This window comes from Hemiscyllium ocellatum, chromosome 10, assembly GCF_020745735.1.
Source record: "Hemiscyllium ocellatum isolate sHemOce1 chromosome 10, sHemOce1.pat.X.cur, whole genome shotgun sequence".
NCBI lineage: Eukaryota > Metazoa > Chordata > Chondrichthyes > Orectolobiformes > Hemiscylliidae > Hemiscyllium > Hemiscyllium ocellatum.
Window position 1 is genome coordinate 29,827,203 of NC_083410.1, and position 144,179 is coordinate 29,971,381.

The 144,179-nt window shown below is 40.7% G+C and overlaps 2 protein-coding genes across 2 annotated transcripts; both read right to left on the reverse strand.

Annotated features, from left to right (window-relative positions):
- Positions 1 to 15,039: 15,039 nt before the first annotated feature.
- On the reverse strand, positions 15,040 to 104,631 carry msh2 (mutS homolog 2 (E. coli)). The gene is made up of 16 exons (XM_060831369.1): positions 104,065 to 104,631; positions 102,263 to 102,417; positions 100,246 to 100,524; positions 96,385 to 96,531; positions 94,368 to 94,517; positions 92,074 to 92,207; positions 71,437 to 71,636; positions 70,824 to 70,933; positions 69,501 to 69,624; positions 67,649 to 67,799; positions 61,860 to 61,957; positions 51,016 to 51,261; positions 47,761 to 47,965; positions 23,486 to 23,733; positions 16,988 to 17,160; positions 15,040 to 15,703 (listed from the first exon to the last, which is right to left on the reverse strand). Exons 1-16 carry the CDS (start codon positions 104,276 to 104,278, stop codon positions 15,533 to 15,535), a joined length of 2,805 nt encoding a protein of 934 aa, XP_060687352.1. The 5' UTR covers positions 104,279 to 104,631; the 3' UTR covers positions 15,040 to 15,532.
- Positions 104,632 to 129,925: 25,294 nt separating this feature from the next.
- LOC132819706 (epithelial cell adhesion molecule-like) lies at positions 129,926 to 139,345 on the reverse strand. The gene is made up of 9 exons (XM_060831370.1): positions 139,009 to 139,345; positions 136,887 to 137,000; positions 134,883 to 135,138; positions 133,736 to 133,801; positions 132,963 to 133,023; positions 132,271 to 132,372; positions 131,453 to 131,665; positions 130,491 to 130,541; positions 129,926 to 130,398 (listed from the first exon to the last, which is right to left on the reverse strand). The coding sequence occupies exons 1-9, from the start codon at positions 139,070 to 139,072 to the stop codon at positions 130,354 to 130,356; spliced, it is 972 nt and encodes a 323-aa protein (XP_060687353.1). The 5' UTR covers positions 139,073 to 139,345; the 3' UTR covers positions 129,926 to 130,353.
- Positions 139,346 to 144,179: the final 4,834 nt, after the last annotated feature.

Genomic DNA, 144,179 nt, shown 5'->3' on the forward strand with positions numbered 1-144,179 from the left:
TGATTTGTGAGGGATAGAAATTGGGAGAAGGGGAGATCCTATGCTCCTAAACCAAGAGTCAAGTGCACTGGTAAGAGTTTACCACAGGATAAAAAAGATGCCCAAGATGGTGGAAAGGAGTTGAAAGGAGTTGAAAGGCCTCAGGTGTTTCCATTGTGGTAAAATGGGACATGTAAAGACACAGTGCTGGTCGTCAAAGAAAGGCATTGTGGGAAAAGATGTGGTAACAGAAGCTAAGCCAGTGGCATTGGTGAAGATAGTAAAGGAGACCCCCAAGAAGAGCTGAGGAGCTGCAGGAGAGTGCACAGCCTTGGCAAGGGCTGGGTATGCAGTTAGTACCTGATCTCTACAAAGAATTTGCCTCTGCGGGTAAAATTTACTCAGAAAGAACAGGAGGAGAAGGACAAGAAGTTATAATTTTGAGAGATACAGGATCTAACCAGTTGCTGATAGTAAGGGATGAGCGAATATGCACTCTTTCTGATCTGTTACCTGAGAGTGTGGTGATTTGTGGGATAGATGGACAGAAATATAGCATTCCCCCATGTAAGATCAGGTCAGAGTGTCAACTCAAGACTAGGAAAGTTACATGGGAGTGGTTGACAGTGTCGGTTCCAGGAATTCAGTTTGTTCTTGGGAATGATTTGGCAGGATCCAAGGTGGGAGTGACATCCCTTGTTGTGGAGAAGCCCAAGGTAGACCAAAAAACTGAGGAGTTAAAACAGAAATACCCTGGTATTTTCCCAGACTGTGTGGTAACCAGATCCCACTATTATAAGTCACAGCACTAAGTGAAAAGTAAAGAGAAAGATGAAGGAGTTGAGGTTCAGTTAGTGGACACCCTGTTTGACGTAATGGTGCAGGAAAAACCAGAACAGGCAGAGGGTCAGACAGAACTGTTTAGTCTTGAAGGGCTAAGAGACCTGCAACAGCAAGGCAAGATGATAATAGATATATGTGTGAATGCATACTCTGAAAATGAGGCAGAGAATATTCCAGAGGGTTCTTATCTGAAAGATACAATTCTAAGATGGAAATGGAGACCACGGCAGGTTAGTGCAGAGGAGAAATGGGCTGAAGTGCACCAGATTGTGTTGCCGGTAGCATACAGACAGGAGGTGTAACGGGTAGCACTTGAACTACCTGTAGGAGGTCACCTAGGGGTACGAAAGACTCAGGCTAAGGTACAAAAACATTCTTATTAGCCTGGAATGTACAAGGATGTGGTTAACTTTTGCCGTACGTGTCATACATGCCAAATGGTAAGTAAGCCTCAGGCAGTAATAAAACAAGCACTTTTTTTGCCAAATCCCGCATTTGAAGAACCTTTCACGCAGGTTATAATTGAATATGTAGGTCCCATCCTGAGAAACTAAAGGTGGGAACCATTAATGAATGTGTCTATCAGATTTCCAGAGGCAATTCCATTACAGAGTATCAAGGCAAAAAGGGTAGTAGAGGCGTTAGTAGCTTTCTTCACACGGTATGGGGTTACTCAGCAAGATTCAGTCAGACTGAGGGGCAAATTTTACTGCTAGGCTGTTTTAGAAGGTTATAGATAGCTTAGGTAAAAAGCAGTTTAAATCCTGTGCATATCATCCTGAATCCCAGAGAGTTTTAGAAAGGTGGCATCAGACTTTGAAGACCATGTTGAGAGCGTACTGTCAGGATTACCCAGATGATTGGCATAAAGGTATCCCATTCGTATTGTTTGCCATTTAGAGATGCCCCAAACAAATCTACTCAATTTACTCCCTTTGAATTAATATTCAGTCGAAGTGAGAGGCCCTTTGAAATTAATTAAAGAAAAATTGACAGGACCAAAGTCAGAGATCTCACACTAAGATTATGTATCGGAGGTGAGGGAGAGACTAAATTGAGTAGGTGAGTTAACTAAACAGCACCTAAAGAGGTCACAGTATAGAATGAAGCAGGTGCCAGATAAAAGTTCTGAGACTCAGGCGTTTTCCAAAGGGGATAATGTGTTAGTATTGTAACCATTGATAGGAGATCCTTTCAACTTCAGTTTTAGTGATCCCTATCACATTGAGAAAAAATTGGGCCAGTTGAACTATTTAGTAAAGATGCCAGATAGGCAAAAAATGGATGGGATATGTTGTGTGAAACCGTATTATACCAGAGAGAAAGGACTGGAGAAATAGGTGCTTTTTACTGCCCCACAGAGATGATATGGATTTTGAGGTGCCTCAAAATAGATTTAAAAATGAAGACGTCCTTGACGATTAGGATAGGTTAGTAAACTATCTGTCTCATGAGCATAGAATGCAATTGAAAGATTTGTTATAGCAGTATAAGGACATATGTAAGATACAGATGGGGAGGACTAATGTACATGAAGCAGATGTAGAGAACACTGCTCTGATAAAACAACACCCTTATCGGCTTAATCCTTTCAAAGTCAGACAGGTTCAGATGGAGGTGGAGGCCACACTCGAAGAGAACATCATCGAACCAAGCCAGACCGAGTGGAGTTCACCGATTGTCTTAGTTCCCAAACTGGACTGGACTCAACGATTTTGTGTGGATTATTGGAAGGTCAAGGCTGTTACAAAATCGGACTCATATTCAATACCTAGATTGGAGGACAGTACTGAGAAAGTCGAACAAGCCACTTACATCACCAAGTTGGACTTAATGCATGGTTACTGGCAGTACCTTTATCAGAGTTGGCAAAAGAAATTTCTGCATTTGTAACCCCAAATGGGCTATATCAATTTAAAGTGATGCCCTTTGGAATGAAGAATGCACCCGCCGCATTCCAAAGACTCATGAACAGAGTTGTGGTTGGGTTAACAAACTGCAGTCTATTTGGACGATGTAGTGATCTTTAGTAAGTCCTGGAAAGATTATGTGGTACAGTTGGCAGAGCTCTTTGAATGAATACATGAAGCAAAACTGGTGATAAATAAAACAGTTTAAATTATACCCTGAAAAGTATCAAACTCCAATCAGTTTGAATTGAGTATACTGACAAGCTTAAAAGTCAATGACACAATCCGATGTTTTGGGGGTGTAAGACCAGGTAAAATTGAACAGTTGAGAGGAGAACTGCCAAGCCCAACATGTGAATAAACTGCTTGAAATATAGCTCTCTTAAAAGTACTTTTTTGATCAGTAACCTGTGATGTAGAAATCCCTAAGACGGAGAAAAGAAGACACACACAGGACGAAAGCTGCCTTGATTTGAGATAAGAAGGGTGGTTTTGTAAATCTTAACTGGGAGCTTTATCGGACTAGTATTATAGAAGGGAAGGTAAAAGATAGGTTAGAGGAAGAAATTGTAAATAGTGATGAGTTAATTACTCTCTGTATTACTTTAAGAAATAAAGTTGTTTATTTTTATTTTAAATAGTTTTTGGCCACTCGAATTTTTACAGATTACTGCACGGGATATATCTTTCTGTGTTGCTGGTTTTAAATTAAGCAGGAGGGTATACTCCATGTCATAACAACCCCTTATTTTGTGATTATGCCCTCTAGTCCTGAACTCTCCAACAAGGTGAATCAATGTCAGCATCTCCCTTGTCAAGCCCCTTATGAATCTTGTATGTTTCAACAAGGTCACCTCTCATTCTTCTAAACTCCAATAAGTATAGGCTCAATCTACTCAACCTCTCTTTGTAAGACAATCTCTCCAAACTCAGAATCAGCTGAGTGAATCTTCTCTGGACTATCCCCGATTCCAGTCTAACTAGTTTTAGCAAAACCTCCCTACTTTTATACTCTATTTCCTTTGAAATAAAGGCCAACAATCCACTTGTCTTCCCTATGTTCATTTAGCTTGCATAACAAATCTCTGTTTTGCTATTAAAACCAAACCTGCAGTGATTGAGCTTATGTTTCAGTGAAAGGCAACTACATTAAATAATAAAAAAGCCAGACTTCCATCTGGGGTCTAACTTGTCCAGTAGTTATATCAGCTGAAAGCATAACACCTTGCTGATTGCTAACTCTGTTACCTCCTTCAGTCCCAAAAATCTGCATAATATCTTTGATAGTGTAATTAGTCTTGAGTTTCTCAGATTTTAAGAAGTCTACCATTGTGGGACAGAGGGAGTCCTTTCAGCTACCTCAGACCAAGCTCCAGAATTCCCCTCTTCTTACCATCTCCAGCTCATTTCCTTCCTCTTAAGGTGGGAAGACAATGGCCTTGTGGTAATGTCACTGGACTAATAAACTAGAGTGACAGTCTAATGGTCTGGGATGATGGGCTGAAATCCCACCATAGCAAATGATGAAATTTGAACACAATAGAGAAAAATATCTGGGAGTTTAAAAACAAAGGCCTAATGGTAACCATTCTTGATTGTCATCAAAATCCATCTGGTTCACTAGTACCCTTCACTGGGAAGGAACGTAGCTATCCTTGTGCACTTTGACCTTCATGTGACTCCAGACACACAGTAATGTGATTGATTCTTAACAGTCCTCTGGGAAATACCTAATTAATAATGCCCGAATCCCATGAAAAAACAAAGAAAGAAAAAGCCACTCCTTAAAATTTACCACTTTACCCAAGCTTTCAGTTATCTGCCTTAATGTCTTTTCCATAAAACAAAATATGACACCACTCTAGAAAAGTCTGCTAGATAAATACAAGTTGTAAAGATTTGGAGAAATATTCCTCTCTCATGTCTACTTATATAAGAAACGTAAAAATAAATTTCAAATCACTGACCTGCAGCCTCTCCAAATAAGCACATGAGGGAGTTCTGAGTACTGGGAATTCAAATCAGAGATTGACTGGGTGTGAGGAGAATAGAAATACACTCATTATAACATTCTTGTAAAAACAAATTAAAGGTATTAAAAGCCTGCTTATCCACTGTGCCAGAGAGACTATGGGCTATGGTGTGATACACAATACATCGCCTCTTTTTAAGAAAAGCTTCTTCCATTTAGAAATGGTGCCAATAATTTTATATCCTAATAGACACTGTGCAGCCTACTGACATTAAATTGTTTCTGAATTTACCCGACCTTAGTGAAATTGCATTATATCTACAATAACCACTGATTAGAGATGCAATTACCATTCCAGAGGCAGCGAGAGGACTTACCTTATACTATTATAGTCTGTCACATCTGAGACTGTCAACCTTTTATCATAAGCATGTAAAACTGATTAATTGTTGGTCAAGTATTGCTGAGTAAGATGTCAACAGAACTATTGACTGAGTTGCTATGGTCATGGTGCTATTGAAATTGGATTGTGTTACTCTTCAGTGTTCAATTAAAAACAAAAAGATTATTATGTAGCTATGTAGTATCCATACAAATCCACTGAGATCTTACTGATGGCGTTCAGGGATAGACTTAATGTGTAAAAATGTCTATTCCTACAGAATTCATCCATAATTGCTGTTTATTCCTTCAAGTGCATTTTTACTACACCATTCAAAAAAACACTATTTATAGCTAATCAGCTGGTACGCATGAAGTCTTGCTCAGTTAAAAAATAACAAACATGGATAGCCATTTAAATAGCTCATAAATGTTCCTTTATTTTATGCGAAGGAAAATAACACTTTTGCTAATATAAATTCTGTAAAATAATTCAGCATCTATTTATAATGAAACTGCTGCCATTGTTTAGTTAGTACAATAGTTTGTTTTAAGATAAGATAAAGAACTAAGAATACCTTTTGCTCATTATGAAAATTGAAAATGAAAGGAAGGTGCTGGAGATATTCAACAGGTCTGGCAGCATTCGCAGAGAGAAACAGAGCTACAGCATCTCAGTTCTGAAGTAAAGCCTTTGAACTCAAAATGTTCAAATAAAGCCAGTGTGATTCCCCACATGTTCCATATCTTATCCACTGCAATTATTCATCCACATTTCCCTTAAAGAAATGAGATGGCTTAAGCATTTCCTTTGGCAAGACATCTTATGCTACAGAAACTCACAGTGCAAGGAAATTTCTCCTAACTTGTTTGGTCCTCATCCTCTTAGAAATAATCATTTAGAAGTGGTGACCTCCCAACAAAGGAAACAACTTATCCTGAAATAATTTATTCAGATCCATCATGATTTTTGAATCCTTTGGTAAATCACCTCTTTAAAGCAGTATTGTAGTAACTCAAGTCTGTCCTCATAGTTACAGTTCTTCATCCTTTGTATTTTGCAGATATATCAACTTTATATACACTCTGTGTGGCATTTTCATTTTTAACATTGGGAGAGCCCAATGTACTTTGTAGGGATTTGGATTCTACACTAAATGCAAGAGTGAAAAAAATATTGTTAAGAAGTTACCATATTGGTAAAAAGGACAATCACAACTTTAGAAGGCTATCTGCTATGCTTTATTGGATAATAAAAATCAATACTTCTCACTAATTAAGACATGGAATAATAAACAAGTTCAATGTGGGTTGGTCTTTTCTGTAAGTTCAGGACTTCTGGGGTCTTGTATTCTTGGACTCATGAAACCTTTCAAGATTTTATTGCATGTAATTGGAATTGCATGTATCATCTGTCAGCTCTATAATCAGGTTGTCTGTTTTCCTGAAGTATTTAAACTCTTTGTCAAACCCCACTTTTGAAGTTGCACTGTGACTTATATCCAAGTGTGAACCATTTCCCAACCAACTTTTAATTTAAATGCCTACATTTCCTCATACAATCTCCATGAGCTGGTCAAAAACAGGCGGCACAGTGATTCAGTGATTAATACTGCTGCCTTACAGTGCCAGGGACCCGGGTTCAATCTCAGCCTTGGGCAACTGTCTGTGTGGAGTTTGCACAATCTCCCCGTGTCTGTATGGGTTTCCTTCAGGTGCTCTGGTTTCCTTCTACAGTCCAAAGATGTGCAGGTCAGGTGAATTGGCTATGTTAAATTGCCCTTAGTGTTAGTTAGAGGGAAATGGGTCTGGGTGGGTTACTCTTTGAAGAGTCGGTGTGGACTTGTTGGGCTGAAGGGTCTGTTTCCACACTGTAGGAAATCTAATCAAAACAAATCTTTTGTGAAATAACTTACCAAATGACTTTTGAAAATCTGTATTTACTACATCCACTGTACTTAGTTCACCTATCAAAATGGCTATTTCTTTAAAATAATCAAATATGAATTGTTTTTAACCAATCTGCACTGACTCTCTTTTATTTGGTGATACATTTCCAAATGCTCACTAAATTCATCGAGATTTGAAGATTGTAAATTGGGCCACATTGGGAATTAAACCAACTGCCCATAGTTATCTGGTTTATCACTCTCTGCTTTTTGAATGTGTTACCTTGGCTGTTTTTCTAGCCTCAGTGTATAATCTATGTATCTATAGGAAGTTGAAACATTAGGGCCAGAATTGCTGCCTTTTTTCTTTTGCTCTCTGGCTCATTTTACCAACCAAGGCTGTTTCCCCTTAGGACCCAATGACTTAGCCATGCTGTTAATATATTTTTCAGCACCAGCTCTTTTTCTAGTTATCTCAAACAAATGCTGTATATCCACCTCCAGAACAAATACATTCTCATTTCTAGCATCATTGGTAAATTCTAATGCAAATGCTGCTAACCCAAAAACCTTTTCATGGTTAGGTTTAAAGTGTTTTGCTGATGAAAAGCAATGACAAAAAGCAAATTTAACATTGATTCTCACTCATTGCTTTTTTATTTCACAGGATGTCAAATGTGTTCATAAATTCATGCACCACTGAATACTAGCCAGCTTTACGTCAAAGCTTTAACCACTATGATTTAAAAAGTCACAGACTTCATAATAAAAAAGATTCCACTTCTGTAGGAAAGGAATGTCTTCTTGACTCATGGATAAACTTGTGGTGATTTCTTAAAGGCTGTAATGACTGAGTTGTAAACACACAATTCTTGATCAAATTTATTTTTACAGCCAAAGGCTCTTTAAAACAAACATCTGCATCTCTTTAGTTATCAACAATAAATGATTTGGAGATGCCGGTGTTGGAGTGGGGTGTACAACGTTGAAAATCACACAACACCAGGTTATAATCCAACAGGTTTATTTGCAAGCACTAGCTTTCGGAGCGCTGCTCCTTCATCAGGTGGTTGTGGAGAATAAGATTGTAAGATACAGAATTTATAGCAAAAGTTTACAGTGTAATGTCACTAAAATTATATATTGAAAAAGATCTGGATTGTTTGTTAAGTCTCTCATCTTTTAGAATGACTTATGTTAGTTTCAGTTCTTTCATATGTAAATGACAAATCTTTTTTAAAAGTTACATTCTCAAGTGAACTTTAACAGTTGATGTCATGTCGGCCCAGATAATGTATTGAAGGTGTTAGCTCCCTGTGTGAGGCTGTCTGTGCCACAATAGTCAGAATGATTCTAATCTAAAAAACGGATTTACAGAATCTAACATGGATTCATGCAGTTTTTGAGCAAATTAAAATATAATTCTACAAGTACAAATTCACCCCATAAACTTATATGTGTATTTATGTGTGTATGGGGGAGGAGTGGTGGAGGGGTGAGGGTTAAAAGTGTCTGAGAGAGTGTATGAATGTGAGTGTAAAGGGGTGTAAGTTTGTGACAGGGTATGTGGGAGTGAATGTGTGAGTGAATGTGTGAGTGTATGAGAGAGGGTCTGCTTGAGTGTGTGTATATGGTGCAATCGGGTCACCTGTAGTGTGACATGAACCCAAGGTCCCGGTTGAGGCCATCCCCATGGTCATTCTAAAAGATGAGACTTAACAAACAATCCAGGTATTTTTCAATGTATAATTTCAGTTACATCACACTGTAAACTTTTGTTATAAATTCTGTCTTACAATCTTATTCTCTACAACCACCTAATGAAGGAGCAGCGCTCCGAAAGCTAGTGCTTACAAATAAACCTGACTATGACCTGGTGTTGTTATTTTTAACCATAAATCAGTTGAAGTTTAAAATAGAAATCAACATTCTGAAGATTCATTCCTCAGGAATGAAATTTGCCTTATTAATTTTCCACCAGGTTACTTTTTCTGCCATTGATGATGCCATCTAAAAGGAAATTTGTATGTTAAACTAAATAATGAACATTATTAGAATATTCAATCATGTTGTTATGATTCTAGCTGACAGTAACACTGGACAAGTCAGATCCCAGAATGAAGTTTATCTTGATAGACCATAAGTTTTACTTTTCTTTTTGTTTACTATATTCACAAGAGGTTGATAATGTATTTTTAACATAAGAACATAATTAATTTTACAAAAGTAAAGAACTATATTACACTAAACAAGAACTATGGAAATAATGTCATTACAGACGTCTGAAATAAAGATTCAGCCCTTTTATCCAAGTACTACCCTTCAGACACACAAACCCCAATGACATGTTATCCTTACCTCCATGCTAATCTTTCGGTCAGGTGGCATGTCTTAAATCGTTTCTGTTCTGCAAATTTTTGCATGTTAATGAGGTGCTTTTTTTTCAAATTAACCTATCACACAGAAACCCTTAAAACAAAATGCTAACATAACTCACTAATACCTAACATGGGTTAACTAAACCAAGGACACCCTCACAGGCCTCTGTTTCTGGAACTCTCTTCTGATTTTGAAGCTTCTCAGGACTTCTCCTTAACCCTGACTGAGCGAAGACTGAAATTCACAGCATCTCTTCTGGTCTGGGCCTCTTTCCCCAGCATGAATTTGCTCCTGAGGGCAAATTTAGCTGAAAACAAATGACATCAAATGCTGTTTTGAACTCAGTATTCAACATATTTTCTGACTTTTGAAAAATGTTCAGATCATCACGTTCCTTCTTCCTTCATAACAATGTGCTGCATCATAAAGCAGCACAGTTCAATCCTACCCTGATAGCCACACACTTAGACATTATAACAGAATAGTCTACTCAGCCTAATATAAAATGATATATTAGCATTTGTCACCATCCCACCACAAATAGTTCTAATGACTCCCAGTAAAAAATGAGGTCTGCAGATGCTGGAGATCACAACTGCAAATGTGTTGCTGGTCAAAGCACAGCAGGCCAGGCAGCATCTCAGGAATAGAGAATTCGACGTTTCGAGCATAAGGGGCTTATGCTCGAAACGTCGAATTCTCTATTCCTGAGATGCTGCCTGGCCTGCTGTGCTTTGACCAGCAACACATTTGCAGCTAATGACTCCCAGCCAATCTGCTGTCATATCCATTTTCTTCCATCATCCATCTGTCCTAAGCTTTGCAGAATAAGCATGAGCAAATTGTGTGAGATGTCAGCAAATTAGTGAGGATGGGATTCAACAGATTTTGGCTATGTCAGGTCGCCAAGCAAGGAACAATGTAAATTTTCCTTCGGTGCCTATGATATCTGCAGTATGGGTGCTAGAATTTCATCATTAAAAGCAATGCTTCCACCAAACCAACCTCACCTCCAAATGAAAAAAGTGAAAGCTATCTCCTCATATTGGCCAAAACACTGCAGTGAGAATCAGACCAAATATCTGTTTATGACAGATTTTAATTTGAAATCTGAACAACATACAAACACTTAACTAACCAACAAAACCAATGGGGGTCAGGAAAATATAAGACTGAATGTCAGTTTAAGCTAAACAAATGTAGGTTTATAATATCTTTAATTATTAAGATTCCATTTTACTAGAATTAATCTGTTAATATGAATGCAATTACAAGATAGACTTGGCACTGCACAAGAAAAGGTTCAATTGTTTAATGGGGAGTCAGCATGGGCATTCCAAAGTGAATTGTTTATCTCTGCCCCTCATGATTTTATAAATCTTCGCTTTCAACTAATGAGTACTGTTTAACTCCACTAAGCTCCAGACCCCACAGTCCCTTCCACAGTGATTATATACCTCCATCCCTAGAACAAGATCGACTTGCTGTTCAAACTACATTCAAGTATTCTTCACTAACTTCAGTTCATGCAAAAACCTTTCCCAAAACATCTATTTGCCTATCACCCTTCTTTACACTGATGTGTACTCTTAGTCACCTGAGATATTAAATTTAAGTTTTCCATTCTCATGTTTAAGTCACATTATATTGTTTCATTTCCTCCCCTCTCTGCAACTTCTTCCAGCTCAACTTAAGATTCTGATCTTTTATACATTTGTCTTTGCCTTCGTGAAACAATTGCTGATCATGTTTCAATCCTCATACTCAGGGAATTAAGTAATTATGCCCTATGCTTCTCTCTTGCCTTGAGATTTTCTTTAAAACTCAATCTTTGACCAAGTTTTTGGCCACTCCTCCCATCATAGGAAAAGGAGTGGGCACTTCAGCCCATCAAACCTGCTCCACCATTTAATACAGTCATGGCTGATTGAACACTCCAGTATCTTTACAGGCACTTTCTCCATAACTTTTGTGGAATTGACAATCTAAAATCTATCACTTTCTACCTTAAACACACTCTAAGACTGAGTTTCCTTATCCCTCTGGGATAGAGAATTCCAAAGATGCACAACCTTCTGAGTAAAAAAAAATCTCATTTTAGTCTCAAATAGCATTGTTGCTATTTTTAAACTGGGCCCTCAGTTCTGGACTCCCCAGTTAGGGGAAACATCTGACCTGCATCTACTCGTTAAGTATTTTGTAGGTTCTATTAAGATCACCTCATACTCTGAAACTTTAGAGAATGCAGGTCCAGCTTGACCAACCACTCTTTTTAGGCCAGTCACATCATCCCCAGAATAGGTCTGGTAAACATTTGTTGTGCTCCTGTATGGCAATATCTTTCATAGAATAAAGAGACCAAAACTGTCCAGGTGTGATCTAATAAGGTTTCAATTTGATCAAAGTTCACAACTCCTCTTCTGATAAAAGCCAGCATTGCGTTCGCTTTCCAAATAACTTGCTGCATTTGCATGTTAGCCTTCAGTGACTTAGCAACTAAGCTCCTTTGTACATCTACTTTCCAACTTCTTAACATTTAAGAAATTATTTGTGGATCTGTTCTTCCTACAAGAAAAAATCACCTCACACTTTTCACATTATATTCCATCTGCCATAATATTGCCCATTCACGAAGCCTGTCCAAATCCTCTCAAAGCCACTCTACATTTTTCTCACAACACACATTCCCATTCAGCTTTGTGCTATCCACAAATATTATGTTTTATCCCCATCCCAAACCATTGTAGAGCAGCAATATGACCTCTCAACTCCTCTACTCAATGCTCTGACTAATTAAGGAAAGCATACTAAACACCTTCTTCACTATCCAATCTACCTGAGATTCTACTTGCAATGAATTATGAACCTTACTATTAAGTGTTTAAGTCCTGCCAAAATCCAGCACCTCACATTTACAGAGGAACCTCAATTATCCAGCATTCAATTATCCAAATTTTGGATTATCTGAACAAGTTGGCAGGCTCCCGATGCTTGGCTAAACTGTGTTATCCAGCATTCAATTATCCGAACATTCGGTTATCCAAACAAAGTACTCCCCACCCAAGTTGTTTGGATAATCGAGGTTTCGCTGTATCTAAATTAAACTCCATCTGCCACTCCTCAGCCCATTGGCCCATCTGATCAAGATCCTGTTGTTCTCTCAGGGAACCTTCTTCACTAACCACTACACCTCCAATTTTGGTCTAATTTGCAAACTTTAGACTATACCTTGGATGTTCACATCCAAATCGTTTATATGAATCACCCAGTACCGATTCTTGTGGCATACCACTGGTCACAGATCTCCAGTCTGAAAAGAACTGTCCACACTACCCTCAGTCTTCTACCTTCAAACTAGTTTTGCATTCAAATTGAAAGTCCCCCTGAATTCCGTATGATCTAATCTTACTAACCAGTCTACCATGAGGAACTTTGTCAAATGCCTTAGAGAAGTCCATATAGATCACATCCATTGCCTTGCCCTCATTAATCCTCTTCGTTACTTCTTCAAAAAACTCAGTCAAATTAGACACTATTTCCCATGCACAAAGCCATGTCAACTATTCCCTATCAGTCCTTGCCTATCAAAATACGTGTAAATCCTATCCCTCGGGATTCCCTCCAACAACTCGGCCTTCACTAATGTTAGGCTCACTAGTCTATAGTTCCCTGGCCTTTCCTTACCACCTCTCTTATTTAGTGGCACCATGTTAGCCAACCTTCAGTCTTCCAGCACCTCACTTCTATCAACGATCCAAATATCTCAGCAACGGACCCAACAATCACCTCCCTAGCTTCCCACAGTGTTCTTGGGTACACCTGATCAGGTCCCAGGGATTTATCCATCATTATGCGTTTGAAGACATCCTGCATCTCCTCCTCTGTAACATGGACATTTTAAAATATTTTCCCCATTCTGAATCTTCCGCATCCTTCTCCACAGTAAACACTGATTACCTTGTTGCAAATGCTCCATACATTCAGGTAACTTTTGGGCATAATTTCATGTTGAAGCATATTCTCTGCTCCGCTTTGTTTCTCCCGTCTCTGGTATCAACAGCAGATTTTTTTTTAATCTTGTTACAAATTTTACTTTCTCTCAATTGGGGTTACTCTGATGGTTTCTGTCTCCCTAACAAACTAATTGAAACCCACTCCAATGGCACAAGTAAATCTGTGTGAAGATATCAATTCCAGTTCTGTTAAGATGTTCAAGCTTGACTCGTTAAAAGTTCCACCTACACAACCAGACCCAAAGCCCCAAAGTAGGATGCCCTCCTAGTCCAACTATTCATGTGCTCACTGGTACATGATAAAGAGCAAACCTGAGATTTTTGCCCTATTTAATACCTTCCAAACTCCCTGACATCTTTCGAACTTCACTCCTCTTTCTACCTATATGACTTGGTACTAATGCAGACCTTGAACTTTGGCTGATTTCTTTACCTTAGAAGGACTTCAGCACGGTGTTTGACAAAGTTCTGCATATTAGACTGGTTAATGAAGTTGGGACTAGTAGCGATCACATGGGAATCCAGGGGGAGCTAGTTATTTGGATACAAAATTGGCTCGAATGTAAGAGACAGAGGGTGGTGGTCGTGTGCCACAAGGATTAGTGCTGGTCCACGGATTTTCATTTACAGAAATTTCAATCCAAATATTGGAGGCATGGTTAATACGTTTACAGTTGACATCAAAATTGGTGATACAGTGGAAAGTGAAGGTTATCTCAAAGTACTACAGGACTTTAATCAGGTGGGCTGAGTGGCAGATTTAGATAAATGTGAGGTGTTCTATTTTGGTAAGGCAAACTAGGGCAGGATTTATACAATTAATGGTAGAGCCCTGGGGAATGTTGCTGCACAAAGATATTTGGCACACTTGCCCTTCATTGGTCAGTACATTGACTGTCAGAGTTGGGAGGTCATGCTATGGCTATACAAGATATTGGTGAGACCAATTCTAGTCTTCCTGCTGAAGGATGACCTTATAGAGGTTTATAAAATCATTTGCAACATGGATAGGGTGAATAGCCATGGTTTTTTTCCTTGGCGAGTGAATACAAAACTAAAGAGCATAGACTCAACATGAGAGGGAAAAGATTTAAAAAGGACCAACTCTTTCATACAGAAGGTGGTGTATGTATGGAATGAGCTGCCAGAGGAAGTGGCAGAAGCAGGTACAATTACATTTAAAAGACATCTGGATGGATACATGAATAAGAAATGTTTAGAGGGATATGGGTCAAATGTTGGCAAATGGGACTAATTCAGTTCATGATATTTGGTCAGCACAGACGAATTTGACTGAAGGGTCTGGTTCTATGCTGTATAACTCTGCAATATTCTTGATCCTGGCATTAGAAAGGATACATTACACCCTGGATTAATTTTTTAACACCATGGAACATTTGTTTTATCACTTCATTATGAAATACCCAAAATTGCCCTTCCATTCTCCTTGCTCTCCTACTGTGTGGCTGAGACATTGCCACATTCCTCCTTCAGCTCATTTCCTCTGATCATATTTTCTTGAAGTAGGTTTCTCAATGCTGAAAGTGTAATGAGTGGATTTGCAGTCCTTCCTTTTATTTCACTGAGAATCACAGATTCTTTCATTACCCAGCGATCAAATTTGTTCTAAGGCACAAAAAAAACAAACAAGCGGATATTTTATTTATTTTATTGAAAACGTCATCATTCAGAAATGAAATTAGTCATATCAAAATTAAGTGCAATGTGAACTTGCATTGCAGCTACAGTATGCAGCATAAATGGCATAAAGCAGAATTTAACAGAACAACACTCCTTCAAATGGTGCTCCATTGTACACCTGTATTCTATCTGGGAATTGCTGACATTTACAAGAACACAATCTTGAAAAATGAGGGGTTTGCCACTGCCAAAAACCATGCTTTCCTTGCTCAGAATCTAAAACACTTTATTACAATGTATTAAGTCAGGCTTACATAGAGATGCAGTAACAGTGTTCATAGAGGGAATGTTCTGCATTTTTTTAAAACCTCTTTTTCCATGACTCGCCACATAATATGGGTGGGATTCAATTTCAATCCTTTTGATCTATCGACCGTCCTCCCAGCCCAATCGCAAAACTTCCTTCTCACTACATTTAAAACTGTATACCTGAATATTTTATGAAGTTAACTTAAATCTGTGAGTTTATAGGGAGATTGTAGATCTTGAAATAATTCCATTGATAAAACTGTTATTCTGTGCCAGCACTTCAGACTTCAGCTTCATCAGTTCTTGCTTAACGTCTTCTTCAGACATTTTAGTAATCGGTAAAGCTTTGATATTTGACAAAAATTCTGCAATGATCCTTTCACCATCCTAGAAAATGAAAGAAAACATTCATAATTTACAGTATGCACTGTTTGCTAAAATGCTTTATGTAACATTTTGTGCCTTCACTAGGAGCTCAGACAGAGAACTCTATGCAAATTATTTTCCAAGTGATGTCCAATGTTGCATTAAACCAGCTCCTACATCTCAAGGACCAATTGTTCCAGAAAGAGGCTCACCATGGCCCTGTTCTGGGCAATTAGGATGAGCTGTAAATAGTGGCTGAGGCAGCAACACCCACTGAACAAATTAAAATGATGACAGCCTCATAATACTGTAAATCCACAGAATGTGCTCACTATCCAACACTACTGAGCCTAAGACTTGCTGGCAGCTGTAAGTAAGTAAGACTTCTGCTTTCAGGGTCTTGATCCAGGGGAAGGCCCACCACAGCCCAATTGACTCATGGTTCAGTGTCAAAGAGTGTGGCACTGGAAAAGCACAGCAGCTCATGCAGTATCGGAGGTACAGGAGAACTGACTTTGTGGGCATAAGCCCATCATTAGGAATGCCTGAACAAAAAAGCAGTACTAATCTCTTGTTGTCTCTGACCTAAGGTAACAGCCCTGAAACCTCAACAAGATTCTGCCTACTAAGTGGTTGCCTGGATGGAAATCCTTAAAAAATTGCGACACATACAGAAAGTGCACTCTTGGTTCGGGTCAATGGAAGATCATCTCTCCTACTAGCTTTTGATGAAACAAAAAGATTTGGCAGCTTGAAATTCAACAGACACAAATATATGCCTCCCTTTTCCTGTTGCCCATTGCGTTGTTATTTAAATGCATTTCATGGAGATTGAATTAAAATCCTGAATAATAGTTTTATTAAACTTGGATGGCTATAAAATGGACTTAAAAGACCTTTCACAGCAGTACAAAGTTTAAAACCCCACAACACCAGGTTATAGTCCAACAGGTTTATTTGGAAGCACTAACTTTCGAAGTACTGCTCAGGTAGGTGAAGGAGCAACGCTCTGAAAGTTAGTGCTTCCAAATAAACGTGTTGGACTATAACCTGGCATTGTGTGGTTTTTAACTTTGTAAACCCCAGTCCAACACCAGCTCCTCCAAATCATTTCACAGTAGTGTACTTTTTGGATAAGGTTTAATGTATGGAGACAGTAGTTCTATGGATGGTCTTTGAATACGTAATGTCAAGACAAGGTCTAATATAAGAGAGTTATAGTCAGCATGGAATATTGTTACTTTTGAAATGCAAAATAATTCTAAAGCTGCCAAAAATTTGTGTTCTCTTAGTTTAACCACAAACCTGCTTTTCTTGGCGGGATTTCTTAGCTGCAGGCCCTTCATCAGAATCCCCAGAATTCCCAATATTTTGGAATTCCTCAAGCTCCATGGCTTTGTCCTTGGCACTTTGAATAACATGTTTGGGAAACTGAGCAAGCTCAGCTACATGAATACCAAAACTCTGGTCACAAACACCTAAAATTAAATTTAAAAAAAAACTTTTTAAGCTATCAGTGTTGAGAGTTACATTTGAAGTACACAAGTTACAATAAGTTGGAATTCAGATCATAAAATGTTGACATAGGCAAAGCTGAACAAGAATTATAGTGTTTTCAGGACAGTGCTGTTAATGAATTTCAGGAGCTGAAAGCCAGATGAAGTGAAGTACGATTACAATAAGGTCCATTTTCACTCTGATCACAATAAAACTTGAAAATTGAACACCAATTCTGGGTTAAAAACTATGGCAAGAGATTGAATTTTTCACTTCTAAATAACATTCCATATTTGCTTAAATTTACAGAACCTGCCAATCACAAAATAATACATTTAGTGATTTGAGTAAAACCTCTCGCATATGCTTCCTGCCCAGTCATACAAAGCAGAAAGATCAGTACTTAAAATTCCAGTCAATGTGCAACAATGGAAACACCAAACTACATTGTGAAATGAGCTGACTATAAACGTTGAGATTTTAACATTCTTCTTAGAATAAATCTGGAAATTTGCATTCAGTAAGTCACTAATGCACAAGGTTAAGCTTCAAGACTTGGAAATAACAAACAAAAACAATACGGTTGCTTCTTACTACTGTATAAGTGGATTGAGTTGTGAGAAGAATAGAAAACTAGAGAAATTTGAAGGAAAGTAAATAAGACAACACATAAATGGAAAATAAAAATCACAATTAACATTCTGTATAATTTGATAACAAGTGCAAATTAACACAGGATAAGGGAACTTGATACAAACTTCAAAATGTTGAATATTAAGTACTTCCTTCCAGAGACTGGATGACTCAAGTACTGGAGGCAAAATTCATGATATGCATGAAGCAGTTAGAGGTTATGATCAACATTTCCTCTAAACTTTACAGCCATGCAGCCACTTGGAGGGCTTGCACACACAATTTGGCATGATGATGCCTAGACTTCCACATGGAATCACTGCTGCATATGGACATCAAAGATCCACACAGTGGAATAAAGCTGGGGGAGCGTTGGCTGTAGTGGCCAGGAACAGGGAAGAGAATATTGTCATCTATAGTTTTCACACATGATGACTGATCACATGACCAGTTTCCTAAGAACACTGCAGACTCTATTCTGACCCTTATAATTTGGCTGGCTTTTCTTCAGCCTCTCCAATTCGTTCAGGCTCTATTGCTGCCTGTGGGATTTTGGAATCTTCTTCAATCTCTGTACCTGCACAGGATTCTATTACTTGAGCCAGTCTTCCCATCCTCCACCAACTCTTTGGGGGTATCACCTTAGAACTGGTCAAATCATTTCATAACAAAAAAGATCCAAACTTGTATGGGCAAGTTTGAGATCACACCCATTGTTTCTACCTCTAATCAGTTTGCCTGGCAAGTAAAATTTCATGAACTTGACCTCTACTACACATTCTCCTTCGAGCACAGTGGTCATCAGTAGAATCTCACCAACTGAGGAACAAGATTTACATGTATTTGGGAAGGCAAAAACTAATTAGGGATAGTCAACCTGGCTTTGTGCAAGAGAAATCATATCTCACTAACTGGATTGAGTTTTCTGAAGAAGTAATGAAGAGAATTGATGAGGACAGAGCGGCAAACACGATCTATATGGACTTCAGTCAGGCGTTCAACAAAGTTGCACATGATAAATTGGTTAGCAAGGTTAGATCTATATGGAATACCAAGAGAGTTAGCCATTTGGTTACAGAACTGGCTTGAAGGTAGAAGACTGAGGGTGGTGGGGGATGGTTGCTTTTCAGACTGGAGGCCTGTAATCACTGGTATGCCATAAGGATCAACTGCTTTTCGTTATTTATATAAATGACTTAATTTATATAAATGGCTTTTCCAGCAACACATTTTCAGCTGTGTATATGTCCTGCCCTGATTTGCCTTACCAAAATGTAGCACCTCACATTTATCGAAATTAAACTCCATCTGCCACTCCTCAGCCCATTGGCCCGTCTGATCAAGGTCTCGTTGTACTCTTATGTAACCACCTTCACTGTCCACTACACCTCCAATTTTGGTCTCCTCTGTAAACTTACTAACTCTACCTCCTGTGATCACTGGTATGCCATAAGGATCAACTGCTTTTCGTTATTTATATAAATGACTTAATTGTGATCACAGGAGGTAGAGTTAGTAAGTTTACAGAGGAGACCAAAATTGGATGCCATAAGGATCAACTGCTTTTCGTTATTTATATAAATGACTTAATTGTGATCACAGGAGGTAGAGTTAGTAAGTTTACAGAGGAGACCAAAATTGGAGGTGTAGTGGACAGTGAAGGTGGTTACCTAAGAGTACAACGAGACCTTGATCAAACGGGCCAATGGGCTGAGGAGTGGCAGATGGAGTTTAATTTCGATAAATGTGAGGTGCTACATTTTGGTAAGGCAAATCAGGGCAGGACATATACACAGCTGAAAATGTGTTGCTGGAAAAGCGCAGCAGGTCAGGCAGCATCCAAAGAACAGGAAATTCGACGTTTCGGGCATAAGCCCTTCATCAGGACATATACACACAATGTTAAGGCACTGGGGAGAGAGCTGCTGAACAAAGAGACCTTGGACTGCTGGTTCATAGTTCCTGGAAAGTAGAATCGCAGGTAGATAGGATAGTGAAGGCTGCATTTGGTGCACTTTCTTTTATTGGTCAGAGCACTGAGTATAGGAGTTGAGAGGTCATGTTGCGGCTGTACAGGACATTGGTTATGCCACTTTTGCGATAGTATGCGCAATTCTGGTCTCTCTCCTACAGGAAGGATATTGTGAAACTTGAAAGGGTTCAGAAAAGATTTACAAGGATGTTACCAGGGTTGCAGAGTTTGAACTATAGGGAGAGCGGAATAGGCTGGGCTGTTTTCCCTTTGAAATCATGAGGGACATGGATAGGGTAAATAGACACTGTCTTTTCCTGGAGTGGGGGAGCCCACAAATAGAGGGCATAGGTTTAAGGTGAAGGGGGGGGATTTAAAACTGACCCAAGGGACACCTTTTTCACGCAGATGGTGGTATGTGTATGGAATGAGCTGCCAGAGGAGGTGGTGGAGGCTGGTACAATTACAGCATTTAAAAGGCATCCAAATGGTTACATGAATAGGAATGGTTTAGAGGGATATGGGCCAAGTACTGCCAAATGGGACTAGAAATATGTAGAATATCTGGTCGGCATGAACAGGTTGGACCATTTCCGTGCTGTACATCTGTATCGAAGTTTAGACCCAGAGTCCTCAAAAGCTTCTCATATGCAAAGCCTTTCATTCCTGGAATCATTCTCCTGAACCTCCCACTGGACCTGCTCCAGAGCCAGTACATCCTTCCTGAGGTATGGGGCCCAAAATTCCTCACATACTCCAAATGTGGTCTGACCAGAGCGTTATAAAGCCTCAGAATTACATCCCTGCTTTTATATTCTAGTTCTCTCAAAATAAATGCCAACATTGCATTTGCCTAACTACTGATTCGACCTGCAAGTTAACCTGAAGCGACACCTGCACTAGGACTCCCAAGTCCCTTTGGAATCAGACTTCTGAATTTTCTCCCCATTTAGCAAATAGTCTATACCTCTATTCTTCCTGCCAAAACATATGACCTCATACTTCCCCCACATTGTATTCTATCTGCCACTTCTTTGCCCACTCTCCTTCTGAATCCTTCTGCAGCCTACCTGCCTCCTGAAGACTACTGTCCCTTCACCTATCTTTGTATTGTCTACTACCTTAGCCAGAATGTCCTCAGTTCTTTCATCTAGATCATTAATATATAAAATGAAAAAGTTGTGATCCATCACTGACTCTTGCCAACTCCACTAGCCACCAGCTGTCATCCTGAGAATGACCCAGGTAGATAGGATAGTGAAGGCATTTGGTATGTTTTCCTTTATTGGTCAGAGGATTGAATATAGGAATTGGGAGGTAATCTTGCAGCTGTACAGGATATTGGTTAGGCCACTTTTGGAATATTGCATACAATTCTAGTCACCTTCCTAACGGAAGGATGTTTTGAAACTTGAAAAGGTTCAGAAAAGATTTAAGGATTTTGCCAGGGTTTGAGCTATAGATAGAGGCTGAATAGGCTGGGGCTATTTACCCTGGAGCTTCGAAGGCTGAGGGGTTTTATAAAATCATGAAGGGCATGGATAGGATAAACAGACAAGGTCTTTTCCCTGGGGTGGGGGAGTCCAGAACTAGAGGGCATAGATTTAGGGTGAGAGGGGAAAGATATAAAGGGACCTAACGAGCAACCTTTTCACGCAGTTGGTGGTGAGTGTATGGAATGAACTGCCAGAGGAAGTGGTGGAGGCTGGTACAATATCAACATTTAAAAGGCATCTGGATGAGTATATGAATAGGAACTGTTTAGAGGGATACAGGCCAAGTGCTGGCAAATGAAACTAGATTAGGTTGTGATATCTGGTTGGCATGGAGGAGTTGGACCTAAGGGTCTGTTTCCGTGCTGCACATCTCTATGACTCTATGACCCTTTTATCCCCACTCTCTGCTTTCTGCCAGATAGTCAATTTTTTTTATCCATGCTAGTGCCTTGCCTCTAAAACCATAGGTCATTATGTTACTCAGCAGCCTCCTGTGCAGCACCTTGTCAAAACCCTTCTGGAAGTTCAAGTAAACAACAGCCTCCCTTTTGCCTAACCTGCTTGTTACCATCTAAGGATTTTGAGATTTGTCAGACATGACCTCACCTTGATGAAACCATGCTGACTGTGCACTATTTTACCATGCACTTCCAAGTATTCAGAAAACTCATCCTTTACAACGGACTTCAAAATGTTATGAACAACCGAGGTCAGGCTAATTCGCCTGTAATTTTCCTTCTTTTGCCTCACTCCTTTCTGAAATGGGGAGGTTACATTGGAAATTTTCCAGTCCTCTGGGACCCTCCTCTACTCCAGTGATTCCTGAACTCCACTAACTCCACTGTCTCTTCAGTTATGTCCTTCAGAACTCTGCAGTGTAGTCCATCTGATCCAGATGGTTTATCCACCTTCAGACCTTCTAGTTTTTCTAGCACCTTCTCCTTGGTAATGGTCACCATAATCAAATCTACCTCCGACTCTCTTCTGAAAGTACAGGGAAAAGGAGGGATGGAGGGACAGAAAGCAATTTGAAGCTGAAGCAAATTTAGAGGGCAAGGGAAGAGGAAGATGAGTAAAGGTTAAATGTGTTCAAAAGTACACGATGAATTTGGGCTGTATGCAACACATATAACTTTCAAGACACTAAATTCAACATGTTGTTTGCAGTTGCAGTTGCAATTGCTTCCTTCCCACGTTAATTATAAGCTTTGAAATGAAGGGGCTGCACAGACTTGCTGGGCTTCAAATCATCCAACACCAACTGCTTTCCTGAAATGGTGACACTCTTACAAACGCTCAAAATGAGCTGAACCCCAGGTCTCCAAACATCCTACACTAGCTGTGTAGTAATCATTATGCTTTTATTAGTCAACAGTAATTGCCTTATTTCACATCCATTTATAAAACACAGCCCCATTAGTGCCACTTCTAAAAAATAAATGGAGAATAACTTTTGATCTATCTCTGCTCATTTTTAAACATCATTTTCAATCAGTCAATTTCTTCTGAGGTAGTGGTTTGAACTGCATCCTGAACCCAACTGTGAGAAGTAGCTGAATCAATATCACCAGAAATCCTCACTCACTCATTGCAATGCTGCACTTAATTGCTTTGCCAAACCACTTAGGACTATCAGAACTATAAAGCTGCTAAACAGAATTCCAATCGGAAAGCAGTTTGCTCGTATAATTTTTTTTGTAACAAATAACAAATTAATCAAAATATAACGATTATACTGATTCATTTGCACGGCTCCCTCCCCATGCTGTTTAGATGACATAATGTTCCCATCAATATTTCCACTCTTCCGAAAGATGATAACACTAGTTAAACTCAAACATAATTCTGAGGCAGGAAACAAAGAATATGTGAAGACATTGAATTCCAGATGATCGTGATTGTGTTTAGAAGGCAAAGATCCTCCACTAAGGATATCTTAGTCATCGATGTACAGAATCCTGACTATTGGTTCAAATATTATAGTTAACAGAAAAATATATACAAAAATGATCCATTCAAAGAAGAAAACTGTTTATGTTATACAATTATACCAAAGTAATGAGCAATCTGCTGCACTCCAACAGACTAATTGGAAACTCTGGAATAAGTTAGTACCATTTAATTTGTTCTACATAATAGCATTCAGTTTTTAAGAGTAGACAACATTTCAGATTGACTTGGTCCAGCTGTTTGTTTGTGCTTTACCTTTCTTTACACGGTACAGCATAGTTAGTGTTTCATCTGTGGTGAGCGCCGTCACGTGCAAGTTGCTGACTGTTGGTACTTGGTCAGCGAGGGCAGTCAACTCATGGAAATGAGTGGCAAACATACAAAATGCACAAATCTTGGTGGCAATGTATTCTGATATAGCCCAGGCCAGTCCAAAGCCATCATATGTAGAGGTGCCTCTTCCCAATTCATCAATAATAATCAGAGACTGTTCAGTTGCTGATCTAGGAAACAACAATTACGTCAAAGTCAATTCCTAGTGGTCAAAAGCTATCATAAACATGCATGGTGCACTGTAATACATCCAAGATTACTTCCATTTTTGTTAATGGTTTCTTTCCTTGGCAAGTTATTGGACAAAAACTCACCTTCTCTTATATTAGACTTCCAATCTCACTACATATCAAACTGACACCACTTCTTGTTAATAAAATAAAGAATTATGCATAGTGGAGTTCTGGAACAAGTCCAGGAATTGGTGGCAAAACTCAGCAAGTCTGGAAGCATCTATGGGAAGAAAGCAAAGTTAATGTTTTGTGTCCAGTAGTTCTTCATTAGAACTGACAGCAGCCAGGAACATGTGGTACTTATGCTGCAGACTGATATGTGTCTGTGTGCACACACACACGCATGCCTGCAGAATGAGAAGTGGAGCAAGAGGAAACAGAGCAAGAGAAGAAATGGATAAATGATGTGTTGATTGGTGCTGGCCAGGACAGAAGAGAAGCAAAATAAGCTATAACGAGAGCTCAGGGTAGCAGAAAACATGCAATCTGTGCTAAAAGCAAACCATTTCATGGGATAATAGGCCAAAGAATGGGTGAAGAGTGGGTCTGGGGGTGTGTTAATAAACAAAGATGGAATCAGGCTTTAAAGTTAATAACTCAATGTTGAGCCCCAGAGGCTGTAGGGTCACCAAATGAGATGCTGTTCTTCCACTTTATGCTGCGGCTCCTGGAACATTGCAGCAGGTTTGCAGCAGAAATGCTGGCGTGGGACTATGATGGTGTATTGAAGTGGCAGGTGACTGGAAGCTCTAGGTCATTTTTGCTGAAGTGGCGAGCGACGAGAAGTTCATTTACATGTATTTCAGTCAATCTAGTCTACTGTATTTGACTTCACAGCATGGCCTCCTCCACATTGGGGAAACAATGTGTAAACTGGGTAACTGCTTTGCAGAACACCTCAGTTGGGTCTGTAAAAGAAAAGCAGCCCAGAGTTTCCAGACACCTGCCGCTTCAGTGAACCATCACTAGCCCATGTCAACATTTGTCTCACGCTTGCAATACTGTTCCAATGAGGCTCAGCATACGCTTGAAGAACAGCATCTCATCTTCCACTTGGGGACTCTGCAGCCTCAGAGGCTCAACATTGAATTCAATAACTTTAAAGTCTGATTCCATTCTTTTACGAATTTTATCCACTCACATACCCTGTCATATTACAACATAGGTGTTTTCTGGCACAAACAACCCATTCTCACCTACTCTCAAGCCCACAATCATATTATATAGCTTGCTTTTAGCACAGACTACATATTCTCCGTGACTCTCAGTTCTCATTATCATTTATTCAGCTTCTCTTCTGTTCTGGCCTGCCATTCATAATTCCTTCATTAACCCACCTCTTTCACATTTCTCTCACTCTCTCTCTGGCAGACTCCACAAAATCATAGAATCCCTACAGTGTGAAACATGCCACTTGACCCAACAAGTCCATACCAATCCTCTGGAGAGTAACCCAGCCAACCCCATTACTCTAATACATTTACCCCTGACTAATGCACCTAACCTATATATGTCTCAACACTATGGGCAATTTACCTAACTTGCACATCTTTGGACTGCAGGAGGAAAAACTCGCACAGAAACAGGGAGAATGTTCAAACTCCACGCAGACAGTCGCAGAAGCCAGGAATCGAACCTGGGTCCCTGATGCTGTGAGGCAGCAGTGCTAACCCCTGAGCTATTTCCACCTATCTGCTCACCTCTTCCACCCATACCCCCATCTCCAATCTCATTTTCAGCATAAATATCAGCTTTGTTTGTCTTGTCAGCTCTGATGAAGAGTCTCCAAACTTGAAATGTTAACTTACTTCCCACGGATGTTGCCAGACCTACTGAGTTCCATCAGCAATGTTTTTGCTCCTCTTCTCGGTAGTTTGAATGCTACACAGATGACCCTACATACTTTTTAAATTATATCTGCAATCTTCCTAAATCAAAACTTTATGCACTTTTAATAGATCAATACCTTGGATCGGAGCTGTAACCCTAGCTTTCTTATTCTCCTCCTATAATCTACTACATCCTTTAAAACCCCAAACTTGCCAATAATGGATTATTAGACCCAGATTTACCTTTTCACTATATGTTTTCAATCAATTAGTATGCAGCCATTCACCTTTTGTTTTAATTAAAAGAAAAATTACACAGGAATTTACTTCAGAAAATTATGGTACAGTCTGGGCTTCAAAGTTGGATGACCCTTACACAGTTAGGCTTATTATCCATTCATCAAAATGAATACAATCTTATAATGAAGGGCTCCACATTCACTTCATACTAGGAATGGATGAATTTTAATTGGACATATTGCAATTGGTTGCAGTATACATCCTGAAGAAGGGCTTATGCCCGAAACTTCGAATCTCCTGTTCCTTGGATGCTGCCTGACCTGCTGCGCTTTTCCAGCAACACATTTTCAACTGCAGTATACATCCAGAAATATGGGAAATGAATAATACTATTGTTCGTATTTCTTTTCACCAAACAGTAACTTTATCCTTCCACAGTTGAGTAATGTTGCTACACTTGCTATCTTATCTTCATATGTGAACAATGTGCCCTCATAGAAGTATATGCCAGCATGAATTACTGACTTCCAGAAAAATGTGCAGACGATTGAGGAGTGCAATAAATCATGGTGCAAGACAAAATAGATACGCCTCAATTTATAAAGGATGTAATTTTCTGAATTGTATGACAGAATTTCGCTCATTCCCATTAATTGCAGTTTTTTTCTAAACAAGCTTTATATAAATTAGCTGAAATGCAAATCAGGCGCTTTTAATTGAAAGATTGCTCATTGATCCAAGAGTTTGCTATATTCGCAAAAAAGCCAGCTTCAGTTTACAATCTGAACAGCTTCATATGTCCTATCCTATTCCAATTTTTATCACGATTATGAGTAAAGGCTCTAGGTTCAGGAGAATTTATTTAGCAGAAATCACACATTGAACATTTTTCTTCAAGAAAAGCAGAACATACCAGTAACTTGGCAAAATCAAAATCAATGGAAAGCTAAAAATACAGCATCAATGTGGGATATTTTCAATTATCTGCTGGGGTAGGGGTGCCCTCTGCTACAGCAGATAATTGAAATTTCGCTGCATTCTCTTTTAGGCTTATTCTATGGAAACCATTTGCAGAACTCCTGATTCAAAGCCCTTGATCAGATCAATGTAAACAAATGCTGACAAATGCAGTTCTTATTCTCTTGTACTGACAAAAGCTCAAACAATGTCTTAACATAATATTTAAAAGAATGAAAAACAAATCAACTCAAATGCAAAAAGTGCTGCAGATGCTAGAAATCTGAAACAAAAAAAAATTGGAAATCATCAGGTCAGTCGTTATCTGCCAAGATAACAAAAATTAACATTTCAGCTTGAGATGACCAACCAAAGAAATTTCAAATTCTTTAAACATTTCAGGACAATTGCAATATTTCCATTTCAGTGGGAACATTACAGTAAGTATGGTAACAGAGTGGGAGGAGGAGGTCTACAGAACAGCTTGGAATGAATCAGGAGCGGACAATTTTGAAACAAAAGCTGTTTGGTTGATGAGTATTGCAAACCTTTTCAGCTCTTTAACCAGAGGCGTATTAATCGCAACTCTAACAATTGGCAACTTATTACTAATTTATTAAATCTACAAAGTAGACAAGGTAACTCCTAGAACCAAAATAATGTACTGAACAATGAGTTTCACTAACTAAATGAACAGTTTTTGAAAAAAATCAAGAAGAACAATACAGCACAGCAGCAGGCTCTTTGACTCACCAAGCCTGAACCAACACACAATGCCTTTCTAAACTTAGAAACCTTTTGTCGCTATTCCCTGCCTTACATGGATGTGTCAGGATGCCTCTTAATAGGACAGTCAGAGCCAACATAGTTTTATGGATGGAATGGTGTTGGAAATAGAAACTTGTTTGCTTTTTTTAAATGGATTTATCTGATCGAACCTGGAGATGCATATGCTCGGATCTCCAAAAGTCATTTGATAACGTGTCACGAAAATGATCAATACTCAATACAGCAGTCACTAAGTTAGGAAGAATATATTGGCATGGATAGAAGATTTGTTAATGGCTTGGAAGCAGACAGTGGGATGAACATTTTCAACTTATCAGTCTGTGACTGCTGGGGTGTCACAAGGATCATTGGGGTCTCAGCTATTTACGATCCACATTAATGACTTGAACAAAGGGGATATGCATTAGCTCAGCAGTTAGCACTGCTGCCTCACAACACCAGGGACCCGGGTTCAATTCCAGCCTCGGGCGACTGTCTGTGTGGAGTTTGCACATTCTCCCAGTGCTCCGGTTTCCTCCCACAATCCAAAGATATGCAGGATAGGTGAACTGGTAATGCTAAATTGCCCATAGCATTCAGGGTAGGTGCATTAGTCAGGGGTAAATAAAAAGAGCAAAGAAAACTTACAGCCCAGGAACAGGCCCTTTGGCCCTCCAAGCCTGAGCCAATTTAAATCCATTATCTAAACCTGTCACCCGTTTCCTAAGCATCTGTATCCCTCTGCTCCCCACCTACTTATGCATCTGTCCAGATGCATTTTAAATGAATCTACTGTGCCTGCCTCTACTACCTCTGCTGGCAACACATTCCAGACACCCACCAGCCTATGTACAGTACTTGCCGCTTGTAACCCCCTTAAACTTTTCAACTCTCACCTACAAAGCGTGACCTCTCGTTACAGAATCCTTTACCCTGGGGGAAAAAACTTATCTCTACCTACTCTATCTATACCCTTCATGATTTTGTAGACCTCAATCAGGTCCCCCCTCAATCTCCTTTTTCCTAATGAAAACAATCCTAACCTACTCAACCTGTCTTCATAGCTAGCACCTACCATACCAGGCAACATCTTCATAAACATTCCCTGCACCCTCTCCAAAACGTCCACATCTTTGTGGTAATGCGACGACCAGAACTGTACACAATATTCTAAATGCGGCCGAACTAATGTAGTGTACAATTTTAACATGACCTGCCGGCTCTTATACTCAATACCACGTCCGATGAAGGCAAGCATACCATATGCCATCTTGAACACACTATTCACCCGTGCAGCAACCTTCACGGTACAATGGACCTGAACTCCCAGATCTCTCTGTTCATCCAGTTTTCCCAAAGCTCATCCATTTACTGTATAGTTTGCTCAGGAAGTAGACTTCCCAAAATGCATCACCTCACATTTCCCTGGATTGAACTCCACCTGCCACTTCTCTTCCCAACTCTCCAGTCTATCCATATTCTCCTGCGTTCTCCGACAGTCCCCTATGCTTTCTGCTACTCCACCAATCTTCTTGTCATCTGCAAACTTGCTGATCATACCAACAGTGCCCTCTTCCAGATTATTTAAGTATATTACAAACAACAGTGGCCCCAGCATGGATTTCTATGGAACACCACTGGTCATCTTTCTCATTTCGAGAAACTCCTTTCAACTGCTACTCTGTCTCCTGTTGCTCAACCAGTTCTTTATCCACCTAGCTAGAACACCCTGCATACCATGTGATTTCACTTTCTCTATTAGTTTACCATGGGGAACCTTATCAAACGCCTTACTGAAGTCCACGTATATGACAGCCTTCATCTATCAACTTGGTCACTTCCTCAAAGAATTCTATTTCGTTGGTAAGGAAGATCGCCCCTGCACAAAACCGATCACCGATAAGCCCATTCTTTTCCAAATATAAATAGATTTTATCCCTCAGTATCTTCTCCAGCAACTTTCCCACCACTGACATCAGGCTCACTGGTCTGTAGTTACCCAGAATATCCCTACTACCCTTCTCGTACAAGGGGACATCATGAGCAACCCTCCAGTCCTCTGACACCTCACCTGTGTTTAAGGATGCTATAAATATATCTGTCAGGGCACCAGCTATTGCCTCTCCCAGCAACCTGGGATAGTCCCATCCGATCCTGGGTATTTGTCCACTTTAGTAACTTTCAGCCTACCCAACACATCTTCCCTACTTATGTCAACGTGATCCATAGTAATCAAACTTTCATCTCTAATCTCAATGTTCATCATGTCCCTCTTCTCAGTGAACACTGATGCAAAGTAATCATTCAGAATCTCACCCATTCTCCAAAAGGCTTTCGGATTCTCCTTAATTCTGCTGGCTAAAGCTGTTTCATGACCTCTTTTAGCCCTCTTGATTCCTCGTTTAAGACTGGTCCTACTCTCCCAATATTCCTTCAAGGCCCATTCTGTTCTCAGCTGCCTGGACTTTATTCACCCTTCCCTTTTCCTCTTGGCTAGTCGTACGATTTCTCCCGTCATGCATGGTCACGAATCTTGCCTTTCCTATCCTTTGCTTTCAACGGGACATACTATCCTACACTATCTTTAACCTATCTTTGAAAACCTCCCACATATCAAATGTGGTCTTCCCTTCAAATAGCTGCATCCAATCCACATTTCCCAGCTCCTGCCTAATTTTGATATAATTGGCCTTGGCCCAGTTTAGTACTCTTCCCTTAGGATCGCTCTCATTTTTGTCTAAGAGTATTCTAAAACGTACACAATTGTGGTCACTGTTCCCAAAAAACCTACACAATTGTGGTCACTGTTCCCAAAGAAATCCCCCACTGCAACATCTATCACCTGGAGATAAGTCTCTTGATTACACTTAAAATATAAGCCATAACTATTAATTTAACCTAGTGTAGTGTTTTGTAGAGGAATAAGACGGTGTTATTTTCAGGGTCTGTAGATTGTGAAGGAGCAAAAATGGCCTTTGCAGTGAGATGTACTTCTTGTCAGATGTGGGAGTTTAAAGAGAGTTCAAGGGTAATTGCGGATTATATCTGCCTTAAACGCTGTTGGATGCGAATCTTATCAGATCGAATGGATCGGTTGGAGAGACCGTTAGAAACGATGAGGAATTTGCAATAGCAACAGTATGTGATGGATGGCAGGTATAGGAAGGGGGTAAAGTCTCAGATACAGTCACATAGATGGGTAAGAGAAGAGTAAGAGAGGTAGGCACATAGGGCAGGAGTCTTTTGTGGATAAGCCCATTTCAAACAGGTATGCTGTTTTGGAAAATGTAGGGGGTGATGGATTCTCAGGGAACGTAGCACGAACAGCCAAGTTTCTGGTATTGACCCTGGCTCTAATGCAATGAGGGGTACGTCGGCTTCCAAGAGATCAATTGTGTTAGGGGATTCTGTAGTCCAGGGAACAGATAGACGTTTCTGTGGCCAGTAGAGAAAAAGCAGAATGGAATGTTGTTTCCCTGGTGCCAGGATCAAGGATGTCTCAGAGAGGGTGCAGAATGTTCTCACAGGGGAGAGAGGCCAGCAAGAGGTCATTGTCCTCATTGGAGCCAACGACATAGGAAGGGAAAAGGTTGAGATTCTGAAGGGACATTAGAGAGAGTTAGGCAGAAATCTAAAAAAGAGGTCCTCAGGGGTAGTAATATCTGGATTACTCCCAGTGCTACGAGCTACTGAGGGCAGGAATAGGAGGATAGAACAGAAGAATGCACGGCTGAAGGGCTGGTGTATGAGAGAAGGATTCACGTTTTTGGATCATTGGAATCTCTTTTGGGGTAGAGGTGACCCATACAAGAAGGACAGATTGCACCTAAATTGGAAGGGGACTAATATACTGGCAGGGAAATTTGCTAGAACTGCTTGGCAGGATTTAAACTAGTGGGGGGGGGGGAAAACGACTCAGGGAGATATTGAGGAAAGAGATCAATCTGAGACTAGTACAGTTGAGAACAGAAGTGAGTCAAACAGTCAGGGACAAGGTAGGATGATGAAATTGAACTGCATTTATTTCAATGCAAGGGGCCTAATAGGGAAGGCAGATGAACTCAGGGCACGCTTAGGAACATGGGACTGGGATATCATAGCAATTACAGAAACATGGCTCAGGGATGAGCAGGACTGGCAGCTTAATGTTCCAGGATACAAATGCTACAGGAAGGATAGAAAGGGAGGCAAGAGAGAAGGGCAAGTGGCATTTTTGATAAGGGATAGCATTACAGCTGTGCTGAGGAAGGATATTCCTGGAAATACATCCAAGGAAGTTATTTGGGTGGAACTGAGAAATAAGAAAGGGATGATCACCTTATTGGGATTGTATTATAGACCCCCTAATAGCCAGAGGGAAATTGAGAAACAAACTCCTAAGGAGATCCCAGCTATCTGTAAGAATAATAGGGTAGTTATGGTAGGGGATTTTATCTTTCCAAACATAGACTGGGAATACCATAGTGTTAAAGATTTAGATGGAGAGGAATTTCTTAAGTGCGTACAAGACAATTTTTTGATTCAGTATGTGGATGTACCTATTAGAGAAGGTGCAAAACTTGACCTACTCTCGGGAAATAAGGTAGGGCAGGTGACTGAGGTGTCAGCAGGGGAGCACTTTGGGGCCAGTAAACTTAAATCTATTCGTTTTAAAATGCTGATGGAAAAGGGTAGACCAGATCTAAAAGCTGAAGTTCTAAATTGGAGAAAGGCCAATTTTGACGGTATTAGGCAAGAACTTTCGAAAGCTGACTGGAGGCAGATGCTCGCAGGTAAAGGGATGGTTGAAAATGGAAAACCTTCAGAAATGAGATATCAAGAATCCAGAGAAGTATATTCCTGTCAGGGTGAAAGGAAAGGCTGGTAGGTGTAGGGAATGCTGGATGACTAAAGAAATTGCGGGTTTGGTTAAGAAAAAGAAGGAAGCATATGTCAAGTATAGACAGGATAGATCGAGTGAATCCTTAAAACAGTATAAAGGCAGTAGGAAAAAACTTAAGAGGGAAATCAGGAGGGCAAAAAGGAGACATGAGATAGCTTTGGCAAACAGAATTAAGAAGAATCCAAAGGGTTTTTACAAATACATTGAGGACAAAAGGGTAACTAGGGAGAGAATAGGGATCAAAGATCAGCAAGGCAGCCTTTGTGTGGAGCCACAGAAAATGGGGAGATACTAAATGAATATTTTGCATCAGTATTTACTGTGGAAAGGGATATGGAAGATATAGACTGTAGGGAAATAGATGGTGACATCTTGCAAAATGTCCAGATTACAAAGGAGGATGACTTGAAACAGAGAAAAGGTGGATAAATCCCCAGGAACTGATCAGGTGTACCCGAGAACTCTGTGGGAAGCCAGAGAAGTGATTGCTGGGGCTCTTGCTGAGATATTTGTATCATCGATAGTCACAGGTGAGGTGCCGAAAGACTGGAGATTGGCAAATGTGGTGCCACTGTTTAAGAAGGGCAGTAAAGACAAGCCAGGGAACTACAGACCAGTGAGGCTGACCTCGGTGATTGGCAAGTTGCTGGAGGGAATCCTGAGGGACAGGATGTATATGTATTTGGAAAGGCAAGGACTGATTAGGGATAGTCAACATGGCTTTGGGCGTGGGAAATCATGTCTCACAAACTTGATGGAGTTTTTTGAACAAGTAACAAAGAGGATTGATGAGGGTAGAGCAGTAGATGTGATCTATATGGACTTCAGTAATATATTCGCCAAGGCTCCCCATGGGAGATTGATTAGCAAGGTTAGATCTCATGGAATACAAGGAGAACTAGCCATTTGGATACAGAACTGGCTCAAAGGTAGAAGACAGAGGGTGCTGGTGGAGGGTTGTTTTTCAGACTGGAGGACTGTGACCAGTGGAGTGCCACAAGCATTGGTGCTGGGTCCTCTACTTTTTGTCATTTACATAAATGATTTGGATGTGAGCATAAGAGGTACAGTTAGTAAGTTTGCAGACGACACCAGAATTGGAAATGTAGTGGACAGCGAAGAGGGTTACCTCAGATTACAACAGGATCTGGACCAGATGGGCCAATGGGCTGAGAAGTAGCAGATGGAGTTTAATTCAGATAAATGCAAGGTGCTACATTTTGGGAAAGCAAATCTTAGGAGGACTTATACATTTAATGGTAAGGTCTTAGAGAGTGTTGCTGAACAAAGAGACCTTGAAATGTAGGTTCATAGTTCCTTGAAAGTGGAGTCGCAGGATAGTGAAGGCGGTGTTTGGTATGCATTCCTTTATTGGTCAAAGTACTGAGTACAGGAGCTGGGAGGTCATATTGTGGCTGTACAGGACATTGGATAGGCCACTGTTGGAATATTGTGTGCAATTCTGATCTCTTTCCTATCAGAAGGATGCTGTGAAACGTGAAAGGGTTCAGAAAAGATTTACAAGGGTGTTGCCAGGGTTGGAGGATTTGAGCTATAGGGAGAGGCCGAACAGGCTGGGGCTGTCTTCCCTGGAGTGTCGGAGGCTGAGAGGTGACCTTATAGAGATGTACAAAATTATGAGGGGCATGGATAGGATAAATAGACAAAGTCTTTTCCATGGGGTGGGAGAGTCCAGATGTAGAGGGCATAGGTTTAGGTGAGAGAGGAAAGATATAAAAGAGACCTAAGGGGCAACTTTTTCACGCAGAGGGTGGTACGTGCATGGAATGAGTTGCCAGAGGAAGTGGTGGAGTCTGGTACAATTGCAGCATTTAAGAGGCATTTGGATGGGTATATAAATAGGAAGGCTTTGGAGGGATATGTGCTGGGTGCTGGCAGGTGGGATTAGATTGGGTTGGGATATCTGGTCGGCATGGACAGGTTGGACCGAAGGGTCTGTTTCCATGCTGTACATCTCTATGATTCTGATTCCTCAACACCAGGTCCAATATGGCCCCTTCCCTCGTCGGACTATTGACATACTGATCTAGAAAACTCTCCTAGATGCTTCTTACAAATTCAGCCTCATCCAGACCTCTGACACTAAGTGTATCCCAGTCAATATTGAGAAAATTAAAATCTCCCATCACCACCACCCTATTGCCTCTACATCTTTCCATAACCTGTTTACCTATTTGTTCTCCTACCTCAAGCTCACTGTTGGGAGGCCTGTAATACAGCCCCAGCAAAATAACTGACACCCCTTCTTATTTCTCAGCTCCACCCATAATGCCTCACTACTCAAGCCCTCCATAGTGTCCTCCTTTAGCACAGCCGTGATATCATCCCTGACCAGCAATGCAACTCCCCTCCTCTCTTCCCCCCCCACCCCCACTTTTTACTTCCCTCCTGTCCTGTTTGAAGCATCTATATACTGGAACATTTAGTTGCCAATCATGCCCTTCATTCAACCAAGTCTCTGTGATTGCAATAACGTCATACTCCCAGGTACCAATCCAAGCCCTAAGTTCATCTGCCTTATCCACTATACTCCTTACATTAAAAGTATATGCACTTCAGGCCACCAGTTCATTTGCGTTCATCTGCTCTCTGTCTACTCTTCCCTTTATCAATGTTATCTTCATGATTTTTACAGTCTCCAGTTTCCACCTCGTTGTCTACTGGTCTTCTCTTCTGGTTCCCAGCCCCTGTCACATTAGTTTAAAACCCCTCCAACAGCAGTAGCAAAAACTCCCCCAAAGACATTCGTTCCAGTCTGGTTCAGATGTAGAGCGTCCAATTTCTAATAGTCCCACCTACCCCAGAACCGGTCCCAATGCCCCACAAATCTGAACCCCTCCGCCCTACACAATCGCTCAAGCCACATGTTCATCCTGCCTATTTTCTCATTTCTACGCTGGTTAGCACGTGGCACTGGTAGTAATCCCGACATCACTACATTTGAGGTCCTCCTTTTTAAACTTCTCTCCTAACTCCCTGAATTCTGCTTTCAGGACCTCATCTCATTTTTCACTTATATCGTTGGTGCCTATATGCACCAAGACAACTGGCTGTTCACCCTCCCCATTTAGGATGCTCTGTAACCGATCGGTGGCATGCCTGACCCGAGCACCTGAGAGGCAACATACCATCCGGGAGTCCCGTTTTCGGCCACAGAACTGCCTATCTACTCCCCTCACAATAGAGTGCCCTATGACTATGGCCCTAAGAGTCTTTTACCTGACTTTCTGAACAGCAGTGCCCGCCACGGTGCCATGATCTTGGCAACTGCTGCCCTCCCCTGGTAAGTCATCTCCCCCAACAGTATCCAAAACAGTATACCTGTTTTGGAGGGAGATGACCGCAGGGGACACCTCTATGTAGAGCAATCGGTTTGTGGGATGAGTCTGGGTGGGTCACTCTTCGCAGGGTCAGTGTGGACTTGTTAGAACAAAGGGCCTGTTTCCACGCTGTAGGGAATCTTAAAAAAAAATGACGCCGCAAGTAATACATCCACCTTTGTTGATGATACTAAGCTTGGTGGAATCGTAAACTGAGGAGAATACAGAGGTTGCGGAGAGATGTAGTCAAGTGAGAGGCCAGCAAGGTGGTAGATGGCGTATGACTGGATCCTCAGTTTCCTGGCCCACAGGCAAGTGAAGATTGGGGACAATATTTCATCCTCACTAACACTCAACACTGGAGCCCCCTACTGTACTCACTGTATACCCATGACTGCGTCACCAAATACCATTTACAAAGTTTGCTGATGACCAGTCAGTTGAGTCTCAGATGGTGACAAAACAGACTCCAGATGGGAGGTGGAAGACCGTGAGAAATGGTGCACTGAGAACAACCTAGCTCACCATTCTGGCAAAACCAAGGAACTCATTATTGACTTTCGGTGGGATGTTACTCATGCCCCCCCACACATTAAGAGCACAGAGGTGGAATGAGTGGAGTGTCAAGCTTCTGGGAGTGGTCATCCACAACAAGCTTTCTTGGACTCTTCATGTGGACACATTGATTACAAAGGCCCAACAACGTCTCTTCTTCCTCAGACAGCTGAGGAAATTTGGCATGATGGCGAATACCCTTGCCCATTTTTATAGGTGCACCAGAGAGCATTTTGTCTGGGTGAATCACTACATGGTATTGCAACTGTACCATTCAAGATCAGAGACGGTTACAGAGAGTGTGAACTCAGCCCGGATAATCACAAAGGCCAACTCCCATCTATAGAATCCATCTAACAGACCCGCTATCAAGGAAAAGCTGCATCCTCAAAGATCCATTCCATCCTGGCAATGCTTTTCTACGATGTCTACCATCAGACAGAAGCCTGAACACATGCACCAGCCGGTTTTGAAACAGTTTCTACGCTACTGTTGTTAGAATACTAAATGGACCCAAACTCTTAACATTCATCTGTACCTATGCTTTTGTTTTTGCCACTGTTTACCTAATATTTACTTATCTATGTTATTTAACTCTATGATCTGCCTATATTGCTCGCATGACAAAGCTTTTCACTGTGCCTCAGAACATGTGACAATAAATTCAATTAAATTCAAATGGTGAAGAATCAACTTATTGACTTTGACAGGAAGATTAGTAAAACTTTTTCTTAGAAATAGTGTAGTCAGTGACTCTTCGGTATACCTGTACAAAGAATACAAAGTTAGCATGCAGGTATAGAAAATAATTAGGTAGGCATAGCATGTGGGCCTTTATTACAAGGCAATTGGATCTAGAAAAATAAGCAAGTCTTGCTACAATTACAAAGGAATTTGCACTGGAGAATTGTGTAGTTTTGATCTCCATGGTTAAGGAAGGATACACTTGCATTGGTGGCAGTACAATGAAGCTTCATTAAATTGGTCTCTAGGTTGAGGAAGTTTTTTGTGATAAAAGACTCAGCTAATGGCTCGGTACAGTGGTTCGCATTGCTGCCTCAACAACACCAGGGACGCGGGTTTGATTTCAGCCTTGGGTGACTGCCTGTGCACAGTCTGCATGTTCTCCCTATGTCCTCATGGGTTTCTGCCAAATGATCCAGTTTCATTCAGTCCAAAGGTATACAGAGTAGGTGGATTAGCTGTGGTAAATTGTCCATGGTGCACAGGTTAGTAGGTTAGCCATGATAAATGCAGGGTTACAGGGATAGTTGGGAGACTGATCTAGGTGGGATGCTCTTTGGAGGGTTGGCGCAGACCTGATGGGCCGAATGGCCTCTTCTGCACTGTAAGGATTCTGAGACTCAATGAAATTGGGCTTCTAACCTCTAGTTCAGAAGAGTGAGATGATCTCATTAAAAATAAAAGATACTAAACGGGCTTGATAGGGTCAATGCTGCAGTGTGTTTGGCTGCCATTCATTTAGGGCTAAGATGAGTAGAAACTTCTTCACTAAAGCTTGTGAACTTTTAGAATGCCCAATCTCAAAATGCTGAAATGGACAGAGTTTTGGTCTCAAGAAAATCAAGTGATATGGAGAACAAACAACAAAATGGAGTTGAGGTAGATGTGCCATAACCACATGAATGGTAGAGCGGTCTTGCCCATGTTTCTTATGTTCCAAGTCATCCTTTCCCTAGCATCGAACATTGAGGTGGCAGAAGCAAAATCAAGCAAGTAGTCTCAAATTGAATGTTAAAAATTAATTCTCTAAAAATTAGTGTTATGACACAGGGTAAATCCTCCTGCTTAATTTAAACCAACAACACAATAGATTTATCCCATGCAGTAATCTGTGAAAATTCGAGAGGCCAAGAACTATTTAAAGTACAAATTAACAACTTGATTTCTTCAAGTATAACAGAATAATTAACTGACAGCTATTTACAACTCCTTCCTCTAACCTTTTACTCTCCCCTCTACAATATTGGTCCGGTAAAAATCTCAATTCAGATTTTAAAAACATCTCATCTCAAAACCAGGCAGCTTTTGGTTCTTCTCTGCATTCCGGTCTTCTTCTTGGAGATTCTGCTCCACAGGTTCCTAGTCAATAAAGGTACCTTTAAGAGAGCTATTTTTGGACAGTTTTAACATGCTAGTGGCTTGTCAGTTCTCTCCATAACCGTTCAATTCTCTTGGGTGTTATACACTGAAACCATTGAATTGTGTCCTTGGCTTTTAAGATGGTCAATACATTAAATCCAAACAGGATTGGAGCATCTTTTGGGGTATAATTTAAACTGATTGGCCTAATTCAAATCTATTTCTATTCTCCAGGCAACCAGCTACCTTGACTGCTGGACCACATGTTAGATTGTACCTTGTTGAGAACACTTGGTGCTGTCAGGTATTTCTATTAGCTTTTAAACTTTCTTAAAGGTACAGTATACCCACATCTTCATAACATTGTCAGAGCATCTGTCCATCACAGCTAGACGTCTATATTAAATGGAGGTGCGCAAGGCTTCAAATTGTCACATGATGAGGACAACAATGAGATGATAATGGGGTCTGTTAACAGAATTGCTCACTAAGTAAAAAGTATACTTGCACCTACAGCCATGAATATTTTTTGTGTTTAAAGTAAACTTTACAACTGAAGAAAGTTGTAAACAAAATAATTTGTGGAGAATGCGGATGACTATTATTTCCTTCTCTCAGCCCATACACTACATTGGTTTTTTAAAAATATATAGGCATCCAAATCCAACAAAATTTCTGAGCATCTGCGAAATGATAAAATTTAGGGGTTGCTGCAGGCCCATTTGCAACTAAATACAAGATTGAATTGTGGCACTGATTAAAGGCATTCAGGAATAAAATTTAATCCAAATAAAGAATCCATTTACAGGCTTTTATAATTTGCTTGTTTAGATCAATTACATAGTGGAGTATCTACAAAAATAAATCTATTATCGGTCATTGTATAAGAACCCAGGTGTTTATTGGTGCAAAGGATTCAAACACTTTGTTGACAGTGGGACCAGATCAGACTTAGCGGAGCTGAGGAGGGGCAACTATGTATTAGGTGAAGGGGTGGCAAACATCAGCTCAAACCATTACACCAATTGGAATGTGGCATGGTTGTAGCAGGAATTCAATATTAATTGCACTGGACAACTACACTACATACTTTTTAGATTACTTACAGTGTGGAAACAGGCCCTTCGGCCCAACAAGTCCACACCGACCCGCCGAAGCGCAACCCACCCATATCCCTGCATTTACCCCTTTCATAACACAAAGGGCAATTTAACATGGCCAATTCACCTGACCCACACATCTTTGGACTGTGGGAGGAAACCGGAGCATCCGGAGGAAACCCACACAGACACGGGGAGAACGTGCAAACTCCACACAGTCAGTCGCCTGAGGAGGGAATTGAACCTGGGTCTCTGGCGCTGTGAGGCAGCAGTGTTAACCACTGTGCCGCCCACTTGCCACCCACTATGAGACACAAATATCTGAAATATTTTCAATTTTTTGGAAATCAAGGAGGTTTGTTATAGCTCCCAATCCCAAAAGAAAGTGTTGTATGCCTTAATTTTCCATACATCAGTCACCTTGCAGCCTTTCAAAGAGATGGCCAACTAATATCAAATTGGGTTGGGAGAATACATGCACTAGGAATGAATGCAAATTTATGTCACATGAAATCCTTTCTTGCTAGTATCTATAGGCTTTAATTTTCATCAATCCAAGGCAGTTTCAACTCTCATTCTACAGGCTAAATTCTATGCTATCCAGTTCTCCTTTTTAAAAACAATTCACAAATGTTCAAGTTAAAACTGCAATTCACCCCTACATTAGGGAAATAAAATGTAGAATAAGTGACTGCTTTACAGAAAACCTCCATTCAGTCATAAGCATGATCTCATTTGCAGGTTTTCTAGTCCACGTGCTTCACTTGTCCTTGACCTCCTATACTGCCCGAATGAAGCTCAAAGTAAACATGGAGAACTGTACCTCATTTCTGATGAGAGACTGCATTAATTTACAGAGCTTCACCACCATCTTTACCTATCAAAAAGATAGCAAGTTAGGAAAAGATGGTGGTGAAGCTCTGTTAACTATTATCTTATTAGACCTTTGTTTGAAAAGCAACAAATCACTTGTGGTGGCAGTTGTAGGCCCCCTTACAGTTGGTACACTGTTTGATAGAGATAATTAAACATGGTCTGTAAGGAATGTAATAATAATAAGCAACTTTAAACTTTATGTATACTGAGCAAATAAGATTGGCAAAAATAGCCCAAATTTATTCGTATTTCTTAGACCAGTGCATTCTAAAACCAAGCAGAGAAGCTGGTTATTTTCAATCTTGTATTGGGCAACAAAGACAAACTCAATCAACAATCTCACAGACTACCAAAATAAAGGTAGCTATAAAAGTAAGAAGGCATAGCTGGCTAAAGTGAATTAGGAAACTAGAACAAAAGATAGAGCAGTAGACATAACGGCAGACTGGTACTGAGTGCTTCTCTAAAAACAGCTAAAAGGCTTGACAACATTCAGGGCAAAGCAGCCCATTTGTTTGGCACCACATCCAGAAACATTCGCTCCCTCCACTGATGGACACGGAGTAGCAACAGCAAATACTACCTACAAGATGCACTGCATAAATTTGGCAAAGGTCCTTTGATAGTACTCTCCAACCCAAGACCATTTGTATCTAGAAGGACAACAGCAGCAGATATGTAGGAACATCACCTGCATGTTCCCTTCCAAGCCACTCACCATTTTGACTTGGAAATATATTGCTGTGCCTGCAATGTCACTGGGTCAAAATTCTGGAACACTCTTCTCAATGGCAGCACATGAACTGCAACTCATTGTTTTACTGGAATGAGGCAAAGACGGGTAGGTGAGAGCGGGGGGCAGCTGGTGAAAGGAGGCAGTAGAGGGAAGACAGGAAATATGAGGAATGGGCTGAGGGTGTGCGTGTTATAAGGAGTTCAGTTACTCAGACATTTTTTTTGACAAATAAATGAAGGATTATGGAGAACAGACAGGAATGTTGAATTGAACCCATAGTTAGACCAGCCATGATCTTATCAAATAGCAATGTAGGCTTAAAGGACAGAACAGCTTATTTCTGGCTCCTAAATAGTATGTGCATAACCTTCACCATTGGTGGTAGTTCTATTATTCCTATTTACAATTGCTGTCAACCAATGTTTTGTTTCTTTCCTTGTCCAATTATCATCTCCATTGTGTCATCATCTATTTGTCATTTAATCACTCCTTTCTTCCATTTTTTTTCGAAGTCTTCCCCTTCTTTCTCTGCCTTTATACTTGGTTAAAACTTGGTGCATCACTGGCTTTTTCCAGTTTTGAAGAAAGGTCAGTGTTGTTTCTTGCTCCACAGATCCTGTTGTGCCTATTTCCAGTTTTCTGTTTTAACCTAATTTTACCAAAATATACAGTATCTTGCTTTGCATAAGTTTTAAGTTTCTGGTGGCATTTTATTTTTAAAAATTACAAAAATCTGAATTGTAACAATGGATTAACAATTGCTACATGAAAATCTGTAGAATGCTCCAAAAAAAAATAACAGTAATTAATACTTTCAATGTGATAATTATTGATGCTGAACTTCCTGCAAAATGCAAGCTTCTTCCCAAAATTCAAGTGTTTAGCACACCTATATTTTATTTTTTTTAAAAATGCAGTTAAGTGATAAATGATAAGTCCTCTTCACAGCCTCAAGCAGACAGCATATAATAAAAATTAAAAATAATAAAAATTTAAGAAACTCAAGTCTGACAGCAACTGTGGAGAAATAAAGTGTCCAGTATGACTATTCTTCAGAACTAAAAAGGGTTGGAAAGTAGCATTTTGTCATGCTGTTGACAGAGTGAGAGGAGAAGTAATATAACAGATTGTTTGCCCACAGTGAAAAATAAAAGAGTCAGTAATAGTGGTGAAATACGTAACGGAGATATAAAATGGATATAAACAAAAGATGTGTTATGAAGATGCGGGTGTACCTTTCAGTGAGTTAAAAGCTAGCAGTGACAGCATCAAGTGTTCTCAATAAGATACAATGCAAAATGTGGTCCAGTTACTGGGGTAGCTAGGGTAGCTGGTTGCCTGGAGACAAAAACAGATTCGAATTAGGCCAATAAGTTTAAATTAACCCCTAAACAAACAAACTCCAATCAAGTTTGAAGTTAGTATATTGACAATCTTAAAGGCCAATGACACAATCAGAGTCTTTGGGGGTATAAGACCAGGGAAAGTTAAACAGGGTGACAGGAGAACTACAAGTTAGCACGCAGAGACTGCCTGAAAAATGGTTTTCTTAAAAAGGCACCTTTATTGATCAGTAACCTGTGAAGCAGAATCCCCAAAACAAAAGAAGACTGGAATGCAGAGAAGAACTGAAAACTGTCTGGTTTTGAACTAAGAAGTTTTGTTTTATAAATCTTAATCAGGGGCTTTTATCGGACTAGTATTGTAGAAGAGAAAAGGAAAAGATAGGTTAGAGGAAGGAGTCGTAAATAGCTGTTAGTTAATTATTCTCTGTTACACTTTAAGAAATAAAGCTGTTAACTTTTTTTACTTTAAATAGCTCTTGGCCTCTTGAATTTTTCAGATTGCTGCACGGGATAAATCTGGTGTTTAAATTAAGCAGGACAGTTTCGCCCATGTTGTAACAGGTGTGAAAAAGGGAAAATGGATCTGCACTTCTGTGAACAAAGTCAACAAAACATGGATCTTTGTGGTGGGGGAGAATGCAAGAAAAATGGAGGACAACGATCACACTCTGAAGTTGTGGAATTCAATATTGTGGCCTAAACGTTTCCACAGGAAGCATTCTTGCTACGACATTCTGATCCAATCCACCATTCCTTACTAACGCTTTCTCACTCCTCAATGGCACCTTCTCAGGCAATCTCAGAAGGTCCAACATGGCTATTCACCTCGTTATTTCCTCAACAAGGCCCCAAACACACCTTCCAGATGAAAGTCGTGTTTTACGTATAGTTCTTTCAATCTAGTCTACTCGAATAGCTGTTCACAATGTAGTCTCCTTTGTTTTAACGTTATGTAGGTCTGTTAGCATTGTGGAGAGAGAAACAGTTGTTAATTCAAATCCAGAATGATTCTTCCCTGGAGTCATTCTACACTCTCAGTTCGAGTCCAAAATGATCCCAGCAAAGAATCATTCTGGATTTGAATTGTTAACTGTTTCTCTCTCCACAGATACAGATAGACAAGAGAATTTCTCCAGTATATTAAGGACAAAAGGGTAACTAGGAAAAGAATAGGGCCCTCAAAAATCAGCAAGGAGGCCTTTTTGTGGAACCGCAGAAGATGGGCAAGATACTAAACAAGTATTTTGCATCAGTGTTTACTGTGGAAAAGGTCATGGAAGATATACAATTTAGGGAAATAGATGGTACCATTTTGAAAAAATGCCCATATTACAGAGGAGGAAGTGCTGGATCTCTTGAAATGCATAAAAATGGATAACTCCCCAGGTCCTGATCAGGTGTACCCTAGAACTTAGTGGGAAGCTAAGGAAATGATTGCTGGGCCTCTTGCTGAGATGCCTGTATAATCAATAGTCACAGGTGAGGTGCCAGAACACTGGAGGTTGGCTAATGTGGTGCCACTACTTAAGGAAGGTGGTAAGGACAAGTCAGGGAACAATAGACCGGTCAGCCTGACATCGGTAGTGGACAAGTTGTTGGATGGAATCCTGAGGAACAGGATGTACATTTATTTGGAAAGGCAAGGACTGATTAGGGATAGTCAACATGGCTTTGTGCGTGGGAAATCATGTCTTACAAACTTGATTTGAATTTTTTGAAGAAGTAACAAAGAGGATTGATGAGAGCAGAGCAGTGGACGTGATCTATATGGATTTCAGAAGGACGTTCAACAAGGCTCCCCATGGGAGACTGGTTAGCAAGGTTAGATCTCATGGAATACAGGGAGAACTAGCCATTTGGACACAGAACTGGCCCAAAGATAGAAGATAGAGGGTGGTGGTGGAGGGTTGTTTTCAGACTGGAGGCATGTGAGCAGTGGTGTGCCACAAGGATCGGCACTGGGTCCACTGCTTTTTGTCATTTATATAAATTATTTGGGTGTGAGCATAAGAGGAATAATTAGTAAGTTTGCAGATGACACCAAAATTGGAGGTGTAGCGGACAGCGAAGGAGGTTACCCTGGATTACAATGGGATCTTGATCAGATGGCCAATGGATTGAGGAATGGCATATGGGGTTTAATTTAGATAAATGTAAGGTGCATTTTGGGAAAGTAAATTTTAGCAGGACTTATACAGTTAACGGTAAGGGTTGCTAAACATAGAGACCTTGTTTGCAGTTCATAGCTCCTTGAAATAGAGTTGCAGGTAGATAGGATAGTAAAGGTGGTGTTTGGTATGCTTTCCTTTATTGGTCAGAGTATTAAGTACAGGAGTTGGGAGGTCATATTGTGGTTGTACGAACATTGGTCAGGCTACTTTTAGAATATTGTGTGCAACTCTGGTCTCCTTCCTATCTGGAGGATGTTGTGAAACTTGAAAGGGTTCAGAAAAGATTTACAAGGATGTTGCCAGGGTTGGAGGATTTGAGCTATAGGGAGAGGTTGAATAAGCTGGGGCTGTTTTCCCTGGAGCGCTGGAGGCTGAGGGGTGACCTTACAGGGTTTATAAAATTTTTGCCTTTCCAAAATGCAGAACCTCACATTTATTTAAATTGAACTCCATCTGCCACTCCATAGCCCATTCGCCCACTTGATCAAGATCCCGTTGTAATCTGAAGTAATCTTCTTTGCTGTCCATTACACCTCCAATTTTGGTCTCATCTGCAAACTTACTAAGGATACGCCTATAGAACATTACAACGCACTTCAGGTCCTTCGGGCCTTGATGTTGTGCCGCCCTGCGAAACCAATCTGAAGCCCACCTAACCTACACTACTTCATTCGCATCCATATGCCTATCCAATGACCATTTAAATGTCCATAAAGTTGGTGACTCCAAGACTGTTGTAGGCAGTGTGTTCCACGCCCCTTCTACTCTGAGTAAAGAAACTACCTCCGACATCTGTCCTGTATTTACCACCCCTCAATTTAAAGCTATGTCCCCTCGTACTAGCCATCGCCATCCGAGGAAAAAGGCTCTCACTATCTAACATATCTAACCCTCTGATTACCTTATATGTCTCAATAAAGTCGCCTCTCAACCTTCTTCTCTAACAAAAACAGCTTCAAGTCCCTCAGCCTTTCCTCGGAAGACCTTCCCTTCATAGAAGTCATAGAGATGTACAGCACAGAAACAAACCCTTCAGTCCAACCCATTCATGCCGACCAGATATCCTAACCCAATCTAGTCGCGCCTGCCAGCACCCAGCCCATAACCTTCTAAACCCTTCTTATTCATAAACCCACCCAAATGCCTCTTAAATGTTGCAATTGTGCCAGTCTCCACCACTTCCTCTGGCAGTTCATTCCATACACGTACCACCCTGGGTGAGAAAAGGTTGCCCTTTAGGTCTCTTTTATATCTTTCCCCTCTCACCCTAAATCTATTCCCTCTAGCTCTGGACTCCTTGACCCCAGGGAAAAGACTTTGTCTATTTATCCTATCCATGCCCCTCATAATTTTGTAAATTTCTTGGAACCTGATGTATGCCTTGTTACATTACAACCAGTAGGAATACCAGAAACTTAGCTGTTCATGCTACATTCCTCTCAGGGTCCCTCAGCTTCCACTTGTTTGAGATGGGGATATCCACAGAAGACTCCTATACTACTTGCCTCCCTCTCCTACCTTTCTTGGAGGTAACGCATGCACCTAAGTGTATCTGTGGTTTTCCTTCTTTCCTAAAACTGCCATCCATCATACCCCCAGCTCCTGTAAATTCCTAATTGCCTCTAACTGCTGCACCAAATGCTCCATGCAATCTGACAGGATTCGCAATCAAAGACACTTCCTGCAAACATAATCATCAGTAACATGGAAACTCTCCTTAGTCTCCCACGTCCAACAAGAAGAGCATATCATTCTACTAAAGACCATCTTTGCTCCTTAACAATCTACACACCCAGAAAATAGCAGTCTTACTGTTCTAAAAAACACTGCTCCAGGCTAACATAGCACCTATGCTTTCAACTTTTAAAGTTTAGTCAAGGCACAGACCTCAATAAAACATATAATCAAAAAATAATCCACTCTAAAGATTAAACACTATTAAGGATGTACAGCAAGGTTACACTTAAAAACTATGCACTTAGCTTCTCTCGTGCTGTGAGGTTTCCCACACAGGTTCCACCAAGGTCAGCTGTGAACTTCGCTGTTTGTTCATTTTGCTTAGATGCACTCCAATGTCCAGAGATACTTGAACTCAAACAGCAAAGGTAGTAGGTGAAGATATTCACTGCTGTATCAAGCATCAGTGTAGGTTTCTTTCTCTGACCATGTGGTCTCTACCTTTATCTCTCTTCCTTCTTTTTAAAGTGCCATTGGGGAAAAGAATATCGAAACAAAGTTCCAAAACAATGCAACAGGTTATAAACAGTAATTACTGCTCCTGGAATTCAAGGAAATCATCTACGATACCTAAAATACTTCAAAAAAAAGAGAGCAGCTCTTACAGCCACAATGTTTTCCATCCTCCATCTCAGAATACTAGTCAAGATATATTGCTGTAGGAAACTATCCTGGACACACTCTAGAAATCTAACTTTGTGACAGGTCTCCCTCGCCCAATTTATGTTAAAGTCCTGCTTTGGCTTAACTACACATCTGCCTAATTTCTGCATTTATACAATCTAACACTTCAGAACTGCTACCAGGAGTCTGTACACAACAGTTTTTTTTAAAGATCCTTTACTGCTCCTCAGTGCCATCCACTTGGTCTCCAGTAAATGCTTTCCCCCTCATTATATCCATCTCCAGCAGTGAGGTAATTGTTTCTAATCAAAGAGGCTAATTCACCTCCTCTGCCCTTTTCCCTGTCTGTTCTGTAAACCTTCTAACCTGGTATATTTAGTGCCTAATCCTGACTTTGCCAATGGAGATCCAATAACTGGTTTAGTACTACCTTACTTAGGCACAGTTTCAAAAGACAGAATTATCTACTTTAAAAGTGGTATGAGCCAGACTGCACCAAGAGGAGGATAGAAATCAGTGGACAGCCAATCTTAATACTAACTCATACAAATGCATCTTTATTTGTTCCCACTTTCTGACCCATCTGCGTTCCAGAGGTGCTCCTGACAGGAATAATTTGAACTCCATTTTCCACAGAAAATATGTAGCTTTCATCTATGATATACGTCCAGGAATATGAAAATTGCTTCAGGAACCTACCTCAAAATAGATGCAGTCTCCAACATTTCCGCCATGAAGGTTGAAACACCTTTCAGCTGACTGTCTCCAGCACCAACTCGAGCAAGGATGCAATCAACAATACTGATTTCTGCAGAGTCACAGGGCACAAAGCAACCAATCTGAGCCATCAGAACCACCACACCAGTCTGTCGGATATATGTTGATTTACCACCCATGTTTGGACCTATTAAATATAAGCAGAAACTACATTAGCAGCATGAAACAAAAGGTGTTTACAACATCAGGCCAATGAAACACATTTGACTTCAATCATGGCCATTCAGAATTCTATCAAGGAAGAAACGTCAGTTACTGTTGATCAAGTTGTTTCTCAATATCCATTTTATTGATATGGGGAGTCATTCTCTTTCCCCATTCAAAGAGAAACAAAACAAAAATTAGATGGCTTTAGTCACTAATCATTTTCATTAAGGAAAGGGTTCACAGGTATTATTTGATGACCAACCAACACCTACTCCCCAGATTCACATTTTCCTTCTCGGAAACATTTGTAGGCAGATTTGTTTTTTTATGCTCAGCCTCTCTTTAGATTTTCTTTCTTCAAAACTCACTTCTGACAGTTGTTACAGCATGTCTGTTAAAAAGTAGAGCAATGTTTGCAATGTTTACCTGGAAGCTTCAGCAGCTATACAACTAGAAAAGTCCTTGGAACAAAAGTTTTTCTCCAATCATGCATTCCCAGTACCAGATCTCTGATTCCATTGGAAAGGATTGCCATGCAATCATTCAAGCTAGTAGTAGTTCAGGACAATCGTTAATTATTTATCAAATTATTATTTAAAACTGTGAAATATATATCTATGCAAATAAAAAAAGCTTTGCATTTTTATGTAATGGTTTTCATAACCACTGAGCTGTCAAAGTGCTGCCCAGCAAATGGAGATGTTTCTTCAAGCGCATCCTCTTTACAAAGAGAAACAAAAACATAGCAAACCCATACAAACAGCAATAATTTTTTAAAAATATATTAATGAGGGACAAATGCTGGCCAGGATACCCCTCCTCTACTTTACAATAGAACCATGAGATCGTTTACATCCACTTGAGCAAGTTGATGGATTCTGGGTCAAAATCTCATCTGAAAGACAGCATCTCTACCAGTGCAGCACTCCTTCAAAACTGCAATGGAGTCAGCCTTGATTTTGAGCTCAAGCTCTAGAGGGAAACTTTAAATTTGAAATTTGAGACTCAAAGGCGAAAGTGACAAACACTAAGCCACAACTGGCATACCCTAACAAACTGGGAAGGCAAGATGTTGTCATTCCAAAAGAGAACGCACACCAAAAACGGTGAGCAAAAATGGTCATGATTTGAAGTGGTGGACTGCTCAGTTTCAACATGTGTTAGTTCAATGCTCCTTGAATCAAATCAGGCACATAATGTTTATAGTTGACAGAGCATTTGCCTTGTCTGCAGCTCACTAACTCCCTGTGGTGCTCTCCCTCTCTGGTACTCTTAGCATTGGCTGCTGAACTCAGGTGCATTGGATTACACCTTTTACAGTTATGTTACTGAAACAACAGCTTTTAACCTGGCAGATTTATACACCAGCACTTCACACGTATCTGTTGCCATCTGCTCCCTGTGGCTTGTGTTGCTCTAAATTCATGTGTGCAGACGACAGTCAATTAAATCCTACATCCACAGCAAGCGAACATTAATGAAGTAAGGTTTTATTTCCAGCATATTATTTGATCAAAATACAAGGAAGAAAAACCTGGCATAACACAGAGGCTTCACTCTCAAGTGCCCGTCCATTTAGACCCAGTATCCTCTCCTAGTAATCAACACAGCAATAAAGGAGCCATACTAAGTCAATCAATCCCTGGAGTCTGATTGGCATTCTAGAAATTGTTGGTCCCCACATTTCTTGATGTCCTTGGTGTCCAGAAATCTATTGATGTCTATCTTGAACGTGATTAATGACTACACTTCCACAGTCCTCTGGGAGAAGAAATACCTCCTTTCAGTCCTAAATGGCTTGCCCTTTACTGAGGAAGTGCCCCTTGATTCTGCACTCCTGATTCAGGAGAAATATCCTTTCTGTATCTATCTTATTTAGCTCTTTAAGAATTTTATAAGTTTAAATGAGATCATCTCCCATTCTTCTAAACTCAAATGGATATGGACCCAAATTCCTCAAAGGACAGTCTCACTTTCTTAGTGATTACTCTGGTGAACATCCACTACACTCGCTCTATGGCAAGTATACCCTTTCTGGGCAAGGGGACCGTAACTGCATCTCTACTTCTGTACTCAAATTTCTTGAAGTAAAGGCAAAACTACCACTGCCTTTCCAACTGCTTGCTGCACCTGCATGTTAGCTTTCAGTAACTTCTGAACAAGGGTACCCACGTCTCGCTGAACTTCAATACTCTCCAATTTCTCACCATTTAAATGATACTCAGCAACTCTACAGATCAGAGTAAATAGATAATTTCACATTTATCCACATAGTATTCCACATGCCATGCTATTACCTATTCAGCTTGTCCAACTCTCTTGAAATCTCTTTGTACCATACTCATGGCATATTTTATCAAGTTTGATATCGTCTACAAATTTAGAAATATGACATTTGGTTTCCACACCCAAATCACTGATATAGATTACGAACAACTGGTACGCAAGTACTGATCCGTGATACTACACTAGGCTCAACATGCCAACCTCTGAATGATGCAGTTATTCCTACTTTATTGCCTTTCTGTTAACCAACCCTCCATCCAACTCAGTATATTACCACACCAAGTTCTATAATTAGGTTTACTAATTTCTGGATGGGAACTTTAAAAAAAGTGTCTAAAATTCCAAACTAAACCAGGATCCCCACATTTGCTTCACTTCTGGAGATACAAAGCAGTATTCTGTGGTATTCATGCTTATTAATTCAGACCAATGATTTCAGTTTATAGCATCACTACAATAACAGCATTTCTCATATTTTTACATTCCCATATCTTCACCCATAATTGCCATTCTTTTTAAATCTGGCTGAACACAAAGACATATAATGATTCCATTCTTTGTTACTGATCTACTTTATAAGGGCATTTACCATCAAATAATCCCAAGCAAATGGCCAAAGGTTTAGCGGTGACTAAAGTAGAGAATACATTACCTCCTCCTGTTTACTCCATCAAAAACCTCAGGTTAATTATTTTCTTTGAATCTATCTTTTCATTAGTAAAATTTTCTAGAAAAATTACTTACCTGTTATTATATGGAACATCTGCTTATCCTTCTCAAAGGTAACATCGTTGGGTATGAAGGCCATATCATCCTGAACCTCAATGCATGGATGCCTGGAAGCCTTCAAGGTAATTCGACCGTGGCCCTTCTCCAAGATCTTAGGTCTTACGTACGGCACTGGCGCTCCATTAGATACATGGGCAAAACTGACCACTGCATCCAGTTGAGCAATCACATCATTTAAAGTTTGCTGAGGTTCCACATATCCTGTAAACGTAGGAAAAGATACAATAATGTTCAAGGCTGTCACTGGTTTCAGAACAAAGGAAGCATAGTTACCTGCACCCCAAAATTAATACACAGGTGGAGAGAGTGTAGGAGCATGTAAAACTTCTGGCATGAACATGGAGGCCCTGCCTAAATTAGATGGCTTTCTGTCACCACTCAGACTACATCCTTTAGAAGTTGATAGGAAGAAAGAGGAGAGAGGGAGAGGGAGAGGGAGAGGGAGAGGGAGAGGGAGAGGGAGAGAAAGAAAGAAAGAAAAAAGAGAAAGAGAAGACATCAGGGAAGGTGGTGATATGGTGGTAGATAGCACTTGTACTTTTACACCATAACTTGATTTTTTCTTAAAAATAAGCTTGCCTGCTGGGTGTCTTCTTGCCCACGGTCCAATTCCTGCAGATTGCTGATCAGACCATTATGACATAGTCAAATACCAGCTGGATATATGGAAAAGAATGGGAGATGCTCACTTCCTCCTTCTGGGGTGCCCAGCTTGCCAGTTCAGGTTATCATGAGGCATAATTAAGTAACAAAATGTACAGTATGCACAGCCCCCCACCTTGTTTCCCTCAGCTAGGGGCAATGGGGCTCTAAAGTTTTGAATACAGTGTAAGATGCGAGTTAACTGCTCATACTGTGCTCAGTCAGCAGCACAGTTAGACACTTCTGTTCTAAAGTTTAATTGCAGTTGAAGTGAGAATTTTAGAAGGTACTTTCAGGTGGAATAGTGATGGTTGATTCCATCACACAATATTCTTGAAAACAAGCAAAGATGGAATAACAGTGTTTCACACGAATAATTCTGACTCAATTGTAACTTCATGTGTCTCCCTGAACACCCATTCCATTGCAACAGATTAAAATGAGCAGATAAGAAATGGATAACTAGATTGGCCAGATTTATTCTGGAAGCTAAAATCTTGTTACAAAGGTTATGGAAACATCATAGCTCAAAGTACACAAGGGCCTGCTTGTAGGAGTTTTAAATTCTACAGTCAATTTATCATTCCATAATTACTTGCAATATTTTTTAGAAACAGAATAAAGCACTGGCTGGCACTTTCCTTTCACCTCAGGTACCCGAATATGAATCCAGTTCATACTAAACATGAATGTCTCCTTTCAATTGTAGTGGTCTCAATCTAGCTCTTAACAGCAGTACTCCCAATTCAGCTGCAACTGGCCAAGGTCATAGGGTAGCTAGAAATAAGAACAGAAAACATCCAACTGAGCAGTAGGAGTGTTTTAATCATGTATAGCATATTTTTGAGGCTCAGAAGGAAGAACCCTTGTTTATTTTCTATCTTGGAATATTTTAATACTGACAATGGCCAAAAAGGACAATTTATTTCCCCATTACAAAAAAAGTAATCTAATAAAGTTTAATCACTTCATGAACCCCACAATGGATAGAATGCCCAAAGGTCCCCCAAATGTCTCTTCACAATCCAAGCAATTGGTTGATTCATGTGTGGAATTGGGACTGGTGGACATTTGGAGATGCCTCCACTCTACGGGTAGGAACTTCACCCTTTTCTCTAATCCACACAAGTGTTACACCAGGAATGATTTTTTTTAGCATTTCGGTTTTTCTGGATTTAGTGATGTTCTGGAAAATTGGAAACAGTCATTTCCGATCATGCAGCAGTGTGTTTGGAGGTTGAGATTAAGGGCAACAGAACAGGTCCCTGGGCATTGGCGGATGGATCCTTTTACACTCAAGGACACTTTGTTTATCAAGTACTTAGAGTGAATTCAAAGTATTCTTGGCTATACTCTGGGAGTAACCAGTCTCAGAGTATAGCCAAGAATACTTTGAATTCCAGTAACCAGTCTATACTCTGGGATACTAAGGCTTATGCTATAAGGATAGTTATCTCTTATTCGCTAGCTGGAAGAAACCGAAGGGAGAGCAGCAACCTCTGTTCGAGGCACAGTTGAAGGCAGCCTAGTCAGAATATTTTGCTAGGCCGTCAATGGCTAAATTGCAGCGAGTCACAGCCCTCCGGGTTGCTTTGAACTCTATGCTCACTCAAACAGCAAAGAGAGAACTCTTCTTCACGAAACAAAGGCTGTTTGAGTATGATGATAGGCCAGGCAAATACCTGGCATAGCTGGCCAGGAAAAAGAGCGCCCTCTAATCCAGTTCAACAATTAGTGAAGGCATTGGGACTTTTACGTGTGACTCTAAAAGGATCAATGCGGCATTTCAGAGTTTTTACTTTGAGTTCTATTGGTTGGAATGCTGCGAGGATTGGTGGCCTCATATGGAATCTTTTTTTTAAAAGAACCAGGTTTGACCTCGGAACAGGTGTCTCTTCTTAATGCCCACTTGAAGTGCAAGAGAAACAGCAGGCAGTAAGACAGCCCCAAAGTGGGAAAGTGCCCAGCTCTGATGGTCTCCCGAGTGAATTCTACAAAGAATTTATAAATATCCTGTCAGGGCCAATGCTGGACATGTACAACTATTCATACAGTCACGATTAACTCCTGCAATCCCTGGGAGAGACTAACATCTCTCTCATACTCAAGAAAGGGAAGACCCCGGATGACTGTATTTCATACAGATCCATTTCGCTGTTAAATTCAGACTTTAAAATTTTCTCCAAAATACTTGTGTTGAGATTGGAGGTGTTGGGAGAAAGTGAGGACTGCAGATGCTGGAGATCAGAGCTGGAGAATCGATGTTTCGGGCATGAGCCCTTCTTCAGGAATCAGAGGTATTGCCCTATATTGTTTAGGAGGACCAGACGGGCTTTATAAAGGGCTGTAGGTCTTCCAATAATATTAGAAGATTAGACTATTAGAAGTGTGTCAGCAATGATTGGCTCAGGGTCTGGTGCTCTCTTTAGACGCAAAGAAGGCATTCGATCGGGTGGAATGGCCATTTTTAAAAATACTTTAGAATGGTTTGGTCTAGGCGAGGTCTTCATCAAATGGGTGGAGGGTCTACGTAGTGACCTTCTGGCTGCGGTTTTCACTAGTAGTGTAAGATCCAGTAATTTCAGTATTGGTAGGGGCAGTCGGCAAGGTTGTCCCCTCTCACCACTCCTGTTTACACTGGTGATTGAGCTGCTGGCAGAGGCCATCTGTAAGGATCCTAACATAGCTGCCCCAGAAGTGGGATCAAGGGCACACAAGATTACGTTATATGTAGATGATGCTCTCATCATATCAAACCTGGCAGTTTTTGTACCCCATTTAGTACAACGTATTAACTTATGGACTATTTTTCACAATATAAGATCAATTTTGCAAAATCGATGGCTATGCCCGTGTGGGAGGGGGTCTCAAGGGAATACGATATTGAAGGCGAATTATGATTCCACTTTAAATGGTCACAGGGGGTTTTCTTTACTGAGGCATTTTTGTTGCTCCCACCTTTGATCAATTATTTAAGGCTAATTTTGCTCATTTGCTTGACAAGATTAGACAAGACCTTCAAAGGTGGGCGGCGCGTCCAATCTCCGGGTTAAGACAAATAGCCCTTATCAAAATGAATGCCCTTCCTAGTCTGTTATATCCCATGCAAATTCTCCCTCTGATGTTTCCCAAGAAAAAGTGTTGCAGAGACTTACTGGTTGGTCTAGTTCTTGTATTTGGCGTCACAGGCAGCCTCTCATTATGCTGGCTGAATTGCAGTTACTCCGAGGATTGGGTGGCGGGGGGGGGTGGGGGGGGGGGTGGCAAGGGAGGTGGTGGTAGTGGTGGTGGTGAAGGGAGACTTCCTGGATATTAAAAGGTACCAAATAAGGTCCCTTCTGTCCTTTGAGAGAGATTGGGCTTGTAAGAACCCAAGATCAATATGCTTGGATATCGAGGCGTCCCAAGCAAAGTGCCCCATTACAAGTGTCTTGTTTATGGATGAGATGAGGACAGTTATGGAATACTGTTTGAGAGGAGGTCATAATGTCCTTCGACAAATGAGTTGCAAGTATGGATGGTCCAGCAGGGACCTTTTTCGTTAGTTTCAGGTTAGGGAATTCATCCAAAAGAAGATTATGCTTTTGACCAACCCCAATAGCTCTGATAGGGAGGAGAATGCTTCATGCCACAAGCACTTTCTTGGTTAGTACTCCTTATCACCTATGGGGATGCAGTGTTTGACTAATGAGGTCTGGGAGCAAACATTGGGAGTGGAGATCCCCTCAGAGACATGGGAGAACATTTGAGAGATTTGAAAGATCTCGATCTGTAACAGAACAGACGCTATGCAATTGAAGGTTCTTCACAGGGTTCATTTGGCCCGAGATCAGCTTTCAAAATTCAAAAAGGGAGCATCGCTAATATGCCCCAAGTGCAAAATGAGCATAGGTACTCTCACTCACTGTTAGTGGTCATACCACAAGCTTCGCAGGTACTGGAGCACTGTGGCAGGAGTAATAGGGAGGGTCCTGGGGACCGAAGTTAAGGGAGACCCGGTCTCTCTACTCTTGGATCTGCCAAATTTATCTTCCTTAGATGCATATGGGAAAAAAAACTAGTTAACATTCTCATTTACTCTGCAAGGAAGAACACTTTGATGAGCTGGGTGTCTGAGAACCCTCCAGGCCTGTTGGAGTGGTGCAAGTTAATTATGAAACTCATCCCTTTGGACTTCCTCACAAATATGGTGCACCATAAAAGGAACCTTTTCATAAGACATGGCAGCCTTTTTTTGCATTACCTGGAAGCAGACTTGGCTGCCATTTTAATTAGGACATTTGTTTTGCCATGTTGATTAGGTTTTAGTGAGTCTTGTGCCCTGGGAAGAAGTATCCAGAGTAAATATGATGCAATAATTAATGCTCCCAGAGGTTGAGTGTCTCTGTGTGGATGTGCTGGGTGGCGCTATATATTTATTTATAGATTTGAAGTGAGTCTAGTTTTGATTTTTTTTCTACAGTACGACAGTAGTTAGTTCATTGCAATTGTTATGATTTTATCTTGTTATATTTTTGTAATGTTTTAATCTTGTAAAAATATTTTCTCAATAAAAGTGTTAACAAATACAATAACAGTGGCACGTCTCAGTTTTGGAAAAATAAGTCATGCTTTCTATGTAAAGGATAACCATATTACACAAAAGAAACAATATTGATTACAAACACATAAAGAAAGGTCTTTTCAAATAAATCCACTCAAATTCAACTGAACCCAGGCAGCTTGAAAGACTCATTCACAGGTGTTGTCTGACTCAAGCTACCCAGTTAGTTTGTTAAACTGGGTTGCATTTATATCAACATATTACGAGGCAGACCTGCCCAAGTCATTGGTATGTCCACTGTTAACAAATTCAGATTAGCTCATAAAGAATTGGATTAGATATCTATGCAAATATAATCTCTCATAACTGTGTTTTTAGTATTCAATTGCCTTACTAACTTGCTGACTAATTCAACATGAAACTTCACTGACTACAGTTAGCTGTAATTAACTTTTAAAAACTTTTTAGGACATTACAAACTGTCAAAATTGAGGTTGGTGTAAAGCTGGGTACTATCTCGAATCTAATGATGATATTAAAATCTGACAACATTAAAAAATTCCTGTCAATTATCTTTGCTGTAAAGGAGGCACACTCAGGAACTATGTCTTGCCCTTTCATAGTGGCAATAGAAGTGAAGTGTCATTTACAGTATCTTATTTGTACCCTCAACAGTAAGATTTATTTTGCAGACAAACCAACCGGACACAAAAATCCTTATGGTTAATTACTTGCTGGAATCTCAAAGCACACTATCTAATTAAAATGGATCAAATCCTACAGGCTAATGCTACATTTATAAATGAAAAAACCACATCTTGCGAAGGTTCACCATACCAGCGCCTAGCCTCACTATAGCATAGTAATTTCTGTAGCTTCCAAAAATAACATATCAGTAATTGTAAGGGACAGAGGGATACGGTTGGTGTTCCATTTCTGAAATCAAATCCAGTTCAATCTGTATGATCCACAAATTCCCAAAGTTTCACCAATCACAGCTTTGAAGATAATCAACAACCGAACATCCAATACTTGCTACAGCAAAGAAATCCAAAGATTGAATAACCTTCTGAATGAAGAAATTCCTCATCTCAATCATAAATGATTGAACCTTTCCTTCAGACAATGCACCTTAATTCTAGAGTCTAGAGACTAACCTCTCAGCAACTAAACTGACACGACTCTCACAATCTACATTCCATGAAACAACCTCTTATTCTTCTAAACGGCAGAGTACGTGCCCAATCTATTTAAGATCTCATCATGCACATCAATCTAGTGAATCTTTGCTGCATCAACTTCAAAGACAAATATATCCTTAAAATAAAACAAAAATGTGCACGTTGGAGATCCGAAACAAACAAAACCAAATTGCTGGAGAAATGCAGGAGGTCTGGCAGTTTCTATGGAGAGGAAACAGCTAATGTTTCAATTCTAGGATCCAGTTCTGAAGGTTATTCTGTTTTCTCTCCATAGATGCTGTCAGAACTGAACTTCTCCAGCAATTTCTGATTCTGTTGATTACTGTTACATCCTTAGGGAAGGAAATCAAAACTGTATGGAGCACTTTCAGTATTTTCTGACCAAAGCTACATACAAATGTAGCAAACGTTCCTTATTACTGTATCCTAAATCCTCTTGAAATAAGGGTCAATGTGGCATTTGTCTTTCTAGTTGTGAGCTGTACCAGCATGTTAACTCTCTCCATGAATCTTACAGAACATTAATACAGAAATATTTTTCAAAACAAAAACCAAAAGGACTGCGGATGCTGCAAAACAAAGATAAAAACAGAACTTGCTGGAAAAGCTCAGCAAGTCTGCCAGAGTCTGTGGAGAGAAATCAGAATTAATGTTTCAGATCAAATGACTCTTCCTCAGAAGGGTTTTTATAATAGGGTTTTAAATACTGACTTGATTGTAGCGTACTACAGCATTGTGTATTCCTCACAGCTTAATATTCCACATTTCTATCATTATAAAATTTTGATAGAATTATTCCTTGTATTAACATCCAAGCCATTAATATAGTTTGTAGACAGCTTACACCCAGCATTGATCTTTGCAGCACTGCATTAGTTACTGCCACATTCAAAAATGCCCCATTCGTCCCTGCTCCCTTTCAGTGGATTAGCCATTTTTCAACGTGTTAATACACTGCCTCAACACCATAAGCTCCTGATCTTAATTACCTTCATTGTTGAATCCCTTTTAGAAATTGATGCATCCTACATCTACTTGTTCACTGTTGTCACAGAGTTGTGACAAGGCTCTCTAGTCCTTTGTATCCAAGCCGGTCATTAAGCACCGACTTACTCTTGTCCTGTTTTCTGTCACTTGACCCAGAGTATTGCAACTTGCAATGATTCAAGTGTTTAGCTAATTACTATTTAAATGTTGTGATGGTTCCAGCCTCTTCCACCTTTTCAAGGCACTGAGCTCCATATATTCACCAGCCTCTACATGAAAAATTCTTCCTTAAATCCCTACTAAACAGCCTGCCCATTACCTTAAATCCAAGGTCCCTTGTTACTAAGTGGAAAAGATTCTTATCTACGGCCCACAATTTTGCACGTCAATCAAATCGCTCTTCAGTCTTCTCTGTTCTAAGGACAACATCCCAGCCTTTATAATCTCTCTTATAGCTGAAACCCTATCACCTGGACTACATCCAGGTGAATATCCTTTGCACCTCTCTCTTGCAATCAGACCCTTCCAATAGTGACTTAATCAGAATTCCACACAGTTCTCCAGCTCAAATGGCAACTAATGACTTGCACAGTTCCATCATAACCTTCCTGTCCTTTTCGTCAATGCCTCAACTAATAAAGGCAAATATCCCAAATGCCTTCATAACCACTTTATCCATTGGTCCTGTTGCCTTTAAGGATCTGTGGACTTGCAGAGGTAAATCTGATACTCTATACTTTCTAGGGTCCTGGAATTCATTGTGTATTCCCATGTTTCATTATGTCTTCCCAAACTGCATCACACCACTTTTCAGGTTTAAATTTCTTTTCCTACTGTTATATCCATATCATCCTGTAGTCTAAAGCTTTTCTCCATGCTAGCTGCCAAACTATCAGTTTCCAAGCTATCTGCAAACTTACTAATCAAATCTCCCACATTTGTGTCTAGATCACGAATACACTAATGGCAAGGGACCAAGCACTGAACCCTGCCTCTGGACACAAACTCGTCATCACAAAAAGAACTTTCAACCATCATGCTGTTTCCTGTCAGAGCCAATTTTAGATCCAAATTGCCAAACTGCCCTGCATCACATCGATTCTTACCACCTTGATCAGCATATCCATTTGGCCTCAATTGAGCAACTTTGTAATCACCCTTCATTGTGATATGGATCAAGGAATCAAATTCTACAATGTCACATCCTCCTTTACACCCCTTGCTGTTTCACTGAAGATTCTTCACCCAGGAATATTGAGCTGCCATTCCTGTCCCAACATGATAGTAATGTCATAGCTTTTTTTGTTAAATCAGCAGCCTTTACTCAACTGCCTTACTCACAAAGCACCTTGCATTAAAACAAAACCAGCCCTGCCATGTTCCCTTGTGTCTTAACTTGGCTTATACATTCTGCCTGTCAGACTGACATGGCTTGCCTTCTATATTTTTCTCACTCACTATTGCATCTGCAAGTGGTATCGCATCCCCTTGTCAAACTTGTTTAAATAATTTAGCTGCTCAAACATTAAAAAGGAATGAATTTGTTAAAACGGAGAAGACACAGAAAGGATTTACAAGGATGTTACAGGACTGAAGGGTTTGGGTTATAAAAGAAAAGCTGAGTAGTCTCGGACTATCCAGGCAATAAGTTCCACACACCCATCAGTCTCTAGGTAGAAATTCTTCCTTAAATCGCCAGTAAACATTCTGCTCATTACCTTAAATTTATAGTCCCTGGTTATTAAGGGGATAAGAATCTTATCTACCCTAACTATGGCCCACAATTTTAAATGTCAATCAAGTTGCTCCTTAGCATTCTCTGTTCCAAGGTTATGAGGTAACCTTATAGAGGTCTATAAAAAAATGAGGGGCAGATAAGGTCAATAGCAAACATCAGGGAATTCAAAACTACAGGGTATAGGTTTAAGGTGAGACGAGAAATATTGAGAAGGGACCAGAAAGGTAACTTTCTCACACAGGTAGTCAGTATGTGGAACGAGCTGTTGGAGGAAGTGATAGATACAGTTACAATATTTCGAAGACATTTGGATGGGTATATGAATAGGAAATATTTAGAGGGAAATAAGCCAAACACAGGCAAATGGAACCAATTTAGTATGGGAAATCTAGTCAACGTGGACTCAAATAGGACAGAAAGGTCTGTTTCCATGCTATATGACTTTATGACTCCATAACAGCACCAGCAAACCCCTTGCAAGGACATTAGTCCTGCTAGAGTTCAGGTATAACCCATTCAACTTGTATACATCACTTTCCTCAAAGACACACTCAGTGATCCAGGAACCTAAAGCATTTCCTCCTGCAACAACTCTTCAGCCACACATTCATCTGCTATAACGGCCTACTCCTATGCCCAATAGCAAGCAGCACCAGGAGTAATCTAGAATTTACACACTTTGAGGTTCTGTTTTTCAATCTGACACGAGCTCCTTAAATTATTTTTTCTTTTTAAGAAATTTCATTCACAGGATGAGGGCATTGCTAGTTAAGCCAGCATTTATTGCCCATCTCTAACCACATTGCTATGGGTCTGGAGTCACAAAGGCCAAACCAGGTAAAGATGGCAGTTTCCTTCCCAAAGAACATTAGTGAGCCAGATGCGTTTTGCTGACCATCAACAATAGTATCATGGTCATCATCAGATTTTTAATTCTAGACTTTTTTATTGAATTCAAATTGCACCATCTGGTATGGTGGGATTCAAAACTGAGTCCCCCGAATATAACCTGGAACACTGGATTAACAGCCCAATGATAATACCACCAGGCCATTACCTCCTCCTTATTCTCAATCCAGAGCCTCATCCCTCCTTCCACCTATGTCGTTGGTCCCAATGTGAACCATCCTCGAGGATGGTGTGCAGCAAGAGATACCCATGACCTTGGTCCGAGGGAAGTGACAAAACCACTCTGGAGTCACCTCTGTGGACTCAGAAAGGCCTGCCTGTATACCTCACAATTAAGTCTCCTACCAAATTTGCTCTTTTTTCCTGCTCTCCTTTTGTGCAATTGGGCTCTGGTTGCAATCCCCAGAGAAACCTTGTGACATAGGTCACCCTTTCCAAACTATTCTCAAGTGAGATGCATTCTGTGTCTTTCCAAACTACCTGCTAGCCTCCCTTCTTCTGAGTGATGACCACCAATTCTTCCTCTGACAGTACTTTGTTAAGCTGAGGGATGGCCACATCTCAAAACATGCCATTCACATTACACTGACCCTCATGAGTGCACTACTGTGCTAATGGCTGACATTCAAGCTTCAAAACCTGGCACGTTGCTGGTCAAAAGGCAACATTTCCTATAGATGTGGTCATCCAGGCTGCCAGGAGAATTAAAGACTTATCGCATATTGCAGGCTGCACAACACATGGGACTGAACTTCTCTGCCGTACATCAAGTTCTTACCTGCCGAGATATTGATGATTTCTTTAACAATCACATTCTGAGCTTCTTCATACTCCTCCCTACTCTTCATGTAATCCTCATTGTATGATGTCAATTTACTATAAGAAACGAAATGAATAAAAGAAACAGTTGAGTTTACATTCCGCAAATTCAACAACAGAACACCCTCTTCTTTCCGTTTTAAACAGTACATTTTAAGGATATTTCATCTTTACACTTGGCAAGCAGATCCCGAAGCTTGTTGCCATTTGTCATGCATGCTACTATGATAATGTCATAAATGATAGTCCATTTAAGAATGAACCAGGACATGCTCCAGTAATATTAAGCATGAAGGGATGCGATGTCCAGAATATAGCCCACCCATATGTCATGTCCAGTATAGTTAAGCAAACTTCTGTACAAGCTTGACTAAGATTTAGATGAATTGTGAAAAAGGCTATTTCCTACACACTAGGTGCAGCCTCCAATTACTCTTTTGATCTTGTGTTTGTTTGATGAGCTGATGCAGAAGCGATAGACTGAATGGCATCCTTTTGCACTATAACAATTACGTGATGCTGTGCATTCTTATGTCAAAATTATGCTCTGATTCTGCATAAACAGAGGGTTTACTGAACACATCTTACTGCTGTGTTTGGTTTCTCAAACAACCTAATTAAATTATACATTCTGTAGATGAAATATTGATTAATACTAGAGAACTATTTGTGAAGTTATGCTCCAATTCTGGGTTCAAAACCCTAACTGCAATATCAGACCTATAGCCCACAGAATGAAAGTTTTTGATCAGCTCTCAAATTACAGAGTCAATGTTTGCAACACAGAAGGAGTTCATTCTGCTCATCATTTCTGTGTGGTCAAAGATTTGATTACCCCAATTCCATTTTCCAGCTGTTGGCCCATAGCCTACGAGGCCATGCCAACACAAATGAATGTCTAAACACTGCTTAAATGTTGAAAGCTTCTCACTGAACTACCCTTTCAAAGCAATGGGTTCCAGACTCTGACCACCCTCCTGGTAACAGAATTTCCCAATTTTCTTCCTCACTTGTATTTTCAATCTACGTTCTCAGTTACTGAGTGAGAAAGTCCCTTCTTATTCACCTTATCTCTGCCCCTTATAAAAGGGGCATCATAGAATTACCTGCTGGAAATCATAGGCATAGTTCATACCACTGAAGGAAAGAGGTAAAACGGAGTGGCATTAACAGGCATTCATACTTTGCTTACTGAATTTTGCCAAGGATTATGCTGTGAATAGAAGCAAATGGATAGAACTACATGAATAAAAGAAAAATTTGGTGAAGCATATATTGGTTAGAGGTAAGCAGAATTAGACCATGATATCATGATGATGGACAACCACACTAAAGTATATAGTGAAATAGAGAAATGCAGGATACAGAGAATCACAGCTAAAAACATATTCCCACTACAGTACAGCAGCAATCAGAAAAGGAGCCCTGGAGATTGAGTAATCTCCAGTCAGTTTGCCCAGACTCCACTCCTCCTCAATCTCACAGCAGTGAGGACAACTACAGAATGCAAACCACAACTCTAAGATCCACAAATTCAGATGGTAAAGCAAGGCTGGTTTGGCCAGCTCAGCTCAATGAAAAATGCATTGGGCAACACTTCAAATTCCATTTTATTCATGCAATAGGCCGACATTCTAAGGTTTGCTCTCATTGCAAAGTCCTTGCAATACTGCAACTACAGTTGAAGCACAAAGAAGTTTCAAGTTTAAAAAATTCTTCAAAAGGAATTTCAACTTCCATGTACAATTCACCTGATTTAATTCCATAAAAAATAAAAAATATTAAGAAATTAATATTTAAGATTATCTAATGAACTTATGCATAATGAATTCAGCATAAAGGAAAATGGCTGCAGTTGTTGGGAGGTGTAGGAAGATTTACAAAGACGTTGCCAGGACTGGAGAGTTTGAATTACAGGCAAGGCTGAAGAGGCTTTTTACCCCTAAAACATTGGAGTCTGGGGGGGGTGACCTTATAGAGGTTTATAAAACCATGAGGGCCTGGATAGGGTGAGTAGTCAAGATCTTTTTGCTCAGGTAGAGGGAGTCCAAAACCAGAGGGCATAGATTTAAGGTGAGAGGGGAAAGATTTTAAAAAGGGCCTGAGGGATAACTTGTTCACACAGACAGTGGTGCACATATGGAACAACCTGCCAGAGAAAATGGTGGGAGGTAGGTACAATTACAATATTTAAAAGGCATCTGAATGGGCATATGAATAGAATGGGTTTAGAGCAATATAGGCCAATTGCTGGCAAATGGGACTAGGTCAGATTGGGATGTCTGTTCGGTATGGATGAGTTGGACCAAAGGGTCTGTTTCTGAGCTGTATGATTCTATGACTCTTTCAGCTCCAAGACATCACTACATGAGTTCCTCAGGGTGGTATCCTAAGCACAACGATCTTTAAGTGCTTCATCAATAACCTCACCATCATACGACCAGAAGTGGGAATCTTCACTGATGTGTGCAGATTGTTCAGCATCATGCCTCCTCAGTTACTGATGCAGTCCAAGGAAAATGCAGCAAGACCTCAACAACATCCATTTTGGGCTAACAAGTGGCCAGTAGTATTCACACTACACACAAGTGCCAGGCAATGACCATTACAAGAGAATCTAACCATCGCCCTCATGATATTCAATGACACATCTGTTGACGAAGCCCCCCCAATATACTAGGATTAGCCACTCACCAAAAATCAAAGTGGACTAGTCATTTAAATACTGTGGCCACAACAGCAGGTCAGAGGCTAGGAATACTGCAGCGAATGGCTTACCTCCTGTTTCCCCAAAGTTTGCCTTGATCATCCACAATGCACAAGTCAAGATTGTGATGCAACAATCCCAACTTGCCTGAATGAGCACAGCTCCAAAAACACTCAGGAAGTTTGACAACATTCAGCTGCTTGATTGGCAGCATATCCACAACTAGTGCCTCCCTCCACCCAACACATAGGAGCAGTAGAGTGCACCATCTACAAGCTGCAGTGTAACAACTCCACTTACTAAGGATCTTTATATCAGCACTTTTCAAACTCACCACCACTACCATCTAGAAGGACAAGGGCAACAGATATATGGGATTACCAGCACTTCCAAGATGCTGGTCCATCAGCAAAACTACATTCCCGATGTCTGATGTGGTACTATGCCGATTTCAATTCAATGTCAATAATCCTAAAACAAAAATGAAAGAGAATTTCTGGATTTACATCAAGTATAACTGACTGGAAAGACAGTGGTTACATCCATTTCTTGGTGTTATGCATAGATCATCAGCTAGTGGGAAGGATACAGAGGAACAAATCTGCAAGGAAATGAGAGAGAGGCGCAAACATCATAGCACAATGATGATGAGGGATTTTAATTACCTGTATAATCAACTGGGAAAGTATAGATGTAAGAGGCAAGGTACCAGTGTTCTGGACAGTTTTCCATGTAGTATGTGCCTGGTACAACAAGACCTGGTTCTTAGGAGTGAGTTGGGTTAAGTAGATCAAGTGACAGTGAGCTAAACATTTAGGGGTCAGTGATTATTGGCTCACTAGGTTTGAAATGATGGTAGAAAATAACATTGGTCAATCTAGGGTAGAATATTACACTAGGTGGAGGGTTGGTCACAATATGGCAAGACTGGAACCAAACTATCACTGAACAATGGGCTACTTTCAAAGAAGTGGTGATTTGAATGCAGTTAAGGAAAATACCCTCATTAATTAGGACAATACAACTCAGTTTCCGAGGTGATAACGAATATAGAAATTGAGTTAAAGAAGAAAGTGTGCTTACAACACAGATAGTAAATGCAGTTGAGGACTTTGCTGAATTCAGAAGGTTTGTAAGATGTGAAAAAGCAAATACAAGAAGGAAAGAGGGATTGCGAAGAAATACTGACAGCTAACATAAAAGGAAATTTTAAAGTCTTCTATAAGTACATCAATAATGAAGAATTCCAATAGGCATAGGACAACTTAGGGACCAAAAACAAGATTTATACTTGGAAATAAAAGAATTCGTTGAGGCACTAAATTAAAACTTTGTATCTGTCTTTACATACCATGCTATGGTGACAGAAGAGCAAAGTCAGTCACAAGAAGGGTTTAAAACTGATAAGGTGGTGTCATTGGATAAGCCTTTGGAACTTAAAGCTGATCAAGAAACAAAACAGGTGAGATGCATCCAAGGATAGCGAAGGAAGCGAGTGGAAATTGCAGAAGCACTGGCAATTATCTTTCAATCTTCTCTAGATTCAAGGGTGATGCCATATGATCAGAAGATCACAAACATACAGCTTTGTTGATAAAAGGTTGGAAAAAAATCAGCATAGCAATCATAAGCCAGTCAGTTTAACTTTACTAGTGGGGAAATTTCTGGAAACAATTATTTAGAATAGAATTAATAGACACATGGAAAAATGCAGGTTGATTCGGAACAATCAGCATGGACTTATAAAATCATGTCTGACTACTTCATAAAAATTCAGCAAATCAGTAACAGAGTTATGAGTTGAAGGTTATTGACATGAACTTAGTAAAAAAAAAATGGTATGTGATACAGTGCCAACAGATTTTAGAAAAAAGTATAGAGATTGACCAAAAGGGACAGTAGCACCATGGATACAAAATTGGCCCAAGGATAGGAAACAAAGTATTGGTTAATGGGTATATTTTTGGTTGGAATGTTTGTAGTAGTTCAGGTGCATCACTAGTTGGAGTCTTTTCCTGATAATATATAAACGATCAGGATCCTGGGATGTAGAAGACAATTTTAAAATTTTGCTGATGGCAGAAAACTTGGGAGAATTATAAATTAAGAGTAGGTCAGTACAGAACTTCAAAAGACATTGACATATTGACAGAGTGGACGTGTAGGTAGCAAATGAAGTTTAATGGGGGGGATGTGAGATGGGGGTGAGAAAGTAAAAGGCAATGCATTTTAGTATAAAGAACCTGAAGACAGTATAAAATTATGGGTATTGCTTTAAAGGGCAGATAGGTGCACAGGGACCTGGGTGTAAACTTAAAAAGTATTGTTTGCTTCATAAATCGGGCACAAAGAAAAGGAAGAGGAAGATTATGATAAATTTATTTAGGACACCAGTTAAATCTCAGCTGAAGTATTGCACAGTTTTGGGTGCCACAATATAGAAAAGACACGAATGCATTGGAGTGACTGCAGAAGAGGTTTAGCAAATGGTTCCTGGAGAATTCAGAAAGGAGAAATCTAAGACATGTGATAGAAGTCGTCAAAATCTGAGGGGTCTGGACAGGTCAGCTCTGAAGAAGAGTTATCTAGACTCGAAATATTAGCTTGTTTTCACTCTCTGTCCAAGCATGAACCACAGTGATCACCACCATTTTTTGTTCGCAGAGGTCTGGACAGAATGGAAATGGAGACACTATTCCTACTCAAACTGATCAAGAACAAGAGGACACTCAGTGCTAAAGAGTTCTGCAAAAACGTAGTGAAAAAAAGCTTTTTGTTTAATACACAGCAGCAAGTTGTTTGGAACCAGATGGAGCCAGATTCAACTGAAGCATTCGAGAAGGCATTGGACTATTATTTAAATAGAAGTGCAGATTTTAAGGGAAAAGGAAGGAGGTTGGGACCAAATTAAAATGCTCAGAGTGCCAGTGCTGACATTATGGTCTAATGGCCTCTTTCTGCACTAACAGTTCTGTGACCCTGTGCACCATCCAAGCTACTGACTATGGCCACAGAATGGTGTTTGAAAAAAACATTTTAACCTGTTAGTGAATCGGACTCCGTTCTTCTGGATATCTATGGTGTTAAATTTCTTATTGTTACGAAGAGCCTTTTCCTCCTTGCAAGTGACACGGAAATAATAACCCAATTGAGCGTTCGACTCCAGTTTCACAGTCTTGCCAGCTTCAAGACCTGCATATAAATCAAGTAGACAATTTGGGGAAAAAAAATTTCACAGATACTTAATTACAAAATATTCAATCTTTTTATCTTCCTACACCTATTTGCTCCCACAAACATTTTTCCTCAACAATGCACACTTATTAACTTTCACTCACATTACTAATAAATTTTCAAAATAATTGCACATGGGAAGTGGATGCTGCTTGCAAGGCCAGCATTTACCACACACCCTTAATTTCCCAGTGGGCAATTAAGAATTAACACATTGCCATCTAATCTCATCAAGCAGAGTCAGTCAGCATGGTATGAAACGGAAATCATGTCTGAATAATTTATTAGAAATTTTAAAGCAAGTCTCAAGAGTGGATAGAGGGGAACCAGATATGTTGTCTTTAGAGTTCCAGATGGAGTTCAAGGAGGCACCTCATTAAAGGTTAAGCCATAAAATAAGAGCCCATGATTTTGGAGGTAATACATTGCTGTGGATAGAGAATTGGCTATTATGCAAAAAACTGAATGAGGGGCTCTTTTTCAGATGAGCAACGTGAAACTGATAGGCATTCCAGAGGAATCAGTACTCAGACCACAAGTGTTAAAAGATATGTTAATGACTTGGAGGAAGGAAGTGAATGTACTGTAGTCAAACTTGCAGACAAAAGTAAGTGGAAAGGCAAATTGCGGGGGAAATACAGTTTAGAGAGAGATGTTAAGTTAATGGAAAATCGGCAAATGGAATATAATGTGAGAAAATGTGAAATTGTTCATTTTGGAAGGGAGAACAAAAACAGCAGTGTCATCTAAATGGAGAAAAATGGCAACAAAGAGACTTGGGATACTTGTGGATGGAACAGAGCTAAGTAGAACACAGATGCAACAGGTATTTCAGATGTGTTGGAGTATACAAGTAGGAGCTCTTAATTCAACTGTGCAAGATGAAGGTGAGACCACATCTGGAGTACTGAGAGCAGTTTTAATTGTTTTAGTGAAGGGAAGATTTCATTTCACTGGACACAGTTGAGACACTATTCACTAGGATAATCCTTGGCATGGATGGAATGTTTTAAGAGCAAAGTTAAGAGATTGGGGCCCTAGTCACTGGAGCTTAAAAGAATGCAATTTCTTTGAAACATGCAGAGGTTTGCATGGGAGAATCCATGAGCAGAGGGTGTTGTCTCAGCATATAAGGGCACCAATTTAAGATTAAGATGAGGAGGAATTTCTTTTATCAAATGGTTGAATGTCCTTCGAACTCCTTGCTCTGGAACCATATTTAAGCCTGGGTTTCTTGATCAGTCAGGGAATTAAGAGTTACAGGGAATATGCAGAAAGGAGACATGAGGAATGTCAAATCAGTCATGTGCGTGTTGAGTGGTGGAACAGGCTTGAGGGGCTGAACAGGCTACTCCCATCCCTATTTCTTATTGTCTATGTATCTGGAGTCACATGCAGGGCAGCCCAAGTAAGGCTGACAGATTTCCTTCCCTAAAGGACATTAGTGAATCAGATGCTTTTTTCTGACAAACAAAAGTTGTTTTACAGTCCTGTTTCTGGATGCTTTAATCCCAGATTTTTATTTTTATTCAAATTCCACCATCTGCCATAGCAGGATTCAAAATCTAGATCTCCGAAACCTTACATGGGTCTCTGAATTAATAGTCTGGTAATAATCACCATCTAATAGTACAGGTTTATCTCAAATCTATTTCATACCTAGCTCCCTTGCAGCTTGGTTGAGTGTTGACTGCATATCTTTCTCCAAATTATCCATCTTCTCTCTGAGTTCAGTTAGATTTGGGTCAAACGATGGCTTCACTAGGAACTCATGGTTTTCCACCTGTCAAATCAAGGCATTGCTTTAAGGCTGAGATAGCTACATCAACTCTCTATTTTTTGCAAAAAGAAAATCACACACAACTCATGGAAGTTCAAACATGGCCTTTCCTTTTTATTCTAAATGGACATGGAAAGGAAATCAAAAATTGAACAGAGATGGACTGAAGTCATTATTTGTAAAGCAAGGAAAGGGATGTATACATTACATAAAGCCTTCTATAACCTGAAAGCGCCCAGAGTGCTTAATCGTCAACAAAGTTCTTCTGTTGGGAATCAGAAACACATTGACAAATCATTTGATAGCGATTTAGTTTTCTGTATTTTACTGAATCCATCATTAAACAGTCACTTCTCTGCCAGTAAAGGCAGCACCAACCATAAACGTCATAGTGTGATTTTACGAAAGGCGAATTTTAGACTCTTTGGCATGTATTTTTCTCCAGCAACATTTGTTTTCTGAGCCATGCCCCCATTGAAAGTCCTTTTGCATCTGAAAAACAACTACTCAGCTCTCAACATAACTGTGTCTTGGCCCATAAAAGACAGAGAAAGAATATTTCCCTTATACTACAACACCAGCATTGCAAATGCTGAAATCATCATCAACCCTGCTCAAAAAAGTCCCATGGATGCGCATTCTACAACAGAGCCCAATAGTCTACAATGTTCTTTTCTGTCCAAAAATCTCTTTTGTTTTTAACACAACCCTGGGAATGACCCTCAGATTCTGGGTTAACTCAAAGTAATTGCTAGTCAAATACCAAGTGCAACTTGAGCCCCTTATGATGCACTACATACAGCTTCTCTGCTGGTCCAGGAATACAGCCATCGACACTATAACCAAATAAATTGGATTACTATGAATATCCTAAGTTTGTGTTATCACCAGATATAGTGTAAAACTAAAAATCAAGCTCTTCTCACTAATTGATTATTTCTAAGGAATATATATAGTCTCTCAAAATTTCATCCGTTAGGACTTCCAAGAAATTAAATTGGTTGCGAAGTAGACTGACTAATCTGCAAAATGAAATCGAATTACTTATTCATTTGTCAGCAGTAACTAGAACCAGAAATTATCAAGAGGTGATAAATCTAAACTTCTCCCTTTCTTTAGCTAATTTTCTCACTCTCGGTTGCCAAACCCAATTCAAATTTGAAAGAATCTCATATGTTAACTGTCTCTATATAATCACTTACTTGATTCAGGTCTAATGTCGTCTCAATCAATTCCTGAAACTTCCCAAAATCGGAGATAAGGTCAGTCAATGGGGAGATAAACACATCTTTCAACAACATCTTGTGTACGCCTGTGAAAATAATTAGCGTTCATCACATTAGACAAGCTTAGTCTATCTCACTTGCAGGTCTGAAGTCAAGATTGTCTCTTAAATTTCCCTAGATGACCTTCTAACCACACCCCTGCTTGCATCAACATGCCTACAATGACAGGCGACTAATGAGTGTGCTGGGCGATTTAACTCAGCCAACCGTCCTCACCACAAGTGAAGTGTTTTGGCTGCTTCTCACCCCATCTCAATTTTGGAGCTGATGGGATGAGTTCAGGTATGACAAGGCATCCTGCTCAGGCAATGACTGGGAAGGCAGAAGAGCCTGCCGCAGGAGCTCCTAATACACATCCAGTTGTCCTCTAATGAGGCTTCGTTATCGACAGCATTTGAAATTAAAGATGCAAGTTTACACTTCACTTTGCTGCAAATCACAATAAAAATGTTTCATAGATGTCAAAAAAAATCCAACATTTTTCAGAAAAATGTGTTAAATGTGAGGGAACTTTGATGTTATTTCTTACCTTCATATCTATCCAACACCTGCACCATATTTGGGAGATGAATGACAGCCTGATAAATCCGATAGCAGTCCTGCAGAGTTGCTGCCTGACGCTGGAACTTCTTCGCCAGACGGTTAAGGTCGGGAAAGCGTCGAAGCAAATCCTCCTGTAAGTTCTGCCGTAACTCAGTGTCATCCACAAAAGCTTCCACCAGGTTCAATCTTTGCAAGGCAAAAAGAATTCTTTAAATGTTTATTTTTAACAAAACTCTAAATTGCTGAACAACATTGTGGTCTCAATTAAAAGCTCAAAACGAAGGGAAAAATAGGACGCAAAGCTGTAGAATGTAGCACAAATGAGTCTCACCAAAGAGAGATGACAGGCAGAACCACCACCTAAGTCTGTTCAATTCCTTAATTAAATTTCTTTTGTGCAGAAAATCACAAAGGCCAGATTTCAAATCTGGAAGGGCAGGCAGGATTGGGAAAAGAAAGATTTTTTTTGGCTCATATCATGTAGTTACCTTGCTTCAATTTACTGTATTTGATTTTACGTATTTGATTTTTTTTAACCACTTTGCATAACTATAAGTGACAACTATAATTTAAATATTAGAAAACAATTCTAATACTCGAGCAGGTTACATTCACTGGTCAGAATTCTTCTGTCCTACTGTCTTCAAATGTGCAGATATATCAGTCCTGAACAATACTCTGCCATCCTGTGGCCATGTTAGCATTTTACAGGCAAAGCTATTAAGACATCTCACAGAAATATATATTTTCCCTCTTCCCTCCCATTTAAAAAGGTAATTATCTTTTAACTGTACCTTGTCCTTTACAACGATGATCCTACAATCTGAACACTGGTCTCATTTTCCTAATTTGAGCATTCAGAGATCTAATCAGAGAATGAAGACATGTACACAATGCACTTAGAGTCAGAGAGTTATAGAGATGTACAGCACGGAAACAGACCCTTCGGTCCAACCTGTCGATGCTGACCAGATATCCCAACCCAATCTAGTCGCACCTGCCAGCACCCAACCCATATCCCTCCAAACCCTTCCTATTCATATACCCATCCAAATGCCTCTTAAATGTTGCAATTGTACCAGCTTCCACCACTTCCTCTGGCAGCTCATTCCATTCACGTACCACCCTCTGTGAAAACGTTGCTCCTTAGGTCTCTTTTATATCTTTCCCCTCCCACCCTAAACTTATGCCCTCTACTTCTGGATTCCTCGACCCCAGGCAAAAGACTTGTCTATTTATCCTATCCATGCCCCGCGTCTATAAGGTCACCTCTCAGCATCCGACACTCCAGGGAAAACAGCCCCAGCCTCTCCCTATAGCTCAAATCCTCCAACCCTGGCAACATCCTTGTATATCTTTTCTGAACCCTTTCAAGTTTCACAACATCTTTTTGATAGGAAGGAAACCAGAATTGCACGCAATATTCCAACAGTGGCCTAACTAATGTCCTGTACAGCCGCAACATCACCTCCCAACTCCTGTACTCTATACTCTGACCAATAAAGCAAAGCATACCAAACACCTTCTTCACTATCCTATCTACTTGTGACTCCACTTTCAAGGAGCTATGAACCTGCACTCCAAGGTCTCTTTGTTCAGCAACACTCCCTCGGGCCTTACCATTAAGTGTATAAGTCCTGCTAAGATTTGCTTTCCTAAAATGTAGCACATCGCATTTATCCGAATTAAACTCCATCTGCCAATTCTCAGCCCATTGGCCAATCTGGTACAATCTTGTTGCAATCTGAGGTAACCCTCTTCGCTGCCCACTACACCTCCAATTTTGGTGTCATCTACAAACTTACTAACTGTACATCTTATGCTCGCATCCAAATCATTTATGTAAATGACAAAAAGTAGAGGACCCAGCACCAATCCTTGTGGCACTCCAATGGTCACAGGCCTCTAGTCTGAAAAACCCTCCACCACCACCCTCTATCTTCTACCTTTGAGCCAGTTCTGTATCCAAATGGCTAGTTCTCCCTGTATTCCATGAGATCTAACCTTACTAATCCGTCTCCCATGGGGAACCTTTTTGAAAGCCTTACTGAAGTCCATGTAGATCACATCTACTGCTCTTCCCTCATCAATCTTCTTTGTTACCTCTTCAAAAAACTCAATCAAGTTTGTGAGACATGATTTCCCACACAGAAAGCCATGTTGACTATTCCGAATCAGTCCTTGCCTTTCCAAATACATGTACATCCTGTCCCTCAGGATTCTCTCCAACAACTTTCCCACCACCGAGGTCAGCCTCACTGGTCTGTAGTTCCCTGGCTTGTCTTTACCACCCTTCTTAAACAGTGGCACCTCGTTTGCCAAACTCCAGTCTTCCGGTACCTCACCTGTGATTATCGATGATACAAATGTCTCAGCAAGAGGTCCAGCAATCACTTCTCTAGCTTCCCACAGAGTTCTTGGGTACACCTGATCAGGTCCTGGGGATTTATCCACGTCTATATGCTTCAAGACATCCAGCACTTCCTCCTCTGTAATCTGGGCATTTTGCATGATGTCACCATCTATTTCCCTACAGTCTATATCTTTCATGTCCTTTTCCACAGTAAATACTGATGCAAAATATTCATTTAGTATCCCCCCATTTTCTGTGGCTCCACACAAAGGCCGCCTTGCTGAATTTTGAGGGGCCCTATTCTCTACCTAGTTATCCTTTTGTCCTTAATAGATTTGTAAAAACCCTTTGGATTCTCCTTAATTCTGTTTGCTAAAGCTACGTCCCTGTTTTACACACACACACACCCACCGACACACATACACACAAACGCGCACGCACCCACACATGCACCCCCTCACAGACTTAAGACACTCTGCATTCACTACACAAACACACACACTTTCTCACACTCACAACCCCGAACCCAGACAGACACACAGACAAAGATCCACATGCACACATATATTTTGTGGAGTAAGTTTGTACTTGCAGAGTTACATTGTACTGCATGCATTCATGCAGAACTCTGAGCTCAAAAACTGCATGAATTTATGTAGAACTCCATTACCTCACTTCTTAGATTAGAATCAATCTAAACATCATGGCATAGACAGAGAACACAGCGGGCCAACACCTTCAACATATTGTCTAGCTATCATTATCGTTAACAGTTAATCCGAGAATGCAACTTATTTTTAAAAAAAGGTTTTGTGATTTACACATGAAAGAAGCGAAACTATTACTGTATTCTTACAGATGAAAGGCTTAACAGACAATCTATTTTTCAATGTATAATTTCAGTTACATCACACTGTAAATTTTTGCTATAAATTCTGTGTTAGGATCGAGCCCTCCACAATCACCTGATGAAGCAGCATCGCTCCGAAAGCTAGTGTGCGTCCAATTAAACCTGTTGGACTATAACCTGGTGTTGTGCGATTTTTAACTTTATACCCGACATATGCTTCCTTCTTTTTCTTAACCAAACTCTCAATTTCTTTAGTCATCTAGCATTCCCTATACCTACTAGCCTTCCCCTTCACCATGACAGGAATATACTTTCTCTGGATTCTTGCTATCTCATTTCTGAAGGCTTCCTCCCCCACTGACACCTCAGTCACTTGCACTGCCTTATTTCCCAAGAGTAGGTCAAGTTTTGCACCTTCTCTAGTAGGGACAAACACATACTGAATCAAAAAATTGTCTTGTACGCACTTAAATTCCTCTCCATCTAAACCTTTAACACTATGGCAGTCCCAGTCGATGTTTGCAAAGTTAAAATCCCCTATCATAACTACCCTATTATTCTTACAGATAGCTGAGATCTCCTTACAAGTTTGTTTCTCAATTTCCCTCTGTCTATTGGGGGAGGGGTCTATAATACAATCCCAATAAGGTGATTATCCCTTTCTTATTTCTCAGTTTCACCCAAATAACTTCCCTCGATGTATTTCTCTTTCATTTAACTCCCATTTAGAAATCACATTTTTCTGTCATTCTTGCATACAAACATTTTTTTTCCCATTCAGGAATGACTGTCAATGGCTGGGCCAGCATTCATTATCAATACCTAATTACCCTTGAGGTGGAGGTAGTGAGATGCTTTTTTGAACCACTGCAGTCCATTTGGTTTAGGTACAGCCATGGTGAGTTGTTAGGAAAGCAGTCCCCTTTCGTCCAGGGACAGTGATATATCTTCAAGTCAGGATGGGGAGTGACCAGAAGACCATAAGAAGAAAACACAAGTAGGTTCTTTCCTGCATTTTCCCCATAATCCTTGATTCCCCTCCTGATCAAGAATCTATTTATCTCAGCCTTAAAGATACACAAGGGCGCTGCTCCACAGCTTTCTGTGGCAGGGAGTTCTAAAACCTTACCACCCTCTGACAGAAGAAATTTCTCCGCATTTCAGTCTTAAATTGTCACCCCTTTATTCTGAGACCTTGCCCGCTGGTCCTAGACTCTCCCATGAGGGGAAATATCTTTAAAATATTTTACCCGTCAAGCCTTTTAAGAATCCTATATGTTTCAATTAGATCTCATTCTTCTAAACTCAAGTGAGTACAGCCCAACCTATTTAGCCTTTACGCATTCCATGAACTGACTCCAATGAAATGATCATTCCTTAAATAGAAAGACCAGAACTGCTCTCAGTACATCAGATGTAGTCTTACCAACACTTTGTGAAGTTGCACTAAGACTTCCCCACTCTTATTCCATTAGCTTTCCTAATTACCCCTTGCAACTGTCTGCTAGCTTTGTGTTTTATGCACAATTACACCTAAAATATCTCTCAGTAAACTGTTTGCATCCCTCTTACAACTTCCACCTATAATTGTGCCAGCTGTCAAATTATCTACAGTACACTTGTTTCCTTCCTTCAAATCATTAACATACATCGTAAACCATGTGGTACCAACACTGCCCCTGTGGAACCCCTCTAGTTACAAATTGCCAACCTAAAAAAGAACCCTTAACCCCCCCCCAGCTGTTTTTTCCAGCCCATGATGCAACCACATACAATTGGTATCAGGGTTTCTTGCAACTGGACTGTATGAGAAACCAAATTTTAAAATGGGATTGCAAAAAACTTCAGGCTATTAAATCCCTTTGCTTCCTACTGAGAATGCTCAGAAATCACTGCAACAATTATACCAATGCTTCTCCACCATGTTTCCTCTAAAGAAATTTCAATGGCCAAGCAAAGGGCTGTTCTCTGACCTTTTGCTCAACAGCTTTGCTTTTCTGGATAAAATGGAGTGTATTCCAAACCAGGTTGACAACAATCCCTCTCCATTAAGAAGCTGTTGGAATTTAAACAACGCCATAAAACAATTTAAACTGTGGCCAGCAGAGAGCAGCAGAGCCTTTATTTTTCAAACTTTACAACCCTCCATTTTGAAAAGTATCTAGTCTTCAACTAAAAACAATGAACTACATTTCTATAACAAATTTACCTTCACTGTAGAAAAATGGCTCAAGATATTTTATACAGTCTTGTGGAAAAATGGATACCATTAAAATAAAAGAGTTGCCTGGTATGTGTAAAATCGATAATCCAGAGATACACATTAAATGATTAAGGAGGCATTAACTTTCATACAGTTTTGAAGGCAGCAGCTTTATTGAATAATTAAGTCAGAGCACTCCTGTTTGCACGGGGATGTGGGGCAGGGAGGTTATTAAGGGAGTGGGAATTGTATTTAGTGAATAACTGGGAAGAGGTTGGCAGTGTTCACATTGCCTAATATGTAGCATTGTCTCGTTAAGCATTATTTTCATTGGATTGCAACTAGCTTTAAAAGTACTGTTCTTGCATACAATTTTAAAAGTTGCTTGTATCCTTACCATAAAAGTTGAAGAAGAGCCTATAAACATTTCAGTCACTAGTGACTCTTTGTCTTTTGAGATTATATTTTAAGCCAAACCAATTGTATATCATAAGGGCTCTTATGGCACAGTATCCAACTCTCAGCTAGATGCCTGAGCTCGCCCTACCTGTTCTAGAGATGTGACATAACATATGCAAACAGACTAAGGATACCTTGGCCAAGGTTGTGGTGGTGTAGTGGTAATATCACTAAACTAGTGATCCCGTACCTAAAGGCTAATGTTCCACCATGCAAGAATTGAAACTTGCATTCAAGAGGGCTCTTATTATACAGTGGTAGTGCCCCTACCTCTGGAGAAGAAGGCCTACCTGCTTCAAAGATGAGGCACAGCATGTCTGATAAGGCTAACTGAAGATATCACATTGCCCTCCACCCAGCCTTCACCTCACCAATCTAATGAAAAGCCTACAAAACACGTTTCAGGCAAAGTTATATTGTCCTACTTAACACAAGGCATTCGCTTGGTCCTCGCACAGATTAATCCAAAAATGGATGCTCGTAGCAAAATAATACAATGGCGAAAAGGTAATAAAAGTAGTCATGTTTGTGCTTATATCATCTAATATTAAGAGAGAATGCAGGGGAGAAAACAAATTAAATCATATTGCATGCAGCATCTGCGTCATTATGTTACTAGCTGACTCCGAGAGAAACCATTTACAAGATATCTATTGTCACGTTGTGTTTCTTTAATCATCTTCAAGAAAATAATGACAAATTATTTATTTATAAGTGATAAATAATTTATTATTACACCTATCTTGAAGATGTAGTGGAAAATGTTTTGTCATCACAATCTAGTGCCATTTTGAGGTATAAAAAGAAATTGCTTAAAAAAGCGAAATCATCATATTCAAGTTGGGGTCTCAAACACAGATGCAAGGCTTCTGCAAGGTCTTTACGAGGTGTTCTGGTCCTCAAGGAAATCTGCTCTATGAACAGCAACGATGACCCTGCAGCTCCAGCTCTGCTGCCAACCCACCTCACCAACACGCCAAACAGGCCAGCAACCTACAAGGTCGACAAATAGCCTCTTTATTGTAAGATGCTGCCCAAAACCTGGCCTCTCAGACTTCTGACAAGGACCTCCCTCCACTGTGAAAAAGTGAAAACCCTCATTCAACAAGTAACATCAAAAATCAATATGCATTTCAAAATGCTAACAAGTATCTCTGAACCTCAGTAAGAAATGCGAGATACCTAATCTTGGGGTCCATTTTTGGAGGTTCACCTGGCCTCACATCCTCCTACCGCCCTCCCTCACACAATCACTCCTTCCCGCCCCAAACAAATAAGATGCAAACAACTTCACAAAACGTAAAAACCAGATGCAAAAGGAAAGTTTCACAAAATTTGAATATGTTCTCTTGAACTTATACTAGGAAAAAACAGCTAAATGAGACAGTTCCAACACATGCAGGCCCTTACAATGACAAGGAGAAAGTAGGGACTGCAGATGCTGGAGAACAGAATCAAAAGGTGTGAGCTGGAAAAACACAGCAGGTCAGGCAGAATCCAAGGAGTAGCAGACTCAATGTTTCAGGCAGAAGCCCTTTATTAGGAATTTTTTTTTGGAAGGAAGGCTGAGAGATAAATAGGACAGGGATGGGGCTGGGGGTATTGGTCATGAGGAAGGAGTTAGGTGGATGCAGGTGGGACCATGATGTTTCAGAGGACATATCCGGGACACACAATCCAAACAATCCCACCACCCTGTGGCCAACCACCTCAACTCCCCCTCTCACTCCACTTAGGACATGTAAGTCCTCGGCCTCCGCCACTGCCAAATCCTCAATGCTTAGGGGAAGAATGCCTCACTTCCACCTGGAGACCCTCCAACCACACAGCATCAATGTTGATTTCACCAGTTTCCTCAACACCTCTCCCCCCATCTTATTCCAGATCCAACCCTCCAATTCGGCACGCCCTCTAGAACTTCTCCCACCTGTCCATCTTCATTCCCACCTGTCCACTCTACCCTATCACTATCACCATCACCCCCCACCTGCATCCACCTACAAGCTACCCTCCACCCTCTCGGCTCTCTTGAGCCCTCAACTCCAACATTCCTGATGAAGGGCTTATGCCCGGAACGCCGACTGTCTTGTTCCTCAGACGCTGCCTGACCTGCTGTGTTTTCCCAGTGTCACACTTTCTGACTTACAATTGCAAATCAAAAACAGGTCTGGATGGAAGGAGTCTCAAAATTCAAGTTTACAGAAACCAGAAAGTAAACAACATCCTTAGTAAAAAGATACTAAGTCTTTTCCTCATGAAATCTTTGGGTAAGTAGGGCATCATGAAATATAAAACCTGGAGAAAGATTGAAGTAATAGTCATTACTGCGTGGGAAGGATGCAGGTAGAAGAGACAAGGCCAACACAAATGGCTGCCTATTGATCAGTAATGGCAAAAACACACATGGAATACAATTTGCAATGGGGTATGCCAAAATTAGTATTGCAACTACATGGCCAGTTGCTGAAATTATGAATTAACAGCAGCCCTGAAGGGCATGTTAGCTCAAAAATAGTTACTGTTTAACCATGCTAACCATGGAATATGAGAAAAGTTTCCACACCTAAAGATCGCATTTGCGTGAACCACAAAGTAAAATCCAGATCTTGTGATTATTTCAGATTCTACCTAAAGGTAGGATGATTCCTGGCCTTCCTGCATAGGGGTGGAGGAACTTAACTTCTGGTCAATGCCAAGTTCAGTATGAATCAGAATGGCACAAGAGGGTATGAAAATTAGCTTCTGCCTAGAAGGCTAAGTGAGGGTAAAATTGACAATAAAAGAAGCAACAAATGTCTAAAAGACATCTCATGGCCTTTCGAAAGATATGATGGACAGAAAGATAAACCATTCTTGCTAAAATACAAGAATTAACAGGTTCAAGATAAATTGCTAAAGTGAAGGTCAGGTATTTAGTTCACTAAATAGAGTATTTGTAGTTCTGACCACTCAGGGTTGCATCTAAGTAGAACTTTTTGAAGCTGTGCAATTGAGTGAAGTACTAGTAGTTACACGCACATCATTAACAGTGCAGTGGGAAAGGCAGGAACGAAGTTGCGATGATGAGTCAAACAATGCCGGTTTGAACTGTGTCTACTTGGTTTGAAGCATGTTTACTTCAACGCCAGGAGCATCCGGAATAAGGTGGATGAGTTAGTACCTGGGATTTCTGTGTCGCGGCCATTTCTAAGGATGTTGTTTATTTTTTGGTTTTCTGTAAACTTGAATTTTAGACTCATTGTGGGCAGAGAGCAGGGAAAGGAATGGTTATTCCAGGTTGTGGGATTTAGACGTTTCAGTAAGTACAGAGAAAATGGTAAACCACGGGGTGGGTGGTGTAGTACTGTTGGTCAAGGACTGTATTACGGTTGAGGACTCATCCACGGAGGTAACATGGGCTGAGATTAGGAAAAGGAAAGGAGAAGTTACCGGTCGGGAGTTTTCTGTAGGCCTCCAAAAGATCAGAGAATCAGATAACAAAGATAATCCTCGAAGGGAGCGAGTGCACAGGGTAGTTGTCATGGGGGACTTGAACTTTCCAAATATTGATTGGGAATACTATAGTTTGAGTACTTTAGATGGGTCAGTTTTTGTCCAATGTGTGCAGGAGTGTTTCCTGACACAGCATGTAGACAGGCCAACAAGGGGAGAGGCCACATTAGATCTGATGCGGGGTAACGAACCCGGCCAGGTGTTAGATTTGGAGTTAGGTGAGCACTTTGATGATCGTGACCACAATTCGGTTAGGTTTACTTTAGAATGGAAAGAGATAGGTATATAGGAGCAAGGCAACAGTAATAGCTGGGGGAAAGATGCAATTAGGCAAGATTTAGGATGCATAGGATGGGGAAGGAAACTGCAGGGGATGGGCACAATTGAAATGTGGAGCTTATTCAAGGACCATCTACTGTGGATCCTTGATAAGGATGTACTGGTTAGGCAGGGAGGAGGCTGTTGAGCGCGGGAGCTGTGGTTTACTAAGCAAGTTGAATCTCTTGTCAAGAAGAAAAAGGTGGCTTATGTTAGGATGAGACGTGGTGGCTCACTTAAGGCGCTTGAGAGTTACAAGTTAGCCAGAAAAGACCTAAAGAAGAGAGCTAAGAAGAGCCAGGAGGGGGCATGAGAAGTCGTTGGCGGATAAGATAAAGGAAAATCCTAAGGCTTTCTATAGGTATATCAGGAATAAAAGAATGACTAGAGCAAGATTAAGGCCAATCAAGCATAGTAGTGGGAAGTTGTGCGTGGAGTTAGAGGAGATGGGCGATGCGCTAAATGAATATTTTTCGTCAGTATTCACACTTGAAAAGGACAATGTGGTCAAGGAGAATACTGAGTTACAGGCTACTAGACTAGATGGGATTAAAGTGCATAAGGAGGTTGTGTCTGCAATTCTGAAAAGTATAAAAATAGATAAGTCCTCTGGGCCAGATGAGATTTATCCTAGAATTCTCAGCGTAGCCAGAGAGGAGATTGCCGAGCCTTTGGCTTTGATCTTTAGGAGAAAGTGAGGACTGCAGATGCTGGAGATCAGAGCTGAAAAATGTGTTGCTGGAAAAGCGCAGCAGGTTAGGCAGCATCAAAGGAGGAGAATTGATGTTTCCAGACGAAGGGCTTATGCCCGAAACGTCGATTCTCCTGCTCCTTTGATGCTGCCTGACCTGCTGCGCTTTTCCAGTAACACATTTTTCAGGTTTGATCTTTCTGTCATCATTGTCTATAGGCATAGTGCCAGAAGACTGGAGGATAACAAATGTTGTTCCCTTGTTCAAGGGCAGTAGAGACAACCCTGGAAATTATAGACCAGTCAGTGTTACTTTGGTTGTGGGTAAAGTGTGGGTAAGGGTTAAAAGAGACAGGATTTATCATCATCTAGAGAGGAATAAATTGATTAAGGATTGTCAACAGTTTTGTGAAGGGTAGGTCGTGCCTCATAAACCTTACTGAGTTCTTTCAGAAGGTGGATGTGGGTAAAGCAGCTGATGTGGTGTATATGGATTTCAGCAAGGCGCCTGATAAGATTCCCCACAGTAGGCTATTGCACAAATCACGGAGGCAAGGGATTGAAGGTGATTTAGCATTTTGGATCAGAAATTGGCCAGCTGAAAGATGACAGAGGGTGGTCGTTGATGGGAAATATTCATCCTGTAGTTCAGTAACTCGTGGGATACCGCAAGGATCTGTTTTGGGTCCACTGTTGTTTGCCACTTTTATAAATGACCTGGATGAGGACATAGAAGGATGGGTCAGTAAATTTGCAGATGACACTAAGGTTAGTAGAATTGTGGATGGTGACAAAGGATGTTGCAAGTTACAGAGAGACATAGATAAGCTGCAGAGCTGGGCTGAGAGGTGGCAAATGGAGTTTAATACAGAAAAGAGTGAGGTGATTCACTTTGGAAGGAATACAGAGTACTGGGCTAACGGTAAGATTCTTGGTAGTGCAGATCACTAGAGATTTCACTGTCCAGGTACATAGATCCTTGAAAGTGGCCACCCAGGTTGACAGGGTTGTTAAGAAGGCATACGGTGTATTAGTTTTTCTCAGTAGAGGGACTGAATTTCAGAACCAAGAGCTGTACAAAACTCTGGTTGGCCACATTTGGAGTACTGCATACAGTTCTGGTCACCGCATTACAGGAAGAATACTGAAGTTTTCGAAAGGGTTCAGAGGAGATTTACTAGGATGTTACCTGGTATGGATGGCATGTCTTACGAGAAAAGGCTGAGGGACTTGAGGCTGTTTTCGTTAGAGAGGATGTTGAGAGGTGACTTAATTGAGACATTGCCAATCAGAGGTTTAGATAGTGAAGGCTTTTTCCTCGGATGGTGATGGCTAACCCAAGGGGACATGGCTTTAAATTAAATGGTGACAGATACAGGACAGACATCAGAGGTAGTTTCTTTACTCAGTAGTAGAGTTGCCAACTTTAAGGGCATTTAAATGGTCATTGGATGGGCATATGGACGAGAATGGAATAGTGTAGGTTAGGCGGGCTTCAGATTGATTTCACAGGTCAGCACAATCGAAGGCCGAAGGGCTTATACTGCGCTGTAATGTTCTACGTTCATCACATGAAGCACACCTGTTTACTTTAAGTATTTCATCTTCCATTCTCCAACTTCACCACATCTGAAATCCCAATGAAGTGTATTAATTTGCACAAGTACCATTCACTCTTACTCCTTTGTTTACTAATCCACACTGCCTGGCAACCCCTTCATTTTAAAGTTCTCATCCTCACAGTCAAATTTCCTCATGACACTGACTTCCCTACTTCCAACATCGTTCAGTCATGTTCTTCAGATCTCTGCATTTCTCCATTTTTGACCTCCGCTACATGTCTTCATTCGTTTGCCCCAACAGCTGCAGCCAAGCTTTCAGCTATTTAGGTCTCATACTCTTGAAATTTTCTATTCAACCTCTCGTCTCCTTTAAGATGTTACATGACATTCTGAAGACCACTTCTTTTGCTCAGTTTTTGTCTGACTGTGCTTCTGTAAAGCATGGGACACTTCAGTAGCATGAAAATGCTAAGCCAACCGAAGTGGGTGTTGCTGTAAAAAAAAAGTCAGGCTCAGTGCTAACAAACAGCCAAACTCAGTTTCCTTACTACAGCCAATGTAAGGCCACAATTTTAAAAGGAAGTGGCCAAAATCTTTGCAGTTACTGGTTTTCATATACAGAAGTCAAAAATAGATCTTGGCTGCAATGGTTAGTCTCCTTCAGAGTTAGGTTGTTTCCAAAACACCGACACTGTTAGAACCCAGTGTTTAGAAGAACCCAATAGAGTACTTGGATAAGACTGCAAAGGAAAATTTAAAGAACTATTTGCTCACCAACTAATTGTTATTGTTATCCCATTACAAACCCACTGAAACTGCCCAACCCTTCACTCGAATTGCAGCACCTGAAACCTGTCTGAACTGGTTTGAATGGGAGTGCCTATTTAAGTTAGACTCATACAGCCCTAACGCAATGTGCCTTCTACACTATGATTACAAGAACCTTCTTGGTGCTGATTAATTAACTCAGAAATGCTTTCCAGTCAAAATAGAGATAAAAGTTGATACCAATCATACTAACAATCAAATAGAACCTCTCCACCAAGAGAAACAAAACTGTTAGAGCTTCTCCAAATCTTCACGTGACTGCTTATTTGTTTCCTTCTGAAGTGTTTCAAAAGAATTATTGTAACTTCCTCTTTGGAAAAACAACAACAATACATGGAGAAAACAGGAACAGACACACAAATAGCAAGGGCAGATCAGTATGTGATCCAAATAGGAAACTGAACCAGTGGCTGGAAAACAGAATTAGAAAAAAAACAATCACCGATCTGTGCTAAATTAATAATCCTCCACGTTAAGCAGTAGTTGCACCCTTTCAAGTGGTCTAAGCAATCTGAGAAGGTGGTGGGAGACAAGCAGAATTAGATAAGTTCTTATTTATAAGTCTGTAATTTATTTTTACAGATAAACCACTCATGTAGTAGATGCACACGAAACCATCGATTAAAGTTCAGGGTGTAAATGGGACTGGATTAATCTGGGTATCATCGACTGAATCTCTCAATACTCTGCCATCTCTAATGTCAGGGGAGGGTAGGTGGTGTTACATGTCAATGTTAGAATTAAGCTCCAGATTTCACAAAGCAGGGGATGCTCATGAAATCTGTATTGCAAGTGGGTTCTATCTGCCAAAATAACTCAGCTGAGAGCGTTAGTGCAAGCATTTAAAAGAATCTTTGCTCAATCCTGGTTTCGGTAGAATAAGCAAAACATTTCTATTTGTGTTTCTTTTAGAAGCTCTGCATTAGTATAATGGTTAGCACCCTTGCTTGAAATGCAGAAGACCAGGTTCAACTCGAAGGGGCTATTGTGATGCATTGGTAGCTTACCACCTCTGAGCCAGGAAGCCTGGGTTCAGGTCCCATTTACTCCAGGTATGTAATATCACCTCTAAATTGGTTGCCAGAAAATATCCAGGTTCGCAGGGGATGGAATGTTTTATTTCTCCCTTCAACTAAATTTTAATTTATTCCCCTCCTTATCCATTCCTTTGTTATGCCTGATGTACAGTGTTTGGACTTCATTAATTTAGAGACACGGGGTGGTTTGTTGGCAGCCTAATAAAAACAGCCAGCCTCTGAATTGGGCAATTAGTTAATTTGGTAGTCTCCAGATTGCTTTGCCTCTCTAAATATCTTGACGCTTGTCCTACACAACACTACTGTTTTCCCCACTGCTACTTTTTTTTAAAAGAATATTACACTGAATGTTAAGAAACATTGAATGATTCAGCGTGGAGACATACCATTTGGTCCAATTCATCCAGGCTGGCCAGATATCCAAAATTAATCTAATCGCATTTGCTAGCACTTGACCCATATCCCTTGAAACCTTTCCAGATGCCTTTTCAATGGTGCAATTGAACCAGCCTCCACCACTTCCACTGGCAGCTCATTCTATCTTCAACGAAACAAGGTCCTTGAAGGTGCAAGGTCTCTTTGTTCAACAACACTCCCCAAGAACCTACCATTAAGTATTTTTCAACAAGTTCGGTTCCTCATCCATTTCCTCATGTCCTTGGACAAGAAACACAGAGCGTCCATTGGCACACTGAGCTTTTCATGACAGGTGAGCCCACCATGGGGTAAGATTCATTATTAGGCCCCATCAATCAAATTTTGATTTATTACACTCCTAGTAGGCTGTAACTGGTTTGTTTTGGTTAATTTTTTCTGTTAAAAAAGAGAGGAAGACTTGGGATTTTGGAAAGTCAAAGGGAGAAACTGATACTTGTGCTAAACTACAGATTTATAATTAAACTTTATAAATCTCTTGAAGTCCTTTGCTGCCTAATTCAATATATTGGAATTACTCTATTAAACAGTGATCTGGTATTAATACTGGTACAAATCCTTTCAGCAAGATTTCTGTGCAGTCACGAGATGCTTTTTCCCTTCTGCCATTATCTCTCATAGACACTTAAATCAAATAACAAATTAAACCCACTCTGACTAACTGTACAGCAACCAAATGAGACCCCTAAACTCAATGCCCAATCATTCACTGTCTGGCAATGCCCACCCACAGACCAAGTCTCCAGATTGCTTTGCCTCTCTAAATATCTTGACGCTTGTCCTACACAACACTACTGTTTTCCCCACTGCTACTTTTTTTAAAGAATATTGCACTGAACCGATAATTCCTGAAGCCCTTTAAACTAAGACTCTAAAAGCAGAATTAAAATGTATTAAACCAAAACGGACCTCCAGACGTCTCATCAATAATCAACAAACACATTAAAATGAAACTAAATCATGTCTTCCCCTTTTGAAGAAATTATGAAATCAGCTTAAAGTTATACATTGCTTTTAGCAGTATGAAAATAAGATTGCACAATAAATTCAACTAAAAAGGATATGCACATAAAATCAGACACTTGAGTACATGACTACTGCACAATTTAAACAATTTTTAAAAATCACAACACCAGATTACAGTCCAACAGGTTTATTTGAAGGGACTAGCTTTCGAGCACTGCTTCTTCGTCAGGTGATTATGTTGCAGGATCATAAGACCATATGCTCTTACTCCACAACCACATGAAGAAGCAGCAGCACTTCGAAAGCCAATGTCTCCAAATAAACCTGTGGGGCTATAATCAAACGTTGTGCGATTTCTAATTTTGCCTACCTCAGTACAACACTGGCTCCTCCAAGTCATAACTAAAACAACTAAACTTCGTCTAAAAGTTATGATTTGGAGATGCCAGTGTTGGACTAGGGTATACAAAGTTAAAAATCACAACACCAGGTTATAGTCCAACAGGTTTAATTGGAAGCACACCAACTTTCAGAGCGACACTCCTTCATCAGGTGGTAGTGGAGGGCTCAATCCTAACACAGAATTTATAGCAACAATTTACAGTGTGATGTAACTGAAATTATACATTGAAAAATCAATTGTCTGTTAAGTCTTTCATCTGTTAGAATACGGTGATAGTTTCACTTCATGTGTAAATCACAAAACGTTTTTTTTTAAAAGTTGTATTCTCGGGTTAGCTTTTAACAATGGTGATAGCTAGACAATATGTTGAAGGTGTTAGCCCCCTGTGTTCTCTGTCTATGCCATGATGTTTAGATTGATTCTAATCTAAAAAGTGAGATAACAGAGTTTTACATAAATTCATGCAGTTTTTGAGCTCAGAGTTCTACATGAATGCATGCAGTTTTTCAGCAAAGTACAATATAACCCTGCAAGTACAAATTCACCCCACAAAATATATGTGTGCATGACAGGGTTACATTGCACTTTGCTCAAAAACTGCATGAATTTATGTAAAACTCCGTTATCTCACTTTTTAGATTAGAATCAATCTAAACATCATGGCATTGACAGAGAACACAGGGGAGGGTGAGGACTGCAGATGCTGGAGATCAGAGCTGAAAATGTGTTGCTGGAAAAGCGCAGGTCAGGCAGCATCCAAGGAGCAGGAGAATCGACATTTCGGGCATGAGCTCTTCTTCAGGAATGAGGAGGGTGTGCCAAGTAGACTAAGATAGGTAGGAGGGACCTGGGGGAGGTGCGTTGGAAATGCAATAGGTGGAAGGAGGTTAAGATGAGGTTGATAGGCCAGAATGGGGTGGGGGCAGAGAGGTCAGGAAGACGATTACAGTTAGGAAGGTGATGCTGAGTTCGAAGGTTGGGACTGAGACAAGGTGGGGGGAGGGGAAATGAGGAAACTGGAGAAATCGGAGTTCATCCCTTGTGGTTGGAGGGTTCCTAGGCGGAAGATGAGGCACTCTTCCTCCAGCCATCGTGTTGCTATGGTCTGGCGATGGAGGAGTCCAAGGACCTGCATGCCCTTGGTGGAGTGGGAGGGGGAGGTGAACTGTTGAGCCATGGGGTGGTTGGGCTGGTTGGTCCGGGTGTCCCAGAGGTGTTCTCTGAAACGTTCCACAAGTAGGCGGCCTGTCTCCCCAATACAGAGGCCACATTGGGTGCAGCAGATGCAGTAAATGATGTGTGTGGAGGTGCAGGTGAATTTGTGGCGGATATGGAAGGATCCCTTGGGGCCTTGGAGGGCAGTAAGGGGGGAGGTGTGGGCGCAAGTTTTGCATTTCTTGCGGTTGCAGGGGAAGGTGTCGGGAGTGGAGGTTGGGTTGGTGGGGGGTGTGGACCTGACGAGGGAGTCATGGAGGGAGTGGTCTTTTCGGAACGCTGATAGGGTAGGGGAGGGGAGGGAAATATATCCCTGGTGGTGGGATATGTTTGGAGGTGGCGGAAATGACGACGGATGACATGATGTATATGGAGGTTGGTGGGGTGGTAGGTGAGGACCAATGAGGTTCTGTCCTGGTGGCGACTGGAGAGGCGGGGCTCAAGGGCGGAGGAGCAGGAAGTGGAGGAGATGCTGTGGAGGGCATTGTCGATCACGTCTGGGGGGAAATTGCGGTCTTTGAAGAAGGAGGCCATCTGGGTTGTTCGGTATTGGAACTGGTCCTCCTGGGAGCAGATGCGATGGAGACGAAGGAATTGGGAATATGGGATGGCGTTTTTACAGGGGGCAGGGTGGGAGGAGGTGTAGTCTAGGTAGCTGTGGGATTCAGTCGGTTTATAGTAAATGTCCGTGTTGATTCGGTCGTCCGAGATAGAAATGGAGAGGTCCAGGAAGGGGAGGGAGGAGTCTAAGACGGTCCAAGTAAATTTGAAGGTCTTGGTAAAGTGGATGAATTGTTCAACCTCCTCGTGGGAGCACAAGGCAGTGCTGATACAATCATCGATGTAGCGGAGGAAAAGGTGGGGGGTGGTGCCAGTGTAGCTGTGGAAGATTGACTGTTCTAAATATCCTACGAAGACGCAGGCATAGCTGGGGCCCATGCGGGTGTCCACGGCTATTCCTTTGGTTTGGTGGAAGTGGGAGGATTGGAAAGAGAAGTTGTTCAGAGTGAGGACCAGCTCAGTCAGTCGAAGGAGGGTGTCAGTGGAAGGGTACTGGTTGGTACGGCGAGAAAGGAAGAAGCGGAGGGCTTGGAGTCCTTCGTGGTGGGGGATGGAGGTGTACAGGGACTGGATGTCCATGGTGAAGATAAGGCGTTGGGACCAGAGAAGCGAAAATCATGGATGAGGTGGAGGGCGTGGATGGTGTCCCGAACGTAGGCGGGGAGTTCTTGTACTAAGGGGGACAGGACCATGTTGAGGTATGCAGAGATGAGTTCGGTGGGGCAGGAGCAGGCTGAGAGAATGAGAGAACACAGGGGGCCAGCACCTTCCACATATTGTCTAGCTATCACCATTGTTAACAGCTAACCCGAGAATGCAACTTTTTAAAAAAGGTTTCTTGATTTACACATGAAAGAAGTGCAATTATTACTGTATTCTAACAGATGAAAGGGTTAACAATCGATTTTTCAAAGTATAATTCAGTTACACCACACTGTAAACTTTTGCTATAAATTCTGCGTTAGGATTGAGCCCTCCACTATCACCTGATGAAGGAGAGTCACTCCGAAAGCCAGTGTGCTTCCAATTAAACCTGTTGGACTATAACCTGGTGTTGGGTGATTTTTAACTTAGTCTAAAAGAAGCCATCTTTCACATGGGTTGGGACTGACTGCTGGAATGGAGGGACGGCAGAAGTGAACCAAAGAGTCAGGCTTAGTCAGATAGTGAGGTGCAGTGTGAATCTGGAGCAATGGAGGTAGCGGAAGCTGATCAGTATGAAGTTATAGTAACTGCTACTCAACTCGCTCAGAAGAATGTGTCAAAATCTGCAAAGTAAACAGGCTTTGAATGAAATGCCTGTTGTGAAACACCATGGATGTTTTACCATATTAAAAAGTTCCAAACAATTGCAAGTTGGTGGTGTTGGTTACATACAAGACTCAATTACAAACTAGTTGCAATTTTCAGTATTGCTGAAATCCACTTTTAAGTTTGTTTCCTATGGGCAAGAATGTTTATCGTCTATAACCCACAACACACTGTTTTTAAATTAGAAATATGTTCCTTTAAGGCCTTAAAGTCTCAGGTATAAATACAGCATTATTCAGTTTAGTTGTATTTTATTCAGAAAAATTATGATCTGGTCAACTGCACGTTAAATACCACAAGAGCAGTTCAGGAGCAGCCAAAGCTTAAATTATCCAACAACATGAGTGTCATATGTGTACTATAGTCATTCTCTGAACTATCTTCAAAATACTCACCCTCACAATCCTGTTACCGTGCCTTCATTAAATTACATTTGCTTCAATTCATTTTCAAAATAACAAAATTAAAAGAACAATCTCATATTCCCATAATTCTTTAACATCTATGATGCCTAATTGAAATGAATGTTGCACCTATAAAAAGAATACCACATGCTCATCCATCTCAATCAGATCCTATTTTGGAAATACAGGGGGTTAACTCCTGATACAAAGGCATCAAGTAGCCTAAACATTGCAAGACTTGAACTAAAGATCTAATAGTGGTTATAAGTTAACAGAAAAGGAGATGGTCCAACATTACATTCCATAGCTTAGTCTTTTTCTGCATCATTAAATGCTGTTAATAGAAAACTGCCCTAAATGAGAATTTTGTTGTTGAATTGATTTTTCTGACAATAGTCTGAATATAGTTTTCACCAAATCATTACTTCAGCGTGCATAATGGATATTATAATACACATTAATATTATAAAGTCAGAAGTCACAACACCAGGTTACAGCCCTACAGGTTTATCTGAAATCACAAGCTTTTAGAATGCTGCTCCTTAGTCAGGTGAAGCTTGGTCAATGAGGTAGGTTTGAAGAAAAGACTTATAACAAGATAGAGGGACTGAGAGGAGTGTGGAGGGTATTCCAGAGCTTGAGACTCAAGCCACTAACGATCCAGCCACCAATGCCAGAATAATTAAAATCAGGGATGCTCAAGAGGCCAGAATTAGAGAAGCACAGACTCCAGAGGATTGTGGGGGTGGAGGAGATTTACAGAACTGTAAGAGGTGGTGACATGGATGGATTTAAAACCAAGAATGAGAACTTTGAAAATCAAGATTTGCTCGACTAGGAAGGAGCAATGCAAATGAGTTAGCAGAGAAGATAGATGAACAGGTCATAGCATGAGTAGGTACAAAAGCAGCAGAGTCTTCAATCATCTTAGAGTTAGAGGGTAGAATGTGGGATAGTAACCAGGAGACCATTGAAATTGTTAAATATAGAGGTAACCAATATATGAGTGAAGTAAACCACCATGAAAGTCGCAAGCAAGTATTAGGAGAGATCATCTCCTGTGGCACAATGATGACAGCAGATAGCTTGCAAACAAAGATCACAGGAAGACAATCTCTTTGGTAGGTAGTACGATCATTGGTAACTGGGGAGGCCAATTCTTGACATGCAGGCTCTTGAGCTATTTTGGAATGGGAAAACGATAGTTTGAAGGGACTCTAGTAAAAGCAGGCTTTTTCCACCGTCCAGTGATGTTAATAAAGATCAATGTAATTGGACTCAATGCATTAAGTGGACAGGAAAATCAGCCTAGCTTCCTGCTTCTCATCCTTTGTCAGTGACCACCTTGGCAAAAAGCACTAATACTGACAGCCAAGAGGAACAAGCTCAATAGTGATGCCCAACTCCCTTATATCATGGTCAAATGAGATTCAACACTGGACTGTGGCAAAAAAAATGCTCATTCGGGCAACGCATTATAGAACAGTTGCAACTTGTAGAACTGGAGACATTTTCTTTCAAATAAAATGGCTTACCTCTCCTCAATCCTATTCTTGTCCATCAGTGGTTGTTTGATCCACTGATTGACGAGACGCTGTCCCTGAGGGGTCTTACATTTGTTCAGTAAACCAGCCAATGACTGTGTATTGCTGGGGTCTTCTGATGCACCCTAAAACAAAGACTATTTTAAGTCATATCCATCATACTCATTTTTTTTTATAGCACTTACTCACCATGATATTACTTTTATAACAACTAAAGAATATTCTTTTAATGGAGGTCTATTGAATATCTTGGGTTAGTCGATATAATAAACAATTGCCATAAAATTCTTTACGAATTATGAGAAGTCAGAAATGAATGAAATACATAACAATCACCAAATTATTTGGTTCTGGTCTCACTGATTGCTTCTCACTGATCTTGCACTTGGGCCATTTACCTAGACTCGTTAACAAAAGTGAGGAATCTTTTAAGGCCCAACATTTCACAAATCAGCTCTATGAATTAATCAGGAAAATATGCTCAAAGGGGTAGGCTGTATTTTATGGATATCAATGACAACAAAATAGCCATCTTGTTATGGATAACTCCAAATTGTTGATAAATAGTTCCAGAATTTAAGGGTTGTGAACATCCTGAGTGTCACTGACAGTATGACTCATTTCTTAAAATTAATATTAACAAATAAATTGTATTCAAATTTCAGTTGTGTCAATATTGACCTAAGTCTCTTTGCTTCTCACTGATCTTGGACTCAGGCCATTTACCTAGACTCATTAACAAAAGTGAGGAATCTTTTAAGGCCCAACATTTCATTAATTTATAGAGCTAATTTATCAACTACAGGAATATATGCCCAAAGTGGTAGGCTATATTTTATGACAACAAAATAACTATCCATTTTAAACCATTTTAGTGTCACAGTAAAAAAAATTTCTGTATTGACTTATGACTCAAGATACAGCATAAAGCTAAAGTAAAAATGAGAAAGTTTAAACTCAATTTGAAGTCCAACATTTGCTGCACTGTATCACAGCCAAGCCAGAAGATGGAGAACCTACCAGCGGTAGGATATTCTAGCTACATGACTGGAATAAATAAATATAACAGCCGTTACAAAATCCTTTCAGGATAGAGTTGAGAGTGCTTTTCCCTTCTTTGTGTTCCATTTTTAAAGAGGGGCTGGAAAAACTCAAGGATAGGGCGAAAAAGGAAGTGGAGAAAATCATTTGATTATGATGTATGGCAAATGTAGTGCGCTTGGGTGGAACAAGTGACCTTGGGTTTATGTTTTTCGCCAAGGATTTACTTCACGAGAGTCTGGGATTGTGTTGCTGGAAAAGCACAGCAGGTCAGGCAACATCCGAGGAGCAGGAAAATTGACGCTTCAGGCCTTCATCAGGAAGCTCCACGGAATCCTTACTGCGTGGAATCAGGCCATTTGGCTCATTGAGCCCACTCCAGTCCTCCAAAGAGCATCCCATCAAGAACTACCATCACCCTATCCCTTCAAACTTGCATTTCCCATATTTAACCAACGTTTCTCTGGACATTATGGGGAAATTTAGCATGGCCAATACACTTAATCTGCACATCTTCAGAATATGGGAGGAAACCGGAGCATGTGCAAACTCCACACAGGCAGTTGCCTTTGTATGGATCAAACCTGGGTCCCTGACACAGTGAGACAGTGCACATGCACTGACCACTAACCACTGAGCCACCATGCTGCCTCTACTCATCCACTGGAAGTACATTGAGGGAGACACAAAAGAAAGAAGACAAGCATATATCTTGGGGAATGAACAGGATCTGTTTAACTCTCCCTTACAACAATGTATACCAGCTTTGCTTCAGTCTGTTGCAATATGTAGGAGCATTTTAATTTAATATTCAACTTTGGTGTACATATTTACCTTGTTATGAACCATGTGCCAATAACAGTCCTTCTTGCCTAATTAATGGTTAGCGCAAACGAATTTACAAAGCTCTACAAAGAACCAAAAGTACATGATCCTGGGCATTATACTGATGATTGTTTCTGTAATATTTATTATCTGGCTACACAAACCTGGCATTATCTAGCCCGAATAACTTCTAATACATTATTGTATGTTAATTCATCACAATATACACACTTAGCCCAGTACAAAAGCTCCTTTTTAATTACTATAACACAATATGGTCTGAAATACGGAGCACTTCTAACTATGTGACATGTTTCACAGCACCTATGGGTTAATGTGCTAGAATGTCCTCTCTTCCTGCTACATAAAAACATCTGTCTTCAAACTGACAGGTACAGAGTCAAACCCAACCTACTCACCTGAAAAAGATTGAGCGCACTGACTGCTGCATTATCCAGCCTCATATACTGGCTCAGGTCAAATGTAATCAACTCATATTGGCCAAAGTTAGTTTTATCAGACAAAAGCTCCAAATATTTGATCACAGCAGAAACAGAAGACATGGCGACCTTTTGGAATTGAAAGAAAATCTACATTAGCCATATCAACTATATACAACATATGTTCTTACAGGAATCCAGTACTTGCAACGGAGTTGTTAGCACCTCAAATGCAACCAATGCATCCTCTCATTTTTGTATGACCGATTTGTTTGAGTGCATGATTATGCAGCTTAGATGGAAGATCAAAAGCAGCCTATTTCACCACTTTGCTACAAATTGCATACAGGAAGTAGGACTAAGTCAATGCTAATCAATTGCTTTTCCTTTTTTAGGAGATCTGAAGAAGTGAAATGACAGAAGATAATCTCCAAGCTCATGAAAAACCTACACAGTTCAAACTTCTGTTTACTTGAAACAGAGTTCTCTCACTATTATGAGGCACACTATCAGTTAAAAACTTGGCAGAACCCAGGTTCAAGAGTCCTAAATACAGTTCTTTCTGGTATAACATGTGTTTCATCATCGCGAATTGGCTGTAACATGATTGACGAATTGTGGACAAAGTTTGGATAAATGAATTTTCTATTGAATGGCTATAGTGATTTTCTATAGCAACCTTCTGTCACATGCTTCCATAGTCCGGTTTTCCATTCCATGAGGTTGCAAAGGAACGCAACTATCGCACTATAGCAGAACTACCTGCAATCCATTTCATTAGCTAATACACCTCTTCATTTAACATCCCCAAAACTGGTGAACTTGCTGTCACATATTCAGCCTCAGCTCTAAGATGACTTTGCAGTAGATTTTTTGAATAAGGCGTGAAGAATCCCAAGCTCAAGTGGCAGGTTCTAGCTGCTCCACAATCTATCAATCCCCAAGATACTGTTAATACATTTTAGATGCTTTAGATGTTGAATTACCGAAATGCTCCCCAGATGATAAATTTGGTTCCACAAATTCACACAGGATTTAAATTTCAAATTCTATCTGATCCATTCAGGATATTTGACCAGTGACCCAACAAGCCATCTCAACTTTGCATTAAACGTTTAAAGGAAAGAAGCCAAATTGCAGGATGACACTTCAGACCATGTACCATTTCCAGTTCTTAAAGAAGCAGGAAACTGGATTACAGAAAACAAAATTCTGAACATTTCTAAGCTTACAAAATCAAATAAATACTTCACAGGCATCACATCTTCTCAATGTATAAACTGTCAGGGAAAGATGGATTTTAGCATGGATGTATTACAAGCAGTAGTACAAGATGGTGGGAACTGGATTCACATGCATGATCTACAAGGAGCTGCTCTTATTCAAATTACTACAGGAAGACTTATGAATTGAATTCCCCTCCAAAAGGAGTGGAAAAAGTCAACATTTCACTTGACACACTTCATTCTGTCCTTTTTAGGACAGCAACTTGGAATCAAATAGCTACAGACGTTGCAAAAATGATCAAAGGTGGTCATGGTAAGAGTTTTATTTATTTGCTATGTGAAAATTATTTATTTTCCAACGCTAACTTATTATGATTAGCATCAAAATTAAATCAATATTTTTTTTAAAAGCAGAATACTGCAGATGTTGGAAATTAAATAAAAACAAAAAAATGCTGAACGTGGTCAGCAAGCTATGGCAGCACCTAAGTCAGAAACAGTTAACAGCTCTTGCCATCAATAGTTCCATGACAGCATCCTTGAAGTATGAAAATTTTACATGAGTACAAACAAAAATGCTCTGTTTAAATTTAAGGCAAAGGTTGCAGTACACAGAGCATAATAAATAAAGCAGAAAATGCTCGGAATACTCACATCTGGAATATTGGAATATAACATTTAAGTTTTGTTTTTATTTCAGATTTTTAGCATCCTCAATATTTTACTTCCAAAATAACATTAGTGCAATCCACGAAAGCTGCTTCACTCACTTGTTTTTCCATCTCTGGTAAAGCAGCACTTGACACTTGTTCTCCTTTCTTCCCTTTCAGCAGGCGGTTTAGATCTTGTACAATATCCTTATTTGTAAACTCACTTTTCTTTCTATCCGTTATCAAGACGCCTCCTCGTTGTACAATCTGTGTTATACATCAATAAAAGCACAACTGCAGTCTAGCTGGACATGTTAAAGCTAACAGAATGTTTATCAATTGCATTGTATGATTACTGGAGAAGGTTTTCATCACACTATCATGCAAAGCTATTTATATGCAATAAGTAACTCAAACAAGTCTTGGTAACATTCTCTTTTCTTGAATTGGGAGCTTTGGGCTCACATCTTACTTCAGGATTTGAGCACAATGAAAAGGCTGACAATCAAATGTATTACTATTACAGCACTGTTGCTCAGAGATGATGTTAAGACAAGATTCTGAGACTACTGCCAAGTCCATCTGCAAACTCTGTCTCATATAAGGCAGTTGGTGTTTGACAAATTTGATAGACTAATTATTTGGTCGTGTGTACACTGCTATCAATGCCTCAACGTTCCATAGCTTCCCAAATTATTCTTCTCCGTTTTCGACCAAAGGTCCAGATCTTCCATGAGTATACAGGAATGTTTAATCTCTTCATGAACACTTTCAAAATACCATAAAACCAATTAGCTATTAGCCCAATAGCCTCTTAACACAACAGACCTCAGAGGAAAGCAGTTGTTTTGTGTATCAGGGATAAGTACAACCACATCCTGCCCTGCAGAGTTGGTTTGATGGGGTCATTGCTGTTTGACTACCTTTCTTGCCACCAGATGGAACTGCTGTGGCATTTCTCTGCTGCTTTCACATACCTGTAGAAGGCTGATGACATCTCCAAAACGTTTATGGCCATGAGGAGCACTGCTACCTGGTAAACCATGACTTCAGGTTTGAGAACCTGGTTCTCTTTTCCTCCGTCAGCCAAAGGCTAAGTTGGCACATTAGAGGTAAAGAATTTTGTTAACTGTGTCTGTCTTTGTTAGGAATTATCTCCAAAAGGCATAGACTTCAGTCTCCCGTTTGCCATCTATAAGTTGCTGGCAAATTCAGCCCAAGATATTCCTACCAAGTGTGAAAAGTGCAGTTTCTTTAGGATTAGGAACAGAAATTAGTATCACAATACCAGCTTTACATGACTGAAATGATACAAGAGCTAAAGGAGAAAGGCTGCTGCATAAACCTTTAAAAAAGGATTCTAAAGGAGAGAACCAAAAGGTAGCATTATTACTAGACTATTAACCCAGAAAATCAGCGAGTATTCTAGGGTCCAAAACCTGCCAGAGCAGATGGTAGAATTTGAATTCAGTTTAAAAAAAAAGCAAATCTAGAATTAAGAATTTTCTGATGACCATGAAACTATTGCAGATTGTCAGAAAAACCCATCCAGCTCACTAATGCCTTCAGGAAGGAAATATTCCAACCTCATCTCTCTGGCCTACATGTGACTCCAGAACCACAGCAATGTAGTTGACTCTCAGCTCTCGCTCTGAAATGGCTTAGTAAGGCATTACTAAGGCAGCTAGGGATGGGCAATAAATGCTGGCCAGCTAGAGAACACCCATGTCCCACAAGTGAATAAGAAAGAAAAAGAGCTTAGCCAGAGAGTTGATGAGGACTGGAAGCACTCTTGCAGGTGTCAGAAGAACTGGACCATGACTTAATGCATACTCCAAGAATCAAGTGAAGCCTGAAAAGATGTTAAGGATAAGAGAACACACAGTTGTTAATTCTTAACTTGCAGCATTCTACTCAAAGATACCTTGGTTAAAGGTAACAGCATGGAATCGGTATGAGAAAGAGAGTTCTTGGGAATAAATTTTAGAAGCTTGTCTCCCTCGTCAACTAATAACTCTTTAGAATGAAAACAGAGTTAAATACTTTTCAGGAAAAGGCCTCTTTGCTCGTCACTTTGCACTTTAATATCAATTGTCAAACAGTACAGATCACTGATTATAATGTAGGCCACTGCTTGTGCAATTTGTAACATCGGAAGTCTACTGAAACTCACATTGATATTGAAGAAAGATAACCCCCTCACAAAACACATTGGTCAATCAAAGATAAATAACAAACCTTGAAATTTGCTCCAGTGCAAGACATATCTTGCAGGTTTAAACTTTTCAAATTCAGTGGGTAAGATGTGCAAATTGAACAAATGAAAGATATTTTCTTTTCAAATTACAGAGATTTAAGGAAAATACATCCAGTTTCAGTTGTACTTGGATGTTTTAGAAATAGGCAATGAGGATTAACACCCAAGTTCAGCAGCAGAGTGTTGAGGCACAATTTAGCTTGTCTGTTTTTATGTGCCTGACTCTGAAGTGTGGTAAGTTTGAAGATGTAATCTATAAAGGTAATGTAGATGGAGTGTAGGTTTGGAAAAGCCAAAAATTTGCCAGTAGTCAGTTGGCAACTGGAAAGTGTCTGTACGCTGGCATTAAGATTAGGACACTTTTATTGTTGGAAAATGCTCAGTCTACCTCAGATTACCCTGGAAGGTAACGTACCTCAAAGAATCGAGCAATAGTTGAAGCTTGTTGTTTCACTTTGTTGCTTTGCAGCAACATGAGTGGCAATGTCCATTACCAGGAAGCTAAAATCAAGCCAAAATTATGTTACGTCTTTCATATAAACCAGAAACGTGGTGTATGAATTTCAGTGCCGGTGTGATGCAAGGTATATAGTTCCTGTGTCCCAATGACTGATGGATTCTATCAAATGTATCCCTGCAGCTGTTCACAATGATTAAGGTATGATCATATCCAACTAGCTTATGTTTGCAAAAGCCAAACTATTTCAACATTAGGAACCACAATTGGCCAACAATTGTTACCTAATCCCAAGTGTACGAAGAATTTTGTTGAAAATCAATTTAAGATAGTCTAGCTCAGACCATGGTGCACTTGCACAATGTGAAAGCTACATATCAGCACACAAGACCCTATTCTTTGCAGACAGAAAATAGATGACTAAGGGCACAACAGGAAGAAAAAGGCTAGGTTGATTTTGCAACACCAGACCCCCAACTAGCCTACAAGCAATCAATGTATTAAATTCACTTGAATAAATGAATAAAACCATAATGTTCCTAAAGCCATACACAACCATGAGGGAATTCAGAAAAAAGGGTTAATGGAAGAGTAAAAGAGCAAAAGGGAGAGTAATGTCAGGTTAAACAATTATCAAGACCTTCAATGAGATTCCAGATGCTCTTAAAACAAAAACTGGACATTCTGCTCATTTTACAGCAAATTAAAAAAGGTCAGTCAACGCCTATTATATTAGCTAGCAATTTGGGCATTATCTGTATTCTACTAAAAGTTGTACACACGACTAATTGATGATGACAGTTTATTATGGGAATTTACAATGAAAAACACCCATCACACTGCCAATAGCAGTTCTTTTCTGCCTCTTGGCTTCCTCTGCAACCAACACCCATCTCTGGCCCAATCTTATCCTAATCCAAATTTCCCATGCTCTGGGTCATATCCTCTTGAGACTCTGTCCTGTTCAGTTCCACATAATTTCAGGTAATTTTTCTAAAAGCCCAATTCTAGAGATTGTCATCTTTCTCTTCCCAGTCAAATTGCAACTTGCTGTTTGTGCACTGTAGTGAACATGCCACTAACAACATTAAATGTAGAGTCCTTAATCCTTCATCAAACCTCCAGAAAATTCACAAACTGAAGCAACAGGGAGCCTCAATCTCAACATAGCAATGCTGTAAATATCAGCTCTCTGTATCTGAAAATAAACTAAATTCACATGCCTTGTCACCACTGAACATTGAATACAAAAGCAGAAGAAACGTACCTGTCGAAGTTTAGTGCCATCTCCTGCCATCTCGCCACCTGATAAAACACATTCCTTTGGCCCAATCTGCACCAACAGAGCCTCCAGATTGGAAAACTGATCATTGTCTGGGAACTCACACACACCAAGCTTCTGCAGTGTGGAGTCAACGTAGCCAACACCAATTAACCTCTGCCCATCTGCCATGCCCAGTTTAACACCCACTACGGCAGCTGCAGCAGACATATCGCTGTTGCCAAAAAGTATCTCTTCAAACTGAGTGAGGTTACCAGGAGAAGCCTGTACAGGGGGAAAAATAAGAGGAACAATTAGTTTTTTTTACTCGACAGTAATTCGAGATTTTTAAATTACTAACATACCTCCAGACCTTCCCCAAATGGTGATTCTGAGGCAACAGTCGATTCACAACCATTGGACATATCTGTGCATCACATTTCTGCTACAATAGCAGGCCTTAAAGAGAATCAATACCTCTCTCATCAAATTATTTGCCTCAAAATTTACCTAAACATATTCTCTCAACCTTTTCTCTAATGCCTCGTGTCTCTCCTTTGAAAATGCGGTGTTGTTACACTATTTTTTAAAGATTTTTTTTCACCCTTCACTGATGCCCTATTACATGCATAGCTTTTAAAATTAAAGCAACTATTAACCATCTTAAGTGCACCAAAATGAATACAGTTTCTGAAAGGCCCTTGTGTTCTACAAGAATACAGCCAGTGAATTTATTTTGTGAATCCCCGATACTGATTTAGACATTCTAAGTGTTGCAGTGAACATTTGATATCATGCAAGGTCCTTCAACCCCTTTCACATAATAGGCATGTAGAAAGAAAAAGCCAGACATCTTAAAGGTAATTTCTCTTTTCCCACACCCTCCATTAAAAAAACATAAAAATGCTCTTGACTGGCTCAAAGGTAGAAGACAGGGTGGTGGTAGAGGGTTGTTTTTCAGACTAGAGGCCTGTGACCAGTGGAGTGCCACAAGGATCGGTGCTGGGTCCATTACTTTTTGTTATTTACATAAATGATTTGGATGCGAGCAAAAGAGGTACAGTTAGTAAGTTTGCAGATGACACCAAAATTGGAGGTATCGTAGACAGCGAAGAGGGTTACCTCAGATTACAACAGGATCTTGACCAGATGGGCCAATGGACTGAGAAGTGGCAGATGGAGTTTAATTCAGATAAATGCAAGGTGCTGCATTTTGGGAAAGCAAATCTTAGCAGGACTTATACACTTAATGGTAAGGTCCTAGTGAGTGTTGCTGAACAAAGAGACCATGGAGTGCAGGTTCATAGCTCTTTGAAAGTAGAGTCACAAGTAGGTAGGATAGTGAAGAAAGCATTTAGTATGCTTTCATTCCTTTGTCAGAGTATCTAGGACGGGGGTTGGGAGGTCATGTTGCGACTTTACAGGACATTAATTACGCCACTGTTGGAATATTGCGTGAAAATCTGGCCTCCTTCCTATCAGAAAGACGTTGCGAAACTTGAAAGGGTTCAGAAAAGATTTACAAGGATGTTGCCAGGGTTGGAGTTTTTGAGCTTTAGGGAGAGGATGAACAGGGTGGGCTGTTTTCCCTGGAGCGGAGGCTGAGGGGTGACCTTATGGAGGTTTACAAAATTATGAGGGACATGGATAGGATAAATAGACAAAGTCTTTTCCCTAGGATCGGGGAGTCCAGAACGAGAGGGCATAGGTTTAGGGTGAGAGGGGAAAGATATAAAAGAGACCCAAGGGGCAACTTTTTCCACACAGAGGGTGGTATGAGTACGGAATGAGCTGCCAGAGTAAGTGGTGGAGGCTGGTACAATTGCAACATTTAAAAGGCATTTGGATGGGTATATGAATAGGGAGGGTTTGGAGGGATCTGGACTGGGTACTGGCAGATGGGACTAGATTGGGTTGGGATATCTGGTCGGCATGGACGGGTTGGACCGAAGGGTCTGTTTCCATGCTGCACATCTCTATAACTAAACTGGATGTAACAACTTTACAGTTTATCAACACTTACCTTGCAGGCCAAGTACCAATCATTCTCCTTTGAGGACTTACTCACAGCTTTGTTCCTATAAACCTCAACACGGTACTGTCGGACCAACAGAAGATCCCTGACCACAGATTCAAAGTTCATTTTACTTAACACAACACTTTCAATCTTATTGTTTCCTAGGAAAAAAAGAGGAAAACACTTATCATTACAATTTTCTCATTTTCCCCTTCTGATTCTGGCTGAGTGTATTCCACAGCCACCAACGGACATCCAATCATTCAGGGTGTAGGTTTGCTCGCTGAACTGTAGGTTTGATATCCAGACGTTTCATTACCTGGCTAGGTAACATCATCAGTGGTGACCTCCAAGTGAAGCAAAGCTGTTGTCTCCTGCTTTCTGTTTATATGTTTGTCCTGGATGGGGTTCCTGGGGTTTGTGGTGATGTCACTTCCTGTTCATTTTCTGAGGGGTTGATAGATGGTATCTAGATCTATGTGTTTGTTTATGGAGTTATGGTTAGAGTGCCAGGCCTCTAGGAATTCTCTGGCATGTCTTTGCTAGTAGCACACAAACCCACCAACACTCTCAAACAAAAACTAACAAATTTAAAAGACCCAGTACATCTCATGGACAAAACCAATGTCATCTACAAAATTCCATGCAAGGACTGCCAGAAACACTACGTAGGACAAACAGGAAGAAAGTTAGCCACCAGGATACACGAACACCAGCTAGCCACAAAAAGACATGACCCTCTCTCCCTCGTAGCCATACACACGGAGGGAAAAAACACCATTTCGACTGGGACAACACATCTTTCCTGGGGCAGGCTAAGCAAAGACATGCCAGAGAATTCCTAGAGGCCTGGCACTCCAACCACAACGCCATAAACAAACACATAGATCTATCAACCCCTCAGAAATGACATCACCACAAACCCCATCCAGAAAAAAGATATAAATAGAAAGCAGGAGACAACAGCTTCGCTTCACTTGGAGGTCACCACTGATGATGTTACTTAGCCAAGTAATGAAACATCTGGATATCAAACCTACAGCTCAGCGAACAAACCTACACCCTAAACCTCAACCTGAGCTACAAACTTTCACAAACCTTGCAAAAATCCAATCATTCATTCAAGTGGCTATTCTTCACGCACATATGCCACAAAGAAAAAACCTCAGATGCCACAACTTATCTCAACTTTACTAAAAAAAAATCACAGCTAGTGGGCCGGACTAGGTATTATCAATTTTTTTTGTTCCTCACTATCAGACAACCTAAAAGAGGCAAATCTCAATTTTCCAACAGTATCACTAACAAGTTATAATCATACACCCTAAGCATTATCATTAGTGCCACCTTTGAAATCATCCCCCATGATGTTTTATGAAGTAATGCACCCACATGCATAGGAGGACGCATTTCCCATTACCTTCAATCTAAGATTTGAAGGAGAATTGTCTGGAACCCACTGATGAAAAAGTGGTTGAGTCACAACATTTAACAAAATTCACATACTCGCTTGCGTTGCCATTATCCTCCAAGTTTACATTTAACACAGATTCAGTGTAGCGACCGACGACATGGCAGACGAGTTTAATTACAAAAAATGTAGGGCAATTTTCTGGACTTGCATCTTTCCAAATGAAGCAATTTAAAAAAAAACACGACTTAAAAGAAACAGAGCGCGGTTAAACATAAAAGAGATACGACAGCGACTTAATCCAATGACGAGATTAAGAGAATCCGAGAGATGAGCTGCCCCCGTATACCGTCAGACCGACCTCTGGTTTTACCCCCCTCTCGGCCCCAGAACCCACCCGATCCCAGGGTCTTGATCACTCCGTTGGTTTTGAACACCTCCCGGGCGGCGAACATCGCGTCCTTCCCATGCACCGTGTAGTAGTCGTTACGGTCAAAGACACGAAAAGTGGTGTCCGGCTTCTCGGGCATAGACTTGTAGAAGGCAACGAAGGCACCACCATCCTGCCCGCTGTCCGCTCCGGACAACCTGTCCCGAGGTTGCACCGCCATCGCGCCGAGCTCACAGGGCAAACACCACAGCGCGGGACAAGAGGGACCGTTACAACAGGCCAACCGTTGCGGCGCGAGAGAACCAGGAGGGGGCGGGGCGACGTTTCGGCGGCGCGGGAGAACCTGGAGGAGGCGGGGCCACGGTTCGGAGGCGCGGGAGAACCAGGAGGAGGCAGGTCGGCGCGGGAGAACCAGGAGAGGGCGGGGCCATGGTTCGGCGGCGCGAGAGAACCAGGAGGGGGTGGGGTCACGATCCGACAGTGGACCCGCGGGAGCCAGTCGGGGACGGGCTCAGAGAGAGTGAGGGCGGGGCGACAGTTCAGCAGCGCCGCGGGAGTATAGGTGGGGACGGGGTTACGATAATACAGAGGCCGCGCGCCGGAGCCAGCGGGGAGGCGTGACCAGTAAGGGGCGGCACCACGGCGGAGGGGGTGGGGCTTGAATGGGGCCGGGCCAAGGGTCAGTAGCCACCGCGCGGAAGGATGATTGGAGGCGGAGCCAAAGTGGCAACAATGCTCACGTGGCTTATGGTGGCGCTCTCCCAGTGGGAACTGATTTCTAAACAAAAAACCCGGAAGTTGGAAATCAGGAACAAAAACAAATTGCTGGAAAATTTCCGCAATATCTGTAGAGGGAAAGCACATTAATGTGTTGGGTCCATTGACCCTTCAGAACAGAAATAATTTCTATCTCACTGACAATTATCATATGAACTAATATTTTCATACACCATGCGTTGACTTTACCTGTAATATATGGTCAATAAAATCTTTTTTTTTTGCAAATATCTACTATGAGCAAAAGCTTCATCCAATTGTTTCACTTTCCTTCACTTGTGGAGATACTAGTCCTTGCTGGATAGTGTTGGATGTCTGACTGCTTTCTGTTGCTTTACCAAGAATCCATTTTCATAATGGCAGCAAAGAGTCGTTTACTGATTCCTGATGAAGGGCTTATGCCCGAAATGTCGAATTTCCTGTTCCTTGGATACTGCCTGACCTGCTGCGCTTTAACCAGCAACACATTTTCAGCTTTGATAGATGGTAGTGTGGTTAGAGTGTATGGGCATGTTATGTCTACTTGTTTGGGTTTGTTGTTTAAGAATCGGCGGACTGTGTTTATTGGGCACCCATTGTTCTTGAATATGCTGTATAAATATTTTTCTTCTGCTGCTCGTAGTTCCTGGGTGCTGCAGTGTTAGTGGCCCACTTAAGTAATGTCCTGATGCAGCTCAGTTTGTGGGTGTTAGGATGATTGCTTCTGTAGTTGAGTATCTGGTCTGTGTGTGTTCCTTTCATGTAGATACTGGTCTGCAGTTCTACATTACCTGTTCATTCCACTGTGACATCTAGGAAATGGAGTCAGTTGTTCTCTTCTTTTGTGAAATTTATGTCAGTAAGGATGTTGTTGATGATGTTGTAGTTTTCCTTTAATTTGATCCGTTTTGTGATGACAAGGGTGTCATCCATGTACTTGGCCCAAAGTTTGGATTTGATCATGAGGAGGGCTGTTTGTTTGAATCTCTGCATTACTGCTTCCGCTAAGAAGCCTGATATTGGTGCTCCCATGGTTGTTCCATTGATTTGCTTGTAGGTTTTGTCATTGATGGTAAAGTGGGTAGTGAGGCACAGGTCTACTAGCTTGAGGATATTGTCCTTGCTTGATGAAGTTGGTGCTGTCTGCTGTTTGTGTCCTTGGTTTGTCTAGTTGTGCAGTCAGTGTTTCTTTGGCCAGGCTGATTTTAATGGATGTGAACAGGGCTGTTACATCAAAGGAGACCATTACTTCGTCACAAATTAGAGGAAACCTCCAACATCATCAACAACATCCTTACTGACATAAATTTCACAAAAGAGGAGGAGAACAACAACTAGATATTATTGGTATCCTTACATACAGATGAAGAAGGACACCACTTCGACTGGGACAACACATCCATCCTAGGGCATGCCAAACAGAAACACACACAAGAATTCCTAGAGGCCTGGAATTCAAACTGGAACTCCATCAATAAACACATCGATTTGGACCTCATTTACCAACCACTGAGAAAAAGAAACAGAAATGATATCACCTCAACTTAACAGACCAACACGCATGAATAGAATGCAGGACCGAACACGGTCGCTTCACCAGAGGCTCACTGATGATGTTACCTAGCATGGTGACGAAATGTCTGAAAACAAACATTCCAGCTCTGTGAGCAAACTAACAACCCGATTACAAATCAATTGCATGCTTCTGCTGTCCAAAGCAAAAACAAAATCAATTGTTAACATATACATTGAGCACTTCATTATCGATCAATGTATTGGAGGTGGGTAGGGCGTTTGGCTGTTTGAGTGTTTGGAACAATTAGATCACGTGGTGAAAACGCCAGGCAATGTCTTTGTAGAGTTGGTAAGCCTACACCTTCGCAAACATCTTTCATCAGGAGTCCTATGGACAGCAATTAGGCCCCTGTGATTATTCTACAGGGCTTCAAAGAACAACAGGACAATTTCATCCTTCTCTGCACAATCCTAGAATAAAATCTTTCTTAGTAGTTACCCTTCAACTGACAAAAGCAGATTGTCATTATTACACTATTGTATGTGAAAACATTCTGTGCATCAATTTGCTGCCATATTTCCTGCGTTACAGCAATTAGTACACTTCAAAATTATTTCATTTGGTGTAAGGAGCTTTGGGATCTTTTGAGGGGCTGTGAAAAAGATTGCTGTATAAAATTGAGTTGTTTCTTTGAGTAAAAGATTGATAGTTTACCCTTACCAATAACCGACTTACTAATCCACCTTGAATTGAATCTGGGATCTTACTGATGTACTTTTCTCAATGTATGAGATGTAGTTATTCATTAGGGGGAAATTTGATTGGGGGAACAATTAGGGGGAACAAAATTAGGGGGAACAAAAATTGTTCAATTGTGATAAAAGATGGAAACAGTTTATCCGATGCCAATCTAGCCAGAGAAGAAATTATAAGCAAAAATAAGAGTAAGTTATAAAGCGAAATCACAGTGCAACATATAGAGAGTGGGGAGTGAGAGAACTGAGTTTGGTGGCTTGTGGATTAGATGGTTGTGTAACCAGTTCCCGGATTATTGTCTGTAGTAGATACATTGATTTAGTCGATAGGTTTCATAATGGCAAGATAATTCAGGCCCATGGAATGCTCCTTCTGTAATATGTGGGAAATCAGGGGCACTTCTAATATCCATGGCAACTACGTTGGGTGACCAACTAGAAGATGCGTAAGCTTGGGCAGGCAGTGCAGGAGTCCTCTGTGGCCATTCCCCTCTCAAACATATACTCCATTTTGGACACGGTTAAGGAGGGAATAGCCTCTCAGGGGAAAGCGGCAGTAGCCACGACTGGCACTGTTGAATAGCAGGGAGGTCAAAGTGTAGGTAAGCAACAGTGATAGGAGACTGTATTGTCAGGGACACAGTCAGGCTTTTCTGTGGCTGCGAGCAAGACTCCAGGATAGTGAGTTGCCTCCCTGGTGCAAGGGTCAAGGGTGTCTCTGAGCAGGCGTAGAATATTCTCAAATGGGAAGGATGAGCAGTTAGAGATTGTGGTCAATATTGATACCAATGGCATAGGCATAAACAGATGATGTCTTGCAAAGTGGGTACAGGGAGTTGTGTAGGAAGTCGAAAAGCAGGACCTCTAGGGTTGTAATTTGGGGATTACTTCCTGTGCCATGTGCCAGTGAGGCTAAGAATAGAAAGATCGTACAGTTAAATACATGGCTAAAGAGCTGATGTAGGAGGAAAGGCTTCAGGTAAATGGATCATTGGGCCTGTACAAGAAGGACGGGTTGCACTTAAGCTGGAGCGGTACCAATATCCTGGCAGGGAGGTTAGCTAGTGCCACTCGATAGGATTTAAACTAGTGTGGTGGGGGTTGGCAAGAACTGGAGCGGTAGGTCAGCAAGTAAACTGATCAAGGAGAAATCGGAGGCTAAGGGTCAGTTAGACTAAGGGGAAGAACAGACGGGAGGCTTCTAAATAAAGCAGGACTTGCAAAATGAGATGTATTTGTTGTAAATAAAGCAGAGTAGTTTAGAGCTTGAATTAAAAATTATGTTGTAGCTATTACAGAGAATTGTTTGACACAGACAAGATTAGCAACCTTACATTCCAGAATTTAGATATTGCAGATAAGGTTGAGAGGGGTGTAAAAGAGGTGGGAGAGTTGCGTTACTGATTTGGGAGAATATCACAACTGTACTGAAGGATGACACCCGGGAGGACTCATGCAGGGCCATAGGGTACAGGAACAGGAAGAGTTTATTCACTTTGATGGGATTGTATATGGGCCTCCCAACAGCCAATGGGCAACAGAGGAATGGATATGTGGACAGATATGGAAAAATGTAAAAAAAACAGCAAGTCTGTTGTAGTGGGTGAGTTTAACTTCCCCTGTATTGACTGGGACTGGCTTACTCCTAGCGGCTTTGAAGGAGGGCAAATTTGTTAAGTGTGAAACAGTCCATAAATAGTCCAACTTGAGAAGGGGTCATACTAAAGCTGGTATAGGGGAATAAGCCTGGCTAGATGATCAAAGTTTCAGTGAGGAAGCATTTCCAGAACAGTGGTCACAACTCTGTAAATTGTAAGGTACTGGGAGTCGGAGGTAGACAGGGTGGGAAAGAAGGCATTTGGCACACTTGCCTTCATTGGTCAGAACATTGGGTATAGTAATTGGATATTCTGGTGAAGCTGTACAAAACATTGGTGAGGCCATTTTTAGAATACTGTGTACAGTTTGTGTCATCTTTCTGTGGGAAAGATGTTGTTAAACATGAGAGGGTGCAGAAATGATTTACAAGGATATTGCTTGGTCTGGAGAGTTTGAGCTATTGGGAGATGCTGAATAGGCTGGGGCTACTTTCACTAGAGTGTCGGAGAGTGAGGGATTGGAGGATTGGAGCTAATGGCAGAGGCTGAATAGGTTGTGTTTTTTCTCTGGAGCATCGGAGGCTGAGAGGTGACCTTTTAGAGTTTTATAAAATCATGAGGGGCATGGATAGAGTGAATAGCCAAGGTCTTTTTCCAGCAGAGGGGAGTCCAAAACTAGAGGATGTAGGTTTAAGGTGAGAGGGGAAAGATTTCAAAAGGACTTGACGGTTAACTTTTTCGTGTAGAGGGTGGCTCCTTCAATTATACAGCCCATGTACCACTTATATGAGATGGTGCCGTAGACATTGTGTAGACCACATCAGAGACAATGTGGTTCCTCAATGAGGAATGTGGAAATCTCTGTCTCCTGTGCTATTAACAAAACATTGATGTAACTAACTTCAATTCAAACATGACATTAAAATCTTGTGCCTTGAAAAACTATGGCAAAGATAAGTGAGCTGATGTGAGCTAAGGACAGTAACTTTTGGAATTTGTAACTAACTTTAAACGACGATGTCAGAAGCTATGTGATAAGCCAGGCTCTTTGTATGTGCCTTCTAAACATGTGGATTTGAGCAGGGCACCAGCAGCTTCTCCTTTTTGCTGCTTCCCATCTCTCCACCTAAGAATGTGCCCTGTCTGCTCAAGATTGATTGTGTGACAGTGTACGGAGCATTTTTAAGTAACACCTCTGTTTAAGCAGTGTATCAAAAAGAATGAGATATCAAGTTTAGATTTAAACTGACTCACTGAGAACTTAAACCTTTGATAACTGCAATGGATTTACCCACCAGTTTAGGATTGCAAACTGTATTTTTTTGTTATTATTTTCCCTTGAGCTATCATTAGAAAAAAATTAACCTCCTCTACTCTGCCATTTCTCTTTTTGAATCTGTGGTTCTGAGTGTGTGTGTGTGTTAGTCTAGTAAAGTTAACTTGTTATACTCAATAAAACCTGCCTGACCAGTTCTTTCAAAATATCAGCATGTGAACAGTTAAGTAGTGTTATTAAATTGTAATTAAGGACTATTAATCTTTGATTTCATAGTTAATTAGTAATAGTTACTTTATCTATTATTCTGTTAGGTTTCCGATTGAGTTAAGTTATTCTAAATTCCTCTTTGGTTTTATTTTAACTACTGTGTTTAAATAAATTCTATTTTGTTTAATGTCGAGTGGTTTGACCAATTTTATTGCATCTGTAATATACACTTTACATTTGCCTTTAAAATAAGAAAAAAACTATGAGAGCAGGCTACCTTCTTAAAATATTTTGAGGTGTTCTAGTCCAGCCCATAACAATACATTGACTGCTGATACAAACGATCTGATTCTAAAAATCTATATTCACTTTGAGATATTTCAGTCAAATCTCCTATTGAAATGAAACATGTTTTGTAATCTACTGAAATACCCTTTTAGCAGCTGCATGTTACCTGTGTCTCTTGTCTTCAATGATGGGAAGTCTTGTGGTGGAGTGGGTAGTGTCCCTGCCTCTGAACAAGAACCTCAAGTTCAAGTTCAAGTCCAAGCTATAGGATGGATGTTGTAAAACTTGAACGGATTCAGAAAAGATTTACAAGAATGTTACCAGGATTGGAGGGTTTGAGCTATAGGGAGAGACTGAATAGGCTAAGACTATTTTCCCTGGGGTGTTGAAGGCTGAGAAGTGACCTTATAGATGTTTATTAAATAATGAGAGGATGGATAGGGTAAATCGACAAGGTCTTTTCCCTGGGGTGGAGGAATCCAGAACTAGAGGGCATAGGTTTAGGATGAGAAGGGAAAAATTTAAAAGGGACCTAAGGGGCAACATGCAGAGGGTGATGCATGTGTGGAATGAACTGCCAGAGAAAGTGGTGGAGGCTGGTACAATTACAACATTTAAGGGGCATCTGGATGGGCATATGAATAGGGAGAGTTCAGAGGGATGTGGGCTAAATCCTGGCAAATGGGACCAGATTAATTTAGGATATTTGGTTGGCATGGACGAGTTGGACCGAAGGGTATTTCCATCCTGTACAGGTCTGTGACTCAATGACCTGAGACTTGCAGTTGAAAGAAAACATTTCAATTGAGCCAGGCCACTGACTTTTATAGAAGTCACCTGAACGACAAGCTGATTAAGCTCCACAGGAAAGTACAAATGGATGCTAAACGACAGTCCTGCTGTTGTGAATCCTGGAGATCATAAGTAAATAAAAACAGAAACCGCTGAAGAAACTCAGCAGGTCTGGTAGCATCTGCGAAGACAGAAAAAAAAGTGAGCATTTTGAGAGTTATGACTCTTATTTGGAACAGATCAGGGCTAGAAGAATACATGGTATTTATGTTGTTGACAAAAGGGGAGGAAGAGTGAGTGGAGTGAGTGAGGATACATGCAAAACAATAGAGAGAGGACATGTCCTAGCCTTTAGTCAAAATGGATGTGCAATGAATGAGACAACAGGGTTACTGTGAGAATTGCAGTGGAACAAAGAGTGTTACTTAATCGATTGGCTAGATATGGATGACGAGATTCCTGCAGGAATTATGCAGTCTTCTTCTGTGAGTGCTTGGATTCTCTCCTTGTTGGGAATGAGGTTTGTAATGTGAGGGACCCCTCCACCTGTATGGGCTCTCTCTGCCTCGTTATGTTCTCCTCTAATGAGAAAGGAATGAATTTAGTGAGAGGAAAGTGGGTGGCATAGCTGTTAGCCCTGGTGCAGGTGGGCAAAATGTGCTACGGTGTCCCTTGTCAGTGGGTCGGCTGCACAGAATGGATGAGTGGTATGGGAGTTTGGAGTCCTGAGGGTGGGTGAGGGAAGACGTCACAGAGAACTATGAAAGTGGGGGAGCATGAGCCTTGGGGGGATGTGGGTGCAGTCACAGAGATAGGATGAGGTAGCAGAGGGAAGAGTTTAGCACTTAACTTGGTATTGCAGAGAAGGTGATTGGCCTTTTTACAGCATGGATTCCATAGCGTGGATAAACCACTGTCCTGGGTGGCAATCTCAGATCAGGCTGCCAGGCTCTAATGATGTGGCCTTCTCTGCAGGTTGTGTGGGAAGTGAGGTCCTCACCTTTGCACCTTTGCCTTGACCAAGATCTCCAGGTCCCTGGCGAAGAACAGGGGCACACAGTCTTCCCCTTCTTCAACATCTTCAGGAAACATCCCTGACCAGACAGTCTCAGAATATCAGTGCTCGTCCAGAGGCACAGTGGCTTTTTAAAAAGGATACAGAAAGGATAGATGCCAGTTAGTTGGTTACCTGCTGATAGCAAGTTGTTCTGAGAATGGATGTGGTAAGATGTGGCAAGAATCAGACGTGAAGGACATCATAGGGGCGAGCTAGATAATTAATGTGACACATGTAAGATATGTCAAAAAATCTTGCTAGGCCTCACAGCAGGAATCCCGCCTAAAAGTTTGACGTAACTCACAATTAGCCAAAGAAACCCTTTTTTTCCTGTTGGTTAGCCAATCCTATATCCCAGTTAAAATGCAATGTCATTGCTATTGCGTGGTACCTGGATGAATGGATTTTGGAAATCCAAATACACTATAGCTACCAGTTCCCCCCTTTCCACTAGATTGATAACTATACATGTAAACAAAAAGTGACTTGGTGATGGGATACCAGCCTCTGGATCTATTTCAATAGGAACCCTAGGATTGCAAATAGTGAACTAGATAGACAATGAGGCATTATTGGAATGCATTTGCGTTATTGGAATGAACTTGCAGAGTGGGTTGGTACCTGGGACTTCGATGTTGTGGCCATTACAGAGACGTGGGTAGAACAGGGACAAGAATGGCTGTTGCACGTTCCAGGGTTCAAATGTTTTAGTAGGATCAGACATGGGGGTAAAAAAGGGGGAGGCGTGGCATTACTTGTCAAAGATAGTATCACAGCAGTGGAATGGACGATGGAAGAGGACTTGCCATCTGAGGTAGTTTGGGCTGAGGTTAGAAATAGGAAAGGTGAGGTCACCCTGTTAGGTGTTTTCTACAGGCCTCCTAATAGTCCTAGAGAAGTAGAGGATAATATTGCGAGGATGATTCAGGAAAAGAGTGAAGGTAGCAGGGTGGTTGTTATGGGGGACTTTAACTTCCCAGATATTGACTGGGAGAGCTATAGCTCGAGTTCATTAGATGGGTCGGTGTTTGTACAATGTGTGCAGGAGGGTTTCCTGACACAATATGTCGACAGGCCAACAAGAGGGGAGGCTATATTGGATTTGGTTCTAGGTAATGAACCAGGCCAGGTGTTAGACTTGGAGGTAGGTGAGCACTTCGGGGACAGTGACCACAACTCGGTGACTTTTACTTTAGTGATGGAGAGGGATAATCGTGCGCCGCAGGGTAAGAGTTATAGCTGGGGGCAGGGAAATTATGATGCAGTGAGGCATGACTTAGGATGTGTGGATTGGAAAAACAGGCTTCAAGAGAAGAACACTAATGAGATGTGGGGATTGTTCAAGGAGCAGCTACTGCGTGTCCTCGATAGGTATGTACCAGTCAGGCATGGTGTAAAGGGCCTTGTGAGGCAGCCGTGGTTTAGTAAGGAATTGGAGTCCCTTGTGAAAGGGAAGAAGGCGGCATATGTAAAGATGAGGCGTGAAGGTTCAGTAGGGGCAATTGAGAGTTATAAGGTAGCCAGGAAGGAGCTAAAGAGGGAGCTAAGAGAAGCGAGAAGGGGACATGAAAAGTCTTTAGCTGGTAGGATTAGGGAAAACCCAAAGGCTTTCTATAGGTATGTCAAGAATAAAAGGATGACTAGGGTAGGTATCGGTCCAGTCAAGGATAGTAGTGGGAAGTTGCGTGTGGAGGCGGAGGAGATTGGAGAGACATTAAATCAGTACTTTTCATCAGTATTCACTCAGGAACAGGACACTGTTGCTGATGTGAATATGGAATCACAAATAATTAGAATGGATGCCCTGGAAATATGCAGGGAAGAGGTTTTGGGAATATTGGAAAGGATGAATATAGATAATATATAGATAGATAGATAATATTAATAGATAGATGAATATAGATTGTGGGCGGCACGGTGGCACAGTGGTTAGCACTGCTGCCTCACAGCGCCTGAAGACCCGGGTTCAATTCCCGACTCAGGCGACTGACTGTGTGGAGTTTGCACGTTCTCCCCGTGTCTGCGTGGGTTTGCTCCGGTTTCCTCCCACAGTCCAAAGATGTGCGGGTCAGGTGAATTGGCCATGCTAAATTGCCCGTAGTGTTAGGTAAGGGGTAATGTAGGGGTATGGGTGGGTTTCGCTTCGGCGGGTCGGTGTGGACTTTTTGGGCCGAAGGGCCTGTTTCCACACTGTAAGTCTAATCTAATAAGTCTCCTGGGCCTGATGGCATTTACCCCAGGATCCTATGGGAAGCTAGGGAGGAGATAGCAGAGCCATTGGCCTGGATTTTTATGTCGTCATTGTCAACGGGAATAGTACCAGAGGACTGGAGGATAGCGAATGTGGTCCCATTGTTCAAGAAAGGGAGTAGGGATAGCCCTAGTAACTATAGGCCAGTGAGTCTGACTTCAGTGGTGGGCAAAGTCTTAGAGAGAATGGTAAGGGATAAGATTTATGAACATCTGGGTAGGAATAACGTGATCAGGGATAGCCAGCATGGTTTTGTGAAGGGCAGGTCGTGCCTCACAAACCTTATTGAGTTCTTTGAGAAGGTGACTAAGGAAGTGGACGAGGGTAAAGCAGTAGATGTTGTGTATATGGATTTTAGTAAGGCGTTCGATAAGGTTCCCCATGGTAGGCTAATGCTAAAACTACGGAGGTATGGCATTGAGGATACATTAGAGGTTTGGATTAGGAATTGGCTGGCTGGAAGGAGACAGAGGGTAGTAGTTGATGGATTATGTTCATCTTGGAGCGCAGTTACTAGCGGTGTACCACAAGGATCTGTTTTGGGACCATTGCTTTTTGTTATCTTTATAAATGATCTAGAGGAAGGACTTGAAAGCTGGGTAAGCAAGTTTGCGGATGACACAAAAGTCGGTGGAGTTGTGGATAGTGAGGAAGGAAGTGGTAGGTTACAGCGGGATATAGATAAGTTGCAGAGCTGGGCGGAAATGTGGCAAATGGAATTCAATGTAGCTAAGTGCGAAATCGTTCACTTTGGTAGGAATAACAAGATGATGGATTACTGGGCTAATGGTAGGCTACTTGGTAGTGTGGATGAGCAGAGGGATCTTGGTGTCCATGTACACAGATCTCTGAAAGTTGCCACCCAGGTAAATAGTGCTGTGAGGAAGGCATATGGTGTACTGGGCTTTATTGGCAGAGGAATTGAGTTCCGGAGTCCTGAGGTCATGTTGCAGTTGTATAAGACTCTGGTGAGGCCTCATCTGGAGTATTGTGTGCAGTTTTGGTCGCCATACTATAGGAAGGATGTGGAAGCTTTAGAACGAGTGCAGAGGAGGTTTACCAGGATGTTGCCTGGAATGGTAGGAAAATCTTATGAGGAAAGGCTGAGGCACTTGGGGCTGTTCTCATTGGAGAAGAGAAGGTTTAGGGGAGATCTGATAGAAGTGTATAAGATGATTAGGGGTTTAGATAGGGTAGATACTAAGAACCTTTTACCGCTAATGGAGTCAGGTGTTACTAGGGGACATAGCTTTAAATTAAGGGGTGGTAGGTATAGGACAGATGTTAGGGGTAGATTCTTCACACAGCGGGTTGTGAGTTCATGGAATGCCCTGCCCGTATCAGTGGTGAACTCTCCTTCTTTATGGTCATTTAAGCGGGCATTGGATAGGCATTTGGAAGTTATTGGGCTAGTATAGGTTAGGTAGGATTCGGTCGGCGCAACATCGAGGGCCGAAGGGCCTGTACTGAGCTGTATCCTTCTATGTTCTATGTTCTATGTTCTATAAGAGTTTCTTTATTTTTCTGTGGACTAAGACATGAGTTATTTTTAAAACTGGATTTGAATGTGCATTTTATAATGGCTGTTGTATTTGCATTGTGAGTAAGAGGCCAAGGTGATGGTCAGAAACAGGGGAATGTAAGGAATGTAGAGTTTTCACAGAGGACTTCAACCCATCATGTCCACACCACAGTCATCAAGTATCTATCATAATCCCATCTTCCAACACATGGTCCATAGCCTTGTATGCTATTTTTCACATGCTCATCTAAATAATTCTTAAATATTTGCCTCTATTACCCTTTTAGGCAGTAAGTTTCAGATACCCACAACATTCCGAGTGAAGATTTATTTTCTTAAATCCCCTCTAAACTTCCTGCTCCTTAGTTTAAAACTGTGCTGGCTGGTTATTGACCACACTACTGGGGGGAAATGTTCCTCCCTATCGATGCTGTCAATGCTGAAACACTCGCTAGGGTTTCTAGATTCCTAGTCCAGTGACATTGCCAGCACACAATCCTTCCCCATTATATCTTCAAAGAACTCTGATAAATTTATCAAATACAATTTCCCTTTATAATTCCCTTTCCCATGTTGCCCCTGCCTGATTGTATCAACATTTTATAAATGTCATGTTGCTACCTCTTTAGTAATAGATTCTAACAATTTTCTGATGACTGATATAAAACTAACTGGTGAATAGTTTGCTGCTTTTGCTGCCCTAATTTTGTGAAATTATATTTGGCACCTATTGAGACATTTCCAGAATCTAGGGAATTATGGAAAATTAAGTAATGCCTCCATTATGTCTGCAGTGCCTTCCCTTACGACCCTAGGATGCAAGCCACAGGGTCCATTAGCTTGCTCCATTAGCAATCCTGGTATTTTTTTCTCCAAGATCATGATTATTTTAATGTCCTGTCTCCAGGTTAACAGGTTTTAAGCAAGTAAACAAGTGGGAAAGAAAGGAAGGTGAAGTACAAAGGGAAGGTTTATTTGGGTGGAAGGCAAGTGAGATTGATTAACAGACATGCTGATGATACAAGGCAGAGGAAGCTCAGAAGGAAAGCATGGTCTTGAGAAATGGAAATGTGAATAGCAAAATCACTTAGCTGCCATTTGAAAAAGTAATGGTCGTTCACCTAATCAAAAGATGCTGTTTTCCTCAGGCACTACAGACGTCCCAAGGGTGGAAAATTCTGATAGAGAGTGGGGCGAAGAATTAAAATGACGGATGACCAGAATCCTGGGGAAGACTGTTAACTGAGTGTAAGTGTTTCGCAAAGTTGTCATCCCATCTGCCCTTTGAGCTCTCCCAATGTGCCCCGACTTAAGGAGAGAATGCGGCATACTACATTGGAAAAAGTACAAGCAAATGGCTGTTTTCTCTGGAGTCATAGAGCTGCACAGCATGGAAGCAGACCCTTCGGTCCAATCTGTCCATGCTGACCAGATATCCCAACCCAAACTAGTCCCACCTGCCAGCATTCGGCCCATATCCCTCCAAACCCTTCTTATTCATATACCCATCCAAATGCCTCTTAAATGTTGCAATTGTACCAGCCTCCACCACTTCCCCAGGCAGCTCATTCCATACACGTACCACCCTCTGCATGAAAATGTTACCCCTTAGGTCTCTTTTATATCTTTCCCCTCTCACCCTAAACCTATGCCCTCTAATTCTGTACTCCTCGACCCCAGGGAAAAGACATTGCCTATTTATCCTATCCCATGCCCCACATAATTTTGTAAACCTTTATAAAGTCACCCCTCAGCCTCCGACGCTCCAGGGAAAACAACCCCAGACTGTTCAGCCTCTTCCTATAGCTCAAATCTTCCAACCCGGGCAACATCCTTGTATATCTTTTCTGAATCGTTTCCAGTTTCACAACATCTTTCCAATAGGAAGACCAGAATTGCATGCAATATTCCAACAGTGGCCTAACCAATGCCCTGTACAGCCGCAACATGACCTCCCAACTCCTGTACTCAATACTCTGACCAATAAAGGAAAGCATACCAAACCCTTCTTCACTATCCTACCTACCCGTGACTCCACTTTCAAGGAGCTATGAAACTGCACTCCAAGGTCTCTTTGTTCAGCAACACTCCCTGGGACGTTACCATTAAGTGTATAAGTCCTGCTAAGATTTGTTTTCCCAAAATGCAGCACCTCGCATTTATCTGAATTAAACCCCATCTGCTACTTCTCAGCCCATTGGCCCACCTGGTCCAGATCCTGTTGTAATCTGAGGTAACCCTCTTCGCTGTCCACTACACCCCCAATTTTGGTGTCATCTACAAACTTACTAACTGTACCTCTTATGCTCGCATCCAAATCATTTATGTAAATGACAAAAAGTAGAGGACCCAGCACCGATCCTTGTGGCACTCCACTGGTCACAGCCCTCCAGTCTGAAAAACAACCCTCCACCAGCACCTTCTGTCTTCTACCTTTGAGCCAGTTCTGTATCCAAATGGCAAGTTCTCCCTGTATTCCATGAGATCTAACCTTGCTAATAAATCTCCCATGGGAAACCTTGTCGAATGCCTTACTGAAATCCATATAGATCATGTCCACCGTTCTAACCTCATCAATCCTCTTTGTTAATTCTTCAAAAGACTCAATCAAGTTTGTGAGACATGATTTCCCACACACAAAGCCATGTTGACTATCCCTAATCAGTACTTGCCTTTCCAAGTGCATGTACATCCTGTCCCACAGAATTCCTTCCAACAACTTGCCTGGAGTCCTGGATGTTGGGAAGGTAGAAAGGAAAAAGGTTGACTATGCTGCACCTGTGTTTGAATGTGAAGTCAAGGATTTGGTGGGAGTGGTAAATAAATAGATCTGGGTGTCATAGAGTGAATAAACTTCTTGGAATGCTAAAAGCGAAGGTCATTTGCTTGGTGGTGCATCACAATAGTTTGGAGAATAATATGTTGACTGCAAACGAAAAGAAAAATGGAACATAAATAGAAATTGCTGGATAAACACAGCAGATCTGGCAGCAACTCTGGAATGACACTTCTTCAGTGAACCATGGTGAACCTACTGAGTTTCTCCAACAATTTCTGTTTTTAGTTCTTATTTCTAGCATCTGCAGTTCTTCAGGTTTTTTTGATAGGAGAAAGGGGACCACTATCATGATACTGGAAGGAAGGGGATGGTGTCAGAACAGAAGTAGAGAGAATGGGACAGACACAGTAAGTCCTATAATTCTTGGTGGAAGGGAGCTCATGGCTGAGAAAAATGAACCTAATCAAAACGCTTGTGTGGAACTTGATGTCGAAGAAATGTTCAGTCAGACAATAGTATTCCTTTTACACACACAAGGAGCCTTTATTACTTGCAATGCAAGGGACTCACTTTTAGAGGGTCAAAGGTCCCCCTTGCTTGGAGACTGCCTTTCACCAGTTACAATCTTGTTTTATACACAATTTTGCATCAAATATATGTTGGTTTCTTCTTATTGACCAATTACGTATTGATTTTCAAGTCTTGCCAACACAACAGACCCATCATATTCCACTTAAGATGAAGTCATTTGCCTTAGATTCCTGCCATAGAAGTTAAATAATCTGTGCTTAAACTGGAGCAAGTAATGGTTTACTATATGTCTAACTGCTGAACATCTATCTTTTACGTGGAACAAATTGTGGTCAGTGCTGCTCCACATGTATCTTGTTTTGAACCTATCTGTCTTGTTTGACTTGTCTTTGTTTTATTTTAATACCATCCACATTGGTATGTTCAGAATCGATATAATGGATTTGGAGAATCTGAAGAATGGAATTGAGATTTTACAGGAAAGAGGATGGAAAAGGCAAGTAGTTGAGGTATCTGTGGGTTTACAGTGTATGGATATCAGTTTATAGCCTATCCCCAGAAATGGAGACAGATGACAAGAAAAGTGAGAGATGTGAAATTGAGGGAGCAGTGGAAATTGGAATCAAAACTAAATAAGTTTGCCAGTTCAGGATAGGAGCACAAATTGGCACCAGTCCAAGGACTATCAAAAAAAAAGTTGAGGGATAGAACTTGAGTCCATATGCCCCAATAGAGGGGTGGCATAGTTAGGACACATATGGGTTCCCATAGCAACGTTTTTTATTTGAAGGATAAGATTGGAGTGAAAGGAGAAGTTGTTCAAATGTGAAAAGAAATTCAACAGGCAGAACAGGGTGACAGAGATTGAGAACTGGTTGAGCCTTTGTTTCAGGAAGAAGCACTAGTGTCAAGCTAATCTGGTGAGGTATTAGAGGGATGACCGTACCTCATCAAAATGAGATACAAGGCAAGAAATGCAAAGCTCTTAAAGTTGCAGAAGCAATTGGATATAGGTTGGAAAAGACTGGACAACAGGAAAATGATAAATTTCAGATAGAGAGAACTAGTTCTGTGAGTGACAAATATCAACTGTGTTTATATAAGCAGTAAGTGATGGAAACACATAGATCTGGCACATAGAAAAAATGCAAGGCTAACACATTACTAGAAGTACTGACTCTGAAATATTTCCAAGTTTCCTAGGTCTTATTTCAAATTCCACATGTTTTCAGTTTCCATTTCTCCCATTTTCTTGTTTTTATATTGGGAGGTGATGCCCTAGTGGAATCATTAGTCTATTAATCCAAAGATGAAAATGTGTTGCTGGAAAAGTGCAGCAGGTCAGGCAGCATCCAAGGAGCAGGAGAATCGACATTTCGGGCATGAGCCCTTCTTCAGGCATCTTCTTATTCCTGAAGAAGGGCTCATGCCCGAAATGTCGATTCTCCTGTTCCTTGGATGCTGCCTGACATGCTGCGCTTTTCCAGCAACACATTTTCAGCTCTGATCTCCAGCATCTGCAGTCCTCACTTTCTCCTATTAATCCACAGACCCAAATAATGTCCCAGTGACCTGAGTTCATAATCGCCACGACAGAAGATGTAATTTGAATTCAATAACTAAAAATCTGAGTCTGATAGGGAAAAAGCCATTTGGTTCAGTAATGTCCTTTGAGGAAGGTATTTGCCACCTTTACTTGGTCTGGTCTACATGTGACTCCAGACCCATTGCGTTTGTGGTTGACTCCGAACTGCCCTTGGGGCAATTAGGAATGGACATTGAATTCCCCACGCCTTATCTGGCTGCCAATAATAACAACACAAATTCATATTTGAAAATAAGATTGAGAATTTTTCAATGAAAATGTGGCTAGACTGCAAACCAATTTAGACCAGTGAGCACAGACAGGGTGTTGACTGAATGGGATTTGCTGCAAGTTAAACATGGGTAGCAGAGTTCTGAGGCCCTAAATTTCAGAATGTAGGTTACAAGAAGCCAGCGAGGATTGAATTGGAATAGTCGAGCCTAGACATCACAAAAGGTACGGTTAAGGGTTTTAGCAGCAGCTTAGCTGAGACAGGGACAGAGTCGGGCAATGTGTTGGTGAGAAATGCTGGGAAGTGTTGAACTTCAAAGGGATTTGAGTGGCTTTGTTGATGAGATAACATGCAGGTGTGGCAAACAATTAAGAAGGCAAATGGTATGTTGGGCTTTATTATAAGGGGATTTGATTTGATTGCTTTTGTTCCAAGATGGCAGATCAGGAGCTGGAGCTCCTCCAAACTGTTCATTTCTTTTAGAGTCATAGAGTCATAGAGATGCACAGCATGGAAACAGACCCTTTGGTCCAACTCATCCATGCCAACCAGATATCCCAACCCAATCTAGTCCCACTTGCCAGCAACTGGCCCATATCTCACCAAACCCCTTCTATTCATATACCCATCCAGATGCCTTTTAAGTGTTGCAATTGTACTAGCCACCACCATTTCCTCTGGCAGCACCATTTCCTCTAGTTCTGTACTCCCCCACCCTAAGGAAAAGACTTTTGTCTACTTATCCTATCCATGCTCCTCATGATTTTATAAACCTCTGTAAGGTCACCCCTCAGCCTCAGATGCTCCAGGGAAAACAGCCCCAGCCTATTCAACCTATTCCAAGGATCAAATCCTCCAATCCTGACAACATCCTTATAAGTTTCACAACATCTTTCTAATAGGAAGGAGACCAGAATTGCATGCAATATTCCAACAGTGGCCTAACCAATGTCCTGTACAGCCACAACATGACCTCCCAACTCCTATACTCACTGCTCTGACCAATAAAGGAAAGCATACCAAACACCTTCTTCTCTATCCTATCTACCTGCGACTCCACTTTCAAGGAGCTATGAACCTGCACTCCAAGGTCTCGTTATTCAGCAACACTCCCCAGGGCCTTACCATTAAGTGTATAAGTCCTGCTAAGATTTGCTTTCCCAAAATGCAGCACCTTACATTTATCTAAATTAAACTTCATCTGCCACTTCTCAGTCCATTGGCCCATCTGGTCAAGATCCTGTTGTAATCTGAAATAACCTTCTTTGCTGTCCACTACACTTCCAATTTTGGTGTCATCTGCAAACTTACTAATTATACCTCTTATGTTCACATCCAAATCATTTATATAAATGATGAAAATTAGTGGACCCAGCACCGATCCTTGTGGCACTCCACTGGTCATAGTCCTCCAGTCTGAAAAGCAAACCTCCGCCACCACCCTCTGTCTTCTACCTTTGAGCCAGTTCTGTATCCAAATGGCTAGTTCTCCCTGTATTCCATGAGATCTAACCTTGCTAATCAGTCTCCCGTGGGGAACCTTGTTTAATGCCTTACTGAAGTCCAGATAGATCACATCTACCACTCTGCCTCATCAATCCTCTTTGTTACTTCTTCAAAAGACTCAATCAAGTTTGTTAGGCATGATTTCCCATGTACAAAGCCATGTTGACTATCCCTAATCAGTCCTTGCCTTCCCAAATACATGTCCATCCTGTCTTTCAGGATTCCCTCCAACAACTTGCCCACCACCAATGTCAGGCTCACTGGTCTATAGTTCCCTGGCTTGTCCTTACCACAATTCTTAAACAGTGGCACCACTTTTCTTTATTTCTCTTTTCCTGTTTTTTTTCTCTTTCTACTTACCTCCCATTCACGGTGTCAGTGGCAGTGAATTGAGCCAGCACTGATTCGAGAAGAAGCCCATTGCAGACTTGAGGACTCCCTACCTTGAGGTGAAACCCAGCTCAGACTCAAGGACTCCTTGCCTTGAGGTGGAACCCAGCACAGACTCGAGGACTCCTTGCCTTGAGGTGGAACCCAGCACAGACTCAAGGACTCCTTGCCTTGAGGTGGAACCCAGCACAGACTCGAGGACTCCCTGTCTGGAGGTAAAGCCCAGCTCAGACTCGAGGACTCCCTGCCTCAAGGTGAAACCCAGCGCAGACTCAAGGACTCCTTGCCTTGAGGTGAAACCCAGAACAGACTTGAGGATTCCCTGCTTCGAGGTGAAGCCCAGCTCAGACTCAAGGGCTCTCTACCTCGAGGTAAAGCTCTGCATAGACTTGTCTGTTCCATCTGCTTTTATTTTGTTTTCACTCTTTCTCTGCTTTAGAACTACTGTAATGCTGAACTTTGAACTTCATTTCTTTATTTTTCCAATTTATACCTAACATTTTGTACCCAGGCGCCTTTGTACCTAAAGTGGTGCTGGAAATGGTGACGTACACTTTTCACTGTACTCATGTATCAATGTAATTGAATACATGTGACAATAAAACCTAATTATAATTCTGAGTATTGGATTAAAAGATTTTTTACTGCAATTATATAGTTAGAGCTTACTTGGATTATTGTGTGCAGTTTTGATCTCCTTACTGAAAGAAAGATATATCTGGAGGAGTTCCCCAAACTAACTCCTGGGATGGTGAGATCATTTTATAAGGAGAAATCACGTAGATTTGGTGTTTATTATCTGGAGTTTAGAAGAGTGAAAGGTTATCTCATTTAAAATTCAAAATTTATACAGGGCTTGACAAGATAGATAATGGAAGGCTGGTTCCCCTGGTTGAGAAATCTAAAACTAGGGTACACTCTTGGAATAAGGAGACAGGCTATTTAGCACATAGAAACACAGATAGTAGAAACAGAAGTAGCCCTTTCAGCCTGCTCTACTATTCAATATGATCATTAAATGAACATCAGAAGTATAGTTGGTAAGTTTGCAGCTGACACCAAAATTGGAGGTGTTGTGGACACCAAGTATGGTGACGAAACGTCTGAAAATGAACTTTCCAGCTCAGCAAGCAAACCTACATCAAGAACATCCTTTTTCATTGATGGTATGGGACACTCCCAGATAACCTTTGTTTTCACATCCTGTAGGGCTATCTGTCCATGTGTAATAACATGGCCCAGGAACATGACTCACTCTTAACCAGATTTATCACAAGTCAACATTCTGAAATCAATCAAATAATTCTGCTGAATGCACCAAATATTCCTTTCAGGTGTGACTAAAAATCACCAAATTGTCTATGTACATCACACAATTGGTAATCCTGAAATTACTTTATTGATTAATCTTTGAAATGTGGCTGGTGCATTTTTCATCCCAAATGGCATAACTTTAAACCGGTAAAGTCCATTCGGTGTCATGTTCTCTTGGATAAACGTATTTGCCAGAATCCTTTCAATCAGTCCAACTTAGAAATATAAGCTGCTTGTCCCACCTTCTCAACACAGTTTTCCGAATGTGAAAGAAGATACGAGACAAGTTTTGTAACTGCATTGACATTGCGATGGTCCACATATAATCATTGGATACCATTTGGTTTTGGCATCATTACTATGGGTGAGCTCCATTCACTGCAACATACTTTGATTATGTCATATCTGAGCATGCATTCAATGTCCTTTTGAACTTGTGCCAATTTTAGAAGGTTAAGTCTATAATAATGTTGCTTAATTGGAACATGATTTCTTATGTTTATATCATGCATAATCAAATTAGTACTTCCCAGCTTATTCCCACATATCTTTCCATATGATTGTAATAACTCTTCAGGTCATTTCAATTTTCCTCTGGAATGTAACTCAATAATTTATCCCTTTTTTGAGAACTTCCTCATTGTCTGATTTCGTTTCAGGAATGTCCAATTCACAATCCTCTGAACTTGTTTTTTCACTCTGTATTGTAACCAATAACACATTCTCCTTTTGCTTTTCTTCCATAACAAAACACCTTTTGAGGACTCACATGTGACATACTGAGATTTCCTTCTATCTGGCTTTCTTATCAAATAATTCACCCCACTTAATTTCTTTTTGATTTGATAAAGTCCACTAAACCTTGCCTTTAATGGTTTGTCTCTCAATGGGAGTAACACTAACACTTTAACTCCACTAGCAAAATTATGAATTTTTGATCTTGTTTGCTTTCTGTTTCATCGCATGCTGTGCTATGTGTAAATGCTATCTAGCCAACTCACCAACTCAGTTTAATCTCTCCCTAAAATTTGACATCGTCCAAATGTATAGACTTTGAACTCTGATTCACTAATTTCTCCTTAACTAATGAATGATCCTCTCATCTCATGCCCAAAAACTAATTAAAATCGACAGAATTTCATTGATTCATTCGGTGCATCCCTAATTGCAAATAGTAAAAAAAGGTATTCCTTTATCCCAATCCTCTGGATAGTCTTCACTATAAGCCCTCAACATGATATTTGGATGCCATCATTTTAATGCTCCATGAGATTTGGGATATTATGCAGTGGATTTGAATTGTTTTGTTCCTAAACTATCTATAACTTCCCTGAATAACTTTGATGTAAAGTTTGATCCTTGATCCGATTGTAGTTCAGTGGGTAGGCCTTATCTAGTAAAAAAATTTTACTAGTTACTGTGTAACTTTTCTCCAATCTTTTTAACTATGACACTGCATAATGGAATGGCTTCTGGAATTCCAATAGAGACATTAATTAAGGTCAACAAATACAAATTCCCACTTTTTGTTTCAGGCTGAGGTCCTACACAATCAATTAAGTCTCTTGTAAAAATTTCCTCCAATGTGGGAATGGGCATTAAGGGTGCTTGGTTTATCACTGCCTGAGGTTTTTTTTATGATCTGACATGCCCAGCTAAATTCAACCACATCTCGACGCAGTCCAGGCCAATAAACATGTTTTTGTATTTTGGCTTGAGTTTGCCTTACTCCCAAATGACCTCCTACTGGCATCTTGTGTTATCCGCAACACCTCCTTTTAAAACCCACCAATAATAAAAATTGATGAACTTCTGTCCAGTTTTCATCTGCCTGAATATGTAATTATCACACAACAGCAGGTTATAGACCAACGGGTTTATTTGGAAGCACTAGCTTTCAGAGCGCTGCTCCTTCATCAGGTGGTTGTGTTAAAGGATTGTGATTTTTTACTTTGTCCACCCTAGTCCACCACCAGCTCCTCCAAGTCATGAGGTTTAACTAGCAAATGAGACCTCTGTGCAAATATGCACCAATAACTCCAGAGATTGTTGTTGCATCACCAATTCACCCTTTATTTACACATGGAAAGAATTGAACACTGGTTCACCTCCTCCAGAGGTAGTTTTGTGAGTGGTATATCTGACACGCCTGTTTTTAATTTCTTTCGGAGAGTCCTTAACACTGATCCAGCTCCCTCAGGCAGCTCTCAGAGTGAACAGGATGTCTGACACTCATGTTTATTTTTATTTTCTTTACGTTCCCCCCACACTACTGCCCAACAGCGGTAGTGCCTATTTTCCCCCCACATCCATATCGTGTGTGTGCAGGTGTCAGACACAGTGAAGAACAAGTGTGTAAATCTTTATTTATATTCCACCAGGAAGAACAGAAACACCCGAGTGGCTAGTGACAAAAAGTGCCCTTCTTGACAAACAGCAATGCTACTCCTGTTTTTCCCCCCTTTCTATGAGCAGAAAGAAACCCCAGAAAACAATCATAATAAACAATAAAGAAAACCAAGCATTCAAAATAAACTCCTCAGTAGGAAGACACCAACAGCAGTAAATACGATATACTGACCGTGGGGTTCCAGGCTGTTCAGAAGTCAGTCTCCTTTCCTCTTTAACACAGGAAAGTGTCCTTCACTCATTGATCCAGCTCCCTCAGAGGCAGTTGTTGTCAGTAAACAGGGTGTCTGAGACTCCTGTTATTTTTTTCCCCCCTTGCACCCATGTTTTGTGTGTTATAATGTGAACAAGTGTTGGACAGTGAAAAACAACAAGCATATAAATCTTTATTTATATTCCATCACCAGGATGAAAGGAAACACCAGAGTGGCCAGTGACAAGAGTGCCCTTCTCGACAAAGGGCAATACCACTCCTGTTTTTATTTTTTCTTCTTTAAATGGGATAGAGTGAAGTGGCAGGGAAACAGAGATACCAGTGTATTAGTTCAGCTGTCTGAAATAACTTCACATTGGTGATGTGATACCTGCCTATCACCCTTTGTTTACACATGAGGCCTTGATACTGATCCAGCTCCCTCAGAGCCAGCTCTGTGGGAACAGAAGCTCCTGCTGACTTTTTTAAAAAAAAACAGAACCCCTGACACTCCTGTTATTTTTAAAATTAGGATTTTTTCTCCAGCACCCATGTTGTGTGCACGCAGGTGAGACAGCGAAAGACACAAAGTGCACAAATATTTATTCAAATTTCCACCTCCAGGAAGAAAGGAAACATCCGAGTGGCCTGTGACAAGCAGTGCTCTTCACGAAGGGCAATACTATCAGTCAGCCCCAACTCAGGGAACTTATAGTAGGAGGTCCACCTGACTGACCTCATTATAAATCAAACAGAGACCACATAGTCTCTCTCCAACACCAAGTTAAGTTAAATCAGGACCTGGCAATTGGCAAATATTCCATCACAATCCTGTCTTTCAGGTCAGAGGGAAGCTTTTAGGATTCAGTAGTTAAGCCACTCATTGCAAAATAACAAGCCCAAGGTAAGGTATGGCAAGCCCAGAATTTATGAATCTGTTGTAATTTCTTTTTAAGATGGCAAGTCTTTCACTTGAGGGAAGAGACTTGTGCCATTGAACCATCTTGAAGATGTTCAAACAATTAAATGCAAACTAGTTTCAGTAAAAGACTGGTATGATCCATGTTTCAATAGAGATGATTTAGATTTCTTCAAGTGTGAAAACAGGCCCTTCAGCCCAACAAGTCCACTCTGACCCTCTGAAGAGCAACACATACCCATTCCCCCATATTTACCCCTTCACCTAACACTATGGCTAATTTAGCATGGCCAATTCATCTAACCTGCACATTTTTGGACTGTGCATGGAAACCAGAGCACCCGGAGGAAACCCATGCAGACATGGGGAGAATGTGCAAACTCCACACAGACAGTTGTCTGAGGCAGGAATTGAACCCAGGTTTCTGGTGCTGTGAGGCAGCAGTGCTAACCACTGTGCTGCCCAGATGGACCAATCATTGTAGATTACTGCATTCTACCGTGGCTCAATATTGACAGCCATACATCTGGCAGGACAAAGCCAAAAAAGGTGGTCTACACAGATGCTTCCTTAAGAGTCATTAATACCTGATGTCTAGAAAACAAAGATCCTGCACACTACTGCATTGTTCCTTAGTCTTTGTTCAATATCTATTTGCGCTTTGATTTCCATTAACATTGTAGGTCACATAATTACTGAATGAACTACTTAAATGCTTTAGGAGTAGTCAATACTTTAAAGAACCCAAGTCACTGAATTCTCAAAGCCAGCATGCTTGGAAGTTGAATTTAAAGCTATACACAAATATTTAGCCCAGAGAAATGAAGTGAATGCTGTCATTTAAACTAAACTATTGAGAAATGAAGTTCAAGACGGGTGTGTTAGTGAAGTATTTGCTAGCCAGATACAGTTCATTTTTAAGGCTCATTACCATGCAGCTAGAGTGAAACAAGTAGAAATCAGATTTCTCAGAGGCACTACATGTAGTATTCTGGTGTAAAACTACAACAGCATATCCGTTGTTCAAAAACACTCAGTTGTAGTAGAGTTTGACACAATTTAGAGCTTGAGTGGTCAACTCAAATTTGCAAATTACAATTCAATGCTTTAAGAGATAATTAAATGTTCAAGTTCCTGTAGCATTTTAGATTTAAAAACTTTAGAACTATACTTAAATCAGTTTAATAGTCAGGTTGTAAGTTTGCTCACTGAACTGGTAAATTTGTACTTAGACATTGTTATGTAGCATGGTGACAGGGAGTCTCCAATAAAGTGCTGGTGTTTATCCTGCTTGCTACTTGTGTCTAGGTCTGTTTTGGTGGTTTCTTGTATCATGAATCAAGAGAATGAAAATATACAAAATACCCAGTAAGGACTGCAACAAATATTACATTGGATTTAGGAGTAGGAAACCACCACCACCCGAACACCAACTAGCCACCAAAAGACATGGTGAGCCATCACTAGTATCCATACACAGACTAAGAGGGACACCAGTTTGACTGGGACAATACATCCATCCTGGGACAACTAAACAAAGGACATGCATGGAAATTCCTACAGGCCTGGCATTCAAACCAGAACTTCATTAAACAAACATTGGTAAGTGGGTCCAAATCAACCTCAAATTGGAAGTGATGTCATCCATCACAACAGACCAAGGCAATAGCAAGTGGGACAGAATACCAGCACTTCACCAGGGGCTCACTAATGTTACCTAGCACAGTGATGAAATGTCTGAGAAAAAACTACCAGCTCAGTGACTAAACTTACAACCTGAGCCACAAATCTAAACTTTAGTTCAATGGTGCTTAGTATAGTTCAGAATAGCAATTCAAGGATTCATGGCAAAGCTTTATTGTGGAAGGTTATAAAATACAAGACGAAGCAGCTCAATTCAGGGACTTGGCAATGCCAAAGCAACAAGAGGAAAAAAAAGACTGCATTCAAAACTCAAGGCATCATTACAAATGAATAAATGAACCCACTTGAGAAAACTGTAACAGTCTTTATTAAAAATTAATTTTTTACAAAGCCATTTAAACATTATACTTCAATAACAGTACTGAAGTATAAAAGCAGTGACCTAAAACAATGACAGTCCAAGAAATTAAAATTCCAGACTGAAGTACAAAAATCATTAAACCCAATAAAAAATGGCTGACTCCAATATGGTCTCAGTCTTCCTTTGAGGGAAGAAAATGTCCAGTAACAGTACCAGCTAAGAAGAGAGTTCTTTCCAAATGCATGACAAGGATGGATTGCAGTTAAATTAAGTTCAAAATGAACAGAAATTAAAGATCTGCACAACAACCTTGTAGAGAATCCCAAACCAGGAGACGGTTCACTTGCATGGTCTCATTTTATAATCTCCCAAATTCAGAGAGAGAGACTGCAGCTAACATCTTTGCTAGGATTAGGTAGTCAGCTGCTGCTTCTGAATTTCATCCAATTCTCTTCCCTGTAAAGGAAAGATGCAAACATTGAAGCAGAAGTATTTTTACAAGCTACACGAAGAACTTCAACTCAAGGTGGTAGAGAACAAAAACATACCTCAGCCTTTTGATATATGTGGGCCTTGGCAGCCTTCCTTCTGGTAAAGAACTGGAAGGAAAATAAGCCAATATTGAATTTTAGAAGTTGAAACTTATACTTTGCCAAGTACTGTTTTGGAAACTTATTAACATACAATTTGGAATAATTATCATCCAGCATCTTCGAGTGTGCTAAATCATTACAGATCAGATGAGTGTAGCTTTATTTTCCACCCACCCAAGAATTTGCTACCGGTCTTAAAAATATTGACAGTTGGTTAAGAGCCAACCCCAATTTCTCATTTCTATCTGAAAGTGGACAGCTATTAGTTGTTAAATGGTGTCCCTTCAGCTCTAGTCTCTCCAACAGGGGAAACCTTTCAACATCCACTTTGTCAAATCCTCAAAAGGATTTTATGTTTATTAAGCACATTCTAACTCCAACATATACACACCCAATTTTTCCTCAGATTCCCAGAACTGGTGGAGGATGCATCAGTTGAGTGCAATGAGCCTTTGAAAACACGTATATCCCAAGTCTTCCATTTATTAAGCTTGGTTGATGTATTTCAGCCCTGTGTGCACATGCTAGCTCATTAAGAGATCGACATTTTATAGGAACTTAGTCCCTCACTTGGGTGGTGGTGGGGGTGTGGCATGCTGGACCCTGGACCAACAGGGTCAGTTAATCCCACCTGCTCTACAGGTGTGTAACATCTCTGAACAAGTAGGTTCAGAAAAATAAAAAGATGATGTTCCTCAAATTCATTGTGGACTGAACTGTAAAATAGCTTGGACATTTCCTCTTATGCTGATTTCTGTTGTTTACACACATCTACTAAACATCCTGTAATCTATAACTCAATTTCAATTTAATTACTAAAGATCACCAATTTGGCAGAGTGGGGAAATCAAAAATTCTCAATCTAGCACTTCATTTGAAGAGTAATGTTGCACCAGATAAGTTCTGTTTATACTTACAAGCACAACAAGTCCAGCAACAATGGCAAGACAGATCACCACAATGACAGCAATAATGCCAGGGGTCATTCGCTTCATGGAGAACTCTGGATTCTTTGAATCAACATAATACACGTAGGCTTCTTCAAAACTAAGCTTTTCTCCATCAAATGGGACCCCGTCATCCTGAATTGATCGATTATACTGATCTGAGAACAAGGAGTTACTCTTGACCTGGTATGGAAGAAGGAAAAAAAAAAAGAGGGTTACACAAGTAAATGTTGCATGCAGCCAATCAAACCCACCGTCATAAGTTACATCCAGCAATTAAATACAGTTTTAGAAAGTGTAGGCTCATTAGCCTAAAGAAATAGGTTTAAATCCTCAGTGTAATCATTCTGAAAGCAAACCATTCTACATTAGAGGAATGAATAGAATTATCTTTCTTTATGAATAGAAGAATTTGAGTAAGGGATATAACAAGACTAGACTTGGTCATTCATCCCTATTTACTCTTGAAATTGGTCCTCCTCAGACACTGCAGAGGGTAAAGATTCTACCACATTCTGTAGATCTAGCCTCAAGATTCTTCCCTGGGGAGGGGAGAAGGAAGAGCACAAGTATTCCAGATTTATTAACTGAATTTAAGTTCCACCAGATCCTGCAGAGGAATTTGAACTCCTTTCCCTAGAAAGGGCTTGAGCCTATGGATTCCTGGGCCAGTACTCCCATCTCCTTGTATGTTGACTATTAAATGAAAATTTTTATTCCAAACTAGATAGGAAGAGAGTGAGCTATAATTAGCACCTACTTTGGCAAGAATGTTCAATGCAACTTACATCCTTCTCTAGGTAATAGGCTGCAGTAGCAAGATCAGACGGTGACGGCACGGTCACATTTTGTTTCAAATCCACAGTTATATAACGGTCTTCTGCATGATACTATAATACAAAGTTTGAATTCAAAGTTAGTTTTAGTTTTAATGTCAAGAATAATGCAACTGAGAAAAATCTTGGTGAAAATTACAAAACCTGGAATAGAAGGACAGTTTAAAGAATTTTTATATTACTGCCAGCTAGCCAAAAGATCAAAAATATAGTGGATGACCTTGTTAATACCTTTTACATTGGCATCACTTAGTCCCTGAACTTTTGGATTGCTGATGGAAGCCACAACAAGAGCTCTTCAGTAAAATATACAGATTTTTGTGAACTCCGTCAAAACTGTAGAGCTTTCCCCACTAATACAAATCAATTTATAAAACTTTATCCCCTGCATTGTGCGCTCATGGCAGTATTCTGCGAAAAAGGTTTCATTATAACCAGCAGTAAAAGCTAGTTATGCAAAATAGCCTTTAAACAATAATTGCAGATATTGCCATTCAGTAACAGATTAAACTGGATTCAAGTCTGCATTTAACTGTTCTTTGATCTATACAAATTGGCATTTGGTGACAGGATTAAATATTTGCAAACTGTTGTTCAATCACAATAAGTGAAGACAAAAAAAAAATCTACATTTGTTTGATTACCTCAATCTTCTCGATGTAGCCTGGGTCCACCTGGTAAGCAGCAAAGACATCTTTGATAGCCCTGTTGAAAGTAGTTAGGAATGGTAAGCAGAAGGCAAATACATCAGCCAAAAACATACCAACACAATATATAGAAAATAGAGTCCCATATTAAAGACCATGTGCTAACAGTTTTATTGTGTTCAGATTACTAGGATAAAACGGCAAGTTCACTGACAAATTTAGAGTCTCAATCCAGTTTCATATGTGACCTACAGAGTAATCTTTGCATCAACATTAGCCTCACTCCAAGGTCTTGTGCACTGGTGCAACAAGTTTGCTCAAGGTAGAGCTGTATGCAATCTTTGGTATTAGTGGTGATTCAAATATTTAATCCTAAGAACTTTTGTTTTAGAGCAAGTTTGTTAAGACTTCATGCCCAATTACTTTGGGAAATATAATAATGCAAGGAAAAAAAGCAGTTAAGTTTCATACAGGAAATAGGTGTTCTCTTGAACAGTGGACTCAAACTCCAGCAACTCATTTGCAATGCTAAAGGGAATAAAAGTGGAATACCACAAATGCTCTGCTGTTTCAAACAGATGGTGTTGCACTACACAAAAAACCCACCAAACTAAAAAAGGAGATCTTCTTCCTATTCACTACTCCTTCAGTAGGATATTAACAGGTCAGCTGACATTAGTGGATTTGAAGCCTATAACTTTTGACTTCGTACCAAGTACACACCTGACATCACACAGTACCCGATAATATATTAAAGTTGTAATGCTTACTTTTTCAGTTTCATTTCGTCCACTTCTTTATTTAAGGGTTTGTGCCTTAGCTGAATCTGAAACCAACTGCAATGAAAAATGGAAGAGTTAGTAAGCAAGGTTTAGTTAGATAGTGGTATCAGCTTAAAAAAATGTTGGAACACATTTGGGGAATTCACCAAATATGAAAAGCTGCCTATTTTAAAATGGCAAACCACTAGTTTTGTATTCCTATTTCTTGCAGACAAGTTCCACCCTTGAGCCTATTCCACTACTCAATAGTATTATTCACATTCCTGCCCTAAACCCTCTTTCAGCCTTACATATGCAAGGTCCCTGCTCTCATTGCTGTGTGGCAGGAGTTCCAAAGAGTCAGCCCTCAAGAAGTTCTCACCTCAGTGATAAATTGACATCCCTCAAGTCAGATGGATTCTAGACTCTCCAAGAAAGTCAGCATTTACCAGACAAGCTCCTTGAAACATACAAGAGTCTCAATCAGATCACCTTATTCTCTATACTCCAGTGAACAGAGTCCCAACTGGTTTAATCTTGGCTTATAAACCAATCCCTCCACATCAGGGATCATTCCAATGAATGGTCTGAACTACCTCCAATAAAATACATTCCCTTAAAAAAAATAAAGGAAGGAAAGTCATTTCAGTAGTCCAGGTATGATCTAACCAGTACCTTGTACAGCAGCAGCACTTTCTTATTCTTATAATCCAGCCAAATAAGGACCAACTTTCCATTAGCCTTCCTGATTATCTGCTGCCTGTGTGCTAACTTTCTGTTTTGTGCTCAAATATACCCAAGTTCCTGGTTTTGTGGCTTCTCTCCATTTAGTGTTCTTTTGTTCTAACTTCCAAAGTGAGAAAGTTCACATTCTACTCCACTTGCCAACCTTACTGAATAGGTGTCAGCTGGATGCATCACCATATGCCTATCAATAAAACCTGGAGTGTTTTCATTTAGCTGACTGAATGAACACAAGGATTCAAGCTCCTCACCAACTCAAGTAATTGCAGGACAATGATACCATTATTACACAACATACACATGGATGATATGGCACACACCTAGGAGCAGCTAAAGGGCTAAATTTGGCATTTCAGAGCCACTGACTACAGATATCCTCTTTACTACCCCCACTCCCCAGCAAAATACTTACAAAGTTGAAACTGGTTGTTCAGGGCACTCGATATCCTCATCTGCCTTGTCAGTCCTTCGAACACCTGCAGTGTTTACACACCAGCAGGTGCTAGTCCCATTACACTGCTTGGAACGGAATGTGCCGTCACTCATGCAATCAGGATCATAGATACCATCATTATCCAACATGGCATGCTCAGTGGGCTTTCTGCGAGTTCCAATGCCACTTTTCAATCGGTACATTTCATTCTTCATCATCCAGCACTTACTGGTCACTAAAGGGATTTAAAAATGAAATTCACACATTAATAGCTCAATTTGAGTTTCTTACACAAGATAGCTAGCCCACAGATTGTATTATAGGAATATTTCCAGGATTATCCTAGTTATTCAAAATTTAAGGAAATAGTGATTCTCTATTTTATGATCAGCTCCCTCAACCTGTGAGGGATGAATAACAACTGTAGTGTTTGATTGGCTGACAATGTACGCAAGGACTCACTTGCCTCAAGCTTTTTAAAAAACCCTAATTCATGGGATGTGTCATTGACTTTGCTCACAGAACAGTAAGCACATTGTTGTGTCTGGAACAATACATAACCTACACCAAGCAAGTATGGCAAGTACTCCTTTCCCTGGAGGAAATCAGTGAACTGGATTTTTTGGTATGCTGGGGTGGGAGTGGAAACAAACAGCAGTCACCATTAGGCTAGCTTTTAATTCCAAAATATCTGTCACAGTGGGATTGAAATCAGTGTTCCCAGAACTTTAGGATGGTGTTCTGGATTACTGACATCACAACTACACCACCTTCACTCAAAAGTATGAATACTGGCATCTATTACCGAAGCTTTATATCTTGATCACTACAAGAGAGACTTAAAGTGAAACTTCAGTCCTCTACTGCTGCGGAATTGAAAGAAGCAACACTAGCTGATTTATATTAAAGTTCCAAACTAGATCAGACATGTTATAATGTCTAACTTGGAGTTACTCAGAACTGTTTTCAATTGACAATATGCAGCCACTTTCAGTAGGAATTCCTCAAACTTAGCTTTGTTTATTACATTCTCTAGCCACAAGTGCCAGTTAAATTCATTTTGGATTCCATCTGTCCCAGTATACTAAAGCGAAGGATTGCTTTGCCAATAAAGCACTACATCAAGCAAATCAGCAACTCAATTTCCTAATGACACATGAATCACAACAGGGGTTTCAAGTTCTGCAATGTGGAGTGCATAAGCAAATCTCACAGAGAAGTGGTCTTCATGATTCCTTTTTTTGGTCACATGTAGTCATTGTGATCTCCACTCCATAAGTTCTACCTACAAGGACTGTAGTAGTTCAAGGCAGTAGTTCATCTCAACTTCCAAGGAGAACTAGAATTGGGTAATGGATGCCGACTAGCTAGTGATGCCCACAAGCATACAAAATAAAAAGTAACACTAGAGACTCCACTAAATGGAGTCACATGCATGAAACACAGCAAAATGGACAATTAGGATTCTCCTAAATGCAAAGTAGCAAGCAAACTCTGGAAAAAAAGCAACACAAATTACTGTTAAAAAAATTAAGAGCATTCACTGGTCCTGGGTCTCAGGTAAACTTAAGACAAAGTTGGACGACAATTCTAAACCCACCTAAAAAACTTCATGCTCAATTAAAAATTTATTCCTGAGATCCAACATCCACTACACAAATGCAAGAGAAAAATGTGGATGTACTGGTGACCAAATATTACTACAAAGGTGATTTAAACTGGAAGTGCATTTTCTGCTCCTGATCCAGCATTTTGCGCTTTGAATTTATATGAATGGACAAATTCTAAAGAAGCAAAAGAATCAGTTGTGAGCAATATTTGCGAAAGTAACTGAATGGGACACAATAGTCCAGAAATAAGGTAGAGAGAAAAAAGTCACTGCTAGCAATTTGTTAACAGAAAATGGAGATACATTTATAATGGTCAGGATCTTTTCACGCAGCTTAAAACACTAAAAAGAGGTGTCCTTAAAAAAATACCTACATGCACTGCAGTTGACTGGTTGACCAAGTTTTTCAGATAGTTGCAGTGTACAGGTGCAACCATCTCCATCTGGTAGACATTTGGTATATCGGTTGGTCATACACACTGGACAGTCTGAAAAACAAAATAGTGTTAGCTCAGGCTTATTGAATTCAGTTATACAACAAAGACCAATTGCTACCTTCTTCAGAAAGATTAATTCAGTAGAGATTTTCAAAAGCTAACCCTTTGAAAATTCTCACCATATTGCAATAGATGGTGGATGCTGGAAATCAGAAGCTCACAGAATGCTAGAGAAACAGCAGGTCTGCAAGCATCTACCTAAAGAACAAATTTTGCCTTGTCTCAGTCCTAAATAGTTTACTCTTACTCAAGGTAAGGAGGTTACCTAATAAATGATCCTATAAAGTTTAGGAAGTCACAGACTCTTGTTCCCAAAGTTCAACGCAATGCATACAAGAGGGGCAATCATAAACAGAAAATTATAGGTACTGAAGATCTAAAAAAAACTGAAGTTGCTGGAGAAACGCAATAGGTTTGGCACCATTCATGAGTAAACTGATTCCAGCGACCCTTCAAGGGTGGTAGCTCAGAAGAAAGAGGTGGTTTACATGACAACAGGGGATGGAAGGGAGCAAAAATAGAGACCAGTGAGCAAAAAGGTTAGGCAGAGATCATAAGCCAGGGAGGAAGAAAAGCCAATAATGGGAATGTTAAGTGAAAATAGGTTAGCTCTGCTGAAATCAGCCCAATCACAGCAGGGCCTGGAGGGAGGGAATACATACAGCTCATGGAAGGAGTGTTCAGGCTCCAAAAATTGATAAGAGAACTGCAGGGGCTGCAATCAAGAACTGGAGGAAACTCAGGTCAAGGCAGCATCTAAAACAGCTGAGCTTTTCCAGAAATCTGGCTTTGTCTAAGTTACTGCAAAAGTGATGCTTTCCACAAAGAGACTGTTCCCTCCGTGACTACCTGGTCAGGTCCACACCCCCAACAAACCACCCTCTCGTCCTGGCACCCTCCCCTACCACCGCAGGAATTGCAAAATCTGCACCCACACCTCCTCCCAAGGACCCAAAGGAGCTTTCCACTTCCAAAGTTTCACCAGCACATCCACCAGTGTCATTTATTGTATCCGTTGCTCTCGATGCAGCCTCCTTTACACTGGGGAGACTGGACACCTCCTAGCAGAGCGCTTCAGGGAACACCTCCAAGACATCTGCACTTATCAACCCCATCACCCCATGGCCCAACATGTCAACTCCCCCTCCCACTCTACAGAGGAGATGCAGGTCCTAGGCCTCCTCCACCAACCGACACCTGGAGGAACACATCTTCCACCTCAACACTTCAACCCCAGGGCATTAATGCAGTCTTCACCAGTTTCCTCCTCATTTTCCCCCCCACCCCAGTTCCAACCTTCCAGCTCAGCATGGTCTTCATTACCAGTCCTACCTGCCAATCTCCCTTCCCACCTATCCACTCCACCCTCCTCTCTGACCTATCACCTCCATTCACCTATTGTACTCTTTGCTACCTTCTCCCCAGCCCCATTTCCACCCACCACCCCCATTTCTCTCTCTCCACCCTGAAGGCCTCCTGCCTCTATTCCTAATGAAGGACTTTTGCTCAAAACATCGATGTTCCTGCTCCTGGGATACTGCCTGACCTGCTGTGCTTTTCCAGCACCACTGGCCTAAAAAAAAGTTAGATCCCCGAGCGACTTAAAGAGTCAGATAAAATCCCACACTTGGCTGAACCATAACTCACTAAGGGGCGATTGGAAGCGACCTTTAGCGGAAGATAAAGGAAGTACGCGTCACCCCTGGCGCGACCTAGCGGCCAGCGCTGGATCTGCCGTCTGCCACACCTCGCCATTCCAAACATGGAGAGGCAAGAGGTAAAACCCTCAAACCCAGAACAATTGGGAAAGCAAGGGTTCGAAACCCATGAACTCCATCGAGTCAAACTAAACATCCCAATATTTTTGAGAAATGAATTATACATAACGATAAAGCATTTTTTTAAAAAAAATGTTAAACTTGTTTTAGCCTCCAGGTTAGCTGGGCCTGGGTGGAATCCAACCTGGAGAACAAAGCGCCAGCTTTACTCAAACTCTTACCTTCAACCTGCCCTTGAGCTAGGGCGCCCAACACTGCGAGAAGCAGCCAGCCCAGGACACGCATCTTCCTCGGTTACAACCGCAACAAAGCAAACACCTCGGAGAGAATCTCTTCGCAACGCCCAGCCCCCCGCTCTCCTGCTTCTAACAGGCGACAAAAGTTTTAGGCACAAGTTCCAACTTTCCCAATACACGGATTCTTCACTTTTAAAATAAAGGAAATTCTTCAACTGCTGTCTTAGCACCAACTGGAACAATCCCAAATATGACGAAGGCGAAGTAGACCTTTTCAGAAGAGTCTCAAACCGCTGCTACAACCTCAATACCAGTTTCTGTCTGGAGACAGGTATTTATATACCATCTGCAACTGACGTCAATTCATTACCTGCTGAAACTGGAGTCAGCCTTTCTCCTGTTGGGTAACATCAGCGTTTCGGTTCACTCACTACCCCCTGCCATACCTTATTTGTCTCTTCCTCCAAACGAGAAGGGCGTGATCACATACATCTTTCTCTCTGAGATTTTGGAACAAAATATATGAGACTTTTTTTAAAAAAAAGTCTGCAATTCTCCACCCCACCCACAACATGGAGAAACTGACAAGGACGTGACACTGAATCATTGCATACATCACTCTGAGACAAAGATTATGTTAAATTATGATGTGGATCCAAACAATGGTTTTGTTTACGTTCGTTTTGATCTTCAGTCACCCAGGGGCCGAGACAAAATCATTTTAATCAAATCATCCATGTTTTCAGAAAGCATTATCAGGAAACAATTCGTTCTGAGCGTCAACTTTAATGAAGGAAAGTGTAGTTTAATGGATAAATGTATATCACAAATTGAAGCAGTATTTAGGTGACCTCATGGTGGAAGAAGAGTTATTGTAATCCAGGTCAACGACCTTCAATCAGAAATATACGAATTTAGAATGTAACCATTTTAAATACAGAGAACAAAAAGGGGGGGGGGGGGGGGGTTGGGGTGTCAATAGCAGCAGTCAGAATTCACTGACAAAAGGGAGACTGTGCATATTATGGGATTAAGGGAGGATGGGTGTAGAGGAGGTTTAAGGCGCGACCAAGACAGTAGCTACTGTCTGGAAAATAAACCTGGAGCAAAGGTTAATTGAAGTTATTGAGATCAGTCGTGAATCTGGAAGGTTATGAAGTCTCTAATGGAGATATGAAGTGCTTCGATTAAGAACGCAATTTAGGAGGCAGGGCGCTCAGAATCAAAGTGGGGCAGGGTATTAAAATCAAAAGCGATCGGAAACTCAGGGTCATAGACTGAACTGGATGGCGGGATATAACAGTGATCTCTCTGTATTTAATCTCATCCCAATGTAGTGGAGTCTCATGACAATGTAGTATCATGAACAATAGAGACACTATTGATTCAAATGCAGTTTTCATACAATGACGATTTCCACTTTTGTAACACACCCGTTGCCTCAACTTATCTGCTGCTGAAACCCTGATATTTGCCTTTGTTCCATCTAGATCTGCCTATGACAACACCTTCTCGGTTCCCCTCCCAATTGCTGCCCTTCATAAAGTCAACCACACACCTTTTGGACCACCTGATCAACTGGATTTTAAGCTTCCAATATATTTTTAAATTTGATTATTGTTCCGTGTATCTTGTTACAAAATGCAGTGAAAAGTATTGTATAGCGTCACCACTCTGCGGTGCCACCTTAAAACACAGAAAAAAAGTACATATAGATGATGTGATCTCTAATTTTGTCTACACTTTTAACATATGTGTACGTTTTCTAGTATACTGTCTTTCCATATTAGTTCTTGTAATGTGTGTACTTCCCCATAGTGAAGTTCATTGGGAATTACCATTTCCACCATCATGTCTATACCATCCCTTAGCCTCATGATCTCATCGATTCTTATAAACCTTCTGCTAAGTGCCTTCAGCAATTTCAGTTCATTAAAGGTACACAGATTGTTCCTGTTGATGATGACATCCATTAGTTGTAGAGACTGGTTGAATAGAAGGTGAAGAAAAGTTGAGCAATTCCAAATGTTTAACGTTATACCTGGTTTGTTACATTATTTAATATTACATTATTTAAAACACTGTATTAAAAGGCATGCTTTTGGATTTCAATTCAATAATTCAGTTTTTTTCGGTAAATATTTACTATAATATGTTGTTCTTATAATACAACATCCTTTACATAATCTGGTAATTTATCCTGTTATACAAAACAAACAAAAAATTATAAATATGTAAGGGTGCCATAGTTGCATGATGAATATAAAAAGGATTAAAAGAAAGATACATACATAAATAATGTATTGATTAAATTAGATTACTTACAGTGTGGAAACAGGCCCTTCAGCCCAACAAGTCCACACCAACCCTCCGAACAGCAACCCACCCAGACCCATTCCCCTACATTTATCCCTTCACCTTACAATACAGGCAATTTAGCATGGCCAATTCACCTAACCTGCACATCTTTGGAATGTGGGAGGGAACCGGAGCACTTGGCGGAAACCCATGCTGACACGGGGAGAATGTGCAAACTCCGCACAGACAGTTGCCCAAGATGGGAATTGAACCCAGGTCTCTGGTGCTGTGAGGTAATAGTGCTAACCACTGTGCCACTGGGCTGCCCATGTCAATATTTTACAACCCACTTCTAAATGAAATACTGTATTTAACACAGTTTATATGCATTTATTGGATGGTAGACAGAGAAAATAGCACATTTTGTTGACTTAGTGAACTTTAGAAGTTTGCTGCACATATTTTAATTTGGTCAATTGTTTCTTTCAATTGCAGCTGTTTAAGTACCAATTTATAGGGAAAATGTTTGTGTGTGTGCAAAATATTAAGTTTACTGGACTCTTCAGAACAGATCATTTGCAGTGCCGCAAAACTGAACTTAAGTGAATGAAAATGCTTTTACAGAGGCATTGAATTCTTCTCTAAATGCCTCACTCGATGAACATTCCAAGTAGGATGAATCTTTGTCATCATGATATCCAATTTATTTATAAAGAAGTTAAATGTTGAAAAAGAATTTCAGATACTTTCTGCTGCTAACAGGCAATTTCTCAAAAGTCATGGGTGCACTGCTTGCTGCAATTAACTGGATAGTTCTATGGAGAGCCAACATGGAGGTGATGGGCTGAATCATGTTCTTCTGGACAGTAAAATCTCTATGACTTAATATAACCAAACTATTGATTTGACATTCAAATGCTGTGACATGAATATCAACTTGATAAGGTATTCCTTGCACTGAATGTATCATTTTTATTTGAACTAGAGTTGTCTCTGACTATCCTAGTGATCTCTTCCCACTCTACACCTTTTGAAAACTTGTTTTTATTCACATGTGGGATGTGGGCATTGCTGGCTGGCATTGCCTGTCCCTACTGCCTTTGAGAAGGTGTGGTGAGCTGCCTTCTTGATCCACTGGGCTCTACCTGCTGTAGGCAACCCACAATGCCATTAGAGAGGGAATTCCAGGATTTTGATCCAATGACAATTATTATTTGTTCACAGGATGTGGGCATCACTGGCGAGGCAGCATTTATTGTTCATCCCTAATTGTCCACAGGGCAATTAAGAGTCAACCGCATTGCTGTGGGTCTGGAGTCCCATGTAGGCCAGACCTAGGTAAGGATAAGTGAAGGGACAGCATTGTATTTCCAAGTCAGGTTGGTGACTGGCTTGGAAGAGAACTTGTAGGTGGTGATGTTGACCTAAAGTCCTGCTGCCTGCATCCTATAACTCACACCAATTTCTGTCACCATGTGTTCACTAACCAACATTGAGATGTAGCTAAGCAAAACATTGATCTTAAAATCCTCATCTTTGTATTCAGACTGCCACAAGGCTATGATCCTCCAGGATCACTGCACTCCTCTAATGCTGCCTGACTCTAAATTAGCTTCAGATCCTGCATGTAGCAATGTGGATCATCTTCCATTTCTGTTAAGAACACATAAGACCAGATCCTGTCATTTCAAAAGCATGATTTCTCCTCTTAATGTGTTTTTTTGTTCACCCACATCCCACATGTCTGGTTCGCTTACACTCTTGATTCATTTGGTGCTTCTCTTCCACCTCAACAACAGCTAATATCTGACGTTCCCCTGTGAAATATTCCTACAGAAATAATATGCTAATTAATTGTCAAAGGAAATGCAAATAAATTCACTCCAAAATTTAGAAGTTTTCACATGCGAGTCTTTTTTTCCAAAAAGTATGTTTTATAAAAAAATTATAAAATTACATTCCATGATATTTCAAGTTTGACATCTCCAGAAGCATAAAATTGCTCAAATTCTTTCCATACAGTATGTGACACTCTGGCATGTCTCAGTACAAATGCATTTATACTTCAAATTTATAACATACATCCATTTCATAACAATGATAGTGCCTGAGGGGTTCTACACAGTTTCCACTCCCTGTGTTCACTATGGCAGGTGGGTCTTACACTGTGTCATTTTCACATTGAGTCCTTGTGTTGATCAACCCAAACTTCACTGCATTCCTCGGTGCGCGGTCCTGGACTTTGGAATGTACCAATCTGCAAAACCCACTCATCCACAACTCATTACACTAAAAGACCAACAGGTTTTGGGCAAAACAAAGTGCACTTTTCACCAAGGTGGTGGCCCTATAGAAGTATTAATGGTTGTATCAGTGTGTATACCTGGGAATAACCTGTGGAGCACACACCTCACAGTGCTATAAGAGATTAACTTTGAGAAAGCCACTGCAGTTCTTTTTGGACATTTGTTGCAAAGGCACATTCCAGGAAGACATGGGTGATAGTCCCTCCTACATGCAATGTTGGCAAGGCCACAGTTATTGTAGTGATGGTGGTAGGCCTTTTTCTTAACTGCTACATTCCTTCTGATGTGTGTAGATCCAGCGAAGGTCATGGTTTACCAGGCAATACTCCCTATTTTGGAGACTTAGTCTACCCAATGTAGATACCTAAAGTACTGGTGGAAGACCAAGCAGTGGTATCTTTGCAAGGTCTTCCAAATCTACTGGCAAGAAAGAAAGTCCAATAGTGTTCTTTCCCAAGTCAACATGTGCAGAGGCCAGGCATTCATCACTGAAAACCAGCTCTGCTGGACAGGATATGTACTTCATATGTTTGACATCAAATGTTAAAAAAA

Bases quoted from the DNA above. Each gene is read 5' to 3' on its own strand.
- LOC132819706 (XM_060831370.1), bottom strand. From the start codon at position 139,072: ATGCGTGTCCTGGGCTGGCTGCTTCTCGCAGTGTTGGGCGCCCTAGCT. The intron at 133,802-134,882 runs GTAAGTATTTTG...TTTTCATTGCAG, and splicing joins GAACAACCAGTTTCAACTTT to TTGGTTTCAGATTCAGCTAA. The intron at 130,399-130,490 runs GTATGTTTTTGT...TTTCCTTTACAG, and splicing joins ACATATATCAAAAGGCTGAG to GGAAGAGAATTGGATGAAAT.
- msh2 (XM_060831369.1), bottom strand. From the start codon at position 104,278: ATGGCGGTGCAACCTCGGGACAGGTTGTCCGGAGCGGACAGCGGGCAG. The intron at 100,525-102,262 runs GTAAGTGTTGAT...CCCCCTGTACAG, and splicing joins ATTGGTACTTGGCCTGCAAG to GCTTCTCCTGGTAACCTCAC. The intron at 51,262-61,859 runs GTAAGAACTTGA...CTACGTTTACAG, and splicing joins AATCATCAATATCTCGGCAG to GATATGTGGAACCTCAGCAA.